Source organism: Calliopsis andreniformis, chromosome 5 (assembly GCF_051401765.1).
Source record: "Calliopsis andreniformis isolate RMS-2024a chromosome 5, iyCalAndr_principal, whole genome shotgun sequence".
NCBI lineage: Eukaryota > Metazoa > Arthropoda > Insecta > Hymenoptera > Andrenidae > Calliopsis > Calliopsis andreniformis.
In genome coordinates, this window is record NC_135066.1 from 18466045 (window position 1) to 18610223 (window position 144179).

The 144179-nt window shown below is 34.8% G+C and overlaps 1 protein-coding gene and 1 pseudogene across 1 annotated transcript; both read left to right on the top strand.

Annotated features, from left to right (window-relative positions):
- Positions 1–13994: 13994 nt before the first annotated feature.
- On the top strand, positions 13995–85540 carry Asta-r1 (allatostatin A receptor 1). The gene is made up of 4 exons (XM_076377791.1): positions 13995–14509; positions 21046–21175; positions 68073–68339; positions 85292–85540. Exons 1-4 carry the CDS (start codon positions 14070–14072, stop codon positions 85538–85540), a joined length of 1086 nt encoding a protein of 361 aa, XP_076233906.1. The 5' UTR covers positions 13995–14069.
- LOC143178986 (uncharacterized) lies at positions 55544–56468 on the top strand (annotated as a pseudogene).
- Positions 85541–144179: the final 58639 nt, after the last annotated feature.

The window sequence follows — 144179 nt, forward strand, 5'->3', positions numbered from 1 at the left end:
TCAACAACATTCAAATTAGACAAATAGATTACAATTTCTTTTACTTTTGTTTATTTCAAATATTTTAACATTTAAATTTTAACGTTTAAATAAATTTTAAATTTATTTAAATTTTTTAATTTCATTTATTCTGAAGATACACTCGCAACACAAAACGGACTTACTGTCGAAGATGAATGTTTCTTTTTCACACATATCTTTAAAAATTGTAAGTTCTGCTGATCGCAAAAAAATACAAGTAATCAGGAAAGTTAAGGAATATTGGGTGCTGTCTGTGACAAACAGTAACACTTAAAAATTAAGCTCATACAAAGATTACTCGAAAATTCCGAGTTTTCTTGATATCATATAATAAGGAACTAATCATTTTATTATAAAGTTTGTTAATATTCAACGCATATGCATATGAGCAAGTAGCTTTTCCTGTAAAATGATTTAAAAAATTTGATGATTGGACAAAATTGGTATCAATTCGCCTATTTCAAACTTTCAAACACTAATATTTCATATACATTAACTTAATTAATGTTAGGTTGATGCACATGAAATATTAATAATAATAGTATATTGTATTATTAGTGTATCATTATTATTAATAGAAATAGTAATTTTATTAACATGAAATATTAATATTTATAATAATACGAATTATCGTATAATCATAAGCAATGTAGGCTTATGGACAAATTCACTTTTAACTTCTTTAATCATTTTTATATTTTATGTTTGACATAACACAAAGTACACTTAACATAATTTTGTTCGTTGCAAAGGATTTTAATTTTAAACAAAAGTAATCTATCTTAATTATCTGGGTAATTTAAGCCGTAAGTACTTGCTTTGTGTAATCAAACGATTCTACCGTATAATTATTATGAAATTGCGCTGTAATTTCCTATGTGTGCTACAGTCCAGAGTCTAGAAATATTAATTATTTTTAGAATAACTGAGGAAAGTTTTTATTATTATGCGTGCTTAAGAACTTTGGAGAAAAAAGATAAGAAGACAAATTTAATCGATATGATCTTGTTTTCGAATAACACAGTTTGTTTTATGTCGTAATAGTATGTTTACTTATTTTCAAACAAATTCCTTGAAGTAGTAATTCCAATTTTAGTACATGCATGAATAGCTTGCATTATAAATTGTTGAATTCTGTAACACAAAGTCGGTGAAAATGCATCGCTCGGCTTACGAATTTGTAATACCACAAATCGTAATTGTCCTCTAGTAACCCGATTCCAGGCTACGAAACGTGCCTATGTGGAGGGAGAAGCAATACCCCGCTGCTAAGCGTAGACTGTATTACCAACGCTTCTTCGTAGTGAAGAAACCGTCGGTTTGGCGAGCGTACAGAGGCGAGTCAAACTCTTTTCTGCGCTAGATGCACTTTATTAGGGATTGTCTCGAACGAAGCGCAGCGAGTACTGTGGTTTGTAAGCAAAGAGAATTACTGTTACTAGCAAAGCTAGTCTCGGTGGCTGATAATGGCGACTTTTCTCGCAGATAATCTCACGTGTGCATCTATTCGCCACACGGGGGTTGCTGCTAGACGAGGTGGTAGAGCTTGGACAACGGAGGACTATATTACTAGCTCACGTTGACTCTGTCGGGTAAGTGCACCACTAACCAGTGGTCATCCAAGGAGTGATCTCTGGGTGTTCCCAAGACGAATAACAATTGCAGGGAATCAAAGTGATATTCCTAAAATGCAATAATTCGTCAAAATGTCACTCTTATTGCGATCTGTTTCGACTGTCACACATATAATATGCGGTATTCGAACAGATTGAATTGAAGCACAGAGTTTAGGTAGACGGAGAGATCAGCGATACTGTACGTTACGAAGATTTCGAGCGTTTGGGAACCGAACTGTTATTAGCGAAGTGTTACTTCGAACGTCTTGCTGCTGACTGCCGAAAGACTGACAAATGTGTCTCCGCGTACAGGCGGAACAGTAATTAGCCGCTATACGAGGCTTACTGTCTTCTCATATCTCTTTCTGTACTCTGTTATATATTTCTCTCTTTCTCAGGCTCTGACGTCATAACTCAAACGTTGGGCCTGCAATTCGAACAGCTGATACTGGTCGTGTTTACCCGGTCAAATTTAACTGTATTAATTGAACGGAGTTATATGTCGTTTTTGCCGTATCTGCTATTGATGCAATGGAATCTCCTACCGAGGAAACCTTCGGTAGGTCACGTATACTAATCGACAACGGTTTTCGCGGACGAGACAGAGCCTCGCTATAGCTCCACTTTTAAACAATAATGGATGTATAAAATGAATTCTACAATGGAGACGCCTGGAGTACCTACTGCTCCTAAAAAATATATTTTTAAAGACGTTAAATGTGCAGCCATGTACTAGTTCTGCCTTTAATATTTACTAAAATATTTTCAACTTGTTCTCATTACCCGATGTTAAAAGGAAGCTGTTGAGCGTTATAGTTTGATTAGTTGATCGAAGCTGGACTACTCATGGTCACAATAGAGTAGTTTTGTTTCAACCTGATTTTCATTTTGCTTGATGACCATCATAAATAACTAAGAGGAGGCTACAAAGGTTTCAGGAACTGAGTTCTGGTAATAAAGGACGTTTTCAGGTATAGGTTCTTACATTCTCCAAACTATGCTTGACCTCATAAACCAAACAAAGTAAGAGGTGTGCCCCCACTCTTTGCCAACGACTAACTAATAGCAACCAACAGTTTTCAAGGCAGTACTCAGCTAACTGAAGACACGAGAGGTCAAGCGAGCGATAAGCCAGCGAGAAATTCTGTAAGACTTCTTTGTATCATACCTAGATTACTGTAATAAAACAACTTAAACAAAAGATCAGTTCAGTGAATTTTTGTGTGATATTACCACACTTGTGTGATTTACCACGGAAGAAAGTTAATGTGAATACAGAAGCAATTTGAAACAAAGACAAGATGAGTTGAGAAAAGTGAAATCCTGACTTCATCGCTCCACAAATTATTGGAGAACACTAAAGCCAAAAGTAACAAACGCGAAGACTGTGTAGAATTTGTACAGAAACCAATGAAGGAAGCTGGATTCAGGGTTCAAGCTGCGAAAAATGGGCACACGAGGCTTGTGCCGATAGCCCCGAATGTTCCGATAACTACATTTGTGACCGCTGGAAATTATATTGAAACTAATGCGAGTCACGTTGCAACATTCTGCTGTGTCCGGTTCTAAATACCACTTATTGATATGTCAAAATTCTATACCAAAGTTTAATCAAGGTTTAAGTTAACTATTGCAATAATATTGATTATTTTGTTGTTTTACCTTAAATTATGATAGCGTTAGCTTATAAATAAAGCAGAATAAAAAGCATAAACATTACATTTTTTTAAATTTATTTAAGAAAAATCTGAAGTGTCCAGTGCTAGGGGAACTTCCCCTAAGGCCTCTTCAGTTACTGCTCACCGTTGACTACTTTTCCATAGTCTCTACACACTGTCTCTATCGTCTCTCTCTCTCTTTTCCTAATATCATAGATGTAGCCTCTCCCTCCCCCCCTCTTCCCCAGAAAAAAACATTAAATAGACCATGGTACCTAAGAAATGATAACATAAGAGAAACATTACAAATTCCAACCGTGAAACAGGAAACTATGAAGTATTCTGAAGCTCATCATCGCAGGATAAAAACCCATACGAACCAACTTATTGAAAACTACTGTTCTGACCTTACAGAAGACGTAAGACAAAACACCCTATAGATTTACTTAGAAATACAACTGAATATACACTATTCACACTTACACCTCTGAGATTATCGGTATATGTATCGAACTCCGCACGTTATTCTAAACACACTACGAAAAATGTAAGTAATTACTGTTGCAATTAGGAACATTTAACAAAGAAAAATAAAAAATAATAACTACGCGTATTATAATCTTACTTTCAATTACAACCTTATTCCATGTTCAGGATTTAGTTAATTATTATATTAAATGATAGGATAGGATAGATTTTATTTCTAAATATATTATTGTTATGAAAAGATTTAAGCTTTGGATTTTATTCCTTAACTGCGCGTCACACAAACTCGTACCTTTTAACCATCAGAAAGTTGCCATTTCATGGACAGCATAGTTTCGTTTTACGAACATTACGTACAGGGTGATCAGTTTATCTGGAAACCTTCCAAGTGTTGGCAGCATTTATTCTAAATGCTGTTACCATGATATGTGCTGCCACCACCATTTAAAGGATATACAGTTAACAAAAACTTATACAGGATATGTAGGATATACAGGATTTCTGTAGGATATACAGAAAACAAAATCATGTCAGTTGTGCAGGGTGTCCCAAAACTGATGATAAATGCGGAAAGCCAGTGGTTCTGCATGAAACAATAAATCGAAAATATAGAATAAACTTTTTTGACATTGTGCTTCGTTTTTGAGAATATTGAATTTGAATTAGGTTCGTGTGTAAGTGTTTCTAAGTGTAGTTTTAGGTGTTTGAGGGGTATTCGCGGTAAGAGAAACACTCTCGATCTGATCATCGACTGTCTCTACATACATTAAAAACATTTTCCTTTTTCCGATTAGCGCTGAAACGCTTAAACTGTATTTAAATACACTTGTACTCGGTCAAAATTCAAAGTTAATTTTCTCAAAAACGAAAAATGATATGAAAAGATTTTATTACATATTTTTGTCTTACTTTTCCATGCAGAATCGCCCCTTTTCTACGTGCACCACTAATTTCCTTGTTTAGTGCGTCAAAACCACCACTGTCCTACATCCACATATTATAGAATGCTCTGTATAATACAAGGTAATCTATAAATGCATGTTCATACGATGATTACGGGAAAATGTCACACTGTCGATTTAAAGAAGTAGTGGTAAAAAATTACTGCATTTTCACTCGCATATGTTTAGTACTGTTTATTTGATTACGTTAATTGAGCGAGAAGGAATTGTCTTCGTTATTTAGGAAGACTGCAATTTTTCATGGTATATCGATCATACGTTGTCTTCATAATTGTACTTTATTTATTTGTACATTATTTCTACTATCATAGTAATTAAGAATTCATAGTTTTCATACTTTTTTGTAATGTGTTAAATACGTAATATGTACTTGAATGTCTTTATGAAAAATATATGCGAGCTGATTTTCGTGCTGTTACTAGTTTGGGACCTATGAATTTTTGGAAAAAACGTTAGCATCCTACTTCAAGCAGCTGTAAAATCCACAATTCTTGAAATTTTGAAAAACCCTTTGACACACGTTTAAACATCGCTAAAAACTAGAATATATCCAAATTTGAACAAGATCCGAAACGTTACTCCGAAAACTGTCCGATTTTGCATGGAATGACTCGTATACAGGGTGTTTCTGAACAGTATGGGATAAGAGACCAAAATAAGACGAAAATCAAGGCTTTGTTTGTTAGTTATATATGTATATATTATAGAAACATATATATAAATACATGAATAAATAAGTAATAATCATATATACTAGCTGAAGAAGAAACTTTGTCCACCTTAAATATCTCTGTTGTCTACGTTCTTACGAAAAAACTTGTCAGTACAAGGTTACACTATTTTGTGCAGCACATGTAATGATAAAACAGAATTTTTTCCAAGGTCATTTTTGAATAAGATTTTAAGGTCATCGATGTTTTTTCAAATGGAACGCTATCCTTTTTTTTATTGGTATGTGGTAGCCGCTGCTGAGACGATTTCAGAATGTACCATACAAAGTCGTTCACGGTTACCAGAGACTGTAGAATCACAGAAATACTTTATTATTGATCGATTTATTTAATCAAATGCTATAATTTATTGGTTGTCAATTCTATATTTACAAACAAACGCTATTGTTATGGGAAGCAGTAAAGTGGCTTCTAATCCTGTATTGTTGTGTTTCCAAACAATACTGCTGCAACCAGCAGTAGGACAGCCGAATGTAGACATTGTATAAATTTACAACATTGCGTGGAATCTCGATAGTTAGTATCAGTTAATTGCTGTGACAAGGAATACTATTACAAACAAGCACATCGATTTCATAAATCGTGTTGCATTCTGCCAATGGGCTCAACACGTAATATAAACGCATGAAACATTTTCTTCTTTTGTACTGATTACTGAACTAAATTTACGAACCACGGAAATATAAATTTACACAATATACACTACTGGTCTACTGAAAATCTATACTGGATACGACAAGTAGCGCATCAACGATCATGCACAGTTAATGTATGGTACGGAATTGTTCACGACCAAACAATTGGATCCTATTTTATTGATGATATTCTTAACGCAGAAAAATATGAATATTTTACAAGAAATACATTGAGGCTATTATTAGAAAATTTACCATTGTATATTCGCCAAACAATATGGCTACAACATGTGAGGAAGACACACAAAGAACTCTATCCATATCAATGGATAGGACGCGGTGGACCAATTTTGTGGTTAGACTTTACAGTATAACGGATTGGGGAGGCCGCGAACTCCCCACTCACATACCGCAACTAGTGCGGTAATTCACCGCTGCTACCGCAAAACTCGCAACAGCGTGAGTTTATAGGGCGCTACGAGGGCAACTACAAGGAGAGCGTGCCAGACGCCGCGCCGTTAACAAGCAATTAGCGAATGATAACCGAGCGAGTACCGCGTTATTGTAAGCTGAATCTCTCTCTCTCTCTCTCTCTCGTATAAATATCCGACTTTTCACCGCGAGGCATTGGGATGGTGCATACCGCTCAGCAACGAAATACCCATTTAACCGCCGGTCTCAACGAGAGAGCAATCTCTGCGTTGACCATCCCTGAACCTCAGTGGTCACCCACATAGAGTAGTACACCGCTGGACTACAGGCGACAGGCTCCTCGGCGAAGGACACAGGTGGTGTAATCAAGGTTGTTATAGAAAGTACGATTCGAACTTCCCGCGCCTCATACCCCCATGACTCCCTACAAGCTCATCCTCCCCACTTCCCTGGCACGACAACAATAGGAGACGTTAGGGAACTCTGGAAATTAATGGGGACGTGTTGTCGTGTCGACTGCTGCTGCGCGCTGTTACAGATTTATTTCAAACTGTGAACTGTAACATTAATAATTATTAACCAATTAATGTTTACATATTTTTATTGCATATTGAAATATAAAGGAGGTAAAAATGAACTCAAATACGTCATCATATTAATGTATTTGAAATAATTGTTGTTAATTATTAGAACGCTTAATTAAATCGAATAGATATCAAAGTGATTACGAAATATGTAATGTCACGAGACTCAGCGTCAGCATCTGTGGTGATGTGATGGCGTTCACGGCGGCGCATCGTCCTCCCTACTCAAGCCCACCAGCTTCGAAGGAGTTCCCTAACGTCCCCCACTACTGCCATGCCAGAGAAGTGGGGAGGATGAGCTTAAAGAGAGTCACGGCGGTATGAGATGCGAGGGTTCAAATCGTACTTTCTATAGCAACTGTGGGTGTAACCGCCGTGAACCTGTAGTGCCACTACCGCATTCGGTCCTGCCGATCCTCCTCCGACATCCGACGATCAGGAGTTTCGACTCCACCGCTGTAACCGGGGAGCAGCGACTCCAAAGTGTCAGAGAACCTCTAGCCACAAACAACGGTACCTGCTTCGCGTTCTGTATCCTTGGGTGGAGGCGCCCAGCTTCTATCTCGCGTTCCGCCGTTAATAAACCAACTTCTACCACCACTCTCGACTTCTCTCATTCGCTAATCGAATCAGGCATCCGACTGTGTCGGTATCACCTTCCCCGTCCCCTGATGACCGCGCTTAACGTGGTCACAATACCATTAGATTTCTTCCTCTAAGAAACAGTGAAGAATCTAGTTTATCAAGAAATGCCGACTACGTAGAAAAATATGAAACAGAAGATTATTGCAGCATGTGCTGGAGTAAGTAGTAATAACTTATTACTGATAAGACATGCATCTGATTTAGTAGTTAAAAGATTCTAACTTTGTATCGTTGCAAATGGCGAAATCCTCAAATACTTTCTTTAAAAGAAAGATAGCATAGGAATTGGAGAGGATTTTGTGTGACCTGCTAGCCTTCCCGCAGGGATAACATTTGTTTATAAACATAAATGTGACAGCCACTTAATTGTAGTATTTGGTCAAATAAATTGAGCGATAATAAGGTGTTTCTGTGATTTTACAGTGTTTGGTAACTTTGAATGACCTTGTATAGTACCATTTTGAAATCGTCTTATGAGTGACTATCACACAGCGATGAAAAAAGAGTAGCAATCTGTTTAGAAAAAACGTCGATGACGTTGAAATCTTATTAAAAGAATGACCTTGGAAAAGATTTTGTTTTTGTCTTAAACAATTTTTTCATGGACCATGGACAATGACGATATTTGAGGTGAACAAATTTTCGCCCCAGCCTATATGTATATATTCATTTATGTATACATACATATACATATTAATGTCATAATGACGTTATAATCCGGTGCAGGTACTGATACCGAAAATGAAACACACGTTAACCTATAGTATTACATAAATTACATATATATGAAGACACTGAATTTAGTCTAGTAAGGTAAAAAATGATTAGCTAGGTAATATAAAGGCAAGGGAGGGACTCATATCATCCAAAACTCAATGATATCGACTCATAAGGCATGTCTTGATCTTAAGACGACTGAAATTACGTCTTTAATGTTTAAAATATAAAAATGTGTTTAAAAATATCTATTTTCAAAATACGATCGTGAAATTCATCTTTCTCTTGCTTAATTCTATAAACAGAAAACAATCGGCAAAAATTTTATCGTCTCCAGAAAATATTACAGTTATGTACTCTGTTTTTTCTAATCTTTTAGATAAAAAGCTTAAAATGAAAAAATTTTAATTTAAAAATAATAAAAATAAACTTAATGTTACCCTGATTGGCTCGCGCGTGTTGGGTGATCTCGTGGTCAATAAGTCACGGCAACATATCCCACGATGATTGGCAGGAATCCACCCGATAAGTCTCCCTGGGGATCTTCTTACGGCGATGATCCCGAGACGCAGAGCCTCCAAAACCTGCGGGTTCCTTTCGCCACCATGTGCCAACAAAAGCGCTCTTATGCCTCTACGTTAGGGCCTTCTCCCTCGAAACGCGGAGCGAGGTGGGCCTCCTCGCGTGACGTCGGCTGATTCCCATGACTCATTGCCAGTGAATTCTTGTGCAACCGTGGCGCAGCCTTCTCATCGAACTGTGGTGACGCATTAGACGGTGGAAAAGCGATTTTCTCGGCGAGCTGGCAACGTCGGTTTGACTCGTAGGCCCTCGCGCAGGCCATGCAATAAACCGCGTGGGTCATGTGTTTTTCCTCCGTCGCCACGTCACCCTACGAACAGAAAATCGGGGTCCCAAGTTTTGGGTACTGTAATGAAAATGCAGATTGCTACGAAGCGTCTCTTGAGACGGTCGTTTTAGCTGTTGCTCGCTTGCCATTCAAACATCGAACAAAATAAAGTATTTTGTGCCAAATCCGTGTTGATTATTCCTCGCGTAGATCACCTCAGAACGTTCTTCTTGGTCGGCTCGATAGGCTACGACAGCCTCTCCCATCCTCACGGCATCGCTTCACTCGCCAGGCGGAGTAATCCTGGAGCGGCTGGTACCTGAACCGCAACTGTCTCCTGCCAATGTCGTCATTGTGGTTGTCAAGATATTCGATGTCGCTTGACACGCGCCTGTACCCAAGAATAGGTGTTAGTATCGTATTAGTCTCCTGATGGTGCGCACTAAAGGCCTCTTCTGTCCCGGTTCGGTTTTGTGACGTGCACTGGTGCTACGTATCCACGTGTCACAGTGTCTTTGGACAAACTTTCTATCACGAAGCTTAGGTGTAGCATCAATTTTTCAAAATGTGCGGCATATTCGCATAGAGTCCCTCAAGGGAGACTCCAGTCATCAGCGGGCCATCTTTTGCATTACCTACCATATGCACTCAAGTTCCAAATTTAATTCAAATCATTTCAGTTTGTTATAATACGTTCATGTTACAATTGGGCAGCATGTAATCTAATTACTAATTATGTTTTGTTGTTAACGAACAACCAGTTCGTTATCTATTATCAGATCGATTCGTCATGCTAACTCAAAAATAAAAATTTCAATAAAGAATTGTAAATTTTAAAAGTGTTTATGATATTATACAGAGTAGATTAATAATTAAAGTGTTTGGTTCATGTATCGGATGTGTGGTATTCATTGGATACAAAATACCTGTATTCTAATTCTCCCGATCTTTACAATACGAGATTTCCTTGATCCATATCGACATTGATCATCACTGCCATCTGCTCGAATTATAGATCATTAATATTCCGTCGATATAGAAACTCGGGACAATTACTAATTCATATGCTAATGAGAATCTCTTTCGTTAAAAGACTGAAGTTTATATAAGTTTAAGAATAGTGTTAAGTATTTCAAGTTTGTACAGCTCTTAAGTTAACAAATATTGTTATATATTATTTTAAAGAGAAATCATAGTCTATGAAATTTATTTCTTAACCGCACGCCACACGAATCCTACGTCCTGTTCACAGGAAAGCTGCTCTATCTGTGAACGTTTTATGTATCGCGAGATACGGTCCGTTACACTTGTACTATTTGTTACACAGCTACATTGTTTATTGTTAATTTCAAACACCTATATGTAATCCTAATTCTCCGCAAAACCTACATACACATACATGTGTACAATGTGCATGTCATATACACGCAATATGTATTTATTGTACGGAAGCCTTCAAATATATTTATTATATACGTATTTATAAATGAAGGGCAATCGTGAAGGTCGTATAGCTTATAGCTTCCCAGTTGCTGGCGACTTGTACATACAGTTGAATACAACGTTTCAAGAGTGAGAGAGTAAGACTAACATTTGCCTCCTCTCTCGACTTTCCGAAGCTATCCGAAGTGGTCCGAGGGACCCAGCTCACGTAAATGCGGCTTGAACGGGTGTTGTGTAATAGAGGGGGAATCACAGTGTGGCTCCATCTCGCATTGATTAGGTAGCTACCTGTCTGTAGGTAATATTATTTCTGTAACAAAATTATTTTTCTAATTATTTCTATAACAGCAAATACCTACCAAGCAATCTCGAAAAGTCATGTGACTATCCTAGTCCCTTAATTCTCTAAACATTCCTTAGCTCCTCAAGAAACTATTTTGTAGTTATAAATGGATTTTATTCCTTTGTGGATTTTTTACCTTTTTTTAATTGTTCAACTTTATTTTGGAAATTACTTACGTATTGCGTAATTTTACAGCGGACTCTCTGATTCGCATTTCCCTCAAGTTTACTTCGCGTTCGACAGGATTGATGTCTCAGAGACGATGTCTTCCACTCCTCTACCACTATTCGTTGTAGATTAGGTTGCTTTTCATTTGTAATTTCTACGTTTTGTAATTCATTTCGACCAATTTGACAATACGTTGTGTAATTAAGCTAACCATCTCGAAAATTCTTTTCCTACTCACTCTTAGCATCCTTTATGCATTCGCATGATGATCCTGTTCCCATAACCTGTTACATGTGTATGGCAGAACACGCAGAAAGCGAAACCCATTCTATGGCATAAAATAAACTCCAATTGTTAACGATACATATCACGACATTTCAACAGACACATTAATATATGTGTTATGCTCAACATTTAGTTGAAATAAAATTAACAAATTTTATTTAAAACATTTCAAAATATTAAATTTTTCAAATGCATGTAGATCTATTTTCACATTCTCTCTCTTCCTTTTTTCTTTCATTTTACTCAAGACGGTAAATTTTCTTTTATGTATTTATTAAATAAAATGTTACTAATGAATGTATTTTTACATTTGAAATTACTTTTTGTATAGTATAACATTAATTTATACGTTGTTACAAATTAATTCTTCCACTACTTTTTTTACATGGTATGAATCCACCGCGTAAAAAGAGATCCAACTTTATAGCGTTCAAATGCAACTCGTTTGTTATTCCCTATAACTCTTTCCGCTTTGCCTGGAAATGGCCGATGTGTCCGGACTCTCCCTTGAGGGACTTTAGTTTCCTGTAACTACCATACTTCAAGGATACTGCGGATTTCATTGTCAGTGCTGAAACACTGTTGAATTGTTGGTTTTATGAGAGGGTACCCGTGGGTACCTTCACGGGTAACCGTAAGATATGCGGATAAACAAAAATTACCCAGGATTTTTCGGTAATTTCTGACTAACATTGGTAAATGAATAGAATACACTGCAAGCAGTTAAGTGTGATATTATCTGAATATTTTACGTTATAATTAATTGTAATAAATTAACCCTTTACACTTGGAGGTCCTGATTCTCCATACATTTTGTCCCCTTAGAAGGGCAACCGAGTCCAAAGAGTTAAGTGTAATCATTTGAATGTCTCTTGATAAGATTGAGGAAAACGCAAATTATCAGTGTTTTTATTACCTTATATAAAAGTATGTCTAAAATATATAGAGGACTTTATAGTTGTAAATGCGAACATATTGAATTTCGTAGGTTTTTTTATCAATATCGTGTTTAGGTGAAAATCCGCAAAAAACAGTCAAATCTTGAATTGATATATTCAAATATCATTAGATATCTCGTAGTTACTCGGGTAACCGTATAATTTTAACTACTCGGATGGCTTTTGAATATCCGGGTAATTTTTACTACCCGGGTATCTCGGGTACTCGGTACAAATCAATAACTCCATATATTTGAACATGCCGAATACTTTCTTTAACCGTTCATAATTCGAAAGCTAAGGTATGTAGGACATATCTTCATACGACGTTTTTTACTTATTTTAGTACATAATTTCATTCCCTGAAATACGGACATGTATTTATGAATCATTCTGCTCAATATTGTGCAATAGGGTGATTCAAACGTCCGCGAAACATTACAAATGGCTATATTTCCACACAAAGATATAAACATGCGCTTGAATGATTATAAAATGAAAGGTACACTCCCCCTATTATGATTCAACTTAACATCTTACAAATATTCAATGTGTCCACCTTTAGTCACACGACAAACATCTTTCCTATAATCCATTTCGGCCTACACCCTACTCACCATATCAGGGGTGATTGTGGCGGTGGCAGTTGCGATGCGGTGTCGCAAGTTCTGAAGATCCTGTGGTAAGGGGTGGTACGCCTTTCTAGGAACTTCACAAAAAATACATAGTCACAAGGGGTCAAGTCTGGTGACCTTGGTGGCCAGCAAGTGAGTGTCTGGTTATGTACGTAGAAAATCATAATTTGGTGAGCAGCTTTTATATTATAACCCTTCAAGTCCACGTTAAGTCTTTCTGTGAAAATATAGCCATTTGTAATGTTTCACAGACTTCTGAATCACTTGTATGTAATATAAAATTTCTTTCAATTTTTCACTTAAATCTATTTTATATCTAATGAATTCTTAGTTTACACTTGTCTATAGTTGTCTTTGTAGGTGCAAGATAATTAACTTACACCTTTAATTCTATCCATCTAATACATAGTTCTTTTTTTCAGGTATGTGAACGAGGAGCAGAAACTCGGCTTTATTATAACAAAGCGAACCATACATTCGAAACCACATAGGAAAACAAATTGATTTTTCACGATATTATAGGAAATTAGAAGAAAACTATCGAAAATTAATCGAATATACGTTATTGCCCATTTAATAATATTTGAAGGAATTCCAATTATGCTTGTACACAGAGAATTGTGTTTAATACGCATATAGTACATTTGAATAGCGTAAAGAAAGTACAAGGTACTGGTCACACGCCATAAGTTACAAACCAGATATATTTTCCATAATAAACAGAACGAAACAGTGGTTTTGCAAGAAGAATAAGTCAATCCCGAAAACGGTGAAGTCGTTAAAGTTTCTGAAACAAGTAAAGTAATAACGAAAAGAATCCGTTTTTAAGAAAGATTATACACGGGTTTACAGATGCTAAAGTTTGAGAAGTTTTGCTAAAACTCAACTTCCGATCAATTTTTCATTCATAGTGATACAGAATGATCCAAGACATGGAAATACCTTGGGACAATGTTGTCACAAATTTCACAAATATTTCAAACTCGATGCACAACCATAGCACGCATAAAGTTATTGAAGACAGCGATTACAGTTTCGATCGTCAACAAGTGGAGAAGATCGTAGTGGTAGTGGTACCAATATTTTTTGGAATGATTGGGATTCTTGGACTAGTTGGGAATTGCTTAGTGGTTACTGTCGTCGCAGCGAATCCTGGCATGAGATCGACAACAAATATCCTGATTATTAATCTAGCTGTGGCAGACTTGCTGTTTGTCATTTTCTGTATACCATTCACCGCGACCGATTTTGTGCTACCTTTTTGGCCCTTTGGCAACGTCTGGTGCAAGATTGTTCAGTACCTCATTATCGTCACAGCTTATGCCAGCATTTATACTCTAGTCCTCATGAGCCTTGATAGGTGAGTAACATTATCATGAAATAGTTACAGTATTTACTTGAAATGCACTAGGTCACATTTTTATATCAAGTTTGTTTTTTCGTTTCAGTTTTTGTAGAATATATATATATATATATATATGCTCTTAGTGATTTATTGTAAAGTGTGTGTTTTACGGCCTTACTGCAGATTTAATAATAAATATTTCTCTCGGAATTTCTGAAAATCTGCTTCCTTCTGAATTTAAACTGAATTTTGTTTTAGTATGTGTTAAAATGTGCGATATATGTACATACATATAAGAAGTACAATAACAGAAAAGCGATCGGACCTCAATGATTTAAAAAAAATAAAATACGTTCAATATTAGTATTTACATGTGTCTCTGGCATTAACTACGTTTTGGATGATTCTATTGATATATGACATAAACATTTTAAAAATAGGAAAAGGAAATCAATAATTTATTAGTTGCTGAGTTAGATTTGATTTATGTTGTAATATCCGGCTGTCGCCACGCCATTGTAAGACAGTTAGCTACAGTAGCACAAACTAATTTTCAGCTAATCCATTAATGTATTTTATATTTTTCTATGGTAATTGAGATTCAGTAGACATGTTTTAATAAAGTGGTTAAAACAATGCAAGTAAAATTTATGAAAGTGTAGGTATCTAACAAGTTCACGATATTGTGTTCTATTTCCTTTTAAAATCAGTGAAGTCCAATCGTCATTTTTTATTATTTGTTTCGTTTTATATACGCCATAAAAGGGTAGTTAAGCGTCTAGGATTAGATATGTTAGGGCGGTACACATAGGGGGATTCACAGTACATAGTCATGAAATCAAAGCATTTTTAAGTAATGTAGAGATTGTTCTGAGGGAAATCATGATCAGAGTGTTCTCAATTGAACTTTCCTCTATCGAATAAGTTCTTTCCCATATCATAATCTTCTAATATAAGGAAGAAAAGTATCATAGCGTTTCGGTAGTGTTTTTTGCAAGGTTATAGATAAAATATCGCAAAAAAATGACAAGTTTAATTTGTCTGGAGCGCACCAGACGGTGCTTAATCAGGAGACCAGTAATGTTCAGATTTGGCACACGAGTTGTTGAAAATTTGCCCATCCACTACATATCCTATCGTATAAGCCGCATGTATCGTTCATGTTCCTATAGGAATTCCTTTACATAATTGTTTCGAGAGACATTGCTAACGCTTGGACAGTAGATAAGCTTGGCGTTTCGGACAGCTTCAGAAAAAAGCTCGAAATGCTTTAGTCCAAGTCACAAACAAGCGGCACGAATTACACGTGATCTTTTCGATATTTCAGATATTTTTACTTTCCGACTCAGAAAGATTTTTGAGGGAAAAATTTTGTGGGAACCTAAAGATCAAATGGTGATATTCTATGGAATATTTTAATGCCATTGCGTATTTTTTATGAACAGTTAAATTAAAACTATTTTATGTATAAGATGATACAACAGAGAAGGAGTGATTCTGCACGTAACAATAAACCGAAAATAAACAATACAGATTTTTTATAAGAAGCTTAGTTTCTGAGAAAATTGAATTGAAAGATTCATCTGAAATGCGTACGGAAAAGAAGCAGTACCAACATCATGATAAGTACTGATAATACATTTATTAATAATTATATTGTTTTACATTTACATTACATAATGAATTGTTGAAACTATTCTTGTTGATGCATACGAATCCTTGTTCTTGAAGTCAGTGAATCACGTACAGATGTTACGATGCTTTGACATTTTAATTTTTATAAAGCCTCTATTATTTCTTTTAACTGCAGAAACTTTAGTTCGAAAATTAGTTCACTATTTCTTTCGTATAACTCGATAAATAGCTCAGTGTGTGAGAGTTTAGAGCATCAAATCAAAATACGGCAACATCATTCAATGATAATATGATTCGACAAAGATCTGTATGCATCAACAAGGATGATATTGTCAACAATTCATTCTGTAATGTAAACGTAGAGCAGTATAATTATTAATAAAAGTTTAGTCATGTGCATATATACTAGAAGAATCTTTAAATTCAACTTTCCCGAAAACTAAGTGTCTTATACAAAAATTGTATTCTTTATTTTCGGTTTATTTCTACAGGTAGTGGAATCATCCCTTACTCGGTTGTATGGACCACGCGTTTTCCCATACCTTGAACCAGAGTTGGACATTATTCGAATTAAATTTTATTTGAATAACATTTCGAATAAATTTTTATTCGAAGGATCTTCGAATGATAAATACGATTAAAAGGTAATTATTCGATAATAACGGATAATTTTGTATTCAAATAAAAACTGACTCAGATAGAAAACTTTCAAGTAACTTAATTACAGAAAATTTTGTATTGATATTTACATATGCCAACACTGCTTAATTTGGAAATTCATACGCCACGGAGTTATTCTAATTAACGATGAAGGTTCAAAAATTAATTCGCAAATTATGAATAACAGCTTTATTCGACAAAAAAACTATTTGATAGTTACGAATAAATCTGTATCGTCGATCGTAATTCGCGTATAAATTTTATGTATTTATTCGAGATTTTTTATTCCTTATTCAAATGTCCGATTTTTATGAAACTTAGCATGTAGATTATCAAAAATATTAGACACGTATTTTGTTGTATCTTCTGGTATCCATGTTGGAAGGGTGAAAACCACCCCCAAAGTTGGGGGCGAAAACCACCCCGGAGGTTGTGGGTGGAAAACATATTTGGCTTAATATCTCGAAAACTACTGCATCTAGCGAAATGATCTAAATGGGGTAATTGCATATTTTTCAACGATAAATCCACCTATGTAAGCAGTTTTTGAAAATATCAATTTGTTTAAAAAATAGATTGAAAAATGGAGTTTCGCCAGTAAACATAGTTTAATTAAACGAATTTACAAGAAAGTCCAATAATCAAGTGTAATGAGGTAGTGACTGAGCTAAAACCAAAGTCGAAAAATATGTTTCAATCCGTATAACAACACCGGATGATTCTGTTTTCAAAATTCAGGACAGCTCGACAATTTTTATAAACAAGATTGTGTGTACTACGAAAAATAATTCTAATCTATGAAGAGGTATATAAATATTATGTTATTTATATAAAAATTGAAAAAAAAAAAAGAAAAAATTGTCAAACTCAAACCTCGGGACATGCAGTTTATAAGTCAGTTCTTGTAAATTCGATCAATTAAACGATATATCTTTGCGAAACTCTTTTTACTTGAATATGGTAAATAATTATTGATAATAAATGATTTATAAATCATCTTCACTTGCTACATTTTCATCTATGCGAAGCTCACCGACACTGAACTCATCGAACTGTTTGTAACGAGTGCGAGACGTTGCGAGTATTGACTAACGGTGCTATTATTTATACGTTTAGTGAATAGTAAATAATATATATCAAAATACAATAATGAAAGCATTATAAAGATATATGTTTTTCACAAAGCTACTCGTTTGAGGGCTCAATTTCGCACAAAATGTAATGTACCTAGGATTGCTATTATTTTATTTAAAGTATAAAAATTCAAAATCCTGTTTTATCCGTCTTTTGTATGTTGGTTCACAGTATTCACATACTCATTTATAAAATGATTGATCAATGTTTAGTTAAGGAAAGCAACAAAAATATACTACATTTTAATATATTTTTTAAACAAATTCATATTTTCAAAAACCGTTTATATAGGTGAATTCTTCCTTGAAAAATATACAATCGTCTCATGTACATCATTTTGCTAAATGCACTAATTTTCGAGATATTAAACCAAATATGTTTTCCACCTCCACTTTTAGGGTGGAAATATATATATGTAACAAGTATATTTAAACTATTACAAGCAACTTCGAAAAATGAAGCTATAATAACTGTTATCAAGATATGTAAATCTAGTTCTCTGTAAAATCTACATATATGTAATTGTCCGTAACAATTTATTTTTAATAAATTCGGGTTTTATAATTGAAATTATCAAAGTTGTTTTTGTCCTTTATTTTCTGCTCTAACACTTCTTACAGAGTGTCGAGTTTCAAACGCTTGACACCGGAAATCTTAACGTCTTTAGGGAGGGGTAATTTAAACATAGAAGGGATGGTTCCATCTTACTCTGGACGGGGAAAATGGGAGACATTTGGATGAAAATTGGATTCTTACAAGAATCCTCTCGACTTCTAACATTAATATTAACGGTTAACAATAAGGGCATTTATAATATTAATAGTAATATTCATAATTAATAATAATAATAATAATAATACTGATGATAATAGTAATGTTACGAGATAAGATGTGAGCAGCGCGAGAGGTTGGTGAGGATAGATATATTTCTAAAGAATATAGTGGTTGAAGTGTTAGTTGGTACAAGAAATGAAACTGATGCGAAATCAGTGAGCCGTTGGTACTATTGTAGACAAGGATGAACCTGATCTAAAATCGGGGAGCCTCTGAGGATATATACGTACTCGTACTTGCAGACGAAACTGATCTGTGGCCAGTGAGCCACAGGAATGTGAATTTCGTGAACGCACCTAATGTGAAACCAGGGAGTTACTAGGATCAATTTTACAGACGAACTCAAACTAAATTGAGATGCTCTTAAGAAGGTTGGCAAGTTTAAACAGACGAAACTGATACAAAATCAGGGTGCTGTAAGAAGGTTGGATAACGTACAGACGAACCTGGGATAGCTGTAGGAAGCAGACGAATCTGATGTAAAATCAGATAGTTGCTGGATAGGTTAATTTTCGTGGTCAAAATTGAATAAATTGAGGAGCCACTAAGTTGGATACAGTTTTCTTCGAAAGTAAGGGCATACAGACAAATGTGATGTGGAATCAGAGAGCTACAGGAAGTATTAGTAGGTCCCGTAAATTCCTAATTATTAATTGATATAACTCGAGCGGCTAAGGTATATCGTGGGGAATCTGTCAATTTCGAATGGGATCGCTTATCATAATTATAGGTTTGAAATCAATTTAATCAAATTACAATAAATATTTTAGTATATTCTAAAATCAATCCTTACGTACAGGTGTATAGTGTAGTGTTGTTGCGTAAATGTATAATTATAATGCTCGATGTTAATGCACTGGCGATGACGGGACTTACAGAGTATGTACTTCTAGAAATTGCTAGATAGAATTTATGTTGACTGGCGGAATTCTATGAGATTAAATTGTAGACTCAAAAGGGAACTTTAGCCTGATCTCGCTGAATAGCAACCAACTCTGACGAACTTGACTGACAACGTGACGGTACTGTTCTGAATCCGTTAGGGCTAAAATCTCGGGGTTTATATAGGCCGAAAAGTGTGAGTGGGATTCGTTAGAAATTTCTGTAGGAAATTTCTCACGGTTGTTACAGCGTCGTGGTTGCTACCTAGCTGCTCGCGCTCCCACTAAGGCTGGACGCTCACGAGCGCACAAAATACGTGCGTAGCTACGTGAGTCAATTTCGACGGACGTTGCAGAATCTTGACGCTTGCGTTGAGTTTTCCTCGACGCATTTATGCCAGAATACGCGCGTTCGCATATAGCAGGGCGACCCACGTTTTGCATTTGCCGTATTGCATACTCCAAAACATAGAGATCTGTGAAGTTGGCACCCCCACGCGAGAATTTTTATAGAAGACAAGTCACATTCGTTTGTCCACAATTTATCTACATTTGTCCAATAAAAGATTTCGTTTGTCCATCCCAAAGAAAAAAGTTATGGAGAAATCAAAAACTTGAGCTGTCTGTGATTTATCTACATTGGTCCACTGAAATATCTCGTTTATCCGTCCCCCCAAAGAAGTGATGACTAAATTAAAAAATTTGACATTAACGGCCATTAACATTTTTCATTAATATTTAACTATGATGCAGTTATCCATAACTTACCTGCATTTGTTGGTTTCGCTTTTTCGTTTCTTCTTTTTACAGAAAAATGTTATAAAAATATTTAGAAAAATCGACTGTAGATTTTGGAGAATGTTGATGGGTATTAATGTCAAACTTTGAATTTTGAATTTGAAAATTTTTGTTGGACAAATGTAAAAAATTCATGGACAATCATATTTCATTTGAAAAATAATGAAAAACATTCAAGGGGTACTGACATCTCAAGTTTTTGATTTCTCCGTAACTTTTTTTTTTTGTGTTGTGAATTTTAAACATTTAATAACGTATAAATAAAACGCAATTACGTTAAATTATCAATAAATTTATTTCAATCACCTTTTCGGCATTTTCCTGCAAGTTTGACTTTGAATGACTTATTGGTGCTCACCAACGTATCCTGAAAATTATAGAATCCCTCAACTAGCGGTTTAACATGTTTATAAACATGTCGACTTTAAGGGATTATCATTATAAAACGTAGGCTGATCGGACATTTTGTTATAAAATTTGCATCGAATACATTTGAGCTTTCCTACCACTCTTTAAAATATTAAAACACACATTGTTTATGTTGTGTATAACATTACTTTACGTATGCAGAACATCATATGAATTAAAGTTATGCTTGAATTGTTACAGGTATTTGGCCGTAGTTCATCCAATATCATCTATGTCATGGAGAACCGAAAATCACGCAATTCTAGCCATTTGTATTGCTTGGGCGATGATCTTCACAATATCTACGCCTGCTTTGGTAGTTCATGGCGAGGTAAGTCATTTACATAGGACGTTAGAAATAACAGTACAGTTCTTTAGGGAGGTCCTAGTTCATGTAACATCAAACGAAAAATTTGTATATAGGTTATTGTTAGTTCCAGAACAAACATTTTTTAAGAAAATAATCATAAACATTTGAAAAACAATTTTTGTAATTCAAAACGGGATTATTTCTCAGGAATTGTCAATGTATTTTTGCTGTAATTTTATTAAGTCTTTCATACAATTAGACGAGATATTTTGCGACTTGATACCAACCGTTTAATGTTTTTAGCAAGGTATCTCGAGACCTGATACCGGCCATTTGGCGCTTTTGTTGAGATACAATAGTTTCACGCACAACTGCACCCAGTGCAGGACCCACAGTACATGTTACATGGACACTAATTTTGTATTCAGTTCTTTAGCCTGCTAAGGGTTTTTATGTGTGAGAAAAGGAAGACCTCTAAAACAAAGATAGCACTAGACCTTAGCAAATCAAAGCATGCAATTCTACATTACTTATCCTATTTTGATGGAAGCACTGCCAATCGATTCCTTATGTTTCTCCGATGATACCAAACACATCAAGTTTCGAATGACTTATAAAAAAACTGTAAAAAAAAACGATTTGCAGAACTATAATCTAACTTCATAAACAATGGTTCGATTTACATAGAATTTTGTATAATTTTAATCGATAGAACATAAAAATTCACCTGTATCAGTCTTATAATGATAGCGCACATAACAAAGTTGATATTTTGCGGCGAAGCCGTAAAACTTCGATTGCTGGGCCATAAACCAATTTGCGCTCAACGCCAACAGGCAAGGGATCCAAGGTGCCCTCCTAGAGACTGCTGATATTAGTGTAACGTCCCTAAGGTAAAGCTACACTGTCAATGTAAGAGCGGCTTTTCATTGACTGAAAGGCGGGAGATCGTGTGCGGTTGAGGAATTAGAATCCAAAGCTTACATTTTATGTTAACAATGGTTTATTAAATAATAATCTTATTCTAACTTATCTTTAATAACTAAAAAATTGAATATTCAATATAATAGCTATTGATATTAAGGTTATGATGAATAACATAGAAACATTTGTGTTTAGTTGAAGGAGAGTTGCGGTTAAGTTCCCTATATTTAATACTATTCATGATGCAAGAGAATTCTTGATCCAAACGCTGTGTAAGAGTGTGTGCACAATGAACTTCGTTACGAATGTCTCAGTCGCTGCTAAAAATATAGATGGCTATAATCTTGGAGCGATTTAGAGACTCCTTACAACAAAAATCTATGTAACAGCTAAAACATTTGTAGACCCTTCGTTATACCACTATATCGGTCGCTATCACGAAAGAGCAATCTCAATATTCTGCAGGACACAGAATGGCTAACAATGTTTGTATCGCAGGTGCTTCGTCCGCTGATGGCAGGGCACGAATTATAACCTCTAAGAGACCATCGAAAGCTTATAATCTTTGTAAAACGGTCGTTGCCCACTAAGGAAGCAGTCTCGATCTACTCTGATTTACCCCCGTACTCTATCCTCGAGATGTTGCTCGAATTGTTCTACTTAGAATCACCTTAAATATCTATCATATAGGTTATGTAAGCGCTTGGATCCAAAAGGAACATCAAACACCGTAGTCATTGGGAACGGCTGCTGCTCCCAACCAGCGGACTTGATTCACTGGATATGTCTATCAGCTACTTCCAGATACTTGTGCTATCGAAACCCGATGCTAGAGTGGAATGATTTCTCTTGTTCTTTAGGTACCTCCGATTTGAGGTTAGGACTTGCGCAGTAGTTCACCATTAATGTCGGATTTATTCTAATTACACATGCTTTTAAGTTACTAATGAAGAAATACATTACATTATTAAATAACGAATATCGCGACACCCCGTTTGGCAGACGTTTAGGAGTCAAATGAACACTAGAGCGTAACAAGCTAAAGCATTTCTGGTCCGGTCTGAGAAAAGCAAGACAATGTTATGAGCCAAGGACGAATGGAGTTCTATCACGTTGCTGAGGATTGATTTTTTAAAGTGGAGGTAGGTAACGGATAAGCCCGTGTCTAAGACACGTGGGTACTGCAGTGGATTGAATGGTGTGAACAGCTCGTGTACGGCTAACAGAGAGAGTCATGGGATCGGAAACACTCACAGGTAGGTCCGTATATTACTATATGGGGGTATTGTATAAAACAATGTTGCGAGGATAGGCTCATGTCCGAAACACGGAGATACCTCTAAGGAGTTTGAAAATGTGGGTAGACCCGTGTCAGAAACATAGGAGTACCACTAAGGAAAATCTTGAAAATCGACTCGTGTCTGAAATACGGGGGTACATTGAGACTATTAGTAGAAGCACGTAACTTACGATTTGAACAATACATATTGAGCTGTTAGAGTATATTGCTCTGGATTCGATATATTAGAATACGGATATTGATTCTTGGTTTCTTAAATAAACTAATCGTTATTGAAATTACAAGTTGATAGCTATATTGTTACACAAATAATACGTCTATCGTATACGTCTATAATTAGGGAGTTTCTCTTACGTGCGGCGAAGCAGTCGATGAGAACAGACGACCGTTATGCATTTTAATTACGACTCGGAATTTCCTCTAGGTTTCGTTCAATGGGGACCCACTCGGTCGCACGATGGTCCCGCGCTGAGTGTCCCTTAGGAACATCTAATATATGACGGTCGCCAATTGTTATTGAGGATTTTTTACGGAAAACTGCACAACATGCTGCAGCTAAAGAAAGTTTAAAAAGGTCTCCTCACAAACAGCTTCACAGACACGCGAATCATAAATTTTATTAATCGTTTGCACGCCAGAAATGCGTGCTGCTTTATGGCAAGTGTGAGATATAACCTTAAAGGAGCGCAAATTACTTTATCTGCTAGAACGGTCGCTACTCCTAGGAAAGTGGTCTCAATCCAACAGGACTTATTGTTAGTCCATTAGCTGCCTCCAAGATGTTGTTCGCACTACACTTACTTAGAATCGTCGTAGTGCACCTGTCATAGAGGTTACGCAAACCTAAGTCTGTAAAGGAGCATCGAATATTCTTGATCTCTGGAAAACGATCGCTACCTCTAAAAGAGCGGTCTCAATCTCTGGATGGGCACCTCAGCTACCTCTCAGATCCTCCTGTTCTTGTAACTCGATGCCAGAGAGAAGTGTGTCACTTGCTGCTTTCGCAGCTCCTTATATACTCGCTAGTCAGAGTTCGCGCATGCGTAGTGTCTTATTTCTAATGGCGCACTTATTCTAACCGTGAATGTTTTAGATGAAAACGTATGAAATACGTTATATTTATATTAAAATATAATTAAAACGTATAATGTATGACATAATAAAGTACAAAAATATAAATTAAGTAGAGAGAGAGAGAGAGAGAGAGAGAGAGAGAGATACAGTACGATAGATTGGGATGGAGATGAAGTAGGTCGTGGGGCGTTACGCAGGTTAAGGAGTCTCTACATTGTTTATAAACACAAGCGGCAATGGGGATTGCGTACTAGTCTATTTTGTCGAAAATGTATCCCTGTATGAAACACCTTTATTCTAAATTTTCGACTTAATTTAATGTGAGATATCATCCCCTTGCTGGTTGTACCATGATTTAGCAAACATCGTGCATATACATGTATGTATAACCATATTTTATTGTATTATCTATAGTATTGTATGTTAATTGTGTTGTATAATACGTTAATTTATATATTATATTCACATATATTGTATAAGCGATATAAAAGTCACATGGCACCACATACTCGACAAAATTCTGAAATCTATGGCTTTTCTTTTCGACGGGTGGAGGGATGTGGCAGACAATGCCCATCCGCAACTCAGGTGCGTTCTTTCGAGAACGTTCTAGAAGGACCCGTGTAAGCATATTCTGGAAGATCAACGCTGACAATTCTTCTGCTTAGTAAAAATTTTGACTTTTTAATACGCAGTGGTGTTTGTAATGTCTAACTGCACCCGAACATCCAACGATATGATACAGAAGATTGAGAGTGATCCGAATTGTGTTGTACATGGTCTCATTTTTAACTGCAGAATGTAAGGGATTCTTTCGTACTACTTTTAAAGAAATTTATTCAAAGATAGAGATTTTCAATTAGTAATAATAATTAATATTTGGCCCGCCAATCAAACGATTATGGCTTTGTTTCAAAACATCAACTTTATTATTGTGCGTGCTATCATTATACAGTGATGCAGATGAATTTCTTATGTTCTGCTGATTAAAATGGTACCAAATTCTATATAAATCCAATCATTTTGAAGGAAGTTAGGTTAAAATTGTGCAAACGTTTTTTATACATAATTTCTTTACAAGTAATCCAAACTTTGTCGTGTTTGGTATCACTTTCATCAGAGAAACATAAGGAATCGATTGGTAGTGCTTGCATTGAAATATTATAAAAAATATAGAATTGCATACTTTGGTTTGCTAAGGCCTAGATGCTATTTTTATTTTAGAGGTCGTCCTTTTTTCGCACATTGGATCCCCTACCACGCCAAGGGACTGAATACGAAATTAGTATCCATGTAACACGTCTCTATACTCAGCAGGTCTCATACTGCGTGTAGTTATGCGTTATACTACTGTATGTGTTCAAATGAAGATATATTTAACAATTAAACCACAAGAAAAAATACTAAGGTTTTAAAATTATAAGTAAATTTCTCTTAATAAATTGCATCAATTTCCAAATTTGTCTTTATATTACGATTTGTTGATTAGATGGTACAAAATCAAGATTAGAAAAATTTTTCAACAAAACGCTGGGAAATCCAATAAAAGAACCGGACAGCTTTAAATGGCGAAAAAAGACATGAGATAAATATGTATTTTGTGGGAAATCTTAGAGCTAGGAGTATAGATGTTATTGTGGAAATGTAACCACACTAGATTTTAAAGACAATAATTTTTAGCAGTAAAAAGTTACTTGACTGTATTTGCTACGCAGGTAATTAGTGAGAGATTATTTTCATTCAATGTTGCCACATTTTTAAAATCCCTCGCCTGGACAGCAATAAGACTGAAAAAAGACTGTAATTTGGTCATTTAATTTACAATATTTCGGTTTAAGAAAACATTCTAAATTTGACGTCTACTTAAATGTAGTAATATTGTTTTTGTGATTATTTATTTTCTTATGCACCGTTAAGGCTTCTATACCATCCTGTTTTATATTAAAAATAATATTACACTCCAAACATTTTGCTTTTCCATCGTCGTCTTTAACTGCTCGCAGCCACATATTATATTTTTTATTTTTTAGTCATTTTATTTTAAATTTACATAAACGTATTTTTTTGTAGATTTCTGTTGTTGTGGCAGATTTAAATAAAAATATGAATATAAATAAATAACATTTTAATTAATTTACAGTTGAAATTTGAAATCCTACTGAAATCTGTTTTGTCCTGCCTGTGGTTAAAAAAATGTACAACTGTATTGTGGTTAAATTACTTTTTAATTTATATGGAAATTAAAAAATTTTAACATAAATTTTCAAAAAACGGAATTTTTGTCGAACCAAACCGGCAACCGGCAGCTTACTTAAACACCTGGATTGTCTGGTCGAAAACCGGCCAGATAGCAATACTGTTTTCATTATTTGGAAATATAACTGCTACCCGTACGAGATTATTACCCTACAATGTGCAAGAATTATGCTTTCTACATTGTACTTTAGAATCCAAATATATTATATATCACAACATTTTTGAAGATATTCAAAAGTTTCTATCCTATTATCCAGTACATTTAAAAATTATTCTATAACAGTACGTATTTATATTATTTATATCACTATGAATGTGACTTGATTTTGTAAGCAATTATGAGAGTACATAGCAGATTGTCTGAGAGTATCAAAGTACGTGCACATCCTTAATATTTGTACATTAACCGCGCGATCTACTGATCTCTATATCTGGATACTAAGTGGGTTTTAACTTCATGAGAACAATAGAGGTGCCGCCATATTGTTAAAATACAACAATAGAGGTGCCGCCATATTGTTAAAATACAACAAGCGCAACGTTTGTGGGGGATCCAAGATACTAAGATTTCCAGTTGACACGTATGTTCATTTTTTCTGTACAATTTACACAATCTCGAAAATCTAGTATTTTGTGAATTGTAGAAAATTTTTACATAAAAATGATTACATCGAAACCGAATGACTGTTGAATGACGTCGATTGGCGTAATGTATTATCAAATAGCGTTACAAGGATACATGTGAATTCGAAATCTTAATATCTCTGGTCCCCACAAACGTTGCGCATGTTGTATTCTCATAACATGGTGGCACTTCTATTGCTCTCATCAGCGACCTATGCTCAGAAACCCCATACCGTATCCAGGTAAAGAGATCAGTGGCATGATCCAACATTCCCCCTATTGATGCAATTGGCGCATCAAATAGTACATTCATCAATAGAACGTCGCACCTTTGTAATAGATGCTCTACTCTAATATGCTTTTCTTTGGATAGTGTTTTGGTCAAAATATCTAATATCATTTATTCTGTTCTGATATATTTTACTTCTATGTCTCCGTTTTCACACACGTTACGGGGGAAATGACGACAAATGCTTAGGTGGTTACTTCTATTATGATGCACACTATATCTTACTAGCTGAATCGTACTCTGGTTGTTACAGTATATTGTAATCGATAGTGCCAACTTTGCATGATTCAGCAATTTTAAGTATATCACTTCTTTGGTAGCTTTCGACAGTGACATATACTTCATTTCCATCATCGATAGCGCGATCGACTTCTTCTTTGATTTCTAAATCACAGTTACAATTTTAGAACATGATTTTCGGTCATCCACGTCGTCAGCGTGATCTAAATCGACCTAGGTCTTCACGTTCTGCCTGGTCTTTGGGTATGTGATAGCATAACTTTTGGTTTCTTTGAGGTATTTTAATACTCTTTTTGCAGACTTCCAATGAGCTACACCAAGGTTCCCACAAAAATGACTCAAAGTGTTATCTGCAAAAGAAATATTAGAACGCGTTGTGTTGACCAAATAAATTAATCCATTTATCAGTTCTCGATAAGGTTTCTAGTTTAGTTGAACAGACCCTCCTTTAGTTTTCAGTTCTATTCCTTTGGTTAATTTTTCGTTTGGCTCTAGTTGTGTATTCAATACTTTCGCTTTAGTTATTCTGAATCTTTCTAGTAGGTGTATAATATACTACTTCTGCGTCAGTTTCGTACTTACTGTTTGATTTGATGACCAACTGAGATTTCAAGTATTTGTTCCACTGGTCTTAAATCCTTCATCTTGAATTGACAGCTGAGGTCGTTTTTACATTGGATATAATATGTAAATATTTTCTAAGTTTAAGGATCAAAAATGCTTGTGGGAAAGAACGTTGGTAACACACACAGATAAAATGTAGACTAAAAGATTGCTGGCAGTCAGTTGTTTAAAATAACCCAGTAATCAAGAAAACAGGAACCGTTTAAAACAGAAGCCACACATCTTTGCGAAATAGGCACAACCTTCTCAAGCAATCGATTGGTGTAGGTGAATTGACTCTTCTAATCTGTTTGTCTCACTAATATGCGCGAGTACTTTTCGTTTCGAAACATGGGGCTAACTTGAAGATATTATTACTGCAAAACGACAGTAGATCAGACACTATGTTGTCAGGCACCTTGTGCTCCAATTGGGATACACTTCCACCTCTCAATTGTAATTAACTTTTTTTGTATTAAGTTGCTTCAAATACAAGATGTCTCAAAACGCCATGGAATAAATTTGTGGAGAGATAATCGACATAAAAATCAAATGAAAATTAAGAATAACTATTTCACGTTTCAAAACTTTGGTAATCATAAGCGGTTAGAAATTAGTAGCCATCGTGAGAAATCAGTCCGCGCGGAGATTTCGAACACTGGTTATCCGTACAGCACTGTAGCAGTGACGTAAGAGAGTAGTCACTCACTATCGAACAGCTGATCGAAAATTTTATGACACTCCCCACAGCCACCGGATACGATCTTCAGACAAATTTGATGAATATCGTTAAATAACGATAAACGTGTTTACTTGTTGCTCATATAACTCAAAACACTCACTATAAGATAGAAAGTATTAGTACTTTCACCCTCACATAAATTGACTAGTTAATTCATACATGCACACAACATTTTCGCGTCCACGAATGTTAGAATACAATGTGGAGATATCCTTGAATAACACTAAACCTATATAATCGTTGAAATCCAAAGGGCAAGTCAAAATATTATAAGATTTTGGAGAAGAAAGGGTCTATTGTTGTGTCCATCCTCGCATGAATTCTCTGTCTAATCCACGTGCGCACATATCGCGACTACACCGCCCAGCTAACCCTCCTATGTTGAAAAAAAGGAAAGATATCATTGAGTAACAATGAATATATCTACTCGCTGTAATCTATAGAGCAAGTGAAAACACTCCCTACGAGATTCCCAAGTAGAGAAAGTTAATATATCTACCCTATTCTCTGTAGGGTGACGGCGATGGTGTGGAGAGTTTATGATAATTGCATATGAAGATTCAAAAAGAATTTCAGAACCGAGTTGTTCTGAAATTGATGAATATTAAATTAATTTCAATGTCTACACAGATTGTGTACAGTATTTCGTGCAAGTAGAAAGTAAAAACCCGCAGTTGTTAATTTAAAACTACGGGTATTATATCTTCATCAAATACGATATGACATTCTATTTATTAAATGTATCCATGTGTCAATTTGATTTTGAATTAATTGATGCATGTTTATACTAGTATCAAGAAACTAATGTAATTAATTAATGTAATTAATTTAATTTTGTTTATAAGAACCATTAAAGCAAAGAATTTGTATATCAAACATTAAAGAACCTTTTTCATGAATTGTCTTATTTTTTGGAGGTGCTGGTGAAGGCAAGTGTCTGTAGGAAAGAAAAACCAAGTATCTAACATGTCGATATTGTGACGGGCCTGGATGAGATTTTTAAGAAGCCGCAATTAGTTTTCTGATGAACCTTCGCACCGAACGTTCGTGCCGAGTTTTCTTATAAATTCAATTCCTTTTTTGTCATATTTCTATTGTGTGTGTGGTTTCCTCGAAATTCCACTGGACTTCTACTGGTGTACGCAATCTTGTCGCGTGTGGATTTAGATCAGAAGATTAATCGCAGGATGAACATACTAACTTCCAAATCTCATAGAAAGTGTTTTGACTTGTCCTATGGATTACGGCAAATAGAGACATTCATTGTTATTGAACGATACTTTTCTATTTTTTTTCAGCACTTCTGGACGGGACAATTGCGCGGTATGCGTCTGTGGATTGGACAGAGAATTCATGCAAGAATGGACACATTAACCCTTTCTACTCCAAAATCTCATAGGGAGTGATTTGATTTGCCCTCTGGATTGCAACGAGTAGGCAGGTTTAGTGTTATTCAACGACATCCTCGTATTGTGTTTCCACATTAGCGATGATGAGAATCGTGTTGTGTGCATGTGTGAATTGACCAGTCAATTTATGCGTAGGTGAAGGTATTAATACTTTCTATCTTATAGTGAGTGTTTGAGTTGCATGGATTGCAACAATTAAATACATTTATCGTTATTCAATGATATTCATCAAGTTTGTCTGAAGTTTGTATCCTGTGGCCGTGTGGAGTGTCGTAAAATTTTCAATCAGCTGTTTGACGGTGAGTGACCTCTCGTTTGCGTCAGTGCTACAGTGCTGTGCGGATAACCATTGCTCGAGGCCACCGTGTGGCCTGATTTCTGGCATTGCCCATCAAATTCTAACCGCTTATAATTAATAAACGAAGTTTCAAACGTGAAATCGTTATCTTTTATTTTTATCTTATTTTTTTTTTTTTATGTCGAGAATCATCCCACAAATTCATTCAGTGGCGTGTTGAAACACTCTGTATAACAGAAAGAAACAGGCGGTGTATATTAAACTTAAATGCAATAGATTTCCATATTATCTTTCTCTATTTCCCATTGTTTTATTCTGATGGATAATTTGTGGGATAATAAAAGTTTTTTAAAGAAATATACGTTTTTGAACTTTTTGCCTTTACACTGATCACTCTCATGTCACACGTCTTTATCGCACGCAAATCGACTAGAAGAATAATGTAAAAATTCAAAATTCTACTTTATCCGTATTTTGGTTCATAGTTTTCGCATATAAATTTATGAAACGATTGAACAACATTTAGTCAGTGAAAACAAAGAAAATATACTATTTTTAATCTATTTTTTAAACAAATCGATATTTTCAAAAACTATTTACATAGATGAATTCATCTTTCAAAAATACGGAATCTCTCTATTTACACCATTTTGCTACACGCAATAGTTTTCGAGATATTAAGCGAAATATGTTTTGACTAATCTACAAACATGCCAAGTTTCGTCAAGATCGGACATTTACACTTCGAGATGTTTCCTTATTAGTAACTTTTGATGGTTCCTCTTAGGCCCGCTGCAGACGAGCGTTTTTTTGTCGCCGCCTCTGTCGCGGCAATCTGCCACCACGTTTTCGCGTTCGCAATTGTTTTGAGCATTATGTTTCTGGTAATACGTATTCATTTCACTTTTAACCATGGAGGCGTGAAGACGTCAAGATAAAAGGAAGAAAATGATTTTTTTCAAACGCAGTGCGTGGAATTCGACTTCTCGTGCCTGTGTAGCGTGCGCGAAATACCCTGTTCTCACACTAGGACCAGGTTGTGTGCGAAATAATGATTTTAGGCATACAAGCAGGAGAAATCGAATTTCTCACACTTTGTTTCAAAAAATAGTATGTCAACAGGTGCGCTCAGGTGATCTTTGACGAGTATGATTGTCACCCGAGCGAAGCAAGGGTGACACTTCACATTCATTGAAAATTACTCGCTTCGCGCACTAGTTGCACAATGTACTATTCTATACGTACATGTATACGTATATGTATATGTGTTACTCCACATTGTATGAGAACATTAGAAATAGAAGATTTTGGGTACATCCCTTTACTAGCGAGAGATATATTAAAGGAACTTTCATTACTACATTTACTGATTCGAGAGAAGATGAACAAAAATTTATGATTTATTTTCAAACGAGTATAAAATCTTTTCACAAATTGAGTGCAAAAGTTTCAGAAAATTTGAAAAAATAGGACACTGTAATGAGACTTTCTATACCACCACTAGAAATGATTGCAGCGACTTTGAGGTAAGTAAATTATTTATTTAATTTTTACAAATGTAAATTCAATAAATAAAACAGTAACAAGCAAACGAACAAAGAAACATATAAACTTATCTATGTACAAAACATTAAATTATGATATATGTGTATAATGTCAAATTTAAGTATTTCCTAAAATAGTTGATAATGTAGATGAGTCTTTTGATAAGGTAGTTTATATACAAATGATTCATTGATATTTATATCATGGCTTGTCAATAAATGTTGGTGCGGATAACTGATTGTATATATCTGGCTGGTGATGATGGGTAGACGTGGGAGTATGAGAATAGATAGACGGGGACACTGTAAGATTATACATACTTTGCTTATTTTGAGTATAATTCAATGAGTGAAATACCTCTACTCTACATTCAATTTTTTGGCTATCATCGAAAGTTTTTAAAATTGGTAGTTACGATTGGAAGAAAGTCATATCCTCATTTATTTCTGCGGGTTCTTGATTCACATCCATATATTTAAGCGTAGCCTCTTCTATTACACAGTTTCTTTTACTTGTAGATCTCGGAATGTTTCTTTCCTCTAAAACTTTACTCATATATAGTGAATTTTTCGTTTGTGTATTTTTTGTCGCGATATTAATTATATCTGCCATTATATTTTCAATGTTTATACTACTGTGTATAGTTATTGTACTGTGAGTCATATTTAAAAATGAAAGTAGAGGTGCATAAATATATTTTCTTTTTATTGCTTCACTTTCGGATTTTGATTGTCTTTTTTGGGACTTTGCGCAATTATCTTTTAAATTCTTCCATTTTTTCATTACTATTAAATCTGCAGCCAGATGTAACATTAATTTTTCATATAGGTACTTCGTAAGCGGCTGCAACTTACAAGGGAAGTTTGCCAAATGGATTAGCAGGATAGCAGAGTTTCCCAAATGGATAATTAGTTTAAAAAAAACAACGATTGGAAACTATAGTACTCCACCCCCTAATAATTGAAATGAATGTCGTCCGCTCGGAAAATTTGATATTCATTAGAAAAATAGCGTCATAGTCCGTCGCAAGCGGTTCCGAAATTGCGTATAAATGACTTTTTTATATAAATTTTGTTCACATTTTGCGGTTTTCTAAATGTGTACTTATAAGTAATATAATTGGAACAAAAAAAAACTTGTGTCCCCATTCTTCTAGAGGGTGTAAAACATTTTATGAGTATTCTGATTCATTATACATTTTCATTATATACTCCTGTTAAGTAGGTACGTACATCGTATAGGTATATAGCATATTATGTACATACTTTATGTGGATACTAATGTGCATGCTAATTTATTTCTAATCTTTCTGTTTAATATAGCGAAACAAAATTAATAAAATATAACAAAAATGTACCTACCACCCAGAAAACCATAAAATGTGAACAAAATTTACGCAAAATAGTCATTTATACCCAGTTTCGGAGCCGCTTATGACGGACCTTGACGTCATTTTTCTAATGAATATCAAATTTCCCGAGCGAACGACATTTACTTCAATAATTAGTGGGTGAAGCACTATAGCTTCCAATCGTTGTTTTTTTTTTAAACTAATTGCCCATCTGGGAAACTTCTCTTGTTAGTAGATTTACACTATTCGTATACGATTAACCAGTCCACATTATCTCTCATAACAAGATATGTTTGTTCTATAATTTGGCAAGTCATGAAGGATGAATGTTTTCCGACATTAAATGAAGAAATCTGGCTGAAAGTATAAAAACAATTTCAATAAATTCCAATTGCTTAGGAGCTCCTGACGGAAAACATGTTCGAATAACGAAGCCTATCGTAAAGCTTTACATACTTTAGTTACAAAAACTATTTTTCAGTAGTCCTTTTTGCCCTGGCTGATACTAATTATAAATTACTATATGACGACATTGGTTGTCCAGATAAAGAAGGAGACAGCACAATTTTTGAAAAGTCATCTTTTTACAAAAAATTGGAAGATGGAACTTTGAACATCCCACCTAAAAAATCATTAAGTGGAACAACTACCCCAGCAATTCTCTGTATGTTAGTGAGAGATGAAGCATTTTGGCTATCCAATTCATATTATGAGGTCTGGTAATGGAAAGTTTCTATCACACGAGAACAGAATACTTAACTATCGATTGAGTCGTGCAAGGAGATATGTTGAATCAACATTTGGACTTTTGCCCAACAAATGGCATGTGTTTCATAAAGCATTAAATGTTAATTTAAATTTCAGTATAGATACTGTGAAATGTTGTTGTGTACTCCACAATTACGTTAAAGATCGTGATGGGTATCAGGAACAAGGTACTCATTCTGTTACAGGTTCTTATTATTATTTATGTTTTAATTATATATTACTTAGAAATTATTTTAGTGCACGTGCGTTATATTTTTCTTACAGAATTTCATGAAACACAAGATGAATTGTCAATTGTACAAGGAGATCGACAGTTAAACCTGATACAACAACAATTTACTAATTATTTCATGAGTGAAGTTGGAAAAGTTCCCTGGCAAAATGATGTGTAATTTATTAATATATGTATTTGTTTATAATAATTGTTATTTTGATTGTTATTCATTTTTATTAGTTGTTATTTATAATATGTATAATATCAATATAAAATGAAATTTATATTTACCAAAATCTTTTTTTTCTGTTTCGATCATACGTATAAAATTAGAATTAATTTTGGCGCACACTTGCATCTACACATTTTCTTTTTTTATTTTATCGTGGTATTCTTTTTTCCACATATCCTATATTTCGGAAAATCTTTTGACTGTGATCATGAAATTTCAATGTCCAACGCGGCCATATTCCTTGGAAAGTTAACGCAAAATGATAATCGTGTCTATATACATATATTCACGTAGAGTGTCAGCGGTACATCAAATTCAAACGAATCTGGTTGCTTTATCTCTTTCGTACAAGGGAGCCATTGAGTAAGAGAGAGAGGGAGTATCGGTACGGTCAGATTTGTTTGAGTTGGCTGTGTAGTCGTGCCCAAGCAGGACCTGTGATCATTTGAAAATACGCAAACGTGCAGCCTAGTTCCCCTATAGCTTGCGTTCGTATGTCTTTTCCTATTTCCCATAATTGAAATTGAAAATTGTTCTTGTTGCTTCAACACGCTGTGGCAATTTACTGATGTACGTTGTAGTTTTATGGGAAACAAGGAAAGACATACAAACACAACTTGTAGCGGCAAATTGACACGGAACCGAAATTGAACGCAGGACCTGCATTCTTCTGAAAATACACAAACGTGCAACCAAATCGTCGCGTTCGTATGTCTTTCCTTGTTTTCCACAATTGAAAATTATGGACTGTCCTTGTTGCGACAATGCCCTGCGGCAAAAAAACGCTCGTCTGCAGCAGGCTTTTATCGCTACACCGTTGAACTGAAGTTAATCCTAATGCCTTAGCGAATGAAACATGTTTGTTAGTTTGCAACTTTTTGGCAAAATATCTGTGAGCATTTGTTTTGCGCACATATAATGTAATTTTACTACTGACGAATTTATAGCTTCTCGAACAGTGTTTTTTCATGTTTATATGTTTAGTTCTGTTATAAGGCATTTGTTCTTTTTCCCACACCAAAGTCGATTGATTAGCATTTAAATTTGTGCATCAATTCTTCTATTTATGGCTTTCAGTCTGAACAAGCAGTTTCTTCATAAATTAGTCTCATATCTAGGACAGATTTCTTTTTTTTTTAAATCTTTAATCTTTAACTACTATAAACGGTTAAACACGTAACTCCTCTAGGCAATTTCACAGATCGCTAATGTTTATTGTGTTATTAGTGTCGAATAAACATCAAATTCGATTGAAATAAAATATAAATTAAGTGCGATCGCACACACGTACTGTGTCCCGCTTAAAAGATGATCCTCGAAAGATATGCAGGTCTACTGAGTCAGAGTAGCAGAGGACACACCCAGTTTCACGCATAGTTTTAGCTCTCACATACGATTCGCCACGGCAGCCACACGCACAATGTAGACCGAGAGACCCTTCTTGTCCCTTACCTCTTACGGCCTTGGAGAAAGATCAATTTTTTAACTAGATCGTTAGTTGTATGGATTTTCTTCAGAATTTTGCAGTAAGCTTTTTCCAAGATTGCTCTGTTCGCTCTTTCTGCGGTATTAAATTAATAAGTTAGAGCTTAAGTTTACCACATGCAATACATTTAAAAGATTTCTGTGTTCTGACTGATTTTGTAGTTTTATGGCGACGCGTTTGCTTTCTATTATATACAGGGTGTTCAAAAAAAACCATTCAATATTTATATGGTATATAGGATACACTGTACCGAGTAAAAAAGCTTTAGTAAACATAGGTCGAAAGGTCAACCGTTTCTGAGATATAAACATTTTTGTTTGCTAGTATCATGATTGACTTACTTGCTTCTATCGCATGCGATGTTTACTTTAGTGTTTACAAACCGCGTTCTGAATTACCTCAGTACTTGGATGATATGCCTTTGACAGAAAGATTATCGATGTGGTACATGCATGATGGGGCACCACCTCATTTTGTGCGTAATGTGAGGGACCACTTAAACATGGTGTTCGGTCAAAGGTGGATTGGACGTGGTGGACTAGTTGCATGGCTTCCTCGATCTCCCGATTTAAACCCTTTGGACTTCTTTTTATGGGGATATTTAAAAAGCCTAGTGTATTCCTCGCCAATAAATGATTTAAAAGAATTATGTAACCGAATCCACCATGCTTGTCAAACAATTCGACAGAAATGTGGAATTTTCGAGAGAGTTCGCGACTCTGTAGAACGAAGATGCCAAGCGTGTGTAGAAATGGAAGGTGGACACGTGGAAAATCTTCTGTAAACATCGAAAATTCAGTAGTAAGTTAATTATGATAATAACAAACAAAAATGTTTATATCTCAGAAACGGTTGACCTTTCGACCTATGTTTACTAAAGCTTTTTTACTCAGTACAATATATCCTATATACCATATAAATATTGAATGGTTTTTTTTGAACACTCTGTATAATAATTATATATATGAACTAATTTAGGTGTAATTATGAGAATATTTCTGAACAGGTTTGCCGTTGTTGTGGATTGCAACGCATCGGCGGCCATTTCCTGAGCTTCTTTTACAAAAATACGTTATATGCAGGGATGTGCGAGATTCCGAAAATGTCGCGTCGGGACGGGACGGGAATATTTTTCGGGATCGAGACGAGATCCTGAAATCTTAGGGGTCCCGAAAATATTCGGGATTTCTGAAAAGGTTTGGAACTATGAACATGTTCAAGATTTTTAAAGAAATTCGGGATCCCGAAAATGTCCGTGATTCCCGAGAATCCTCAACAAAATATAGAAAAACAATCGAATTATTAGAATCTTTAAAATTTGGCGAACTAAGAGTTCTGCCGCCGGACAGTGCTGATACACGCACGCACGCACACGTACACCCGCATACACACGCGCGCGCGCATTACCATACAGAACATAGTTTCTCATAAATTGTGATTTTTATTTTAAAAAATATGAACTGAAGAACAACACAGTTTTGTGGCAAATCGGTCTACTGTAACCAGTATAGTATGTTACAGATGCTACATTACACAGGCCATCAAGGTAAGACATCAAGTCGATGCCGTGAAAATACACTAATTTCAGGAAGACCTTTATTTCTCACTCTATATTATTTTCTAAACTCTCTGTTATTAGCTTCAATGTCTTCTCTTTGATTGAATCTTAAGTTTTGTAACGGGTAGATCTCAAATGGTAGAATTGAATAATAAGTACATTAGAAGAATTTTAGTTAGTTGCAGTGTCTCTCAAGGATCACATGTTAGACCTCTGCCATTCAATCTTTTTCAACGATCTCTGTAAGGTTGCTACTAATAGCAAGATTCTCCTTTATGTGAAAAACTTAAAAATCTTTTGTACCGTTGTAAATGAATTTGTAAAAATGGAGTCATAAAAAGAATCTTAGATTTAATATATCCAAGTGTCTTATTATCCAATATTACCAGTATTTGTCTTTTGGATGTCATATTGTCTCTTGTCTATCTTTTACTGATCACTATTAAAGAATAGGCAATTCAGTTTTCTTGACACTTAGATTGAACTGTCTATACGATAATGGTAGCTTCTGTGTACTCTTTGCCATGAGCGGTCCAACTTTCGTCCGTGATGGCTATTCGTACAGATACACCTGCTTCTGTGTGGATGTTGAAGATAGAGCGGGCCGACCACGTTTCGGACAGGGTCTTGACCTAGCAGGAGTGCCGAGAGGAAGGGAAGGCGATGGTAGCGTGCTAAACACGTTGGCTCGATGTTGCTCCTACTTCCTATCTGCTCCTATGCATGGCCCAAGGCTCGGACCTCTTTAAGTTTTGGCTCCTACTAACTCTCTCCAATTTTCACCCCTTTTCTTTTGTGTCAGGTGAAAGTACTATTCGTGTCACAGGAAAAAACCCCTAGGAAAGCATTGCCCCTAATGATTTCCAGAAGATTTCTTGTGAAACATGAATAGTACGTTTCCGCTTCCACCCAAGCCATTCAGGCGATGAAAGTGAGTCCGAAGCTGGACTGTGAAGTCGGAGTTGCAGTCGGAATCGGAGTTTGGGAGAAATTTCCTATTAATACAGTCAGAAAAAAATATTTCGAGGCTGACTGCATGTTAGAATAAAATACATATAAAAATCAGAAATGTCCTTAAAATAAGCATCCTATGGCAATCGGAGATTTCTGTACCTCTTTTTCGACAGTTGATCCAGTGATTCATGTGACTGTGATATGATTATTGTACTGACGGTTGTTAGCTGGATGTTATTTTAAACTAATTATACGTTTGTTTAGTTGAGCATGAATATGATTCTTTTCTAGATTAATTCTACGGCTGATAAATGAACTAGTGCTTCATTTCTTATTTGACATAAATTTTTCTTTAAATAATTTCTCAAGTACTTCCTAATTTTATTATGTTAACATTATCAAAATTACTCGATCGAAGCTCGTTTTAGGCATCGTGATCTACAACCACCGCTATCCTCCCTACTTCAAATGGAAATCTTTGCACCCACGCACAGTGATCTGGAAAGGGGGATTTTGTGGGCAAAAACCAATTTTTCAACTTCTGTATTTAGGATACTTTTTGTTTGCTATAAGGTGGCATCTTGTTAGAGTTTCAGAATCCAAATATATTAATTCTTTTACATTATTATATAATGAGAAATACCAACTTATAGACCAAATTATGTAAATTGAAGATAAAACTAATTATTTTCATAATTTCATAATTTTTAAATGTTTCGAGTTTTGGCCACAAAATACTGCTTTCCAGATCACTGTACTGCGGCCAGAACTCAACTTTCAAGAATGATAGAACTATAAAAGGCAAGGACAGGAATAAGGACTAAGAAGTAAAAAAAAGTCAAGTTCCTTGTTTGCTATAGGATTTTCACGCGGGTAATAACAATCAATCCTTTGTGTTTTCCCGATTAAATGATACTAAACGCGATATGATTCCGAATATTATTTATGATAAGAATACACGAAACTTGATTTGTAGAAATAAAAGTTTTACTCGTCCTTCTATTCGAACTATTTGCCCACCCCCTATTCATTCTGTCCTTCCGCCCCAACTTTTCCCTCATCGACTAAATGGCTCGAGTGGAATCGGTACTATACCTCCTTTCGTACACAGAAAGAGAGAGAGTGGAGATTGAAAGCAGCTATTTCGCAAGAGTCTAAGCTCACAGGGTGCCGCGAGTCATCGAAGTAACTTTGAGTTAGCATTTTCAGCGCGGGACAACACGTTAGCGTCACCTTCCCTTCGCCTCCCTACCCCTACCAAGCCCTGACCCTGTTCGAAACGTGGTTAGCCCGCTCGGTTTTCAAAGTCCATGTACAAGCAGGTGCATCTGCACGAACGACCACCATGCGTGGCTCGTTCATGGCAAAGGGTACGGAGATCTGGGAGAAACGATGAATGAATTCAAGTGTTTAAAAAATGAATTGCCTATTATCTGATATGTCAAATAAAAAATGCTGGCAATAATGGATCATAAGACACTTGGATATACTGAATCTAAGACTGTTTTTATGACTCCATTTTTACAAGTTCAAGAGAATAATCTGTAGCAGAATGGTGTCATGTTCATTTACAATAGCACAACAGATTTTTAAGTCGTCTGCATAAAAAATAAACTTTCCGTTAGTAACAACCTTACGGAGACCGTTGAAAATATTATAGTTGGAGATAGTTGGAGAAACACTCCTATATAGAATTCTTCTAGTGTACTTATTATTAAATCCTACCATTTGAGATTTACCCGTTACAAAATTTTAGATTCAGTCAAAGAGAAGGCCATTAAAGCTGTAAGCAAACAGTTTAGAAAATAATATAGAATAAGAGATAAAGGCCTTCCTGAAATTAGTGTATTTCAATTATCAATTCGAAAATAGAAACCAAATGTTTGTCACTACCTTTCTGTACAGGAGTAACAAGTCCCGACTTCCATGCCACGGGAAAGATACCTGACGTGAAGAATTTGTTATAAATAAGCCAAAGTATACGAGAGACAATAACATTTACTGATTTCATAATGTTGTAGCAATTCAATTTACAAAATAACAGGTTGAATAACCTATCGTTCTGTTAAATAATATGGTATTTAATCATCTTATTTGTACGTTAGTGGGTTATAACATTATTATTGCATCACATTGTATTGTTCAAACGATATTTAATCACACAAATCGATGCATTCATGCGGTATTTATTTGAGTTAAAAGGTTAAATTGACAGTCCTTTTGGTATAGGCCAAATTCAAAGCAATGTTGTCGTATTACCGACATAGAAAGAACTACTGCAGACCTCTTGCGGCTTTCGCGGTAGCGTCACTTCGACTTCTCATTGCTAGACGCAAGACTTTCAGGATTTTCAATTAAGCTGATCACCCTGTATTTGCCGATATTCGCCTAGCTTAGCTGGTGAGCAGCTTTCTCACTAACGGGCCCCTGAAGTTTAAAGCATGTCTCGATCGATTAGAACTTAAATCTGACGCTGGTTGTTTCAAGTCACGTGACATCTTATATATTGTCTTCGATTCTAATTTTTCTTTTAAATTTTCTCGGAACAGCCATTTGTCTATTTTAATTTTACTTAAGATCATCTTGATATTACCAGTGACTTCTAATACAGAGATACAGTATCATTTTTTGGAATAAAATCAATTTTATCCAGCTCTTCTCTTTGTTTTGCACGATCTCAGAAGTCAGCGACTCTATTGCTATTAGTGGTGATCCTTTTAAATCCTGAATTTCATTCATGTGTGCATCCCTTTTTTTGTTCAGGATTCCAGTCTCCACATCTGCGTTGACGTATCTTTTTAATAACTTTCCTTTTTCACCCTTACCAATCCCTGTTGTTGCTAATGTTTCCATGTATTGGTCAAAGCTGAGTAAGGTTCACGTTCAAGACTTCTGATTTTGTGGGGTCCTTCCCCAAGTCTGGTAATTCCTCGTCCATCTCCCTTTTCGATGTTGGGATCTACATTTTCTTCTGCTGAGTCTTCTTTGTCAGCAGCTTTAATTATATATTTTGGCAATTCTAAAAGATAAAAATTTAGTTTGCTTTAGTTTGTAGAGAGTTTAGTTGGCTATTTACTTTCATGTTAAGACAGTTTTTGATTTGCTCTGCGATTTCTGCAGGTATATCAATTAGTGGTATACTCTGTAATTTAAATTTTTATATATTTTCCATTTGAATATCTTGATAATTTTCACTTTGCCACACATGCAAACTCAATCATAAGAATTTTTACTGTGCTGTACAATGATGACACTCTTGTATTCATTAATATTAATCGGTTTATTCTAGCCTATTTATATTTTCTTTTCATAATAGTTTACTTATCATTTTACATTGAAACTATCAAGTTCTCTTCTGCTTGAATATCTTCTTCTATTTTTTGTACTATTTTCTTTATTCGTGCCAATGTTTAGCTGGCTTTTCGCCGTCGTCTATTCTTTTCCTCTTTGGCATCTTATGGCATTACTTATATTGGCATTTTTACGTGTAGCTTCTAGGGCACGACGGAAGAGAATGGAACAGAATGTCAATAGAGATAGGCATCGATAAGTGGTTTTTGTTTTAGAGTACTCTCAACATTGTAAGACTTAGGGGACACAAAGGGGACTACGTCTGTAACCTTGAACACGAGACACAAAATAGAATAACCATTGGTGAGATGGTTATTCGAAGAAACAATCGAACTGGTAAGAAATTGTGTAGAATAATACGCACAAAAAAATTTTCTACTTACAACACGAAAAATATTGTCAAAAACTTTTTGGTATTTTCATTAATATGTTTCATTAAGGCATAGAAAATTTTGTAAAGTGCTTTTTAATAGATTGTATAAACATTAAGAAAAAAAAGAATAATTTAACATACCAGTATTTAAAAATAATGGCACCTCAAGTGCAAGCGTTTTAAATCTATGAAACCACACTACACATGCGTAATAGTGTACTTTTAATACTTAAACTCAATTGTAGAGTGCAGAAAATGACCGACGGATTCTCGCTTCACTACCAAAAGTACTCCTTTACCTAAAAGTCCACTTTATGCTCCGTCCTTCAGATTTGAATACTAACTGTTTCGTTCATAATGCAATATCTCATACTGTTTGCAAATTCGTCTGATCTCATGGCCCTAAAATTTTGCAGAAATACAATCTGACGATATACAATTACATTGCATGACTCTTAATCGCCGAAAAAATTGTTGTAACACCAAACAAACCGTAATTTAAAAATAAGATCATATATACCGGGGAGATGTTTTTCTTAATTGAGTGTGTAAAATCTACATTTGGTCTTTCTATGTGAAATCTGACACTCTTATATAGAAAATAGCCTTCATACACTTAACTCGAACGTATTGTTTTATGCGCGTTTTCTATCTGACAAGATGGTTAAACTCACACTTCGCATGCCGACTTAATTTTGTGTAAATAGTTAAAGTTCCATAGTAGACTGTATAAAATTGTGATGGAGTGACTCAAAGTATCAATTATACACTATTCTTTATTCAATAACTTGTTTGACTTAATCGTGGTGAACATCTGATTCCGCTGCACTGTCTTGCTATTTATCTGTTACTCTGGGACGTTCACAAATTAAGCGTGAACGCTGATTTACTGTTAGGAAAAAGAGGGGGTAACAAGAAGACGGTATCTAAAATTAGTGGGGTGGGTAATTGTTCCTTAAAAATGGGAAATTTCAATCTTTCCCAATGGTGATCCGGAGCTACAGATCGCCTCCTCGAATGACTCACGCAGGTAGTGATACTAATGATTATAGCGAGTAATAAACCCAAGGAGCACCTCAACTTTGAATGAACATATGGAAAACATAAAAATTATGACTAGGCTCCAAAATCCTGTACAGCGTTGAATAGATAATAAAAACTAAAATTTTGGCAAGTAACGATTCCTTGGACATTTACTGCTACGACAAATTACGGTGTAAGAGGGTTCGCTACGCGACACGTATTGTATTTTTTATTTGTTTGAATATGCACTATCATCTCTCTAAAGCACTGTACTGTTACCTCTATCATGTAGGCCATGCATACGTAACAAACCAGATGTAAACAAAACATTTACGTATTAAAGTATATAACAAGAGCAACGATCATAATTATTGTCTGACGATGGACGTCAAACGTTAGTGAATTGGTTCCATCAGGGGCGGATTGTATCAGGTTGTAAAGAATATCAAGTCATTATAATTTACATCGTTACTTGCTTCTTCTTTTTATGTGTAATTCATAGTTGTTATATTATACTTATATTCGTTGTTTTATTCTTATGTTATATTTGACTTTTGTTATTTTATATTTACTTTTAGATTTACATTTACAGTATAAATCTAATACATAAACATGTCATTCTCGAATTCTGATTTTGAAGACGAAAGTAATGAAATACTATTCCGTCCCGACCCGCCAAAATACCATTACGTGTTCTTTTATAGCTGGTGCCTCGAATTGTTAAATATGTATAGTCTATAAGTACGAAAGCAATGAAAAATGTTCGTGTGCACATCGTATGTCTAGAAACGCTTAGCTTTTTAGTTATACGCTATCCTATATTGCATGAAATTGCTAATGCAGAATGCATAAAACTTGTTGAACGCTTTTAGAGGATAGATTTTAGACACAAAGTTACTGCAGAAAGTTTAAATCTATACATGCCAAGAAGCGCTTAGTTTTTTCGTTGTATTCTATTTTATTATATCGAACGCTAATCCAGTACTTGTCTCTACAGAGCGCTACATATATTTCAGTCTTGCTCCTTAAATGATTGAACTGGAATGCTATCATGGATTTTAGAAAGGGTATCATATCATACACCACGTAAGAAAAACGAAGTGTTTTTGGGCGTATGCGCATATGAACAATTTTTACTGTCTTTATGTATAGGACCTACCATTTAGAAATATTCCACATGTCTAGAAACACATGTGGAATATGTGTAATACATCATTGTCTTCAATCATCACATTTGATTAGATGTTTCTTAAAAAATAACAACATAAAGTGTTAAGTGCCCTTACTTTAAAATAGTAATTAAACAAGTTAAATTTCCAATGTTGTCATTTTTAATTACATAGGGAGTTTTATAATTATTAAGCTACTGTTATCCAAATTAAATTGTTATTTAAGTGTGTTATTAACATTTCAATATTATAGATTCGTTTGCATTATTATAGTAAAATAACTGATCTTTTTAATGGTATAAATTAGAATTAGAATGGTCGGTTAGTTTTCTTGTTATTTTGCCTTAAACAAAAGTGACTCATTCATGCCACCTCTCCCCTACTTCAAATATAGGATATTTTCAGTGTTTCATGCATCCCGTGATTCCATTTACTCGAGCTATATCGTACGAACTCGAAAAATTCTGGCTGACTAGTACTTTTTGATTGACTTCTTCAATCTCTTTATTTGTTATCGATTGCATTGATACGTTCGACGAGCGAAGTTCAATACCGTAAAATAATCAAGAATTCGATTACGTGAAAATCATATTGCTGCACGAGATTCCAAGAATAATTTTGGTATTGCCTTGTCTTGTGTCGAAATTCAAGACAATAACAAGACAAGACTACTTTATACAATACAAGACGATATAAGACAAAATTATAATAATTTTGGTCTAGGCAATATTTTTTACAATAATTTAAGTTTTTTTCTTCATTTTAAGAAAGATATAAAATTACGAATAAGAATATTTTTATTTTTAACTTAATTACAAATAGTAAAAGTCTCTTCAATTTAATTATTGCTTATTTATACATAAATTAATTTTCAATTATTAGATTCATGTTGTTTATGTATATAAACCTATTATTTTAACTCTTAACCACGGAAAATTAGTTTCACTACAAAAATTAGACACACCATATATTACTTTGTATTAAAAAATATACTGCACTTACAAAAAGAGAATTTAAAAATCTACAAGAAAAATAAGACCTGCATTTTTTAAATTTTGAGTAAAATTTCGTTCAGAAGTTTGTTAGACTTTACAATAGACAGTAAACTAGTTAGACAATAATTAAGGGTTAATATAAATTGAAGCCAACATAAAAAAAATCTTAGTCTAATTGACTTTATGCAAATTAATACAGGACATAAATGTACGTTAGATGTAAAATATCTCTAATAATAACGCCTTATCCTCATTCATATTATGAGACGGGACGCAAGCAGCGCGAGAGACTGGTGAGGATAGTTATATTTCCAAAGAATATAGTGATTATGGTGTTAGTTGGTACAACAGACTAAATTCATGCGAGATCAGTGAGCCGTTGGGATTATTGTAGACGAGGATGAATCTGATGTAAATTCAAGGAGCCTCTGAGGATGGATGTACTTGCGGACAAAACTCAAAATAAATTGAAGTCCTGATGAAGAGGTTAACGAGTTCAAACAGATGAATCTGATATAAAATCAGGATGCTGTAAAGAGGTTGGATAATGTACAGACGAGTTTGGTGTTATCAGGTAGCTATAGGATGCAAACAAATCAGATGTAAAATCAGATAGCTCCTAAATAGATTAACTTTCGCAGACGAACTGGAATAAGTCGAGGAGTCACTAGACTGGACACAGTTTTATTTGGAAGTAAGGGCATACAGACAAATGTGATGTGGAATTAGAGAGTTGCAGGAAGTGTTAGTAAGCCCCGTAATTTCCTAATTATTAATTGATACAACTCGAGAGGCTAAGGTATATCGTGGGGAATCTGACAACTTCGAATGGGATCACTTAGGGTATTTTTGGGTTTAAAAACAATCTAATCAAATTGCAATTAATATTTTAGTATATTCTAAAATCAGTTTTTACGTACAGGTGTATAGTGTAGTGTTATCGCGTAAAGTGTATGATTTTAATGCTCAGTGTTAACGCATTGGCGATTGGCGATTGGCGATTGGCGATGTGGGGGCAGAGTGGTCGTAGAAATTGCCAGATAGAATTTATGCTGATTGGCAGATTCTATGAGGTTAAACTGTAGAATCGAAAGGAAATTTTAGCCCTATCTAACTGAATAGCTATCAACTCTGACGAATTTGACCGTCAACGTGACGATACTGTTCTGAACCTGTTAAAGCTAAAATCTCGGGGTTTATATAGGCCAAAATGAGTTGGAATTTGTTAGGAATTTTCATATAAAGAAATTTCTCACGGTTGGTACAGTGTCGTGATTGCTACCCAGCTGCTCGGAGTCGTACTCCTATTGAGATAAACGAAAAGAACGAAAATGGTAGGGCGTTTTCCTTTAACAGGCAGAGACTCAAATATTTGGGAGAAACGTTCGATACGTAAGCATAGCTGACTGTAATGCTAGCCATACTGAACGGAAAACAGCAACACTGCGAGAGTCCGACTTTGCACTAGATAGAAATTGTACGCAGCATTGAGTCTCTATCTAACCAGTGCAAAATCGGACTCTCGCAGTGTTGCTGTTTTTCATTCATCATGGCTAGTACTAGAGTCGGCTATGACATAGGCAATGCGTTAGATGTGTTTTCTGCATCGCTGTTGTTTCTTGCCATTTTCTTCTGATACTTTTACGAGTGCTCGTCGTAGATTATATTATAATTTAGACTTGTGTGACGTTTATTCTGAAAACACGTATAGGTTCTTAGCTCGATTCGCTTGCTACTTGCTTTATTCTGGTTATATTTATATACGGGATGTTTCTGAACAGCTGATCAGAAAGTTTACGACACTTCGTCAGGCTACAGGATCCAAAATTCAGTTAAAATTGATGAATATCATTGAACAACAATAATTTTGTCTTTTGTTGTAATCTATAAGTCAACTCAAAACACTCACTACAAGGTAAAAAGGGTTAATATGTTCACTTTCATGTAAATTGTATGTTCGCTTCATACATCTACATCGATCCTCTCACCCATGAATATTGAAACATACGAACGTATCGTTGAATAACACTAAACCTGCCTACTTTTTACATCCAGAGAGCAAGTCAAAGCATGTCCAATAAAATTTCGGAGTAGGAAGAGTCCGTTAGAGGCACCTTCCAAGTAATCTTCTAGTCGAAGTCCACACACGAGAAAATTGCACACACTACTAGAAGTCTTGGTATAGAACATGTAGAAAAACCGCACACACAACGGGAATATCGCAAGAAAATAACTAGATTTGTAGGAAAACCTGGCACGTATCACGAATATTCGCACAAACGTTCGATGCGAAGGTCTGTCGAAAAACTAACTGCAGCTTCTTGAATAACTCGTCGAGGACCCCCCATAGCGCTGGTAGATACCTGGCTCATTCCTCAAACATCCTTACCATCGCTGTACGTTCTCCGAAAGCTAAGTTGATACGCGAAAAAGGTTCTTCAATATTTGATGTTTAAATTTCTTGCCTCAATGATTCTTATAAACAAAATAAACTAATTACACGAGTTAAATATTACTGAGCGTTTACGTCTCTTGGACTAATCACCAGTAGTCTATGCATTCTTGAGTGAATGCTACTAAAAGTTTTAAGCTGATACCGGGTGATCCTCTCGATAGAGTACTCAAAGCAGTGCCGCCGCCACGGTAACACCGCAGCGGGAAATCAGTGGGAATGTCAAATCTGTATACAAGACCTATCTTAACCTATACTACTCGTGCGTTCACACAGTTGAAACGGTTGTGTGCATGTGCCTATACGTTATCCCTCAGAGTACGGACCGAAATGTTTGCACCCAGATCAATCGTAATCTATACACGCTCTTTGTGGGGGGTCTTTAGTGACTCGATCGTAGGAATACAAGGGTGAAATTAATGAAAAGAGATGTTCCAAATAAGAATGATTGAGGAAAAAAGAAATCGTCGCAATTTATATGTACTTATCTATATATTTACAAACTTCTTCTAGAGCAGCGATGCTCAAGCAGCTCCGAGGTAAGCGCGAGCAGCTTAAAATGCCCGGGATTGCCCGCGAGGTTTTAAGGCCGACTTTGGCAGGAGAGTGGAGAGCCATCGAAATAGTATGGGCAGTGTGCTTGTGTGTGGGGCCCAACACAGTAGCTAAGTAAAAAGATGCGACCTGTTCTGTGATAATACTGCTTATCATACAGGCACAGATTATTTGGTATTCACCGTCAAATTGATTGTTTATTAAAAATATAATCCACAGTCGTCGTTCTTTCCGCACAACTCTTTTTCCATCCGAATTAAAGGCATTAATTTTTTATTTCTCCGTAAGAATTATATTTTTCCAGACGAAGTATAATGACAAATGGTATTTAATTTATTAAATAATATTAAATATTAAACTATATTCTCGGCATATAAATTTCAATTATTTAGAATCCATGAACTTTGTTTTATATAAGAAATAGCAATCGCTCCATTACATGTAGAATTTAAAGTGACAATAACAGTAAATAAAAATATTGTATGAAGAAACCTTTTATCGTCGAAGATTCAGTCAATAATGATATCTGCATATTCTAGTTGTTTTCATCGGTGGCCCACTTGAAATGTGAATTATTACCTGCCGCTTCATTTCTTTTAATTAGATTTTCAAACAATACAGTATCCTGTAAAGGTATCTTTCTTGTAATAATACGATCATAATTGGTGTTCCCTTCTTCTTAGCAGGTAATTCTTCTTCCAATAAAGTAATTCTTCTTAGCAACGCTTTCAAAGATTAGTGAACTTCCAAATGCTATAAATTTTTGTAGACATATAACGATAAGAATAAGCTTTTTTTTGGAAATATTTTGTACATAAACAGGGATTCTATTGTAAAAGTAATTTCACGTTGTAATATTTTCTATGAATGATATGGTCCCAAATGTCAAAATATCTTTTTCTATAAAGCAATCAGGCATAAAGGTCTCCAAGCTTCCCAACTATTCTCTGTTTTAGTAAAGTAAATTATAATGTTTCATTATTATTTTGAAAACTATTTGTAGTAATAATTGTATATTGTAGTTTAAAATTTAAGAGGACAATCCTTCGCATATTTTGGATAGCAGTTACAGTTTTAGAAATTTCATTAAAAGCGGCTTCTATCATCTTGACTTGTCGTTGTATTGTTTCATTGTCGCAGAACCGCTCATCATTATGATATTTATCTGTGCATTCAGCGGCTGTGTGCCGCAGATAAAGTTTTATGATTCATAGTGGAAAATACGTTCTCAACATTCAAGGATTCTGTTCTCTTTTCCTTACAGGAAACGAATTCTTAAACGCATGTATTACACATAATGAATAACAAAGGAATTTACACTCTTTACAAACCAATATTAAAATTGTCATTATTTAAAATATTTTTATTTCTTTCTTCTTACTAAGGTCGGCGCCATGTTTGTCTTTCGTCCGCTCGGATTGATCCAAATAAAAAAATAAAAGGAATCTAAATGTTTTAAACTTCTATTCCCAGTTACCACTGTTAAAATTTCCCGAAATCTTCAGGTTTGCCGCGTAAGTAAAATCAATGTTTGGTTCCACATATGTTTGTGAACAGCTCTTTTCTTCTATGAAAAGAGGGAAGACAACTCATAGAAGCAGATTATTAGATTTAAATTTAAAATATTGCCTCGTTCTCAGTTCAAGTCAGAAGTTATTACCTGACATTTCTGCACTAGATAGCAAGAGTTTCGAAGATCAAGAGAAAATGCATGTATTGTAACACCTGCTACCAATACTGATAGTGTAAATATCACTAGCAGTAGTAGTGGTGGTGGTGGTGGTGGTAATGGTAGTGATAGTAGTAACAGTATTGAGAGTGGTAACGTTATATGTACATATTTAGGAATAAGTACTGTAATTAGTAACGAAAGAGTGAAAGAGAGTGAATGGTGTGTGTAAAACAAACGGCTCTTTTCTGAACTACTACTACAGATTTTTACAAATCGATGGAAATGACAAATCAGCTCTTTTCAGAGCTACTTTTATTCAGGAACACTCCACATTAATAAATACAGGATGACTTATTATTTCTGTTTCACGCGAAGTCTCATGAAACGCATTGCACCTAAGGTATTTCACGACATTTTTCATGGCACAGGAATAGTACGCGTTTTTGCTGGGTCTCCTACATCTATTGCGAGCGTATTTGTAGTTGTAAGTTGTAACAGGTGTTGACATCTACATTCAGAGGGGATCCTACTCCATGACCATTCCGCAAAGAGTGAGGAAGCCGCTCGGGCTAGGCCGCCCGCGAGCGATTGCGGGCACTGCCAAATGCCCGCGGGAAGGTTTTCTGAGTATCACTGTTCTAGAGCATCTGTTGGAATTAAAATCTTGTATATATGACGAAATAATAAATATTACAGACAGCAGACAATAGGCTAATATGAGTTTTTGAAAATTTGAACAAACGTGTCGATATGTGCTTGGATGTCGGAGTAGAATACTTCCAACACATGCTGTAGAAGGAGTTTACAGGTATAGGTGAGTGCATATAAATCGCGACGATTTCTTTTTTCCCAATCGTTCTTATTTGGGACACGCTTTTTTATTAATGTAACTCTTGCGTTCCTACGATCGGATCACTAAAGACCCGCCACAGAGAATACGTATACAGGGTATCTCAAAATTGGTGGTACAATTGAAATGAGAGTGATTTTACATGAAAAAATAAGGCGATAATGTACAATACAAATTGATCTGTTACGTCTCGGCTACGTTGCCGGGGATAAATAACAGTATAATATATAAAGTTTAGACTACTATTGTCTTCCTCGGGATCGTCGGAGTATTCGTAATTAGGAATTAGTTGGACTGAGCGTCACTTAAATACATGCGTATAAGGATACAGGTAGTTTATTCAATTATATCTCGTTTCAGAGATACTGTAGATATGTTATTACAATTATATATTTTTTCGAAAGTACAAAATATAGTTTAAGTTACATGATATATCTTTTCGGAGATACAAAATATAGTTTACAATAGTTGACAATGTTTGGCTACCTTAAAACTAGCTTATGAGGGAGAAGAATCCTAATGGCTCGGCGTTAGGAGATTTACAAGATGTCTCTTCTTCTCGTTCCACGGTTTTCACGTCGCGTGGGGCACTAACTAACAACTGTGTACTCGACGGGCCTAGTATTCGACACTTGTGTTCAAGTAAAAGTACACCATTTCGATAGTAAAAGTACACCATATTTCGATTTATCTTGTCATGCAGTATCATTGGCTTTCCGTTTCTACTACCAGTTCTGGGACACCCTGTAGATCATGATTGACCTGAACGCAGACCTTACGGTCCGTACTCTAAGGACTAATACGCTAATAGGCACACACATATAACCGTCTCAATTGTAATAGTCGTACGAGTAGTATGGGTTACGGTGGTTAAAATCTATTGACACATAGAGACTCTGTATGTAAGAGACTGTTCCTGCTGAGTTCCCGCTGCGATGTTACCATGGCGGCACTGCTTTGAATACTCTAGGCAGATCACCTTGTAGAAGTAGATGCATGCAGAAATTTCTAAAATGTTGGAGGAATTTTTTTGATACCTGAATAAGCGGAATTTGAAATCAATCGGCACGTGGATACATTTTAATAAATAAAGCATTATATCGTATTTTACAATTACAAATGACCATGCTATTGTTGAACCTTTATTTAGTTCACATCTGTTTGGAATTCTTTTACCTTATACATTAACAGTCAGATAAGTCTTGAAATTATAGTTAGGATCTACATAACTCAGGGAATTTTCTTGACTGTAGCAGCGAACACGTATTATACACCTACAAGTGTCTGGTTTAGCGAATTATGGGATTAGGACCGGTCATAACCGGCAACCTTCCAAGAACAAGCTTTACCGAAAACGCAGAGATACAATTTAAGTACTGCATATTCGAGACAGACTTCATTTATCACTTATTCGTCCATATATAGGGTATTCACGATAATTTGTATCAGCGTTTCTTTCGAAGGGAACTTTTATTTTTATAAATGGATTGTTACATATGTTTTTATATCATATGAGAGCGTGCATTAAGATAAGTTCAATCATGTAGTATACTATGGTTTTCAAGATTATACAAGATCAGAAATAAAAGAACTAAATTTAACACTTCCTAATATTAAATTTATTTAATATTACTCCTTACTTCTCTTTCAAAAACACTCTATATAAATGAATGAATAAATGAGTGAATGAGCGAAAGAGTAAATGAATAAATGAATAAATTAATAAATAAACAAACAAATAAATGTGTAAATAGACATGCGAATATTTGTACATATATTTTTATTAGTATTGTATGTATGTATACCGTGTTTTTGAAAGAGAAATAAAATGTACATAGGTAATTCAATTTCAAAAAAATTGACTTCAATTAACGTGGATCTCACATACAGATATTGGATACTATTAAATTTTGTACAAAATATATATACACGTAACACTTTTCACAATTTTTCAAGTACTTGCGATAATCTGACCAAAAAAATATTGTGGACAAAAATTGATCAGTTTTCGACTGGCTATACATTACAATAAAAAAAAGTTCGAATTTTTTTTGTATTATTATTGTCGGGGGCACCTTCATTTTTTTAAATGACACTTTGTATTTTTGACTTAACAGTATTGTAGCCCGTATCAAGACGAATTCAACGACCTAGTATATTATGACCTTCGGATGACCTTGAAGACAAAGAAATGATTCATGTTCTTGTAGGCACAATTCCGTTCTACGTATAGGTTTGCATTCTACAACGTAGAACGAAATTGTGCCTACAAGAACATGGACTTCAATTCAAACATTTGTTGCGACTTTTTCACGAAATCGTTTATGTTAATTTAATCAAGGTTCCTGATTTGAATGTAATTTCGAGTCTTAATAATAAACACAAGTTATTATCACCCATTCAAGCAAATTGTCATTTTCATGATCTAGTATACTAGATCGTTGAATTCGTCTTGATACGGGCTACAATACTGTTAAGTCAAAAATACAAAATGTCATTTAAAAAAATGAAGGTGCCCTCGACAATAATAATACAACAAAAATTTCGAACTTTTTTTTATTGTAATGTAGGGCCAATCGAAAACTGATCAACTTTTGTCTAAGATACTTTTTTGTTAGATTGTCACAAGTACTTGAAAAATTGTGAAAAGTGTTACGTGGGACACCCTGTATGTTTTAAATAACTATTGTAATGAAATCAATACTATAAATATTTCAGTTCATTTTGACCTTTTATTGTATTTTGCATTATATTTACAATACGTCTTATATGAATAAGGTTATGTGGTTATTGATACGTAACACGAAGTAGCATCCTATCATCGCGTTACGTTATCAAGGATCGCGTTCCCTCGATTACAACGTCAAGCGATCTCCTCTTTCTAGTCACAGTTCCCCACTACACTTATACTCACTCCACGATTATGTAAATTCGCTACGCTGGTACATAGATACTTTCCCGGCAGGTCTGGACCAGAGTGACCAGGTGTGGCGATTTTTCGCCAAATTGGCTATTTTTTAGCTGTAATACCGACTAGCGAGTTTATGGCGATAAGTAATCATGTACAATGTACACCCAGTTCATTGTATTCTGGCCGCTCTGACACATATGCATGTAGTAGATATATTACAAATATCGGCTAGATTCATGGTTTGAACAAAGTTGTTGGCAAAACAGTTTTCTAACGCACTATGCGAGTTGTGCTGCTGTGTTACCCATAGTGGTATTTAGGTACATACCCATTGTTTATCATGAGTTTATATGTTGCGTTACACAGCTGCCTTCGTTCTGTTGTCTAATGCAATAGGATATAGGGTAATTGATTGAGTGAATAATAAAGGGTGTAAGATACTGGAGTATTTCTTTCCTTATGCCAACCGATAGATTTTGTATTACCAATTATAATTATAGGCAATTCATAACAGAGAAACGGTATAAAATGAAAAATAATTGCTTACAAAAGGTATCATACATACACCCAAATAAAATGACTAAAAATGAATTTTTGTGATTAAATGGTAAAATTTCGACTGTGTACGAGAAAAGACTTTAAATCATAAAAGTATATTTGGTCTATTAATGTTGATGAAGCTTAAAAATTCAACACAATATTGTATGGAATGCATAGATCTAAAATCTAAAGGATGGAGCCTTCCTGGTGAGGGCAGGAAGTCATAGACGGAAGGAAGGAATAATCGCCGCCGCCATTTGTTTGTGGGCCAAATGAAACGAGGTTAAAAACTCGAACGTTAATCCCTTCTAATCCAAGTATAATAGAAGAAGCAATAAAATTAGATACATATATACATATTTGATTTCTTATTATTCAAATTGTAGAGATACCACTTTCTAGAAAATACAAGAGAAAAAACTGATACTGAACACACAGAGGTATTAAATTAACAGAGATTATTCTGCATTGTGTTTCTTATGGGGATAGTACTTGTTTCTCAGATTGTGTAATATTTTATTTCTAATACTAATTACGCGTCTCAAAACAATAATTAAATGATATTAAAAAAAAGAACGCAGACTAAAGCATTGTATATTACGATATCGTTTTATGAAACCAATATACAATAATGGCGGTACGCGTTACCAACCGATTTGAAATTTCAAATCAAGCGACTAGTATTAATATTTAAATTTGGCTGTAGTATGCACTGCATGTTACCACATGCATATAGCTGACGCTACCCCCTGTTATGATGTAATAGATCCGTAGATGTACATAGAATATGCTTATAATAGCCGGGATCCATGATGAAATGTATAATTACTAGATTTTTAAATAATTTTTTTAAATAAGTAATTCATTTTAAACTGTAAATAATATACTTTTAATACAGTTTTTTTTAGGCAGGTTATGTAAAAGCAAATGCAATGAAAATATTTTTAAATGCTTGCCATAATGATTTACGTACTCATCATAGAGACTTGCAACAGCATATAAAAACTAAAGTGCATCTAAAGAATATGGATAGTGTTAATACAAAACAAATAAAACTTCTAACTATGTGTAATTTGAATACAAAATCAGAAGAAAAGGAATCAGATCTAAAACTGACTGTGTTTATTGCATATTATAGTACTATTCGAAGCACTGAACATTTTTTGTAAAATTTTAAATAAACCGCAATTTAAAAATTTACAATTGCATAGAACAAAGCGTGCAAATTTGATAAAATTTGTTATTGCATCTAACATATTTATTAAGCTGATACAAGATGTTGGAAACATGCCCTATTCGCTTATCGTGAATGAGTCAACCGATATCTTTACAATGAAGTGTTTATATTTGTGTATTCAATATTTTAGTGTTTCAAAAAATCGAATTTTAATGAACTTTTTATGGGCTTGATAAAAGTAACTAAAGCTAATACTAACACTCTACATGCTTCAGTAAAAAGTTTTTTAAATGATATAAAATTACCATTATGTAATTTAATGACACTGGAAACTGATGGTGGCAGTAATTTTTGCAGCAGAAATCATTCTCTCGTGTAAAAATAGTGTAAGAATAGTGTAAAAAAACTCAGAAATAGAATACGCTTAAAATTGCTGGATTCTATGTTAAAAATTAAAATGAATTTTTATACACATAACATGTATTGCAAAGATTTCCAAGTCACTACTGCTATGCTTAGAGATTTTAATACTGAAGTCATGTACGAACAATCGGAACAGTTCCAGCACCAACCACAGTTAGAAGAGACACAATTACTAGAAGAGAGAGAAAGATAGAATACTTTAATGTCATACGGCAATTCGATATTTGCTATATTAATTCATGTGAAAAATTTTATTAATTTAGATTTTAAGATCTTTTTTTATATTTAAGAAATAAATGTTAATATAATATAAATATTATATTAGATTTATAAAATAAATTCTGACCCATTTTTCATTTTAATTTTTAGTAAAAATAAGATTTGCATTATTTTATCAGAAATTATTATCATTTTTATAACACATTACTCTTCAAATTTGAAGTTTGTAAGTTTCTAAACAATTGAAAGTGTTGACGATTTTTTTGGCGATAAAAGAGACACGAAATGGCAATATTTGGAGACTGCACCCTATAGGTAACAACACCAATTTCAGTTAACCTAGTCACTCTGCCAAAGGCCTGCATCCTGTAAGCTGCTTTGACCTCATGAAAAACTCCAACACACAAGAAATTTTTAAGACAAGTTATCTATTCTACTCCACAATATAATAGGTAAAATAGAATTCTTTCAAACCATACATTCAATGCTATAGGTGCTATCATCGAGATGCTCCAAAGTCAAAGGTTGTTTCGTTACTTATAAACTTTATTCAATTTTCTTTTGTTTTCGGATACAATGCGTCGTTGGACAGAGTTCTTCTCTTACTACTAATGTTTCCAAAATTGTACTGCCTTTAGTTCTGTTTCACTTTCCTATTTAAGGATGTTCTAACTGGGTTGCTAAAGATAAGGTTCTGATCTGGAGTTTGGATCAAGAATGTGAAATTTTTGGGAAAGTGTTTTCCGTGGTAGGTCTCTATCTAGATTTTATCGGGATGTGAAAGAATTTTCCTAATTGCAGATAACATCTTGCCAGAGGAATTTCGGAAAAACGGGTTTGCTCTACAATAGAAGGCGCTTAACTCCGATAAGCATTTATTTATGGGAGAAAGTTGAAAAACAGAGGAAGAAAAGAAAAATATAGTGCTATTGGAGACAGCATTGAAGGTTGTGGTAACCCGTCAGTGCCAAGCCTTCGGACATCTTGTAAAAAGTTGCAACAAATCCCCAAACTGTCTAAAGTGTGCTTCAAATCACTTCACAAAAAATTGTCTAAAAATACCAGATACCCCAGCTACATGTATCAGTTGCAAAGGAGATTATCTTGCAAATTATAAGTAATGTCTATTTTTTACTGAAATACCTAAAAAAAAGGCAGACTCACAGATGAATCATACACAGTGTCTTAAAATTATGGGAAAAGCCGAAATCAATCGAAAAGTCCTTTACCGTTTTTTAATATGAGATTCCTTTGTCTAGTTATGAACAGTTAAAAATTGGGTTGTCAAATTCCGAGGCGCGCTGTTTGAATCCCAGACTGCTAAGCGTGCGACCACACTTGCACGCACAAACATACTAGAATTCCGCGTAGATGCATGTCTACTCACACTGTACCGTTGACTGTACTGGTTCGAATGTACCTTCGTGGCATTTAGGACATCTTATACTTATTGTTATTGATTGTGTTCATAATAAGTGTTCGAACACGTCTCCATCGTTTTCAACATATTTTTCACACATTTTGAGTATGAACTCGCAAACTCACATAAGTATCACATAGTCCTTCTGTAGTTCTTACTGAATTAAATGCCTCAGTGATTCCTTTGCGCAAAACGTCCGGGCAGTTAATTGGAACTGCATAAACATTTTGTTTTATGAATCCCCGAAGAGAGAAGTCTTGGGATGTGAAGTCTGGCGATCGAAGTGTCCAAGAGGTTGATCCTGATCGCTCTATCCACCTAATTTCATAGATATTGTTTAGAAATGCTTTTACATTTTAGCCAAAATGGGCTGAAGTACTATCCTGCTGAAATAGCACTCCGCTTCTGTTTTCCAAATGTCTTCTATTAACATTGGCAGATCATTTTGTAAAAGTTTAAAGCAGGCTGCAGCCGTCAATATCTCGGGTAAAAAGGTTAGCCCTAAAATGTAATCCCCTATCATACCTACCCACATATTAATGCTCCATCTATGATAAAATAAGCGACTTGTTTCGTGGGAATTATCATGATCCTATACGTGCTCATTGCGGCTATTAAAAGTACCAGCCCTTGTAAATGTATTTTCATCGGTTCACAAAATGTTGTTTAATACCTGTGGGTCTTGCTGGTTGTTTCGTAGTATCCATCTGCAAAACGTAACTCTTTTCGGCATATTCAGTGGCAGTAAAGCTCGGACCCGGTAAATGTCAACCGATCCCTGACCATCTTCTTTCAAAATTCGGTGGGTGGTTAAGTGTAAGGTACCATGTATTTGCTTAATCTACCTGACGCTGATTAAAGGATTTTCTTTTACATGTTGCAAAACTATTTTTTTGTTGTGGATGGACCGCACTGTTTTCGGTTTTCCCGCCGTAGAATAGTTCGATTAAAATTGTCCATTTTCTCGCAAGTTTTTTCGAAATTTTCTCGCAGTGACAACAATTACATACAATTATCGCTATATCAGTCTTCTTAGCGCAATCAGTAAGATACTTGAGACGATAATGTTAATAGCACTCATCAAGTACTTAAATGAACATAAAGTTATAATAGACGAGCAATTTGGATTTAGAACATATCACTTAACACTTCAGCAGATTCTTAAGGGACGTTTAGTCACATGCAACAGTGCGCACGAATACGCTGGTATATAGTAGGTGCTTCTGAACAGCATAACTTGAAAGGGTGATTATAGATACCAAAATGAGAAGAAATCAAGAATAACGATCTTGCGTATAAGACTTCGGTTGCTAGTTATACATGTCTAAAAATTTGGTAAAAGCTACTAGAAATGAGTTCACGCAGAGGTCTCGAGTAGTATAGTCCTGACCTGACCAGTGATGCCAAAATCGTGGCACGTAGGACAAACAGGTTACCCCCATTATGACCCACTGTCGTTCTTCACTCTATGCATCGCTCTACACACCAGCGTCCTAGGCTCCTTTCCGTGTGCGCTGTCTGCTCGATTAATTCCGCCCGAGAATTCACATTATCGAAATCCCAGCGCGTGGTTCGCAAATCGGAAGTTATGGTAGAATTAATTTCAACAGGCGGCTCAGGGTCACTCAGTTCCTCACGCACCTTTCTGGTGGGACAGAGGAGTGAGCTCATGGATATTCTCCACGCGCGGCAAGTGCGTCCGCGCGCACGGGGAACTGCCGCGGTGGGGGAACCCACCAGAAAAGCGCGTGAGGGGCTGAGTGACCCTGAGTCGCCTGTTGAAATTAATTCTACCATAGTCATCGAATCTCGGTGCGCCAATTCTACGTTTTCTCTCCTTCCTTCTTATTAATTAGTTGCGTTATAGACAACTAGATTTGTGTCTTCTGTCTTTCTGTAATAGTAATAAAATATTATTATATACTTATCTTTTTATCTTCTTCTCAGTAGAAGTTTCGCGTTGATGTTACTTAGTCATCCTAAGCATACATATAAATGAAGAGTTAATTAAAATCGTAATTATAATTATAATAATAAAGATAAATACGTAATAATATTTGTTGTATTTTTTATTATCATGATTATGCTTGACATGAGCTTTTTACCTTTTTAAGGTTTCTTGTAACCCAGTTTATAACCCAGAGTAAAGGTTTGTATTACGTCTGAGCTAAATTTTTTTACTTTACAATATTATACATTTAAGAGCACAACTCAGGCGTGGTATTCCTAAACTTATGAGTTGCAAAGAAGTAATTATAATTTTTGTGGTTGGATAAAGGGAAAATACTGTAGAAAATTTTGATTTCTACAACATATTTTTGAAGTCGGCGAGGCGACTCAAATTCTTTAGGAGGTACGATAGTCACGTGATTTTTCGAGATTGACAGGTCGGTATCTATTGTTACAGTTTTCGTTGTAGGAATAATATTATTTACAATCACGCGACCGTCTAATGAAGGCGAAATGAAATCACCCTATGAGTCCAAATTAGAAACGCAACTTAGAAAATTTCCGCCTCCATTACATATATAACTATACCAGCCACGTGTACGTGAGCTCGGCGCTTCAGATAGTTGCGAGAAGTCAAGAGAGAAGGCAGATGTGATCCTTGCTCTCTCGCTCTTAAAACGTTAAGGTTCAACTGTTCAAGTTGCTGGCAAGCGACACGCGTCACGCACAATCTTTTCATTTGCCAAAATATTTTCTTTTCTCGATTTGTAAATGAGGGCAGCAGCGGATCCAGTCTACAGTCTCAAATTAAGTACACATAAAATTAAGAATATGTAGATCAAGCATTTGGAGAGACATCTACTTTACATTTATCGCAATAATAATGTAACTATGTAATCCATACTCTAAGTATTAAAAGCTAACAGTAACTCCGTCGATTAGCGTAAACTTTCACCCGATTTGTTTGAAATTTTTAGCAATGATTGTTAATACTATTCTGTTCGTTTACACTTACGGAATGTTTTGTTGAATGATATATATTTTTATCGTTGTATGTGGGGCCCCTGTCTTATGGGTATCGTAACCACCTAGTGCCTCTGCGTAAATCCGCTAGTGATGCGGTCCCAAAAGCTTTTTATGAAATTTTGAGGGATGAGTCTTAAGATCAAGTGATGACATTCTGGGGAATATCTCTATGTATATTTTTTATGAACAATTAAAACAAGTCCGTATATATGTACTTAGAAAATAATAATAGTCCCAAGGAAGGCTGTTAGATAGCTGTGGATGATGATTTCTTTCTAAATGACAGATCCTGTGTTCCATACCTCGTATACACCTTATATACATACGTATATATATACATGTGCATGTATTTACAGAGAATTAAAATAATGTGTGTGCTGCATCTAGGTCCTAGGCAGTGGAAATTCCTCGATAAAATACACAGAAAAAAGTTCAATTGTATGTATCTATGCGTTAGATATGTATTTATTAACGAGAATTTGTATAAAGAAGTTACAATATTTGTAAAATACTGCTAATTGCAATTTAAATATTTAAAAATGATAGTTCTTTCCATACTGGGTATCGAGGCTGAAACGTGTTACTTATAATGAAACTATAATCCGCAGCTACTCAATCGTTTGTTTTAAGGATATTTAGTAATACGAGCGTTCAAAGTAGAGCAAAAATCTATCATTCACAGCCGTAAAATTCCAGCACTTTTCTATAATTTAGAGAGTTTATGGAACGAAAGACTCAAGTTGAAAGACAATAAGTTGACTGCGCTGCGTTAAACTTTTGTTTTTTGAATGAACCTCTTCTCAGCTCAAAACTTTCTCATATAACAACAAAAAGAGATAAACAAGAGAGGACAATCGAAGATTTAGGAATGAAAAGCAGACACGTGAAAGAAGTTAGATACAGCGGAAAAGAGTCATATGTATAACAGAAAGTTAAGTATCTCGCCCAAGCTTTGCTAAGAACGTTCACCAGGCCCAAGCTAGGCTTTGAAGGAAAAGTACTAGAGACAGAAGAGAAAAGAACAGAACTAAATAACTAACGCACGGTTACACGTACATTTCCTTTTACCAATTGTAGTAAATTTATTTAAACTACGAAAACTCCAAAGTATTATAACGCAAACTATCACCTAGGGAAACTGAACAAATGATCCGCACACGGAGACCACCTAACAATTAATGACCTCTTTCCACTCTCGGTTCCCCGTCCGGCACTGTCGCGAGGTCTATTCGGCTGTCTCTGTTTTTGTTTTCTTTTGACAGCCGATGATCCACAACCAACCCCTGTGCGCGAACAAGAGGTACAGTCAATCTCGGCTTGAGTTTTCTTCTTTTGTCCCTTCTCACAATACCATGGCAAAAGCATAGTGGCAATACCACAGCCGTCACAGTGATATATGTACTCTAAATATTTTAAAAACACAAAAAAGTTCTTTCCATACTGGGTATCAAACGCAGTATCTGTTACTTAAACAGAAATCATTATCCGCAGCTACCCAATAGCCTTCATCGAGAATGCTATTATTAATTTCCAAAGGTATGTATATACACTTGTTTTAATTGTTTATAAAAAATACACATAGAGTAGAGTCATCACTCCTAGACTCACCCTACAGAATTTCATAAAAATCTCGAGTGGTTTCACTAATAGCGGACTTGCACAGGTGGCGATCACCTCGGGACCCGTAAAACAGGGTCCCGAAAAATATGCATTATTTCATCAGAAAATCCGTACGTGGAACGGTGCAGTTGAGTAGAATAGTATTAGTAACAATTAACAAAAATTTGAAACAAATCGGATGAAAGTTTACTGCGACTTTTTAGCTTTTAACACCTAGAGTGTGGATTATATAACTATATTATTATCGCGATAAATGAGAAACAGATATCTTTTCAAATACTTGATCCCAATATTCGTAATCTTATGCGCATTTAATTTTGCATAAAAATAAAGCAATACATATTCTGCATAATTTATTTGTGTTAATGGGGCTCCAGAAATTTGGAATGACTCGGGTCTCTTGAAGAATAGATCCGCCGCTGCCTTCTTTTACAAATCAAAAAGTGAAAATATTGACGCAAATAAAAATATTGTGCCTGGCTTGTGTCGCTTGCCAGAAACTTGAACAGTTGAATCTCAACGTTTTAAGAGCGAGAGAGTAAGAGTCACATCTGCCTTCTATCTCGACTTCTCGCAATTATATGAAGCGCCGAGCTCACATACACGTGGCTGGTATAGTTATATATCTAGTGGAGGGGGAAATTTTCTAAGTCTACAATTTGGAACCATAGGGTGACTCCATCTCGCCTTCATTAGACACTCTGTAGGTAACACTATTCCTGTAACGATAACTGTATGAGCAGATACCGACCTGTCAATCTCGAAAGGTTACGTGACTATCATTACCCCTTTAAAGGAAGTATTGGACTATTTCTTTATGTGCTACAATTCGATTCTTCAGGGTGGAAGAAACCTCTTGTATGTATTTAGCACTGATCTCTATAACTGGATACGATATAGGACTTTTGAGCATAGGCCGAGCTAGAGAGGAATAGGTTGGAATAAGTTGAAGAACGATTTAACATGTGCGACACTTGTGGGCGATCACAGGTACTAAGATTTTCTATTCACGCCTACTTATAACGCTATCCGAAGTCCTCCTTATTGAAATTTTATAATGATTTATAATTCCTGTTTGGATTTTCTATAAACTACTATATATTTGGGGTTATATAAATTATACAGCAAAAAATGAGCATACATGTAATTTAGGAACTGTAGTACAATGACCGCCGGCAAGCGCTGCGCATGTTACATTCTTAAGCCTTGTTCAGATTAATCAAGTTACTTGAATTTGAGTGCATACCTATAGTCATTGACATATTATAAGAATAGACCTAACATTCAATGTATTTTTCTGATCGAGGCAAACGGGGTTCTAGAGCCTTTGGGGCCTTACAGTCCCGTTACCATTTTCGCGTCACTCTCGACGTTATCGACTTACAATTAGTCAGAAAATTTTGCTTTTTTGTCAATATCTCAAACGTAAATTACTTTGAATTTTAAAACTATTTTCAATTAATAGATAATATAATTTATTTTATTAATAAATTTCAATAAATAAGTAACTGTTTGCTTCTAAAAATGTTTAACACAAGCGGTATACCGTATGTTCCGCATAAGCTGAACTGTCCAGGTCCGGACAGTTCGTCTTAAGGAGGATGGGTATGTGTGTTTCACACCTCTGATTTCTTGCTTGACTGTCTTTCTAAGGATTTCGGAGCTCCACTAAGGTCATTTAAAATAGTCTTTCAAACAAAAGGCTTTTGAAAGATAACGACATGCCGGGTGATCATATTATAAGCTCATTTCCAGCAAACACACCAAATCCCGAAAGTCATTATAAATGCCGTTTAGGTACTTCCTTTCTGTTTTTATCGAGATATCTATTTTTAACAACTCATGAAGGCAAAGGAGGACTAAGGGCTAAAACGTCATTGGTCTATTCTTTCAGCGGCTAGGTACATGAAATTTGTATAAATACCGGTATTTCAAATCCTTAGTCATTCGTTCTGTTAATTTCAGTCAAGTAATACAGCAAAATTGTCGACAGCACGGAAATCGTCTATCACGTTATCAACGCAATAGAATCTGAATGTCATTATCAAATTGGAAGACAGAGCTTCAATAGATACACTTGCCAAAGTTTATAACGTGAGTGCAAGAACGATTCGTAGAATCAGGACCAGTGCAACCCAATTGCGACGAAAACTTATTGAAGGTCCAGGAAGGAAGAAGAAACCACCGGTTACCTTACCGCCGCAGCATAAGGTGTAATTTACGAAGGAATTGGAGGATGGTATTCCAATAGATATTCTTGCTAAGGAACACAATGTTACTAATTGCACCATAGAGCATATTGAGGGCCGTGCAATTCAATTGTGCCAGGAATTGGAGATATCCGCAAATTCTAAATAGAACAAGAAGCTACTAGCCACCTTACCGCTGCAGCAAAATTGGATATCGTTCAACAGTTAGAGGATGATGTCCCAATAGATGTGCTTTGTAAAAAAAATAACGTATCCAAGAACACTATTCGGTCGATACGGATCAGTGCCATCCAACTGCGACAAGACGTGGAAATTTTAGAGAATTTGCGAAAGAAGAGAAAGCGGGAGCTCAAATATCACGATCTGGATTCCTGCCTTCACATGTGGTTTTTAAAGCGGCGTGTCATAGGAGACCGAATTACAGATGCACTGTTGATGGAGGAAGCAATAGGATTATATGAAGAACAAGCCGGCCCGTCATTATTTTATCTATCCAAATGGTGAATTTGGAGCTTTAAACGGCGTCACAATATCCGTTTACAAAGGACACATGGCGAGGCTGCAAACACTGACAGGACGGGGATAGATGTTTTCATCGGGAGATTTCTATATAACGGCTGGAGGATTGAACTGCAAACTGTATACAATATGGACGAAATAAAGAAGGACAGAGTCACTATTGGATTTTGTGCAAATGCGTCAAGAACGCATAAACTTCCAATAATTTTTATACATAAATATAGCAAAGGACTCCCAAGTATTGCCTAGATCAATTATCCATGACATACAAATCACAGAACAAGAATGCATGAATGACCCGCCCTTTATTTCCCGATTGGTATGAAAACCATTTTATACCAGCTGTGAAGCAAGAGCAGCTTGAAAAATGTTCGCAGATAGAACTTGCTCTTGATAGGCAATTGTTTAGTCCTTTTGCTACCAGAAAATTCTCAACGGAAGGACAATTTTGAAATAGTTGTAGAATTTTTCAAGCAATATGACACAAAAGATTGTATTGATATTGTCAGCGAGGCTTGGGAAGATGTGACCGCCAGTAATATCCGAAATTCGTTGAACAAAATCTTGGGGAAGGACGCTGCATCAGAAATCGAAAAAGGCGTCAACAATAAACTTCACCAAGCCATTAACAGCATTGCTGGTGAGGAAGTTGACATGAACGAAGTGGATCCCCCCTTGCGAATAATATGAAAGTGATCCAGCCATATCAGCGGTGGAACACGAAGGAAGATAGATATTGCCAGAGGTGCCACAAGTTATCCAGGAATCGGACGAAATAGAACAATCTTTCGATATGTTGTTACATTAGGCAATGACTCAACATTCTGTAATGACACACCTGCAAGTTGCAAAAATGATGTATGACCATACATTCAATCCTTAAACATCATAACGGTTTACTATTATACTTATGTACACTCATGTATTATTTGAATGATGTATTATGTTGACAATTAAACGTAGTCCGAATTACTTTGCGTTTGATGTCATTTTCATTGGAAAAACGTAAGGAATTCATTCTTACTATTTTCATGTGGAGGATAGAGTTGATTGACGTGCACAGATTTAGTCATCAGCGTTTATTGGTGCGAATTTTTCTCGTACGGTACAAGTTATCGCTTCGGCAGTTCACGACTTTCTGGTGGTCCTGTCACGCTTACCCCCACGATAGGGCCTCTTTTTTCGGTCCTTAATTTTCTCACGCGACGAGGCAGTAGATGAGGCCAGACGACCTTTACGCACTTTAATTACGACCAGGGATTTCCTCTGGACTTACTCATTTGGGACCCACTTGGTCACACGACAGACCCGCTCTGAGTGTCCTTTAGAAACCCCTAATTTATGATAGTCGCAATTGCTATTGAGGACTCTTGACGAAAATTCTACAACATGCTACAGTTAAAGAATGTTTAAAAACATTTCCTTACAAATAGGTTTGCAGTCACGCGAGTCATAAATTGTCTTAGCTATTTGCACGCCAGAAACTGCCCTGTACGTAGAGCTGGTCACTACACATGAAGTTCTAACGCAAAATAGATAACTTCGATCAGACAATAATGAATATTTTATGTTTATGCGAGGAGGATAGTTCATCTTAAGCGGGACTTACTGTATTATATTTTATGTTTTATACAATAAAATCGAAAATGGCCAAATTTTTAAGGGTTAATTTTAACCTTTAGACAGTAAAAAAATGGTATATTACATATTTATATGTTCTGTATGTTCCCAAATTTCATAGTCTTTTAAATTTCCGGGTTGGATGACCTCTCTTATTAGATAATTTATGAATAAATACATTAAACAGGACATTAAAATTAGAAAAGAAATTTTGCTGACATTTACTTACGACTTTGACAACATTTGTCACGATGTGTCGCCCAAGACCTATCTCTTTATACAGGGTGTAACAAGTATAAGCTTCGATGTTTTAAGGGATGATAGAAGATCGAAATTGGAGTACGAAATGTCATATAACATAGTGTCGGAATTGCTTTCATTTTGCAGTAATAATACCTAAAAGTTAGCACCATGTATCGTAATGAAAGATAATTCAAGCATATCAGTGAGACAAACCCAGTGAAAGAACCCATTGACCTACCTTATTCGGTTGCTTAAGAAGGTTGTGTTCGTTTCGGAAGGTCCTCAATAGACGTTAAGACTCTTATAGGTGCAAGTCTTACAATGGGACTCCTATTGTAAAACAGTTCCTACTTTCTAGATTACTGGGTCAGTTTGAATAGCTAACTGCAGGCAATCTTTTTGTCTACGATTCATCTGTGTGTGTTACCTACGTTTCTTCCACGAGCATTTCCGATTTTTAAAGGTTTATAAAAGTTCAACCGTAGGAGGTATAATAAAATGTATTAAGACTTCTTAGCTCCGTTTCTGTCATTCAATGGATCTGTAAAATTATAGAATCTTCTGATTGTTAGTTTAGCACATAGACTTGTTAACTTTAAAACATTATTGCAAAACGAAGACAGATCAGACACTATATCATAGGGCATTTTATACTCCAATTTGGGTCTCCTACCATCTCTTAAAATATCGAAGGTTAAATTTATTGCACCATGTGTATGTAGATTATCTTTAGTTTCAGGATGTGGACGGTTCGTCGTCGGAGAACTTGACGGCTTGTCGAATCCTACCGCAATACGATTGGCCGTTCTTCCAAATGTCGTTCTTCCTGATGAGCTACCTTCTGCCACTGATGCTGATATGTTTCTTTTACATTTGTATGCTCGTCAGGCTCTGGCGTGGTCCTCGCGTCAGTGCTGAGAGTCGACGTGGAAGAAAACGTGTTACAAGACTGGTGCTTGTCGTTGTTGGTGTTTTCGCCTTTTGTTGGTGCCCCATACAGGTTAGTATTACATGCAATTTTACAACGGGTAATGAAAGTGACAATGTGTGAAGCCTTTCATGCTTAAAGCTCTCAAAAACGTCACTTCTGAAAAATGATCGTAATTGCAATCGTTTCATGAATACGAAGAAACTGTTCACAAATCTCCTTGTAAGCTTTTGACTTTCAAAGTATGAAGAGGTTTCAAAAAAAAATCGATACTTATTCAACACAAAATTAGAGGTGATAAGAAAACGTATGAGTGCAGTAAACATGCACAGTAACTCACGAATTTATTCACAAAAAATGATTAAATTCACACGTTAAGAATCTTTAAAATATTAGATATATTTGTGTACATACATAATTGTGCGGATAGAAATTAAACGTAGAAACTAAACATAATAAAAGAAGAGAAAGGTACACCACAGGATTTTTCATAATTTTAATAATTCTTTAATAAAACTTTTACAAACATATTTACGAGGTTCTTTTGATGAAAACAAGACCAAATACAAAATGATTTGAATCATGTTTACGTATTTAATGAATGATAATAACTCTTCTTTTTCTCTTATTAAGTAAGTACATATTATTCGAATTATTTCGTGTTTGATCTTATGTTAAACAGGAAAATCTCATAAATACGCTAATAAAGATTTGATTAAAAAAAAGAAATAGAAATATAAAAGTTTCATCCTTGCATTAGTATTATCTCACCGATGCACGAGGTCGAGTCAGGTTACCTTGTTCAATCCTTGCTCCGCCAAGCCATTCAATTTTGAGACATCTCGAAGCATTTACAGTGAGTGTAAAAAGTCTTTGTATAGTACTTAATTTGAACAAAAACTTTGCAGAATTTTGTTTATTACAAAAATATGTTAACAAAAACATACATACATATTCTTAAAAATCTCTAGAACAAATGTCATTAATAAAAAATTATTTATTTATATTTATTATGAAAATATTAACAAATTTCCAGAAATTGGCGTAAAATATACGCGTAATAAGTATACGTACAGTCCTTGATTCGTAATATTCTATATAAAACAATTACAAGATAATCTATGACATGTAAACATACTTAGCATCAGTATGCCTGGAGACGCTGTCGGTATAGGTAGTATCCTAAATTCAAACATTATCAACTGTAAAATGGGACGAAAAGGCAAGGAAACCTCTGAAGAAGAAAGGAAAATTGTTATAAATTTACATAATAAGTGTAAAACACTGACTGAAATTTCTAAAGTTTTAAATAGACCAAGGTCCACGATTCAAAGAATCATTGACAGATATGGCGATCGAAAAACTGTACAAAGTAATCCAAGGAACGGACGTAAACGAATAATAAATGAGTACACCGGCCGATGGATAATTCGAAAAATAAAGCAAAATCCAAAGATAAGTGCGGTAAAAATCACAGTTGAATTTAAAAATGATATGAACATTAATGTATGCAGTAGTACAGTGCATAATTTTTTACGGGACAGAGGATATCATGGCAGAGTAGCTCGTAAGAAATACTTCGTAAATAAAATCAATAGAAAGAAACGATTGTACTTCGCGAAAGAATACGTTAATGTTCCTGTGGAGTACTGGAACCGTATCATAGTTACTGATGAGAGTAAATATAATATATTTGGGTCAGATAGACGACGTATAGTATAGCGGAAAAAAATACCGAGCATGAAAAAAGAAATTTGTAGCCAACCGTAAAACATGGAGGGGTATCAGTCACAGTTTGTGGCTGTATGAGCACGAGCGGGGTTGGATTCCTCCATTTTATCAATGATATCATGGATTACAAAATGTACATCGATATTCCAAAAGAGTATCTTCAGGCTAGTGCAAATAAAATGGAGTTACAGGACAATTATATATTTTTGTAAGATAATGATCCGACGTATAATGCTTATAATACACGCCACTGGATCGTATATAATGTGCCGCAGCAATTAAAAATTCCTCCACAGTCTCCAGACGTAAATGTGATACAGCACTTATGGAGGCATCTTGAAGAAAAAATTCGAGACCATCACATTTCTTCGAAACAAGATTTAAAAAATGCATTTTTAGAGGAATGGAACAAAATTTCCAGTACTATAACCAAAAATTTAGTAAATTCGATGCCGCAAAGGCTTAAAGCGATTATACAATGTAAAGGGAATCCCACTAGATACTAAAACAGCAAATAGATTGATTTTTGTTATGTTTATGTACTAAAATTTATAGTTTTTGTTGTAAAATTAAAAGTATACGAATACTTATTACGCGTATATTTTATGCCAATTTCTGAAAATTTGTTAATATTTTCATAATAAATATAAATAAATAATTTTTTATTAATGACATTTGTTCTAAGGATTTTTAAGAATATGTATGCATGTTTTTGTTAACATATTTTTGTAAAAAACAAAGTTCTGCAATGTTTTTGTTCAAGTTGATTACTGTACGAATACTTTTTACACTCATTATACGTCATAGATAGTTTCAGGCAGTTATCCAACTTTTACTGTAGCTCGAAATATACAGTAGATATGAAAAAATGTTTCAGACAAAACTTGCATGGTATCAAGGGGAACAGAACGCGTTGTCTTTCATTTGACCTTGTAATATTCCTGAACAGGCTTACAAAGGTAAACACTGAAGTTTGAAATTAAAACCTATACTTTGTTACTGCCTATTATTATAGCTGACGTAGAGACGTTTTCAAAACACTATCTACCCATAACACAACATAAGCTGTTATCTTTTAACATAACATAAGCTTAGTCTTTAACATAAGCTGTTCCCAATGTATACCCTCTGTGGTGTACATTGAGTAAAGGCTCGTTAGACAAAACTAAATAAATTCAAGTGACTTGAAGCAATCTGATTAATTTGAACATTTTATTTTCCTGGATTTTAAATACTCTTTCAAGCTTTAAATGAAGTTGAGTCCTTTTAACTTTTCCTTGGCTTGAAATGCATATTGATTGATGTATTCTACTATACTCGAATTCAAGTTACTTGACTAATCGGAACGACACTTAAGGGTCTTTTTCGAGATTGACAAGTCGGTATCTGCTGTTACAGTTTTCGTTATAGGAATAGCATTACCTACAGACATGCGGCTATCTAATGAAGGCGATATGGAGTCACCCTATAGCTCTAAATTAGAAACCACTACATATACTAGTATACCAGCGACGTGTACGTAAGCTCGGTGCTTCGGACAGTTGCAAAAGGTCGAGAGAGAAGGCAGATGTAACCCTTGCTCTCTCGCTCTTGAAACGTTGAGATTCAACTGTTTAAGTTGCCAGCAAACGAAACAAGCTAAGCACAATCTTTTCATTTACCAAAATATTTTCTTTTCTCGATTTGTAAATGAGGGCAGCGGCGGATTCAGTCTTTAAGAAGTCCGAGACGATCCAAATTTCTGGAACCTCATTAAAATAAATATATTATGAAAAATATGTATTGCTTTATTTTTTTACCAAATTAAATACACATAAAATTAAGAATACTTAGATCAAGCATTTGGAAAGACATCTACTTCACATTTATCGCGATAATAACAATACCTACAGTTGCAATACCTAGTTCGGGGGGCTTGCAAGCTGATCCCACGTACCTATTACTTGGTATTTTGCTTTCGTTTGTATAAATCGCGTAGGCATTATTTGTGTAGAGTACCTCAGTCCTTAGTCAACTTAGGTTTGTGGTTTCCTTCAAGGCTTTTCCCAGTTCGAAGTCAATTGGAATGGATGTGATTATAGTTCTATATTCCTGACTGTAGATATTAAAATGTTTTTGGGGATTAATTGATCTTTTCTATTCTTTTTCTTAATGCATTTTTTGTAGTAATTGTGTATTATTTTGTTTACAGGCAAATTAGAGTTTGACAATACTTTACTTAAATAGCAGTTTCATAAAAGCTTTGTTCGCTCTTGTATCAATGGCAGTTTGGATTCCGCTAGTAAAACATTGGTTGGTGTACTATTTTTATATCATAGGGCAACCCTTATAGCTGAATTCTGTATTGTTTTGAGTTTTCTTATAAAATCTATACGCGTAGGAAAATATACGAAACAACTGTAATCCATGATAGAGCGAACGAATCTTTTGTACAAAATGATCAGTGTTTCGGGGTTGCAGCCGAACCATGTGCCGCATAGGAACTTTATGATATTTAGAGCCCTCATACACTTATTACGTATTCAGTTTACTTTCGGAGTAAATGTCATTTTGTAATCAAAAGTAATACCTAAGAAATATGCTGAGTAACTGAATTTTGTGGTATGTCCGGCAGTTTTGATTTCAGTTTTGCCAGGCAGAATATTTTTATTATTAAAATGTATTAATACAGCCTTTTGTGGAGATAATTACAACCCAAGGTCTGCAAGATTCCTCATAATAGTGTTTACCGATTTTTTAATTGCATTTCTACACTTACTGATAGGTGAGAGTTTTGGAAAGACTACAATGTCCTCTGCGAAATTAGAGGCAGTTATACTCTTTGGTAAATTATCAGTTATGTCTCGTACGTATATCATGTATAATAACCGACTGGTGACCCCACCTTGAGGTACTCTCTCATGTACCGTTCTATATTCGTCACCAGTGTAATCTGTATAAATATGTCTTTCATACGTAAGGAACCTGACAAATCTGATTAAGTTGTCTGAGCAACCTACCTCTGCGAGTTTTCCTAACAGTATATCGCTTTTAACGTTGTCGAACGCTCCACAGATACCGAGAAAAGAGGCTATGGCATTGGTATCTCTTTTGAATGTTAAAGCCTCATTGACTTGCAGCATAAGATTCACTAGATTATCGACACAGGATCTGCCTTTTCTAAAACCAAATTGATTGTTAGGTAGTAAGTTGTTAAGTTCTACCCACCAGTGCAATCTATTTTTTATGAGAGTTGTTAGATAGGCACGTGGACAGGGTTATTGGTCTTACAGTTTTGCCTTCTAGTTCGTCAATGAAGTGCACAAAAAATAGTTTCCAACTAGTTGGGTAGTCGTCATGTTTATACATTTCGTTATATATGTCCAATAGTATTAATTTAAATTTTATTGGCATGTTTCGTAAGATCTCATATCCCGTCTATTCCCGGGGCCGATTTAGAATTTGCTGAATTTAGGGTTATGTTAAACTCTGTAAAATTAAAATACATATCAAAAAAATCGTTTGTGTTAAGCTTAGGGAGCCAGTTTGGGTCGGTGGCAGCCCACGGAAGGTTTATTTTGTTTAAAGAGGTCGCGATTTTGATTCCTGTTTGTAGGTTATCTATAATATATGCGAAGGGTTGATTCTGATCCATTTATTTTTAAAAATCTTGCATTTATCCCAAACGACTGTTGAACTGTTCTTGATATTTTGTATGGTGTAGTTGATAACATTCCATTCCTCAGCAAGAACATCTACTGGAATACCATTCTCCAATTTCTTCGTAATTTCTACCTTCTGCTGCAGCAGTAAGGTAATCGGTAGTTTCTTTTTCTTTCCTGGAAATCCAACACGTTACGTCGTTTTGGCACTCACGTTAAATTCTTTGACAGATGTGTCCATTGAAGCTCCATCCTCCACTTTTTTAACGATGTCCAGCTTCTCTTACGCTGACAATATGACAGATAATTTCCGTGTTGTCGACATTTTTGCTGTATTACTGCAATATACTCATTTTGTTATATTACTCAACTGAATTCAACAAAACGAATGACTAATGGTTTGGAAATACTTGTAAGCCCCTAAATACTAATAAAGGATTTACAAGGCGCATTTACAAGGTGAATAGCAATTGACGTATCAGAAATCCAACCTAAGGTTCACATGCCGTCACCCGATCGTGAAACCACATCATCCTAGGCCTCAATTGAATTTATATCTATATTATTTATACAGGGTGATTTTTCGCTAATGGACTCAAAAGCGGTGCGCTGCAGCCTAAAAATCATAACAGAAGTCATGTCCGTCTACCCGATAAGCTATTATATGTGTCATGGACGAAAAAATTCTTTAATTAATTAAATATCTCTAGCAAAAAAATCATTTTGTATTTGATTTACATATGTATTATTTGGAATATGTACTATTTTGATAATTAAAAATAGTCCGAATTACGTCATGTTTGATATTATTTTCATGGGAAAAATATGAGGAATCCATTTGTACAATTTTCACGGAAATCTAACGAAAAATATATAACTTCAATCAGGCAGTAATAAATATTTCATGTTGCATTGCGGAGTGCTTTTTCATCTTTGTCGCGTGTCGTTATCAAAATCCTTGCGCGATGAGTATTTTGTAACGAGTACTTTTGTAACTCTCGTATTACTAAATATCAGCAAAATTTTGATAAATTACGAGTTGACTGCGCTGCGTCAAACTTTTTTCTTTCGAATAAACCCATTCTCAGCTCAAAATCTTCTTTTATAGGGACGAAATGTCGCAGGGCGTAAACCTATATTTTTGCCTAATTTTGTCTGTAATGTCGCCGCTCTGATATATCTGATCGTATTCCCCTTAAGGTATGGGTTTCGTTTTCCACTTATTTTGTAGTAAAAATGTATCAGGTTATGGGAACAGGATCACCATATGGGTGCATAAAGAATGTTAAGAGTGAGTAAGAAAAGAATAATCGAAATGGCTACGTTAATTACACAACGCATTGTGAATTTCGAGGAAATGAATTAAGTAACATGCAAATTACAAATAAAAAGCATCGTGATCTACAACAAATGGCCGCACAGGAATGAAATAGTATTGAAGCCGTACAAAATTAACAAGAATGGAGCAGCAAGGACGAAAAAGCTCAAGCACTAATTTTGCTGAGCGTGAAATAAATTTCACAAATGACACAATACGTAAATAATTTTAAAAATAAGGTTGCAGAATTAAAAGAGGCTAGCCTACAAAATATTTTTCAAATGAATTTTATAATGTTTTGAAGAGCTATGAAATTTCTAAAGAATTAACAATGAATTTAGTCCACAATAAGATGTGATAAAGAGGACAACCCGTACGCTAATGGAAATGACCAGGTTTTATGCTTTTACAGGCAAGTTTAGGTACAATACTGCAGTGCAATTAATTACAGTGCTTTCTTTAATGTAACAGCAAACCATTTTTGTCATCGTTTATAATTTACTTCCAATTCTTTTATGTTATCACTAGTGAATACATTTTATAATAACTTTCTGTAATTATTCTTTTTATTACATAATAAAATTTTAATCGCAATGATCTATTTTCCTTCAATAATTAATGTACATAAATTTCTAAACATGGAGCGGATTACAATGTAAGTGTTCTATATCGAGCGAATAATATACATCCGATACATGAACCTAAGATTTTAATTATTAATCTATTAAATTATTAATTTTCTGTGCACTATTATAAACGCTTCTGAAATTAACAATCCTTTATTGAGATTTTTATTTTTGAATCAGCTTGACAGATCCATCTATGATAAAATGTTCGTTAAAACAGAACATAATTAGTAATTAGATTACATTTTACCTAACAGTAGTATGAATATTTTATCATAAATCGAAATGGTTTGAATTAAATCTGGAACTTGATCGAACATAGCAGGCAACCCAATAGCATCAATGTTCTTATCACAACACATCATAATAGTACCAACGTAGCTAGAAAAAACTAGCTTTGTCTGAAAATGACGGCGACTAATCAGAAAGTGGCCCGCTGATGAGCGGACTCTCTCTTGAGGGACTCTAAGTTAGATCTGCTAATAGAATCATCTAGTTAAAATGTGGCAAGATTTAACTACGTATTTTCGTTCAAATATGTACGTATCGCACACACTCGAGAAAAAGGACAACTCAAAAACTTGATTTTTTAGATAAAATTGTAGAAATAATATCATATAGAAGAATTTATATTAAAAAATAATAGGTGAAGAAGAAATAGTATAACAATTCAATAACAATTAAAGCGAACAATTTTTTTAAAAGAATGTCTCTTGCTTTTCGATATATCGATCGATTTTTTTCCAATATAAAAATAACAATTTTTTACATATCACACATGTACCTGCTTCAAAAGTGAGATAACTCAAAAAACAATGAATTTTTTGCTTTCCCTCCAAAAGATCTGTTTTTGACATGTGTCATTTTCGTTAAGACAAATGCGTAAGCTCAATGAAATGTATTCTATGGTTAAATATAAATTGCTGATTATTGCTATGTTCACGTTCATATAAGTCTGAAAACAAAATAGCATCTACCTCTAGAAATATAATACGCATCACCTGTTTTTAAAATAGTACCATTTTCAAATAGTATCGTATTTTACAAATTTTGATCATTGTTGGCGAAAAGTATTGCAAATTACCCCTATTTTTCTTTTTAACTAAAGCATTTAGCGGGTCCTCTGAGTTACTATTTAAACTTTTTATACATACTTCGCATCTCAAGAGTTTTGTCAATTTTCGCACAATATATCCAACAATATACGTAAATTCTGTTTGCATTAGAATTTTATTATGTAAATATGTATAGGAGTGAGTAGTCATTACATCCAATTATTTCTTCCAGTTCTTCATATTCTGTCATAGTTGTTATTTCTTGATAAGTACCTATGTATATGTATCTGTTGACAAATTTATTATATTTTCGGGTTTTATTATAAACGAAGTCGTACATAATATCGGAATATTTTCAATTAACATACAATTTCCTGTAGTCGCCCTTTTTATTTCAGAACGAATTAACATTCTTTTGAATGCTGCCTTAAATTGATGTACATTAGGATTATTATTTTTCCTTCCGAAAGGTGGAATGCAACAAAAAACAGGTTCTATGGAATCTTGGTTAAATGAATATACTGAGAGATATGGTATAGTATTAGACAAGCAAAGATCTGTATACAATTGCTTAATATTTGTAATACATACCAGTAAATGAAAAAAAAAACATTTTTCTTTACGATTTAATAATCCTCTTACCATTTACAAAAGAAATATGAAGTATAAAATTCTTCCATTCTTTTAATTTTGTAAGTACTTAAATGTCAAATACATCATTCATTAATTGAATTTGTAAATCATGCAAACGAGTAATATATTTCATGAAAAGTAACTTTCGAGGTTTCTTCGAGTTTTAACTGCAGAGTAGCTTCATTTGCTGCCCTGTTGTTGCAACTTTTAGCGGCACACACCAACATTTTCAAAACAGTATTCTATGACGCTTTGAAAGTAATTAAAATTTCGAATATACTCTAAAATGCTCCAAAATATGTCTTCAATAAGTTTGATCACAATCACTATTGAAAATGCACGGAAATCAACAGAAATGCACTTTGCCACAAAATGCCAGGACGTTATAGACCAGAGTGACGCTGATGCTAACGCTAGGTAGCGCCACTGATAGTAGATTTATGTAATATGGCTGAAATACTTTTAGACTTACTTAAACCATATATGTATAGTTATAAATGGGGCTTCAAATAACTACCTTGAAGTAAAGATAAAGTCATTTATATGACGTCACATATGGGCAAAGTAATGAATACTAATAACTATAAGTGGAAGGTTTTACTTTCAAAACTGAAATGTTGACAATATTTACATCATAATTATTTCCTTATAACTTGTTTTAGTTTAAAAAAATCGTAAGAGCAATAGCCAAATATCCACAGAAGAAAAGATACATTTGCATTACGCTTTTATCGTTTTTTGCAATTCATTACATAACATGTATGCACCATTATAAGTAATTATTTAGAAATTATTCACTACTATTCCTAGTCAGAGTAATGGTATTCATTGACGTCTGATGGTGTTTGATACAATATTTATCATTTTGAATTATCTGCTGCCCACATGTGACATCACATTTTCCCCGTTATCTTGGCTTCACTTTTACTCGTGGGTTATTATGCATGGACCGCGTCTATAAGTATATATAGTGTCCGAAATAAGTGATTTCAGATTTTAAGAATTCACATTTGTGTAAATGAAGTCAGTTTCACGTCTGATAATCTATTAAATAATCTTCGAATGTTTCTCCCGTGCTCTTCCAAAGACTTCGCGTAAACTAGGATGCCATCTAAATAAACGAAAACTTCTATTCTTTGCAATCCGCGTAATACCTGAACCATTAATCCCTGAACCATAGTTGGTGCATTTTTAAGACTTTCGAGCATGCAAATATATTCGTAACGATCGTCAGATGTAGTAAATGCAGCTTTCTCTCTATCGGCTGGATCCATTTCAATTTGTTGAAATCCTCTGGTTAAATCAAAAATTGAAAAATATTGTGTGTCTCCTAGGTGATCTAAAATAGCGGTAATATTAGGTAACGGATACGCGTCGCCAATCGTTTTTTCATGCAGCTTACGGAAGTCTATTACCATTTGCCACCTCGGATTGCCTTTAGAATCTGGTTTCTTTGGAAGAATCCAGAGTGGAGAATTATAAGGAAAATTCGATGGTATTATTACTCCATTAATTAATTTAGCGAAAATTTGACCTTGTATTTCATCTTTATAAGCCGGAAGAAATCTATATTCTCGCATATTAATTGGAACATCATCGGATGTTGGAATTTTATACGTAATACATGGAGTAGCTTCTAAAGTATCACCCGGTAGATAGAATCTGTCGGGAAATTTCTCTACAAGATTCTCTACAAGAAGCACGTGATAACTTTCTCATCGTTCAAATGATCTAATCACAAACGTTTTATTATTTCATCTATTGTATTAATTGGAATGTTAATATTAGTGAATCATTATTTTCTTCTTGAAAGCTACAATATTCAACGGGAATTAGTTCGTATGGTCCAATTTCTATATCTATGTCTATTTCTAAAGCATTTATGACAAGAACATGACACCTGTCCTGGTCATTCACAGAAACGGCGGCTTTGCCAATGTAACGTCCCTAAAACGATGCTACGTTGTCCATGGAAGAGCGGCTTTCCAATGGACGAAAAAGTAGGGGTTCGTGTGGCGTGCGGTTAAGGGGTTGAAATCCAAGGCTTATATCTTTCTTAACAATAATTTATTCAACAAATACTTATTCTAATCCTAACGTTAATACAATATTGATATCTATTCTAATCTAGTTAAATATTAATAAAATCATAAGATATGAGGTTATATTATGTGTGATTATATGAATGTGAAGTTATATTGAACGTGATTATAATTAATTATCTCGATAACGCAAGAGTTATGTTATATATCGTTGAACGAGAGTTAGGTTAGGTGATATTATTCGCGGTAGAGGATCCTCTATACAAGGCACAGTGTGTTGTGTATGTGTCTGCAATAGATCTTGTCATGTATGCCCTGGTCGCTACCAAAGTTACAGGTGGCTATAACCCCAGAGCGGTCTCAAGGTTCCATGAAACATTTAATCTTTGCCTAATTGCCTAAGCATCCGTAAACCCTTCGTTATCTTTTCTACATCAGTCGCTATCCTGGAGAAAAGACTCTTCAGGAGCGGTCTTAGAAATGTGTCTGACTGGGAATGGCTTCTAGCACTTGTTGGGAGGCGATTCGTCTGCTTCCGGCGAGCACGAACTCTATATCAAAGGAGCATCAACTAGTATTTGCTAGAACGGTTGCTACCTCTAATGGAGCGGTCTCGATCTCACTGGACGAGTATATCAGCTACCTTCAAGACGTTCGTCTATTCGGAACCCGATGCCAGGAGGAAGTGTGCTCTTGCTGCTTTCGCAGCTCCTTATATACCCGCTAGTCGGAGTTCGCGCATGCGTAGTGTCTTATTTTCTAATGGCGGTCTTCTTCTAATCGTAAATGAAAACGTACGACATACGTTGTGTTTATGTTAAAATATAATTGGAACCTATAATATATCATACAAAAATAAGGTACAAAAATATTAATTAGTATTAAGATAATAGAATACGCGGTAATATAATAATAAGGTATTAGGAGGAGACAAATATAGAGAGAGATGGTAATAGATAGAGAGAGATAGTGATGGATAGAGTGAGATAAAAATGGATAGAGTGAGAGGGGAGACCGTGGGTCGTTAGACTAATATAAACTCTATCCTGTATACTAACAGTAAGTCTCGATAAATATTTTTTCTTTAAATCGTTATTTATGACATCGATGGCAATGGCTTGTCTGGTTCTAACATTTATTCTCAATATTCGCAATCTCAGTATTGGTTTATTTCGATTCAATGGTTCATCTCCCACGAAATACGTAGGTCTAATTAAATCTAATTGAGTAACTAAGGTGTTATGGAAAAAAGAGATTTCTGCTCGCTCCTGTCTTAAGAATTATTTTCCCAAAATACCATTACTATCTAATGGAAACTGTGACTTCACTATATGAAATCGGACTGGATTGTTTTTCAATGTATAGCGGCTAGCTGTATGTTGAGAAATGTTTCTCACCGTACAAATGTTTAGAAAGTTTCATGACGCCCGCCCCACAAAAAGTACTTTTGAGTTCGCTGCATTCCTCGATTTTAACCGTTTGATACGGACAATTAAGTGTCCTATAGAAATTTTCTACGACAGCCTCAATAGCGTTCGCAAGTGTTAAAAATCTGGAGTCTTGGATGGGTCAGAGCCTGGATTGTCAGTGGCTTGCGAAGAATTAAGAGACACTTAGTATTCAGGATCTAGTAAGACCATTTAGTTTGGGCCCTGATGAGACCTCGCTGCATCGCCAATGTTGCGTTAAGAAATTGGCTTTCGACAGTTCGCCTCATTCTGGACAAGCGCGCTAAGGTCGCAAAGAGTGGTAGATAGAATAAATAATTGGACACAATACGTGAGAATATCTATTATATTTATTAATTAATTATCCAGAAGGATAATGATAGATGGGTTAGAAAATTATTTAGTCCGGTACAGACAGCACTACACGTGATTGCTTCTTAAGAGGTAGATGCTTAGGATTATATTATACTTGGAAAAATAAATTAATGAACTCAATATGTATATATAAATAACGAAAATATATATTCTCAAAATTTAGCAAATCTTGAAATTAATTTAACCGAACAAGATAAAATATAAAAAGAAACGCAGTATTAGAAAGATGAGTGAAAAGAAAGAAAAGTACAATATCCAATACAAAAGAAAAAGAAAATATATATAATAATACGTCAATTAATGCCAAAATCTAATTAAAATCCCTAAAAAGAATATAAAAGCCTGGTCGTCGATATTGCCTGATTACACCTAGAATAACGCTGAAAAAAAGGAAGAGAAACACATGCGACGATTTTAAAAGTATCACTAAATAAATTACGCTATAAACTGAACTATGCTTTTTAGATTGTTTAACGTGAGTTAATAAGGTCATTTATTCCCGTGAATCTATGCTCGAAATAACAGAACTTAATGAAATAATAAATTAAGGAAAAGAAGGAAAGAAAAATTAAAGTAATTTAACCCTCGGACTCTCGTCACGCACCTCGCGACTTGTGGACAGAGAGTGATGGGTATCGGAAGTTAGAATAGACAGATTCCTTCGCGGATCACCAATACATAGATCACCTGCCGTATTAATGTAAGGTCCTAGAGAATCGCGCGAGGTAACGAGAGCTGTCGCGCTATTCGTTAATTCGTATCTAATGTGTCGCGTCTGTTCTCTCTTGGTACTTCAGGTTCCTGATTTTACAATTATCCATCTGTCTACGGATGTTGCACTTGCCATTGCTTATTAGCATTTTCGGTAGGTAATCGCTCTTACAATTAATATAATAAACCATATAAGTTTTCGCCATTTTCGAGAACATTTGGTATTATGCTTGCTATCAGGCATCGCTGTTCGCGCGGTCGTCGTGTCGTGCGCTATTTACAGTTTTTGCGCAAATTCCAAGTTTTAACGCCGAAAGGTTCTCATCTCGATCTTTCCAACACATCAATGCGTTACAATTACATTTCGCGAAATCAGCTATAGCCGTCTATATTAATGTAAGATATAGGTATATTTAGCTTGCATGAACGATCCGCGACAGATGTTATGGAACACTGCGGCCAACGACTTGTATGGCTCCTGATAAGGTCGATAATCGCAAACATCTTGGTTACATTTATCCCGGCTCATGAGAACCCGCATTTTTGGAATGTCGAAGTAGATGCTCTTTGTTCGACAAAGGCGTTATCGTTTCATTCTTGAGGCTTCAGAAGAATACACAAACACATCCACTCATGCTCTCTCACACACACTTACGCGACACTGACTTTTGACAATAACTCCGAGGAGAGAGCGGGTAATGAAACAAACAAAATTTCGAATTTAAAACGTTAAAGGCTTGGGGTGTGTCTGATCAGGAATTTCCAAAATGCAAAGTGTGAGGTAAAAATTCTTTAATTATGAAAAAGAGAATTTAAGGAAAACACAGAGTCTGCTTGAAAGCGAAACAATAACATTTAATAAACCACTTGTATTAACTAAACTAAACTTCAACAGACATGGAATAATAAAAGAAAATTGAACATTGCGTATAATATCATAGTCACCCCTCTTGGGAGTGCATCTGCAACATAGAGTTAACAACTTGAATTACTAGTGGGTCCCAAAACATCACCGATTCGTTCGCATAATGCTCCCTACACCATTTCCGTCCCATTACCATAGCACTGACTTTGACACGCACGGGGCGCTGGGGAAAGTAACACACTAGGCCCCGTCTTGGCACTGGGAAAATGACACACGCCAGTCCAAATTTAACGTACACGGGGCGTTCGGGAAAGTAACGCACCAGGCCCCGGCTTGGCCCTCGCACGGAATAATTGTATTCAGGGCGATGACGATAACATTACTTGCCAAAACGACTTACCTCCTGAACGGTACAAAGTAAAGTACCCTTTTGAGGCACCCGGCAACTGTCCCAATCCCCCCACCGGGGACACACCCCATCTATATCCAAGCACATCGCGCTCTCGATGTATCTTCAGTGTCAACGCCCAAAGAGTAGCGGAGTGCGTAAACACGTGCACAACACAAAAAAACAGATCCAGCAAAAATTACATCTTCCAAAAGCATTATCGTGACACATCCCCGCCGACGTAATAGTCAAAATGAGGACAATGCCGTAAATTTTCTTGTTCGAAACAGAACAACAGTCTAAGCTTTTAATGTATAATTCCCTTCTATCTCTTGACTCATCCCCGTAGCAGAATGCACCGTCCTTTAGGTCCGTAACCATCTATGTTTATGAGAATCTTAACCCACTCGCAATGGCAGTGTAGTGAGCGGTTTTGACCCATACATTTTATTAAAAGGAGGTGGTTGTTGCACATGCTTAAGAATGGCACGGAATGATTATATCACAGTCGAGTTTAGTGCTAGCCATGCTAAATGAAAAACAGCAACACTGCGAGAGTTCAGTATTGTACTGGATAGACAGAGACATACAATGTGTGTGCTCTTTCTATCAAGTGCAAAATCGGATTGTGGCAGTGTTGCTATTTTTCGTTGAGCATGGCTAGTACTAGAATCAGCTGTGATTATATACGAAAATGGTCAGTAAAGTTTTGACGTAACAGTATGCGTGAAAATGACCAGTAAAGCTTCGACATATCCGTTACGAATGAGCTAAGAACATTGTAAATACACACTTTGTTGAATAACTAAAACGTCCAAGTCACCAATTTTCTTAATGGAGATATTTGATTAGTTCTAATGGTTTTTCTACGTGTAACTTGAACTCTGTATTCCTACTAATTTATGGAAATGTTTCACAATTGGGTTACCCATTGTGACTCTTTACGTTACATTACTAACATAAATCAATTGAATCTAGATCTAGTTAATGCTTTTCACTTTAACTCCTAACCCGCTCATAAAAACGCTGTTCAATTGATAATAAAATCGCAAAGATTTATTGCATATTAAGGATAAAACTATATTATAAAATGGACAATTGACCATTCGTTTAGGGGTAATTATTCAGTATAGGGAAGGCAGTTCTTATGACCTTGATCTTGACATATGTTGTCAAGAGCACTTTTCTGATTAACCTTCAAGAAATTCTAGTCATCGCTCATTATTCCTTAGAAAGTTATTAATTATTAAAAACAGATTATTTTCCAAGCGACGATATTTGGCAAAATGGTGTTTCAATTTTTGTAAGTGTTAATTATGGTAAATGTTTAAGACATATGCAGGCGAGGGAGGGGCTCCGTCTCTACCTCGAAAAAAACCAAGCTGAAACTTAACCTAATCTATCTCGAATTAAATTCCGAATAGAATAGCTTAGTTTCACAAAAAGATAGATTAGGGTAGGTCTGGGCTAGGCTTTTTTCGAGAAGGGCGTGCTAGGCGGAGTCCCTTGCCTGTCCACGCGATGAAGTACAATTATTGTACTATTTGCATAAAGTAAAATATCATTTTCATAAATATTGTATTGTTTTCTGTAATTGAATAAATTGTGTTAAAAGTATATTTTTACACAATTCATGATAATTGAGCATTAAATGCAAGAATGTATAGTATAACATAGTAAACTAGATTGATAAGTACTCTAATCATTGCTAAACTGTAACTGAAAAGTAGTCCTGAGTGATGTTTGTATGCATGTATAATTGTGTGAGCCAGGTCAGAATATTCTCATAGAAATAAAAATCCTGAGCAAATGTGTATTGCATTTCATCATTATACATGTTAGTGCTGAAAACATGTGGTATATTTTTCAAAGATTTTTTATTAATAACTGTTATTAATAACGAGCCACGAGCGACTGTCAAAACCTCTTGATGGTTACTCTGAAGAGTGACGTTAACAAAATATGTTAAGGTCAAGGTCATTCGAGTCGCCTTTCCTATAGTGAATAACTACCGTTAACATATTTTTAAGAAAATACAATCTTCCTCTTTGCTGACAAATAAACCTATAGAAGTTGTATACATCCTGTATTTAAATGAATTCTTGTGCATCTTATATTAAATTCATTATAAGCTTTTACACTTTTAAAAATGATTAATAAATTATTGATTTTCCATCTGTTTCTACGAAAGGTAATACTGGTAACGAAGTCATTGAATGTGTACCCACTGACATCAGCGACGATAATGGTGCAAATAGCCAGCCATATTTTGGCTTACACGAACAGCTGTGTCAATCCCATTCTCTACGCTTTCCTCAGTGACAGTTTCCGGAAAGCTTTCCGGAAAATTATATATTGCAAGCCTCGGCCAGATCACAACAGACAACAGGGACCACTGACAAGAACCACAAGAGCTGCCAGTACTGGTGACATTCTCTAGGTAAGTTTTGTGTCTATTTTTTTATCTCCTTATTATTAGAAACTGTAAAACAGTACATTATTTTATTGAATATGATTTTTCTAATCAATTTATTCAGTTCATATCAATGGAATTTTAATTATATAAACTTGTTGAGAAGAATACAGTTTGAAAGTATTGTTAGCATACTTATTATTTTAAGAGTTTGGTAGTTATGCTTAACCCTTGCCGAGTGTAACGGCCCCTCCTACGCCTGCGCCATTGCCCTACGGTGATCCACCACTTCTTACGCTACGTATATAACCGTCTCTTTCTTTCGCCTAATACGCTCCTTTTCTACGATAGCTAATCTACTCATGTATAAACCTCTTCATTGCGTTCGTAATATTTAGTTAATTATAATTGCTTTCAATTATTAGTTTTATATACTTTTGTCTTTAGACATATTATAGAATTTTAAGATATACGTACTCAGTTTCGCACCTTCTACAGTATTTTATAATTACGTTTGTAACGATATAGTATTGGCGTGTAATAGTGATAAGTAAACTAGCGTAAAGTCGCGCGGCGATGCGACACGACGATGTGACAATCCAGGTAAAAAGGACAAAGGTAGCGCGCTGCACCCTCATTGGTTGACGTTAGGTGCGAAAATAGGTATAAAAGGCGGCAATTAACACAAAAACGAGAGTTTTAACGGATCAGACGTAGAGCACGGCACTCCGGTCAACTGAATATAGACCAAAACCAATCCTCTCTAGAGGAAGACGTCAGTACGCACGGCACCTCTGGGTTTCTGCAACCCAAAAACCGTACAAGCAGACGTAGAGACGGTTCTTGTGCGATTTCCCTTCCATAAGCAACCTATCCCCAGCCAAAATCGGGATCATACTTGTCGCGTCGCAGACGTTCTTTTACCTGGAAAAAGCGAAAGACTAAAAAATATTCTTTTCTGAATCGAACTCATTAAAGTTAAGTGATTTGTTTACCACCAAGTGTAAAATGTTTGTTTAGGTGTTTCTGTTTCTGTTTCTTTTTAATAAACTGGGTTAAAAAGTGTTTACACGGTTAATTTAAGTTATTGTTCTAGATATTAGAATAGGATAGCGACTACTCCGACTTACCGCGCATGCGCGTACTCCTATTTTTTGAGTATATAAAGAGATGTTCCAGCTGCATCTCTTGGAGAGAACAGATTTGGATGACAAGAACAACGCTTTGACTATCTCGGAGGCAGCTGATACACTTCCAGTGCTTATTAGAGACCGCTTCGTTCGTGACATGGTCTCGGCGACTAGAACGATTCAATGCTCAGAGAATTGAAAGTGTTTGATGCTTTTTTTGAGATGATTAGTGAGGGCGACCAAATATTCATAAAACTCGGAATAATAAGCTCGACAAACGCATTTTACAATTGCAAAAGACCACAGACCGCTCCGTTCGAGACAAGGTCTCTGCGGTTATAGTGACTGGCCTCCGACAAGCCAGAATGCGTCTTGAAGATGCTTAACCGAGCATACATGTCGTAACCAGCGTTGCCATCGTTGCCCTTTACCAGCCCGTCCCTCGCCTAGCTGTGCTACGGAGCCTGCCTTAGGTTGCCCCACTCCTCTCACTGACGCTGATGCGTGCCGCGTGGGGCATGCCAGCGGGTGTTCCGAAAGAACCGTATACTTATGCAAGCTAAAGCCGTCCGTAGGATCGCGTAGCACAAAAGAACACCCGTTAGGTTCCCTATCTGCTCCTCGGTGAGCGGAGTGGGGCAACCGAAGGCAGGCTCCGCAGCACAGCTAGGTGAGGGACGGAAAGGTAAGAAGTATGGATGGCAACCCTGGTTGTAACAAACATAGATAAGCAACTTAACGTTGGTAAAGTGGTAAACCACTTCGTTCGTGGCAATGAACCGACGGTTATAGCGACTAAACTCTATACAGACTAAAAATCGCTTAGAAATGCTTAACGCGTGTAGTAGATTATCTTTCTTATTTTGGAAGAATCAGGAGGCCGCTCTTGGGTTATTTTCATAACTGTGGCAACGACTCAGAATCTGTCAGATCAAGATGAATGTTCGACATAACGTCTCTAAATCTTGCACCGCCTACATTACCGATACTGATAGAACACGTCACGCTGACATTGTACATACTTGCGTATAGAATATAACCCGAAATATTATTGAAGCAATCATTATTATAAGTTTGCATTAATTAATTATTCTTATAAATTTGCGTTAATTAATTATTCTTACAGTCAGGTACTTACGTCACTCCTTGTCAATCTCTTGTTCAATCTCTTGTTCATTCTCGTTCATTTATAGAACAATGAAACAGAGTCGGAAAGATAGAAAGTTGCAGTTCATGGCTAGTATACATTTTATATGGTTTACTTTATCGTGCCAACATTTATACAGGATGTTCTGTTTAAATAAGTACAATGAAATATCTCGCAAGAGATTGAAGTTATGAAAAAAATATTCTTATAAAAGCTGTTTGGTATAAAGTGGTACATTGTGTGGTATTAACCAGGGAGTCGAGACTGAAAGAGTAACGGTTACGGTTACGGTCAGGTCAGAGAGCTGACGAAAATGACACGATTGGCCATCTCGGGGTTATTGAGAGGTTTGTGCGATTACGGGTTTCGTCTCAACCGCATGTCCTTATTGAAAGAAACGGCCAGGATGTTTGGTCAACTGGTATTCGTGAGCGGCTATAACCGATCAAGAGCTTCGTCTTGATAGGAATTCTTGAGTGGTTATAGCCGATCAAACCTCTGGTTAGAACTTCGGTTAGAACTCCGGTCAGAACTCCGGTCTACACCGTCTTTCATGAGAGGAAAAATCGGTCAGGTCAGGAGTTTCCTCTCTACCAGCATCTATTTGAGCTGGTATCCTTCAAAAATAGAAATTCACCCAACCACAATTCACGACACTTCAGCTGTATCATAACACAGTAATTGTATTTACCTTAACCTGTATGTATTGCTTTTTCTTACCACTCATTATCTGGCACTGAACGTATTCACGCCTGTTGATTTCCGGTTAGCGCTAGTGCTACACGAGATTTAAGACAAGATAACATTTATAAAAATATGGTCTTGTTCTTTAAAAATTGATATACTGTCTTGGTTTTGGTTGAAAAAATCTTGTATCGTCTTGGCATTGTCTAGATATTATATCCACTTTAAGATACAATTTGTGAAGTTAATTTTAAGACATAGCAAACTAATTATTTAAGTTATAATTTATTTCTTATAATTATATGTAAATATAAGCAGTTCAAAGCAAGTAGCAAGAGAAGCGAGCTAAGAAGAAGAACGTCTTTTTAGAATAAACATCATACAAGGTTTTAATCGAACTCTATAAATTATAATATAATTTACGATGGGCAGTAGTAAAAGTGTAAGAAGAAAATGACAAGTAACGACTATCTCATTTCGCTTTCTTTCTATTAATATTATATAATCATTTATTACTGCATATTCTACTAATTATAATACTTATTAATATCTTTGTACTTTGTCATATACTGTATATTATAGGTTTTAATTATATTTTAATATAAGTATAACATATTTCGAACGATTGTTTATATAAAGCATTCACGGTTAGAATAAGTGCGCCATTAGTAGTAAGTCACTGCGCATGCGCGAACTCTAACGGGCGGGTATATAAGGAGCTGCGAAAGCAGCAGGCGACGCACTTTTCCCTAGCATCGGGTTGCCAGAGCATGAAGATATCAGAGGCAGCTGAGGTACTCGTCGAGTGAGATCAAGACCGTTCCTTTAGAGTCAGTGATTGTTCTTCAGAGAACAAGAGTAGTTGATGCTCGTTTACAGATTTGGGGTTACGTAACCTTTACGACAAGTGCACCACGATGATTCCAAGCGGGTGCAGTACGAACGACATCTAGGAGACAACTAATATACTAAGCCTTGTTGGATTGAGACCGCTCTCCTAAAGGTGCGTCTATACTATATAACAAAATATGTTATATAACAAAATTGTATAACTTGTTAGAAAACAGAAAAAGAAAATGTCATGTAACATAATGTTATATAACAGTTTTTCTGGTATATAGCAAGTTATCCATCAAGTGTCGGTAAATGTTGAAAGATCAAAGAAGATTGCGCTGCATTATCCGTCCAACGAATCAAAAACTATGAACTGGCATGATACGACACGAACAGGAAAACGCAGACTTTTCCAGAAGAGCTAATGGCATCATCGAACGCACGAGTTTAGGTTTTGAAATTTTAAAAGTTTTCAGGGGGACTGGAGGGGCTTGTCCTTCTCTAGCTTCCTGGGATGGTCCAGCGCTTTCTCTTTAGCATTTCTGGCGCTTGTAACAGAAAGTCAGCACTGGATAGACAGAGACACACAATGCGGCGTATTCTTTCTATTAAGTGCAGAATCGGACTCTCGCAGTGTTCTTCTTTTTCGTTCAGCATGGCTAGTACTAAAGTCGGCTGTCTTTAGTATTAAACATACTTTCGTTACAAAGAATCGACAAAAGAATATCGACAAAATAGGAGTGGCCTTACTATGTAAAGAATAGAACATCACAAAAGAGATTAGAATGAAAAACAGTAACATATCAGATCTTAAATTTGACACGAATAAAGATAAGACGTTGTTACTAGAGATATTTTATATCTAACGTACATGTGCTGTGTTAATTTACATGAAGTCAATTGGATCAGATTTTTTTTCTATATTGGATTCAATTAGTATTAACCTTTAATTATTGACACGAAGTCTGACAAACTCCGGAACAAAATTTTACTCAAAATATAAAAAATACAGGTTTTATTTTTCTTGTAGATTTTTGAATTCTCTTTTTGTAAGCATAATATACTTTTTGATACAAATTTGTAATATATATTATGTCTAATTTTTTGTAATGTAAAATAATTAATGTCACAATAATTTTCGGTAAATAAGAGTTAGAATAATCAATGGGTTTTTATATACATAAACCATATAGAATAAATAATTGAAAATTAATTTATATATGAATACGTAATAATTATTTCTGAATAAATCATAAAAAATTTTGAACACTTTTACTATTTGTAATTAATTTAGGTACAAAAATGTTCTTATACGTAATTTTAGGTATACATTTATTCGTAATTTTATGTATTTCTTAAAATGAAGAAAAAACAATCTACTGTGAAAAATATTATCAAGACTAACATTATTGACAGCTTTGTCTTATATTTCCTTGTATATTGTATAAAGTAGTCTTGTCTTGTTATTATCTTGAAATTCGAGACAAAACAAGACAATACCAAAATTACTTTTGGAATCTCGTACATCACTAATCACACCACTTTGATTAAATTCGGTTCTGCCCTTCTGGAGCTCTTCTCACAATTTTCCGAAAATTCTGAACTCGAAGTTAATAGTAACCAGTTACTAATTTTACGTGTTCTTCCATAGACATTCTTAAGAAAATGGGAGGCCAATAAAAAAAGTAATCCTGACTTTAACTGGACATCTGTGATTACAAAGATTCAAATGTTGGGATGGGCTTTAGAGAACTCAGATCAGGTCAGAATCGTTTTAACACCAATACCGAAAACACGTCTAAGCGACTGTTTATTTCCTTCTTGCCTTATTTAAAGTCTTTATTTGTTTGTTATACTACAGTGGAACAGTGGTATTTGTTGTTAGTGCTTCCGTACTTGATGGTTAATGTTTGGCTATCAGTGTTGTTTAGAGTATTTTCGTTATTAGTGAATTCGTAACAATTAAAACTAAACTAGTGTTGAATGGAACGTGTTCTGAAAAATAAAATGAAACAACAAGGAGACAGAACGTTTAAACAACGAATTGGTAAGTAAAAATATGATCGTATCGTTATATACAATCCTGTAGTTCATGATTGTTAATTTTGTCCTATCATATTGAAAGTATTGAAAAGAAAGAGAAGATACTCGAATTGGGTCTATTAAGTCAATGCACCTTGCGAGGTCCCTTGAATTGGGGTACGCACACTACTATGCTGGGCCTCAAGGTAAACGTTGCCGTGTACCAGAGTAGCGTTAGGTCTATACTCCTATGTGTGACACCTATGTGTGACTCTACACAGGCAAACTGATGTCAAATCATTAACTATTTTTCCTGATTAACAGTTCGCTTGCGGCATATGGTTACTTTCAATCATTTTCTCTACTAAACGATTTGAATATGATTACGTAATGGGAAAAATTAACATTAATTTTCAATGTTATAAACAATTTTGCGGACAGGTTTCTTTGCAAATGTCCAGCGACTCTAAGGGGTAGATTCACCCCTGAAATCTACGACCATTAATTTTTTTATACCCTGTATCTACTGCGTTTAATAGAACATAAATTATTCATTTATGATTGTAGATTAAAAAATTATCTATAGTTACTGATTTATTTCAATAATGGTTAATCCGTAAATGATTAAAATTACCATGATTACTTTAATAATCAATCACAGAGGTAATCATAACATAATTAGATACAGCTGAACTCTGCTCGTGAATTCTGGTTGAGCGAATTTCTATTTTTGAAGAATGTCAGCTGAGCAATTCAACTAGATGCTGATTGAAAGGAAACTCCTAATCTGACCGTTTCTTCCTTTTACAAATTCCGGTGAAGACGAAGCTCCTGACCGGATATAACCGCTTACGAATTCCAATTGTTAAATAATTCTGACGTTCCTTTTGGTCAGGACATACGGCTGAAACGATACCTGTAACCCCACAAACCTCTCAATAATCCCGAGACCGACCGCTCGTATTATTTTGATTGTTTCACTGATCTAACCCTGACCGTAACCGTAATTCTGTCGGTCTCGACTCTTTGATTAAAAAACAATTTTTTGAAGTAGTGAATATTGTTTATATGAATTACAGTATCACTAAATGACACTTCAGATTTCAAAGTATAAGGAACAATAGAAATTAGTTAGAAAACCTAATTACAACAGTGCTAAGTCATTTGATTTCGATTTTTTCTTGTTTTAGATAGTTTGAACAATAATGATTCTGATTAACTTTCATTTCCCATTAGAAAACGAAAAAAAGACCATGTGTAAACACGTTAGTTCAAGAAATACAAATTAATGTTTTAAGTGGCAGGCGGTATGTACGAACTCGAAAATGATTTTTCACTTGTGGTCATATTTAGTAGAGGCTATCTAATAAGAATCACGAAGCGACGTACGACTAAATTATGTTGATTCTTAAATCTACTAAATCTTACTTAAAATTACTAGATCCTAAAATTACTTAAAATTAAAATTTCTAAATCTTACGTTAAATCTTACTTTGCAATATGCAACTGCTGATTTACTTTTCTTTTAATAAATCGCATGTTATACTAAATGATATACTATATTCACAACCAAAGGATCTCCTATGAGCTTATTATTATAAACAGAGGAAGAAAGTGATACGTTAAATTACTCGTAACATTTTTATTAATTTATTATTTATTATACATTGCCATAGTTTTATTGTCATATACATGTATCCTTCTTTTCTATTTTTGCAACGGATTTTGCAGCAGAATGTCGCAAATTCGGAATCCAATTTTTCCATCGTACGTTTGCAGCTCATGATGCTCTGCATATATGATCACGGCGAAACATTTCCAGGATATAATCTTTTTTTGATGAATTATTACACTTTACTGCACAAAACTGGTCATTATTTATTTCATTAGTAACTACGCATAAAACAATACAGGACAACGAACTATCCAACAGATCAACAAAGTCTAAGATCATTGATTAGAGAGTCTTTAGACAATAGTGCTGCTATGCTATATGTACATAGTACGTTTGATTAAAAATAGCAGCAGCATTAAAAATCAGAACTATTATTTCGCGATTCTTATCAAGCGACACGGTGGTGCCGCGACGCCAAGTTTATGCGGAGTGTAATTCCTTTTTCCTTTCTTATTTTAAATTTTGATATCAATATAATTACTTCCGTATTTTACAGTGTGCTGTAATGTTATTTTTCGGAACGTCTGTACCAATTTTGAGGTAAAATAAGAAGCCTTCCATATTTTAATGTACTGTAGTGGTTAATAGAATTATAACACTAGTTAAACATAAGATCTGTTGAATACGAAAGTAATTCTTATATTAAAATATAACATTATAATTCTGATAACTAAATACATCTACATTGTTATAAAAACCAAAATTTTAAGCAAAACGGGAATTCGACCTTTAATAGCTAATGATAATAGCAAACGATCATTTCTTATGCCAGTCAAATCAAAAGCACCGGCACCCCTAAGAGAGTGCAATTTCAATGGCTAATATAGTATGCAAAGCACAGCCGGCACGGTCGTACATATTTACTGGAGATTTGCCAATGGATGCTCTAAAATTCAATGGTATTATCGTCAATAATTTTCGATACTGATGATATTAACTTTTCGGTGCAGGTACCAGTAAAGATTAAGAGTCGTTCTCCTTCCTCCTTGTGTAGAGACTTAAAGAAAATAATAATATTAAACAAATTATATATTATTTCCATGGAAATAACAATCACTTTTCTATTATAAATCAGTCATATACTTTCAATGTTTTAGCACATGTATTATTTTAATAAACATCAACGCTTAATCCATTTACGTATAAGGAAAAAGAAAAATGTACTTATTTTACTGTTATTTACGAAATTAATAAGTTACTCACAATTGCGTACTTTGCAACCCTTCAATTCCTGTTATCTTAATGACTACCAGTCTTGGATCATTTTCTCAATTAAGACTATATTATGGGACATCATGAATCAAATTAAAGAATTTATTACATTATTAAATAAGTTGCTTTAATTCAAAAAGGTGTACATTTCTCCTTTGGGTTAAAATTAACTTGATTAATAATCAAACCTTTATTCAATGTCACAAAGAAGCATGAAATCCCCCCAAAAAACCTTAAAAAGGTAAACAAAAGCAGGCCAAGTATATTCGTTCCCTTAAAAATAGAATCCAATCTCCCACAAAGCATCAATCATTTGAAAAACCAATTTAAGATATTTGTTGCGGATAGGTATAAGTGCGTTATTTTTGTTACGGATAGTTATAAGTCTGTGGATTGTAATTGACTCACTCACATCGTTGTACGGATTATGTTTAGATTAAAGCCGAGTCAAAGTTCCAAAGTTTCCAAATTATCCAAGGAGCTCTGAATGAGCGAACGCGTCCACGTCCGATGTCAGCCGTTTGACGTGATCAAAACATTGTAAGATGATTGAATCCTGCGAATGTGTAAGATTAAGGGCGAAATTGTATGGGGGTGACAGTGTACGCGGCTAGGAAGGTTCCAAGGAGAGAGCCACAGCAGGGGGTCCAGAGTGAAAATTGATGTCCCGACATGCATGCATCTACGGATGTATTGGCTTTAAACACGCGGGTTTGCCCTAAAAAACGTCCGAATTCTCGCTGACAGAAACACTTGACTTGACTAGTGTTTAGTCACGGTTCAATCCAAGCGTGCAAGGTAGACGTGAAAACGTCGACCTTAGGCCGCCATAAACCTCAAAAGGGAGGCCATCTCCCTGAGTGTGAAAGTTAAAAAGCGTGTACAGTGAGATCAAAAATGGTCAATCCGGGGCCGCCAGGCTACAGTAAGAGTCACGAGATTCGTTAATGGGGTTAATTGAAAATGTTCATGTTTAATGACAAGCTTGGGTCACGATGAGTCGACCGCTCTGGCTCTTGGGTTTTACCTCTGGTGACCGACGCGGGTCGCACGGGATGGTTACCTGCGAAACAATGGCACTAAAGAGATATAAACTGTGTGGATCGGTATGAGAGTTCAATCAGTAATAAGCTTGGCCTGCGGACAGATCAAAGTTAAAACGGAATAATAGAATATTCCTTTCCTGTACATTTTGCTCCTCCTTCTACTTCACTATCGTCGTCGGTTTCACTTGTGCAGATACACCGATCGACGAAATATATTAGAGCAAACAAATCCATTGAAATCATTAGAAAATGCCAAGCGCAAGAATTTAATCTTCTACCAAAACATTGTCAATATTATAGTCCCAACAAATATCACTTTTAACCTTATTCCTGTCGCTAGAATGTGTCTCTCATTAAAAATATTCTTTCTTCCATTAAAAAATATTTTTACGGGCCCGTAACGAACGGGCCACCAGTTCGTCACCTCTCTCGAGGTGAACGATCGCATTGATATTTGCACCCTTGGTGCACACATGGAGCATCTATAACCAGTTAATATAAACTTAAAAACATTGACCACAAAGCCAAGTAAATTATCTGTTTGATTATACCTATAATAATTTGATTTCTGTGAAATATTAAAAGTTTCTACTTCTTCTGTAATAACTCTGTGTTTATAACAATTAAATTTCATTTCGAAAGGGACCACCAAGTATTTTTTAGTCAAGAAAGCTACTAACTATAGCACAAGCAATAACTTTTGTAAGTTAATTTCTTGTCATAAAAATGAAGTTGCACTTCATAGAGTGAAATATGATTTTCGTGTAGCATGTGCAAACAGCGTCAAAAATATTTTTAATTGGAGACATATTCTAGCGGTAGAAGTAAGGTTAAAAGGGATATTTGTTGGGACTATAATATTGGCAATGTTTTGGTAGAAGATTAAATTCTTGCGATAAAAATTATCAGTTATTTACGAATAATTTCGGTTTACTCGTAATTCTCATTCGAAAATCCTACGAATAAAAATTTATTCGAAATATTAATTCAAATAATGTCCAACTCTCATACAAGATGTGGGAGGATGCATGATACGTACAACCGGGAAAGAGGTGATTCTGTTACCTGTAGAAGTATGTAAATCGAAAATAAGGAATAAAGTTTTCTTATAAGACTCTTAGTTTTCGGGAAAATTGAATTTAAAGATTAGTCTAGTATGTGTGCACTTGACTACTTTTTTATTAATAATTGCATTGTTTTACATTTACATTACAGAATAAATTGTTGATAGTGCCATCCTTGTTGATATACAAGAATTTGTATGTATCAACGAGGATGGCATTTTCAACAATTTACTTTGTAATGTAAATGGTATGTAAATGGTAAATATACCACCACATACGCCAATGTATTTCTCATATCTTATTAAAAGGTTGCATTCTTTATTTTCGGTTATTTTTTTGCTCTGTTTTATCTCTAACTTGGCAAAAAGCACTGCCGAATGCCATTACACTTTTCGTCCTTATATTAGAAGATTATGAGCAGGAAGGATATAGGAAGGTTCAATTGAGTGTGCTCTGGTCATGATTTCCCTCAGAACAATCTCTAAATTATCTAAAAATTCTTTGATTTCATAGCTGTAAATTTGTCGATTTTTGCTTTACTTTGAACAGTCATATCACTGAATATTAGTAGAATCTTACTAAATCATGACCACAGCGCACTCGATTGAACTTTCCTCTATCGAATGAGCTGTTTCCCACCTCAAAATCTTCTAACATAAGGACTAAAAGTATAATAGCGTAAACCTCTGTTTCTACCTAATTATGTTGATATGATCCCAACGAAACTTTTGTCTAAAACATTTGCTTGTATCTTTAATACTTAACATATAAATCAAACATATACAGTTATTGTTATGTGAAGAATTCCTATCCTGTATACTATTTTGCTTGCTTCATTGGTTTCTTACTAATATGTGCACATTGAATTCTTATGTGGACACAAAAAGTAACATGTTACTTTCGTCCCCATAGTGACGTGTTTTGTCTCCACAAACGTTTTTCAGAATAAAAATGTTATACCCTATAAATTACAAAAGTCTTATTGAAAACAAATGCAAGAACTTATTAACTAAAAGTTAACTAAAAGTAGATGACATTTATTTGGAGAATACTGTTTGTATCGGGATAGCAACAAATGAATCAAACGTTAAACATGTGTTGCAAAGCAATTCAACGTCCAGTCGAGAATTGAGACTACTCTTAAAAAGTCATTTCTCTAAGCCAGCGACTGATACGACTTGGGCTAGAATCGAGCTTTAAAGAAACTTAGATGAAACTTAAGTAAATAATTACTATTTGGCGGAAGCTTTTGGTACTGCACTGAAGTTATAGGTAACCTTTATAACCATGTAATGACCGAGTTTAAACCAGATTATACGCACGCACGAACGCATATATGTCTCAATCGAGAACCTACCATCGCATAATTAATCACATAACCTGCATTACCACGTAGTTTTGAATTTGCATGTAGCATAGTATTATAATTTCATATATTACGACACAGTTCTGCTCGAGCAACCGAGGTAGGACAGACATGTGTGTCTGCGCTCCAGTGGTAAACAAAAACAAGTGCCAGTGCGACAAGTGAACTGAGGCGGTTAACCGTCAACGATCGCTTTCAAATAGTAAAAGTATTCAAAATGTAGCATCAAATACAGCCAATCAAAATCACAACTAACGGTGAAAAATACTACATAAACAAAGCTATAAATATACTAAATCGAAAATAACCATCTAGTAAAGAACAGGGAAGCTCAGTTATAAAAGAGATGGAAACACTGCAAAAGCAAACGGAGAATAACAACAGTAACAAATTATCCTACCAAAATGAAAACCTCATAGCTCACAAAAAGCGTAAAATAATTCCACGTACAAGCACTACACAAATTTTCGATACAGAAACGCAACAATGGTTACAAGACATCTCCCTCCGAAATTCTTTCAGCTCACTGACAGAAGAAGTAGATATGAACCCTAAAGAAAAAACCACAACACATATTGCTAAACCACCACCGATCTACATAGATGTCCAAATAATAGACCTTCTTATTGAACTATTAAACAACACTGCCGGAACAGAAAACTACAGCATAAAACAATTAAAACTCGAACAAGTCAAAGCACAAACAAATACTCCAGAAATTTTCCGAAAGGTATCACAAGCATTAAAAGAGAAAAACGTTGGGTATTATACATACCAGCTCAAAATAGAAAAGAGCTACAAAGTAGTAATTAGAGGATTACACCCAAGAACAAATACCAGAAATATATGTGAAGAACTAACAATATGAGGCACCAAGTAAGAGCAATAAATAATTTAACCAAATACGACACAAAACAGCCACTATTATATATACGACACAAAACAGCCACTATTATATATACGACACAAAACTTTGCCACTATTCCTAATAGAACTTGAACCCAACACCAATAATAAACAAATCTTCGATATTAAAAAAATTCTAAACATCATAGTAACAATTGAACCACCTCGATATAAAAAGGACTTATCGCCAATGCATACGGTGTCAATAATACGGACACATAAAAGATTACTGTAATAGAATTTTGCAAATGTGCAAAAAACCATTTAACAACAAACTGCCCATACGCAGGAAAAATAGATAAAGTAAAGTGTTATAACTGTGATGGTAATCACCCAGCCAGCTACAAAGGTTGTGAAATCAGAAAACAATTGCAACGTAAACTGTTTCCACCGTTACGTAGTACAACATACAACAATTACCACTCTCAACAAGGTATGACAGAATCAGATCCAACATCAAACGCAAAATACGTATCGAACACTAATTATAGAAATACCAACATTTTGGACAGCCGAAGTTATGCACAAGTAACTAGCCAATTGTCACCCTCAAACAATCAAAACCAAAACAGCAACGATAACGACGCTACATAAATCAAGGAACTCCTCAAGCATTCCATTAAAAACACTGAAATGCTAACAAAAATGATAATTGAGCAAAACGCAGTACTTAGACAACAAACACAACAAATTACAACGATAAATACGCACGAGAATGCCAACTATTCCCTATTCCAAAATAAAGAAGTCAACAAAACCAGTTCCAGCATTTAGAAAAGCAGCGAAGAGCAAGCTGAAGAATTTTCCAACTACCTCAGTAACACATTTCCTCCGCATAATGTTAACAACAGTAGCTCAAATTGTCATACAGACGTAGATGCACGAAACATTAGCACTTCAACGAACGAGCACTACATCATACCTAGTACAACCGCTCAAGAAGTTAAAAACATAATCAAGAAAACAAAAAACAATAAAGCACTAGGAATTGACCTAATCAATGGTAAAATTTTGAAAAACCTCCCTTCAAAAGCAATACGATTAATGATAATAATATTCAATGCAATTTTAAGAATTCAATATTTTCCTGCCCTATGGAAACTCGCACAGATCATAATACTACCTAAACCAGGCAAAGATCCACATAAAACTGCATCTTACATACCAATATCATTACTTCCTGTATTTTCGAAAATACTAGAGAAAATAATATACGACCGTTTAAAGTCAATAATAGAGAAAAAAAATTAATACCAGACCACCAGTTTGGAGTTAGAAACAAATACTCCACAATAGAGCAAATGCACAGGCTCATCAACAAAATTTTACTCGCAATAGAAAAGAAACAATACTGTACGGCCCTCTTCATGGACATTGAGAAAGCATTTGACAAAGTGAACCATGAAAGTCTCCTATAAACGACCAAAAAACATTTCCTGAAACAAATCTACCACCTACTCAAATCATATCTAATCAATAGAGCCTTTGTAGTAAAAATTAAGGACACATATTCTGAAATTAAAGACATCAAGGCAGAGGTACCGCAAGGAAATGTCTTAGGACCAATATTATATGTATATACTATACACGGCCAACATACCAACAGCTACTAACAGCAAAATACTGACATTCGCGGACGACACGGCTGGACTAGTCACGCACTTTAATCCAGAAACAGCAGTCACATTACTACAAGAGCATGTCACTAAAATAGAAAAATGACTACAAGATAAACAAATAAAAGCAAACCCCACTAAATGCAATCATATCACATTTACACTACGAAAACGGAAACCACAAGATATTCAATTGAATAGCACACACATAGCACAAACAAAACAAGTAAAATACTTAGGACTCCACTTAGCACACAAATTACTTGGAAGCATCATATTAAATCAATAATAGACAACATACGGATAAAAAGAAGACAGATGTACTGGTTAACTAGTTGAAATTCTAAACTCAGCGTAGAAAATAAACTAAAAATCTACAAAACGATTATAAAACCAATTTGGACATACGGAATACCGCTATGGGGGATAGCAGCAATGAGCCAAATAAATAAACTAGAGTCGCTACAATCAAAAATACTCAGAACAATTATTAACGCTCCATGGTACGTCAGAAATGAGGATTTACGTAAAGACCTAAAAATACCAAAGGCCAAGGAAGAAATTAGCAGATATGCAAAAAGATACAAAGAAAGAATTGCAATACATCCAAACCAGCCGGCTGCAGAAGCGTACAAAACCCATATCAAAAGAAGGCTAAGAAGAAAACATCCCACCGATCTCGTTAAAGAAATGTAATAGACAACTTGTAAGATGGTATCCCGCTGGTGATAGCCATCCACGTGCTATGTAGGAATAAAATGATAGAAAAATTTACCAAATATTCAGCTGGACACATTGTAAAGCATAATACATATTAATAAAAAAAAAAAAATGTGTTATGACTTCGCGAGTAATTATCAATTCGAATATTAAAATTTTAATATTCGAAATTAAATTAAAATTAAATTAAACGGAATTAAATTAAAATTTTCTGCACTTATTACGATAACATTTTTTGTAGCACTTGCTCAAGAAAGCATAGAATTAAAAGATGTAATTATGCATTAACGTAAAAGACGTAACCTCTGAGTGCGATTTAACACGTGTAATTAGTTTAATTTTATGTTTATAAGTATAATTAAAACAAGAAATTTGAATATCAAATATTGAAGAATTTTTTTCGTCCATCGACTTATATTTCGGAGGGTCTACAACGAAGGTAAGAGTCTTTAGGGCAAGATCCAGGTATCTAACAACAGCAGATGTTGTGGAGAGTCCTCAATAAGTTTTCCATGAAGCCACAGTTACGTTTTCGATGGACGTTCGTGCCAAACGTTTGTGTCGATATTTGTGATACGTGCCGAGTTTTCCTACAAATCCAGTTCTTTTTTCGTAATATTCCTGTTGTTGGTGCGGTTTCCTTCGAAATTCTGTTTCAAAACTCTTCTAATCGTGAGTGCATTTTTATCGCCTGCGGATTTAGAACAGGAAATTAATCGAAATCTCATTGGAACTGTTTTAATTTTTTCTATGGGTTACATCTTATACAGAGATTCAATGTTATTCCACGATAGTCTTCCATTGTTGTCAGCACTCGTGAACGCTGCAATTGCGATGTTTGCGCATATGCAGAAGACAGAGAATTTATGTGAAGGTGGACACATTATTTCCTTGTACTCTAAAATCTCATAGAGAATGTTTCGACTTGCCCTTTGGATTGTAACGCGTAAGCAGATTTAGTGTTATTCAACGTTGCCCTCGACTTAAAACGATATTGTGTTATAATATTTGTGAACAGGAGAATTGTGATATGTGCGTGAATTGAACAGAAAATTTATGCGAGACTCGACATACTAATTCTTTCTATCTTATAGAAGATGTTGTAAGTTGCTCTATGTATTTTAATGAGTAGACAAGTTTATTGTTACGTCGTGTTGGGCGTCGTAAAATTTCCGATCAGTTGGTCGTTGGTGACTGACCTCTCCCCCCTTTTGCGTTAAGGCTAGTGCTACACGCTACATTGTTATATGAACAATCTCTGCCTGAGGCCTTCGCGCAAGCTGATTTTCGGTGATTTTCACCAGATTTGTAAACGTTTATAACTAACAAACGAAACCTCAAATGTAAAATCGTTGTTCTTGAATTGTGTCTTATTTCAAAGTCTAGAATCACTTTTTAAATTTATTCCTAGAATCACTTTTTAAATTTATTCCGTGGTGCTCCAAAACACTCTGTATACTAAACTAATAATTAAAGGATTCTGCAATTTTACGGATGCATTGAAGGACAAAAATAGAGCAATAAAGTCTTATATTTTAACTTTTATGTAACTTTAAAAATGGTGTTTGTAGGAAATGGTTCGTGGATATTTAAAACCTTATAAAAGTTAAACCATAAAAGATAGAACACAATGTATTAAGCCTTTTCTTACTCTATTTTTGCTCTTCAATGCACTTGTAAAATTATAGAATCTTCTGATTGTTAATTTAACATATAGGTATTTATGTTAATTCTGAAGCGTTACAATGGCTCTAAGTTAGTTGGCTGGAATTCTCTCGGGATAACAGTGGACCGTCACTGTCCCTAGCATTTCTTGAAAGTGACTTCGTCAAGTGTCTCCGACGTTACGAATTTAATATAAACAAACGTAACCTCCCTGCACAAGACCCGTTACTCATTACTTTAGCTTATTTAGCTTAGTATATTATGATAATTCCCACTTAGAGGATTTTAAATATATTTTTGTGAAACTTGCAATATGTTCTCTCGATTTATATAGACAAATCTATGCAATTCCATCACCTACTGAATAATGCCATTGTTAGTTTTTCCAAAGTTAAGTTTAAGGTAGATTTTAAGCATTGTACCACTAAATACTATTTATCAGTAGTACACTTACAATGTTTACAATTCCGAAGTGCAAGAATTTAACACTGGAGATATTGCAAATGCCTTACACAGAATGAAAAACGTAGAAAATTGCACTTGCAATGAACTGAAACGATGAGTGCAATTTCCAACGGACTGTGTTCGAGGCCACTGTAATCTAGACATTTTTTGTGAGTAGAGAGCCCTGGTAGTCTTGAATATTCAACTAGAGGATCTATGCCTACAGCGACACAAGTACATAGCGCCTGGAGTAGCAAAAAAAGAAAGAAATGTCTTTTCAAAGCCTACGTTTCGTTCGTAAAACAAGCAGTCTTTTTGGAGGTCGAAAAGGAAGTAGGAAAAAAGTCTTTCACTTACTTGTCATTATAAAGAGTTAAATGCAAAAGGTTGGGCGCATGTCGAATGCATAGATTAGGAAAATATTATATTACTTATTTCGCTTGTGATGTTTGTAAAACTTAATTTTGGATTTTTAAAATCCTTCAATTTAAAAAATCTTTCAATTTAACATTTAAATGTTTTTTTTACTAACGTTATTAATAACTTAGAAATAAAAGTCTGGTAATCAAATTGATTAGTACTGGACTACAGCTTCTTCTTCTCTTCAAATTACAAATTGTTTATTAACTTTTGCAAATTATCAGTTTTTATTATTAAATTTCACAAGAATATTTTCGCTTTTTTTATTTAGTTTTATTTACACTACATACACTTTTTCAAATTTGTTTTGCCGACTATAGCACAAGATATAACAAACTTGGAACGGTCGGTACTACACAATTTTTCTCCTTAATCAAAGTATGTTTTTTATGATTTTGTGCTACCTTCCCAGTGAATAATTAATTTTATTACTCCAAATTTGTAAAAATAAAAGTTCTGCAATTAAAAAAATCTATTAACGTTGAATGACAGAAGGAATGTTGCGAAATTTCAAAGTTTAATCCATAAAGTTCTCATAAAATTCTTTTTGATGTACTGTCTTTATTAATTCATGCTCTGCATACCGCTTGGCTCGTACAAACCACATTTATCTTTTTCTTTTATTCTTCTTGCTTGAAGCAAGTGATAAAGAACGGTGGAATCTCTTGCTATCATTTGAAAAATATGTGTATTTATATAGTCTTTGCTTTTTTTCTCTCATAAGACATTGTTATTGATGATATTTTTCAACCCTACTCTTGATTCAGTTTTCTATAAGAATTCACTGGTCTTGCATTTTAGAAGCAACTGTGCTGACATTTTACATGAACTTCTATAAATTCTAAATTTATATTTGTAATGACTTGTACAATAGTCGTGGAAAGTTTAAACTTATACCAAAAATCAGTCGAATACCCTGATTACTTTTGTGTCAAATAATGATCTAACGACTTTATTATAAACTTTATTAATGCATTGTTGACGGAAGAAGAAGTTGGCGTTTTTAATTTTTTAATTAAAGGTTAGGTTTAGTAGAATATTTATATTGTTTTGATTCCGTGCATGCATATTTGACGAATATTTATAAATCTATTTCATAGTATATCGTCATCAATAACAATGTGTTAATTTTCAATACACATTGGCAGGGTACAAAAAAATTAATGGTTATGGTTGTCAGGGATGAATCTACACCTCTGGATTGATGGATATTTGCAAAAGACTTGTTTGCGAAATTGTTTGTAAAATTGAAAATTAATGTCAATTTTTTTCGGAATCATATTCCAATCGCTTACTAGAGAAAATATTTGAAAGGAACCATATGCCGCAAACGAACCATTTAGTCAGGCAAAAGTGTTAAAGATTTGGCATCTGTTCGGCTGCGTAAAGTCACACATAGGAGCATAGCCCTACCACTACTCTGATACGCGGTAACGTCTACCCTGAACGTGAGGCTCAGCACAGTAGTGTGTGTACCCCAATCCAGGAGGTCTAACAACGTGCATTGACCTAATAGGCCCAATTCGAGTAACTTCTCTTTCTTTTCAATACTTTCAATATGATATGACAAAATTAACAATCGTGAATTACAGGATTATATATATGATTATATATTTACTTATCAATTCATTGTTTAAACTATCTATCTCCTTGTTGTTTCATCTTATTTTTCAGAACACATTCCATTCAGCACTAATTTAGTCTCAATTGTACATGTATCTCCGCCACTGTGTTCTTTCTATGCCGTGGAATAAACAAATAATGGGAATCGTCGAACTCGAACCATACACCCATAAATGACAAGAATAAGAATAGGGATTAAGAAATGTAGGAAGGCAAATTTCTTATTTGTTAACAGATTTTCACGCAAGTAACACCAATCGATCCCTTATGTTCTTTCAGTGAAAATGGTACCAAACACGACACAATTTCGATTATTTATAACAAAGATATATAAAAAGGTTTTTCTCGTCTTACCCCAAACCAAGTTTTAGATATTTTTATCATAAATAATCGAAATCTTGTCATATTTAGTACTATTTTCAGCGAAAGAACACAAGTGATTGATCGGGGTTACTTGCGGAAAAATCCGATAGCAAATAGGGTACTTGATTTTTTCGACTTCATCTTTCCGTTATCTTTTATGGCTCCCATTATTTTCGGGCATCGTGTACGAGGTAGAGCGGCCTAGGTCAGCTGTGTCGATTGTAAAGGTCGACTCTAGGCCCAAGCTCTGACCGTGACTGTTTCTCTCGTAACCTTTCAAAACCTCTCAGAATCGGTCTCTCACCAAGCAGTCACAGACTTATAACGAAAACTCAATTGGTTAGCTTTTCCGCTCAACCTTTTAACCACTCATGCTTTTACGGTCAGAATTTCGGTCATTTCTCATTACGGTTACTGGTCGCTGAGAGGTTATAACCAGTCAAGAATTTCGGTTACAACTCGTCTCGACTCCCTGGTTTTGACTAGCGTTTGAGCGTTTTGGTTTACTGCTCAGAGAAGATAGTATTTTACATTTAGCAATGAAGGTAATTCTTACAATTTTTGAACTTGATTATGAAAAATTTTAATTTATGTAGAACACAAAGGTTGTATTAACCCGCATCGCTTCAACCCGATGTTTGTCGTCACTACACATAAGTCCGCCTTGTGATCATTATTAACTATAAACAGCTAACGATATGCATAGATTTTACGACAAATAAGTAACAGTGACTTATATTATAACCTTATGTATTATAAATAGTATTTTATAGCTTCATATTACACAACCTCTGTAATTTAAATCAAATATCAGGTAAAACTAAACAGTCTTTACGATACATTTTAGTCGTTAGTGATTTGCAAAAGCTCATAAGAGTAAAAGCTTGTATAAAATCCATTTCGGATACTATGAATACAGAATTTAGGGTTTTATTTTATTTCAGGTCCTAAATCGATTTCCTCCAACCCTCTAAGCAGCATATATCTCACATGTCTGTCATACATAAAGGGATTGCAAAAATGAAATGTATTTGAGAAAGCAATAACACTATTCGTTCGTATCTTATCAAATCTTCGTGATTGATCGCGCACGATGATTAGAATACGAAAGCAGGAACATCAGTCCTCCTGGACAGATGAGAGGGCATTGCGGGATACGAGGTCAACATCTACAATCCTACTTCTGAATCCACGGCAGGAGATAATAAGTCCTGGTGAAGAGGGATGAAATCGTGGGGAGAATAGTGCTAATTTTAGAAGTACTATTCGTCAGGAACTCCTTTCACGAGAATATCACTACAGAACGCGAATGCATCTATGCATGTCTTATTGCGGGTCTATTTTTACACTTTAGTTTTATTATTTTTTATGATATAAATATACAGTATGTTTAAGTGCACATATATGTTACCGGCAAAGTTTAAGGTTCAGAGAACGTATACATTGCCAAGATGTTTAAAACAATATTTAAAATATATTCAATGATTTCAGAATATTGTTTCTACTTTGTGTAGTGAATGAATAAATTCTGGAAGGAAAAGTACAATTTCTAACAAAATATTGACATATTAGTTTGGGTTAGCTTTAAATTAAATGTTGTTTCTAGTGAGTGAACATATTATAAGTACAAAATATAATGCTTTAAATGGATAATAAAAAATACAAATAAAGTTACTTTAAGAGAAATTAAAAAAAAATTAGAAATTAGAGACAAAAAAGTTCTGTTTTAGGTGTCCATAATTTGTTATAATACGTATATTAAATTACTAATTAAACTAAATTAGAATTGGGGAAAACATAATCTGATTAATGATTGAAGATTATGATTAATGCAAAATTAATGCTAATAATCATGATTCTTGATTATTAAGTAATCAGTGATGTCATTTAATAAAATTATTGAATTATTGAATTACATTGAATTATATTGAATTACTATGATATAGTCATTATTGATTAATGAATAAGAGAAGTAATTAAAATAGCTATAATTAAAAATCATGATTAATCCAATAATCATTAATCATGAAATGATTACGCTTTTGATTATGATTGAATCTGTAATTTACTTGTAACATCAATTCTGGGAACAATTTTCGGAAAATACATATTTATTATGTATGTAGGTACACTACCGTACATAAACATTTTGAAACTTTCACGTTATCGAAATATGTAAAATTCTATAATATAAGCAGTTTTTACTATAAATCTCATTTCAGACGATTGTATAAAGTTTATAAATACCGATGAGAATAACATTTAGTATCAATTAGTATAAATAAAAAAGTGTAACTATTTCATGCATTTTCAATAATGTGAAAGTGTTCAAAGACTTGTAGTGTAGTGTGCATACAAGGTGTTTCAAATCTTAACTGACAAATTTTGTCAACATGATTGATTGTTTGTCAACAAAAAATATCATATACACTATGAGCCGATATATGTAGACAGAAATACTGAGGCAGCTTTTACCATTAATAATGATCTTCCTAATATTCAGTGGATACAATCCATGGAAGCAGGCCTACTTGCAAGCATAAGAACAAAAAGTAATCATTTTCAACAATTTATTTAAATGAGTATAAACCAGTACAAGTTAGAGTAAAACAATTTCAAAAAGTTAAGTAACTTGAATACATGTGATTACTTATGGTTTAGGTTGTGGTTATACTAGATGCTCTTTTTGACTAATATCTCCGAATTATTTATCGTACGAGTATGACAAGTTCAAACATAGTTGTCAGCACATCAGTTAGAAAACACATCCACTGTAACCGCAACATTATACTAGTTTCCTTTTCATATTTCTAAAACGAAGACAAATTAATTCATAGTGTATATAACATCTATTATTCAGAATGTCCTCCCACAGATGTGAGCAAAATTTATTGATTAAAATCTGAAATAGCCTGCATGTAGTTTTGGAACATAAAATAAATTACTTACTTACTTTGATATGCAAATACAGTTCGTTTTTAATGTAATAATACTAGGCAGTTATGGCGATATAAGAAAGCTTATGAACTTCCACTGTACATTCGTCTCTTTGAAAGCGACTTAATATCAATGACATATTTCTCTGTACATTTTTATTTTATTACTATAATGTAATATTAAGCCGTTATTTTTGAAAGTGGTATAAATCTATTTTTTCATATTTTTCATATTTTTTTATACTACATTATTTAAGAGCTTGCGTTTGAATTAATTTAAAAATATTGGCAAACGTTGATCAATTCCAGTAATGTTTTTAACACTATAAACCTATTAAATTTGATTATGCAATAATAATTATTAAAATTGTTAAAAAAAATAAAAGATTTTTAGCTCCAAATGGACGTACACCACTTTCAATTATAATATATTATAAGAAATAGAAACAAGAGGAAATTTAAGTCCATATTTTTGTAGACATTGGCTTTACTGAAATGGATTTTTTAATGTAAAAAATAATAATTAAAATAGAAACATGTAAGTACACGAATAGTCAAGTTTATTAAGAATTAATAATATATTTTGTTTCTCAAAAGCCCCCATTTCCCAAAAACAATTAAAAAGGGATATCTGATCTTTCTCTATAATACGATTCCTGCACACTTTCACACATTTACAATTCTTATTTTCGAATTTCTTTGCGGGAATAATATTTTCAATTTTTGTATAATATTTTTCGCCTCTATTTCTTTTGACTTTTCTAGTCTTCTGATTATTATTTTTATGTTATAACTGTCTTCGTCAGTGGTTGAATCTATTAATTCCAAAATTCTAATCCTCTTCTTAGTTTCGAGCAATCTTGAATTAATATTAAATCATCTGAATCACAATTTCGTCTTCGTTTTCTAATATTCATTCTAATATTCATTCTAATATTCATTCTAATATTCATGGGACTTATTTCTATAATTAAATAAACTCCAATATTCTCGCAAAAAAATGTATTATCTCTTACTTACCAACATCACTATCAGTTGACATTGAGATATTATCGTCTTTTTGATAGGTATGAGAACTCATTGTAATAACTATATGAAATTTTATTTATCTAAAACTTTGATTCTCTGTATTGATAACAATTATATTTAAATAATACTCACGCTACAATTGATTAGTATAAGAAACACAAACCAAATAGTAGGACCTGCGAAAGAATACTAAACAAAGTTAATGAAATTACTTCTTACCACATCATCATGGTAATAATACCGTTATCTTGTTTATGATGTTGTTTTTAAGGTACTAGCTAATATCTGCTAAAAGGCACTACACACTGAAATCGTAATAATCAATAATAATTGCAATTAGAAAGTTGTTTTAATTATGATTATTAGAAATGTACTTATTCCAGTTTCAAAAAAATATTTTTGCGATAACTAAACTTTAGCTTTTAGCTAAAATTCTTTTGATTACTTTATCAAGAGATCGTGCTTCATTGATTATAAATATAAAAAGAGGATATCTATATCTTACTAAAATTCCCATTAACTCATTTTTTCCAAAAGACTTATACCACTTTCAAAGATAACGGCTCAATGTTGTAATCATTCTACTGATTACAAAAGTACTGATTAATGATTATACATTATAAATGCTGCAAAAAATTACTAAACTATTCGCTGTGATGATTAGATGATTAATGATTATGACTACTGTAATTACTTTCAGTCATCAATTACAGTGATCCTCAAAATGTGGTTAAGTACTGCTCAACTCTGAAACAAACTATTGTTTAATGTAAACAGTGGCAGATCCAGAAGGTATAAACATCTTATTCTATTATTTGCTAGTTGAACATCAACAATAAATACATTATCTAGAAAATTCCCGAATTCGTGCCATTAAAATATTTTCTACTCATTAGTATATGTATATGTCTTCAAGGTAATGTAATTTATATCTTCCAAGATATAATACAAAAAGTGAAACAGGTACTTTTGGTAATTATGCAGTTTAGGGGATTCAATTCCGATAGTCTTGACCTAGACATATGTTGTTAAAAAGTGTTCACAAAAAATGTTCTAAAAATATTCCACATAATTTTAGTAGTATATCTCTTTATTGAATGAATATAACAATGAATTATAATTTGTTTAAAAGTCTAACGTATGAGCGGGGGAGGAGTAAAGCTCCTGTGTCCTCACCCCATACAGCGTCATAGCTTAAACTCTTAAATCATCTCTGACCCGTCATTTTTTCCTAATTAGGAGATTATTGAAATACAATGGCCACAGAATTCAAACTTCAACGAAATATTCATTTCAGACAGATGATGTTTTCAAATGTTTCATGGATTAGCAGTATTTCAATATTCTCCTAATTGGAAAAGAAATACAGATCAGAGGTGATCAATACAGATCAGGGTGGGGATATGGGGCCCCTCCCTTACCCGCGCATGAATTTTTAAGCTTCCTCGAAGGTAATATTTACAAATATGTTAGTAATTATTTAAATAATAGCTCACGTATAAACAAAATTTAAATATAACGGTTTCCTTAAAAAAATAAGTAAAAGTACATAAGTTTTTCGTTCTTCCTCAATTAATTTTGTATCTTCCTAACCTGAACGTAAGTGAAAAACAAGATAAGGTTGTACCAAATCTAACCTAAACTTATCTCAAATATTCAAAAGACAATATGTAGTATTGGAAATATTTGTCAGTATATCTCAAAAACAAAAGCCAAGCGGCAGATATACACAGTCCCACTGATTCTGTGAAAACTAGATCTCGAGGATGCAGGGAATTTCGAATAAGCTTATCCCGACTTGCTAGAAACATAGTTCTGGAAGTCTTGCTCAGGCGCCGCCAATGTTTAAATCCACGGTCGGCGGGGCCGTTTATTTGACGTATAAACTGACATACCGACATTCTATTTCAACTTATGTTAGGAGGATAGATCCGGATATGTCAGAGCAGTGACATTACCGATAAAACTAGGTAAAAACAGGGGTTTACGTCCTGATACTTTTCGTCGTTATATGAGAAGATTTGGAGCTGGACAAATTTTCATTCGAAAGAAAATGGTTCAATGCAATACGGTCTGGTCATGATTTGACGAGATTCTGTTGATATTTAGTAGTACAAGCGTTACAAAGTAGAGCAAAAGTCGATCATTCACAGTCGCGAAATTTAAGCATTTTTATATAATTTAGAGAGTTTTTAATGAAATCGTGGCCAGACTGCGCTGCATTCAACTTTTTTCTTTTGAGTAAACTCAGTTACAGCTCAAAATCTTCTCGTATAACGACAAAAAGTGTCAGAGCATAAACCCATGCTGCAGTATTGCTTTCTGCTGGATTATTGATAGAACAGAGTAAAATACATGCCAAATTTAGTTGGGCTTGTGCGAATTCGGCGGCGCTTAATTAGAAAGACTACTGATGTGGAATCGGAATTTATGATACCCGAATTGGTGACGTGCATTACTGAAAACTTTTCTCTCCGTTACACATACTACCGAACTAGTTGCGTGTACGTGAGGTCGATATTTCGGACCACTTTGGACAGCTTCGAAAAGTAAAAGAGAAGGCGAATGTAAAGTGAAGCTTACTCTCTCGCTCTTAAAGCTTAAACGTTATCCAAGTCACGGACAAGCGGCACGAGTCATGCGCAATCTTTTCGATTGTCCAAATATTTTCACTTTCCAATTTACAATTAGAAGCAGATTTTTCGTTGTGAGTTTCAGAGAGCTGTATGAAATTCTGAGGGATGAATCTAAAATTAAACGATGACGTTTTGTGAAATATTTCGTGCTAATGCTTATGCTTGGTAACAATTAAAACAGATCTACATATAGACAGACTTTAACAGGATGAATGGTACTACCGGGAAGATGTGTATGTATAAAATAGTGACATTAGCACCGCTTATTCTTCCCTACATGTATGAAACCCGGGGATAGTCAAATTCACATATATCAGACGAATCCTTAAATTAAATTTTACCGAAAACTAAGTATCGTATAAAAAGATTATATTTTTACTTTCAGTTTCACCTAATCACCCTCTTCTCAATTATATCACACGCCCTGCTCCATCTATATGTCGAGAAGTTAATAGTATCCTCAAAATAAGTTCTTAGGCAATTGTAGATAATAGTTTGATTGTAAATGACACGCCCCAGATCCGATACCCACTCTGGAAAGAACTTTTTCTTTCTTTTTCTAAATATTTAAATTGCATATAGCAGTATTTTACAAACATTTAAATTTTTTAATACAAATTTTCATTCATAAATACCTATTTAACATATACATATATTTTAACTTTTTTCTGTGTTTTATCATGGAATTTCTACTGCCTAGACGCAGCGTCGAAGCACATACAACGCAACGACTGTGTATGTATGTGATCTATTGCATTTATTTTCTCATGTGGTTTCTGTGGATCTATATGTTGAACCCAGTGATTGGTCGCAATATTAGACGCGTTAAGGCGGGATTTCCTATACGCGTCTGACGCTGCGGCTGCGTTTGCATCCAATGCATGCAACGTTGTTTTAGTATGCGTGTGATTATACGTATATTGGACATAGCATATACTGGATACAGATCACGGCTGCAGTGCCTGGATGCGTGCAGGAAAGTCCACTTTTGTTTTAATTCTTTGTGAATCCTATGTACGAATGCACATGTATGTACATGTAATATGTACTTATTTTAGAGAAAAAATCAAATATATCTTTTACAAAACAATTGCAGTATTTGTGAAATAATGTTTTATAAAATCTAAATATTTTAAACAGACAAAAAAGTTATTTCCATATTGGGTGTATGGAACGCAAGATCTGTCGCGTTGAAAGAAATTATCATCCGCAGCTACCCAACAGCCTTCCTTGAGAATATTATTAACTTCTAAATATATGTATGTACACTTGTTTGAATTGTTTATAAAAAATACTCATAGAAATATTCCCCAGAATATCATCGTTTGATCTCTAGATTCATCCCTCAAAATTTTGGATTGTATCATGCGGTCGCCTTCGGATCCGTAAGACAGAGGCCTTCATACCATACTAAAAATACACATCATTTAACCGGAAATTACGTACGTGCAAATGAACAGAATAGTATTAGCAACCACTACCCAAAATTTCAAGCAAATCGGATGAAAGTTTACTATGTTATTGTTAGTTTCTAACAACTAGAGTGTAGATTATATAGCTATATTATTATCGTGATAAATGTAAAACAGATATCTCTTCAAACACTTTATCCAAATATGCTTAATTTTATTTGTATTTAATTTTGCATAAAAAGAAAACAATACATATTACCCATTTATTTATTTATTATAATGAGGCTCTAAAAATTTGACGTCCCAGGCCATTTGAAGATTCACCACTGCTTCTTTTTAACAAATCGAAAAAAGCAAATATTTGGGCAATTGAAAAAATTGTGCGTGGCTGGTGTCGCTTGCCGGCAACTTGAACGGTTGAATCACAGTGTTTCAAGAGCGAAAGAGTGAGAGTCATGTCTGCCTTCTCTCTCGGCTTTTCGCAGGGTCCGAAGCGCCGAGCTTACATACTTGTAGCTCGTATAGTAGTATATGTAGTGGAGGGGAAAATTTTCTAAGTGACGTTTTCAATTTGGAATTATGGAGTGACTCCATTTCGCTATCATTAGATAGCCGCAAGTCTGTAGGTAATACTATTTCTGTAACGAAACTTGTAATAGCAGATACCGATCTGTCAATCTCAAAGAGTCATGTAACTACTCTACTCTCTTGGGTTCTACTTTAATTCTGTAGCTCAACTGTTGTAAAATTAGCAGATTTCTAATATTTTTATCTAATTCTTTATGAATAAATGTAATTTTCCTCGCTTATTCAGTATAAGTGTATATAAATACAGGGTGGATGGAAAATCGTAGTATAACCGGTCAGGGAGTATTCTACATAAGTAATTCTACATAAAAAAATTAGGAAAAAATTTGATATTCAATTTTTTCATCCGAAGCTTTGTTTCCGAGAAAATTGAATTTGAAGTGTGCTCAACTACGCAATGCGATTTACTTATCATGTTTGCTATTATCGATTGTTTCTGTTCGTGCTAGAGTCTATAAATATTGATAATAAAAAACACTGTCCTCCATGCTATTGTACAATCATCGGTTACAACTACGATTTTCATAACATGGTACAAATGAGGCAGTGTCAGCTGCCGTTTGCTCCACTCTGTGTATGACCTTCTTATCCGGATGTCGGCGAATAGAAAATTACCTTCACAAGCTCCCAAAGCGAGTAACATGTCAACATATTCTCGCTTAGAATACTTTGCTACAATTTAATAATTTGCAACAAACCAAACACAATAAACTATTACGCAGTCTGATAAACTATGACTTCTGTTAGACATCGAACTATCTGGGTATTTCCTACAGTATCCTATTAGTACCAATATTTATAAACATTAGCGTGGATGGAAACAATTGGTAATAGAATATACTGTAACGATCTGACTTCGCCGTACATAGAATGTTCCTGAATACAGCGGCTTAACCGTGAACAGGGAGTGCAATTTGTGTGGCGTGCGGTTAAAAAATAAATTTCATAGACTAGGATTTCTTTTAGTTTATGCATAACAAAATTTATTAACTAAATGTATAAAGTTAACTGTGAAACTTAACATAACTAACCCTCGTATTATGTTACTTCAGTCTTTAGAACAAAAAGAAAAGAACAATAGTCTGTTAACTATTTTTACTAATTGATTTGGCAACTAGCACTGCTTATTTACCGACCAAATGTCTTTCGGCTTAAGACTTATGAGATTTGATTTGGCAAATGGCAGTGTTGGATTATGATTAATAAAGATCGAGGATATATCAAGGAGCTGGTTAAAGCTGCCTCGGTCGGTAATCAAGGAGCTAGTTAAATTTGTTTCGGAGAGGTTTAGGAGAGATTAGTATGACTGCGTGTTTTACAGAATCTCGAACTCCAGAACCCTCTGCTGTTGCTGGCGCCGTCGTATTTATCCTCCGAAGTTGCCTCCATCTTTTGGAGCCAGTGATTCCCCTCAGCGGAGGAGAAGTATTGTGTTGCGCATGCGTGCTTGGGAACCGTTGCAGGATACTCGCTCCTAATAGGCTGCGATGCCTTGGCGCATGCGCATGATAGTTTCGCGTACGCGTACCGAGAGGTTCGCCTGCTGTTGTATGTCATGTGTGTTGTACGTTGCTAGCGCGATAATTTGAATTAGAAAATTAAGGTTAGGATATGGTTCTGGGTTAGGATTACTGTCACCTATACATATCTATTCTAATACTTATTTTACTCTTAACGTTAATGGAAATTATCTAATCAACTAGATTGTTAAAATCGTCGTATATTGTTACAATACGATAAATAAATCGCTTTCCGTAGTTGAACATACTTCAAATTCAATTTTTTCGAAAACGGAGCTTCGGATGAAAAAATTGTATACCATATTTTTTCCTTATTTCATTACGTAAAATTATATAATAGTATTTTCTCTTTAATAAATTGAAGCTGCAAAATATGTAACGCAAACGTGCAATGGGAAACAGTTTAGTGATATAGAATAAAAAATACGCTTTGAAAGTGATATAATTTCATTCTTACGGTTTATTGTTTCAAATACAAATATAGAAAATAAACATTAGTTTCTTAATTTTATAGTAATCTAATAGTAATTGAATTATTTAAAATGTTTAACAATGCTGACACACACAGTAAAAAATACATTTTTAAAGTAATATAATTTCATTCTTGCAGCTTATTATTCCGGATATAAATGTAGGAAGTAAATACATTAAAAGTTAGATAACTGCCTGAAATTCGGGACCAGTAGCAGGTAGTTATTGAGCGGAGGCAAAGATTCTTTCCCTTGATTAAACTCGAGCCGAGGGCCCGAGTTTCCTTTTGAAGTGTTTTGAACGTGGAAAGGAGAGTGATGACAATGAAAGAGAAAGAGGGTAGATAGTGAAGGTGCCGTAAAGGAAACATAATACTAATGCAATCATAAAACTTCTTTAATTTTGATCATTTTTTAATAAAACTTTTACAATCAAATTTTTGAGGTTCTTGTGATGAAAACAAAATTAAACACGAAATAATTTGGATCATATTTGCGTATTTGATGAATGATAATAACTTTTTTTTTCACTTGCTAAATGAATAAATATAACCTAAGGTATATTTTAAGAGGCGGTAGAATATCTCAATTGGATCACAAAATGTCCTATAACATAGTGTCTGATTTGCTTTCGTTTTGCAGTAATAATGCCTTAAAGTTAGCACTATATTCTAAAACAACGAGTAGTTTGTGCATATCCGCGAGACAAACACATTGGAAGAGTCCGTTGACCTAGAGAATTCGGTAGCTTGAAAAGGTTGTCTTTCTGTCTGAAGGTTCTGAACACGTCTTGAAACCCTCATAGATACAAATCCTTCAATGGGACTCCTATTGTAAATACTCTTTGCTCTGTCGATCACTGGGTCAATTTTGAACAGCTGATTGCTGGCAGTCTTTTGATCTGCACTGCATCTGAGGTGTTACCTGCGCTCTTTTCCGCAAGCATTTTCGATCTTTAAAGCATTATAAAAATTAAACCGTAAGAGATACAATAAAATGTATTAAGACTTTTGTCTTCTATTGCTCTTTTTTAATATATTTACAAAATTACAAAATCTTCTGACTCATAGTTTACCGAATAGACAAGTTAACTTTGAAGAATTATTACTGCAAAACGAAAGCAGTACGGACACTATCTTATGGGACATTTTGTAATCCATTTCAGGTCCCTTACCAGCCCTTAAAATATTGAAACGCATACATGTTACACCCTGTATAGATAAGAAATATAAGATACCCAAAAGCGTAAGTCTTTAAGACGTCTTGTGGACGTAAATTTTGCAAGTTTTTAAGACGTACACTGTTGGATGTTTTTAAGACGTCCAAATTATGTCGTAAAGCAATTAGAGATAAAATGGACATAAAATAGATGTCTTCAAGACCTCGTACGCTATTTGTCATTTATATATTAAAATATTTTAATCTTCTCAGGGACGAATTCTTATTTTAAATAACACAAATACATTTTAGTTACTTTTATTTAATTTGCGGTAAATACATAAACAGAAACATAAGAAAATAATGTCCACGTTTCGAAACTTCCAAAAATGATCAAAAATAAACTGTACACAAATGTGAACATTAATCGTTGAAGTCAACTAATTATGACAATCTTCTATACGCTCTGGTCATACCGACTCGTTGCATTTTCCATATGTGGCGCGTGCGTCTTTTGCTGTTCTTGTTGTAGCAGCGGATCCACAAATATTGACGAGTTTCCAACAAAATTATTATCTTTATTAGCGTACCAAAGCCTTAGGCTTTGGCTTAATTAAATGTCGTACAATGACAAAATCGTTACGACAAATCCAGCCGATGTGTATATTCAATGAATCAAATGAATGTAGTGGTATTTAAAGTATGACACGTATAAATGTTATTTGTTTAGGTACTCTCGGTGTTTATTAGCCGAACGTATTTATCGCATATCACGAATCCAGTTAGGACATAGGGTGACGTACGACACGATGCGCGACGTTTAGTTTGTTTTGCTGGTATAGAGAATTGCTGCTTTCATCAGTGCTAGAATCGGTTTCAGTTATATGTGTCCTTTTTCGTAGATAATAACAAATTATCTCATCAGAAAATTCTTTTTCTTTTATATTGTATTTATTTTCATTCTCCAAGTCTTCCAAGATCAGAATTTTGGGGATCATGTAGTTCCATCAAAATTCTTACCTCACTCAAATAACTGTTTCGCTTCATCATATCCATTTGGTACTGTCATAATAAATAACTTCAAAAACTGTATGCACAATTAGAGAGAATATACATATCTACTTGATAACTTAGAAGCATACCCAAGAAAGCTAAATGTACACAAGTGTGGACGTTTACTACTTATGCTGGAACTAGAGCTGTGCGCAGAGTCAGTTTTAGTAGGTGTGCAGTACGTGTATGCACGAAGGCAGCCGAAACTCTAGGGCGGCCGATACTGTACTTTAAAAAATAAAAATAGTTTTTGTATTCTCTGAATGTCCATTTACCATGAAAATTAGACATAAAACTAACGTTAAAAATTTTACTGTAAAATTAAGAACGTTACCCAACATTTACAATAAGAATATAAACATTATTGTAAACTTATTTGGTAACTATGAAAACATTCAATAATTGGAAACCCCGACATCTCTATAGTTATATTTTATTTCAAATCACATAATCAAAAGTTTAGACGGTTTTGGAGTTTATATACGTTAATTTAACGTTTCACACGATAATTAATTCACTGTGTCAAATGTTATTGATGAATTGTCATATAAGAAAGCCAAAAGAGTGCAATTCTAACTTATTATGTGAATAAAATGAACATAAATGCTTCAAACATTTTTATGGATTCTTTTACTCCTGTTATTACATGTAACTGTCATAAAGACGTAGTAACATTAGATTCTCATTGGTTGAATTAAATTATAAATTTACTCGTAATTTACGAGGGCAGCCAAATGTTTCTAGCACATAGGCAGCTAAAGGTCCTGAACCAGCCCTGGGTGTGTGGGATCCCGACTTTTCGAGATTGAGACGGGACGGAAAATTTTGGACAAGATCAGGTGGGATACCGAAGCAATATGATCTCGAGATCTCGAGTTGTCACGGTATTTCGAGTCGTGTCGGGATCCCGTTTGTCTTACATACTCACGGATAAATCCAGACTCGATACGGGATCTTGTTTCACATTCGTTGCAAAGATTTTGTTGTTTTTAACTTATTTCTGTTTTTAGAGTAACTATGAACTTCACAATGTTAAAGGATCCGCATACGATCAATAATATATGGCCTCAGTGGCTCAATGTCTTTTGTCAGAAATTAATGGAGATATGAAATATTTTTCATTATTTCTTCCATATAAGCTATTGAAGTCAGATAATCTGTGGCTATTACTATTGTAGTCACTCAGCTTTTTCATACAAATAATATTTATTAATAATAGGGGAAACTATTGCGTGTAATGTTGTAGGCTTTTACTTTGTATAATTTGCAAGATATATAAAATTATTTTATTATTTTAGTGTTATGTATTTATTCAGGCTGTCCCAGAACTGATGGTTCAAGTGAAATGGGGGTGATTTTACATGAAAAAATAAGACGAAAATGTACAATACAAATTTTTGATATCATGTTTTGTTTTCGAGAAAATCAACTTTAAATTTTGACGGAGTACAAATGTACCAAACAAGTGTCCAGTTTTAGGCCTTTGACAGAGAAGCGGGAAAGGGAGAATGCTTCTAGTGTACCGTAGAGCCAGTCAGTGGTCAGACAGAGAGTATTCCCCTTTCTCCGTGTACCCTTTAATTTAAGCACCCAAAACTGTACTTCACTACGTTTGCACCTGATCATAATTCAAACTCGTATTTCGCGAAAACAAAATGCGATACCAAAAAAGTGTATTCTATATTTTTGATTTATTTTGTCATGCAGTATCATTGGCTTTCCATTTGTACTACCAGTTCTGGGACACTCTGTGTACGGGACGTACCCACTAATGTACACGTATATAACTTTGATATACAGTAGGGGTACAGTTTGCTATAGAAAATTAATAGCGAAATCCCGAGACTATTCAAGGTTCCGAGACGATTCGAGATCCCGTAAACGTTGGGATTTCGAATGCTCGAACTGCTTCTGTAATGTGCCTGATCTCGCCGAAATTCTCCACCCCGTTCCAACCGTCGGGGTCTCGAGACATTGGTCTGCTCGCACACCCCCAGTTGCAATCGATATAAATTCGTTTAAAATATCAGCGAATACAATTAAATAGTGATGTCAATATGTTTCTATACGTACCAGTTATTTGTTTAACTCTCCAGTCGTAATACTTGCGGAAAATGAATACTCAAATTCCGCAAGGAAAAATACAGTGCCGCTACATGAACTGTAATATTCAGAAATACATAAGAATCACTTTTACTTACCTTAAGACAACTGGAATTTATTTTCTGGTCAAAAGGTTTAGTAAAAAGTGTACATTCATCTTTGTAATAATTTTGCGAGTGGAAATATCTTTTCTACAATATTTAAACTAAATGTTCACATATGTGGCCAAAGGCCTGAAGAGGTTAAAGGCTAAGTGAGCTCAAATGGAATGCAAAATGTCCTATCACATAATGTCCGATTTGCCTCCATTTTGCAATAACAATGCAATATATCTCCGAAGTATAAAAATAATATATTTATTAATCGATTTTTAAAAAAAAGTCTTCATAGAGGTTTCCGTTAAGCGACGTGGGTCTTAGCCCTGAGAAGATCCAACGCACATTACATCTGTATTTTGTTGTCACATTGTGTCAGAGATCAGGTGTATCTGTCTTCAAGCGCAATTATGTACTTCTATATATAGTACTATATTATAGATAAAATTCTAACATGTCTACATTGTCATTTCGATAACATTTTGATATTATCGATATTTATCGATAATAGTATCGATAGTCATACCTCTACCACGATGTGCATAAAGTTTAAATTCGATGCCATGTATTTCAATGGGTTTGACATTTAGTGTAAAAGTTCTGTTGCATAAATATGACAAGTCAATAAATGTTAATAATAAAAAAGTCTTCATTACATTCTGCATAGAAACAGTCACAGTAACATTCTGTAGCGAATTCCATAATGCCATTCTTTTCGTAGATAGAGTTATCAACGCAATTTTATTATTCTTAATTTTCATCCTATTTTGAGCCATTAAATCTCTCCAACCTACTTGTATTATGACTTGTGGACCATTTCATCTATCTAAATATTTAAAATGAAGCTTTACTTTTTTCTTCTTCAATTTAAGTTCTTTTCTCAGTACGGCGTTTATATTTGGCGGAGCTATGTTATTATCGAAAACTGTACGGCAACCAGAAAAGAAATACTTTGCCTGGGCAATGCAATAAGCACAACGTCCTCAATTCACTGATATTGTTCCTGCTGTTTGTACTTTTGTATACCAAATTCATGGACCTAACTTTCTCCTGTATCATCTAATTTTGATATCGCGTTCTTAATCTTCACCACCCTGGCATTCATAAAAAGAAATAGGAAGGAACATTACAGCACAGTTTCCGAGGTAGGTCAGCTGTGAGGAACGTATTACGCAGAATACTAAAATTGTGTTTCCTAAAACAAACGCTTTACATTTCATGGTTTATTTTCTCTACGATCACTTAGAGCGTTTACTGAATGGAGCTGTAATAACAAACCGTCTCGCAAGTGTTTTATTATGCGCTTGAACTGAAAACCGACTTTTCTTCAAGAGTGTTATAATGATTTCCAACTCTAAAGGTCAACTGTTATTCGTTGAACTAGAACAAACTGAATTGCAGCAAACTGATAGAAAAGTTCTATCCTTTCGTTTAGTTACAATTGTTAATTTATAAAATTAGCTAACAAATTTTATAGCGATATATGGAAAAGGGAAAAAGAAAAAGAAATGAGACAAAATTCATTAGAATAAACGAAATATGAAGAAATTCATTAAGACAAACGAAAAGAAGAAGGGAAATTCTCTAATGAAAGAAAGAATATAATTAAAATGCATTAAAAATATACGATTCCATTTGAAAAAACAAATTTGATCTTTATTTGCTTTTTGCTGAACCTTCCATAAAAAAATTAATTATAGGAAACTATGCTCCTCTTGAAACGATTTAATTTATGTTTAAAATATTTTTCGATATAATTATATCGAAAATATTTAAAGTTCCAATCTTAGGTGATTCTCCATGTAGAAAAGAGTCATAATCTAAAACGGAACGAACAAAGCTCTTATAAAGCATGACTAAGGTTTCAGGACTAGAAGTCTATTAAATATCACGTAAAAATTTAATTACGTTTAGTGCTTTCATGCATCTTTTTTTAACTAACTCGACTTGTGGTCTAATGGACATTTTATATTCAAAGAAAATGCGTAGAAAGCGGACAGTTTCGGTAAATTTTATTACACAATTATCGATTTTAACTTTAGTACTGCTTGGTAGTATTCTATTATTGTTGAAATGCATGAATGTGATTTTGCTTGGTCCTTTGGAATTACAATACTGAAAAAATGATCTCAAAGAAAGTGATAATGTATTCTGGTTTCTATTTCAGTTTCAACTCCTTGATAATTACAGAATTAAGACGAAAAATTTAATCTGAAGGGAAACTTCGGGAAAACAGAAACAAGCGCAGGAAATAAGTACTTATCAACAACCACTTCGTTAAATGTTCAAAATATTCCCATTTTGCTAAAGATATAAATAGCAATTGTACATCAGTCCAGAAGTTTTTCTAAGATTACGAAAATAGAGAAAATATCTTGTAAGGAAATACATCTTATTCATCTGTGTAAAAAGCAGAGTAGAAGAGAGTGTTTGATGTATGAGAGAGTGTCAGTGTTAAAAAATGGATCCAAATCAATTTCAAACCAACAGATGTTTTCATTAATAAAGACAAAGAGAACAAACTGCTACATCGGATAGCGCGCGAGGGGAGATTAGGCGGAGTGGAATAACTCTTACCTTTCACCTTGTGGCTATTAATCTTTAAAGTTGAAAAACGATGTGATATCAATTTTTATCTAATCCCGTTTTTGTATCAGGGAATTTCCGCGTTCAATGAAATTGAAACCTACTGTTGCTCTGATGCCATCAGTAACGTAATATGTATATGTAATATAATAATTATTGTTTTACGAAACTTTTGTTCTATTGGATACATATTAAACACGCTAGAATGATATTTTGCTTTTCTGAAAAAACATAAAAATTGACAAAGGTTGTTTTTGTTATGAGGCCTTTAGTTTGTCCTTAAATATTTAGACTGATTGTATACATATACAACCGTGTTCCGTTCAATGCGACGTACAATTTTTCAGTTATTCTCGGCCATTTGACCAACAAATTTTGAACAAAACTTGATCGATTAAAATGTAAAATGCATCGAGAAGCATAATATTATCATTCGCATTATTGTAAACTTAGTATTATGTAGGAATAAATTTATCTCTAATTCAAAAGGCAACGAATTCACGATAGGTCTGATCGCCTTGACGTCACATTCTGACATCCTAACTTTTTTGGTCCTGTTCTTTCCCTTATCGTGCCATTCAACCTGAGTTTTTATTCCGGAGCCGTAATGACCCGGTCACCCATGGAAAAATACGTGTCCCCTTTCAATGGATAGGGCGTTCAGGTTAGAAACTATCAGGGGCTGTTACAATTTTCATCATAACTGCATTAATAAAATTAATGTAGGTTAAACTTCATCTTGAGGGCCCAAAAATGTATGATTTTTTTTGTACCTATCGATAGTGTTCGACGAGTAGAATTCAAAAATATCAATTCTAACTTTAGGAATTCATAGTATTAAAAATTTAGACGTGTTTAAAGTTGCGTATCTTCGTCGTGGAAACATGCTGTTCCACCCATCTAGTCCTTTGTGGGGCGCCAAGTTGTTTGATGTTCTACGTATACGTACTACAATCACCTATCATACAAATTTAGGTAAATTTGTCGAAGTATTACATCCTCACTGATATTCTATGATTTTTAAATACGTTATAAGAAACAATATTTTGAACAACATTTTGCTTTGAAAAAATTGGCAATGAGCCCTATATCTCGAAATATTGAGAAAAAACTATTGCTACTCCTACATTGAATTATGCCTATACGTGCATGTTCGTAACAGCGTACGTGTGAACCCGTGGTCGTCGCTTATCCACTGCTTTCATAAACATGTGACAGTGTCATAATGCATCTACATTATTCCCTTGATCATGAACAGAGCTGCTCGCAAGCTTGCCTGAGCCTACTCTTGAACACTTATGTTCCCATAAGCGAGTATAGGCTCAAAGACTATGAACACCACAAGTGGGCTACGAATGCCAATTCGTGCTGTTCATGATACTTGCAAGTATGAGGAACCCCTGGAGATTCTCTAACTCCAGGGGGGCCTGCCTTTGTCACTCGACGCTTAGTGGGCCTTTCACTGATATTTTCTGTATTTTCATGGTATTGGCAGTTCGAAAAGATCGTGTTTATCGACGAACGACTCTGTAGGCCATCTAGGCCGGGTCTCCCCAAACTAAGTGGAAAAAAGGGGGTATAACAGCGGTTCCCGTGTGATCTGCGTCGAGGAAAGGGAGAGATAGTTGCGAAATCGAATTAATGTTAAACGAACAAATACTATGTCTCAAGGATTTCAATTTGTATAATTGATTTGCGTTCCATAATCAATTGAAAATTATCGCTGCCTTCGAAGAAGGGTCATACTCGTTGTATTGGAATCTCAGAAGATGTCGGTGGAGACGTAAAAGGGTAAGAGAGGAGGAGAGGAGTGCTTGGCACGCCATAAGTAGAAGTAATAGGTGTGGCCAATAAGGGAAATGCGTGTGTGCTGACTGTATGTGTTTTTCCACGGAGCCAACCAGTCTCGTTGACATCTTCGAAACTCCCGACAGCAGAAGGGTATTATATCGGCATGGAATTAGAACAAGAGCTATTGTATTGGTAATTTGAGAGGACCGTGTTTATTTACCTGATGACCCGACCGACGGTACTACGTCTCGAGAATTCTATCCGGACCTATCCTGCAGTATGGCATTTAGGACGCGGCACAGTAATCCAATTTCAACCAATTAGACCCTTTCCAGAATTAAATATGGCTGTAAAACAATATGTCTTTGTGTTAAATACTTAAAATGTTCATACACGGAAACCTTTTACACTTGATATAATTGTGAATTGCGTTCCATATTCAATTGAAGATATTCCTCCCACCAAGGTATTGTATACGCATACAGTTAGAATAAGGTAGGGGTGGGGAGCTATTTCAAAGGTGTTAAGTCCCCAAGAAAGTTGTGACGCCCACTCAAGTAATAAAATAATAAAATAATAATTTATTTTCTATCAACAGTGAAGTTGTATTAAGATTTATGTGACAATTGTATTGAAAATGTGAGAACACTTGAAAATCCTTATTAGGCTACGAGAGTAATAAAATAATTGTAAGTAGGTAGATGCGGCTAGAAGCTGAGAGTTAACGCTGGTTCTTTGACATGTGTTCAACAATCGTTGAATTCCATTAAATTATAACGTAACGACATTAATTTAATAATTGACTTGAGAAATTTCTTTTTTCTTGGTACAATTTTTTATTTAATTTTTGTTTCAAAACCCTATATAGTATATTATTTTAAGTCTTTCTAAATATGAGTCATTCGACACCAAGTTGATCATTTTTTTCAAAATGATTTTATATTTCATTTTGAAATATGATATAGTCGATGTGATATTAGGAGGTGGTTAGGTCATCATTTTATTGATTTCGAATTTCTTTAAAACATACAGGGCTTTGAATTTTACGATTTTTGCCTATTTTCGTGAGAATGAATACCGTATTACAATATTTTATCTTGGAAACTATTTATCGGATTCAGGTTGTTTAACTTTTGTTTTAATCGAGAAGAATTGTCTTTATTAATGGAATTACAATGTTAAAAATGAAAAATAAAAATTTGTTTTTGAAATACGGGCCCCAGATCGCGTTTTCAGAAACTAATAAACATATTATTGTATTCTTTGGAATGTTTTCTACAAAACAAGATCATCCGTAGGATGGTACAGACAATAGTAAAATCACAGAATACTGTTAAAGGTAGCGGTACACCCTCCGATTCAGGTAATCTAACTGCGCGCTTCAGTATGACTTTCGACCGTCCCTCAACTTTCATTTCTTAAATAGGAACATTTTTTGTTTCAGTGTCTTATTCTACATAGAAATAGGAACACTTTCTGTGTGAAACAGTCCTTTGTACGACCTTTATTTTCTACGATGTTCGGAATAACAATAATTCATTTTATAGATAATAATTAAGGCAAGGTAATTTTTAATTTGAATACTATCGGCCTTAAAAAAATGGCAAGGTGTACAAATTCTTTATTTTCTTCTTATAAAGCTCTGGAAACTTCTTTTATAATTTTTTGTACGTGGTATAGAAGTAATTTCTTCTACACAAAATACATTCCCAAAACAAAAAATATATGTTTCTGTTTAAAAAATAAAAGTGAAAATAACCTTGAATATGCCCACATATTAAAAAACTAATAATGCCATTTTAATTCCCCTTAGTATCATGGAAGACGTGTTACAATTTTTTTGACTTTGATCAGTATTTACAAGATACATCGTTGTATCAATTTATGTGAGATACCCTATATATTCCGATCGATCAAAGGTTAATTGTATTTCTTCTATCATATAAAAATAGGAAATGTATGCATAGAAAAAGGAAGGAGGGAGAGAGGGTGAGTGTAGCAAATAATACAAAATTAAGTATTCCTCTCTTTCTTATTTCTACAGTACCGATGAGTTATTTATTTTGAACGCAGCAACCATGTCAAATTGATTACTTTATAACTTTCACTGATTCCGACTAACCACCAGTTGGGGCAATACCCTGCTGCTCGCAAGTCCCGTTCGTAACTTTAATTCAGAGTCAAAGTCACGAATAGACACTTCTGAAACTTACGAATAGACCCAGAATACGAAATAAGGAAGGCGATGCTAAGACAGTCCCTCGATTCGTCACATTATTGGTTTTTCTTGCTTTTCTTTCTTACCATTTTATATGAAAGGAAAATACACGTTCAAGAGCTGACACAAGCAGGCTTGCGAGCGGTTCTGCTTGTGAGCAGACAAATAATGTAGTCGCACCATTACGTGCCGTGCGCGTGAAAGTGTTCGTACGGTAGAACTTTTCGATTTTTTTTCTAGTACACGGTTAAGAATTAGAAATTAGGAACGATTTTGTTGAGAGGTGTGCCCGCTGAGACCCTGCAGCCCCAAATCATTAAAAACTATTAAAACCAGGAATTTGAATGTCAAACATTGAAGTATTTTCTTCGTGCATCGACTCGGTTTTCGAGCTTTCTAGCTGTTAGTAAAGCCTAGAACCTTTGGGGGACGACCCAGGTATCTAACAATACCAGGTGTTGTAAAGGGTTTCCGACAAGTTTTTCAATAAATTGCAGTTAGTTTCTTGATGGACGTTCGTATTCTTTGGAGCTACCTTCGGATACCGGATATAGATCATTGGATACCTTCGAGTTTTTCTACAAATTTAGTGTTTTGACTTGCCATCTGAATTGTAAAGAATGGGCAGGTTTAGTGTTATTCAACGATACCCTCGTATTAACCCTTTCCACTCCAATGTCGAGTGTCACTCGACACTGATTTTGTTCCACTAGTTCCACTGTCGAGTGATACTCGACATGGTGTAATACCTCTTTTTGCGGAAAATTTTAAAACAGGAGGGATTTTTGTTACTAAAATAAAAAACACATAAAGTAAAAAAACGTAATTTTAGCGTGGAGCTGGTGGAATAAAAACAAAAACAGCCTTGGAGTGGAAAGGGTTAATATTCGCTGATGAGAGAATCGTGATGTGCGGATGTGTGAAGTGCACAGACAATTTACACGAAGGTAAACATATTAATTCTTTCTATTTCATAGTGAGTGCTTTGAGTTGGCCTGTGGATTGCAACGAATAGACAAGATTATAGTTATTCAATGATATTCATTAATTTTAACTGAATTATTTTTAACTGAATTTAACTGAATATATATACACAGTAAGTTGAATAGCTGCCCGAATCTATCGATGGTGTAACTGACTGGTAGTCATCCTCAACACTGAGGGGGACGCCTCTCGAGATGACCTGAAACTCGACAGCGAAGTAGATTTTTTATTTGTGAGGTTTTTCTGATTAAAACGAGACCAAACATGATATAATTTGGATAATATTTACCTATTAATATTAATAATTGTATACCATAAATTACAAATATGGGTTGTATAGCACATTGAAAATAACATTATATTAGAACATTTTTTGTCAGACAACTACTTGTTTAAGTAATTGTACAAAATTGTACAAATGCTCATGTAACGAAACACAGTCAAATTCGGTTCAACTGACTGCATGGGTAAAAATTCTTACCCTTACAAATGAGGAAATTATACTAGGCAGTTACGATTGTCTAGAACCTAGAAGCAGGCAGTTACAGTGCAGTAGAATCTAAAAGCAGGCAGTTGCGAAATGCGATGGTCGAAAAGACCGGATGTGCCAAACGAAAGGCACAGTTCTTTACATCGATGCTCGATAGTAGGGTAAGATATTATAATTCAATCTCAGCTTATGTATCGAAGAGACCATACTAATATAAAGATGAAACTTTCGTAATTTTCGTTATTTTATAATCAAACTTTCACAGGCGTATTTCTGAGGGTTTTCGAATTAAAATAAGACCAAACACAATATACTTTAGCTTATATTTATTTATTTAGTAGGTGAAAAGAAAAGTTATTATCACTCATTAAGTACGCCAATTGATCCAAATTATTTCGTGTTTGGTCTTGTTTTGATCACAAGAACCTCAAAAATATGATTGTAAAAGTTTTATTAAAGTGATCAAGATTAAAGAAGTTTTATCATTGCATTAGTATTATGTTAATGATGTTTCCTTTACATCACCTTCACTATTTATCCTCTTTCTCTTTCACCGTCCTCACTCTCCTCTTCTACGTTTAAAACACTTCAAAAGGAAGCTCGGGCCCTCGACTCGAGTTTAATCAAAGGAAAGAATCTTTACCTCCGCTCAATAACTTGTCTGCTACCGGTCCCGAATTTCAGGTAGTTATCAAACTTTTACTGTATATATATATAATAGAATAAAATACATGTAATATACACAGTATAATATACATATACAGGGTGGAAATTATAAAGCGTTACAAACGAATATTTCCAAAAATATTATACGCAAAAGTATTCCAGATGAAAATTGTTCAGCACCGAGGGGAATATTATGAGGTGGAACTTTTATTTTTGCAGCTATTATTTCAACTATTATTTTGTGGGACTTTTGTATTGTAGCTTATTTTAACACGAATTTGAAAATATATATATATGTATAATCCTCTGTAGATTATATAATCTACAGAATATATAGAAGATTATATAATCTTCTGAAAAAAATATATACATATACAGGGTGTAACAAAAATGTCGCAGTTCCTTAAAAGGGGTGATTCAGGGGGTGATTTGAAACAACTTTTTCCTTAGCGAAAATGTAAGATGAGGCTTCGTTAACGAGTTATTAATGAAAAACACCGGCCAATGAGAGCGCGAGTTTGCCGTCCGAGCGACTGCGGTAGCGTTGGGTACGCGCTGGGTGCTACGGTTGTACTCCGAACAAAAAAGTCGGCATGCGTCGAAGGAAATAGCATTAGTATGAAAACTGAAAGCGACATAATAAAGTTCTTTTTTTGTGTATCACTTGAAGTGAATAATTACTTAAAATCGAGGAAATATATATATATATATATATATATATATATATATATATATATATTGAATATTTAATTTTATATATATATATTGAATATTTAATTTTTGATCAACTATTTCTTAAATATTACTCTGTATCCTTTCTTTTCAGTAGTTTCTTTTTTATATATTCCCGCATACTCGTATGCTTTCGCATTTAAGAATTTCCCCTTAACATCTCCTCAGTTTTCTCATCTAATTCTTCCTCTGTCTCTAACTTATTTAGCCATTCCAATATTTCCTCTCCAATTCTTGTTCTTATTCCTTTGCACTTCCACATATGTCCCTCTATTTCTTCTTCCTCTCCGCAGTTCTTATATCTTTTGTAATGGTCGCTCCTGTATCTATAATTTCCTGTGTTTCTGTAATGCAAGCGGGTCCAGTGTATTTTCATCGAAATTGCAATATCCTTCTCTTTCCAATATTTTTCTTGATTCATCTTTCTGTTCCTATACTTATAATGTTTATAGTATGAGAAGTTTTCTATTCTCGATTATCTCTCCTGGGTGTTTTGGTCTATGAGTGTAGCCATTGAGTTTTTAAGTTTCCTTCTATTCGTTCTATGTCTCCTCTTCTTTTAGTGAACCCCAGTGTTTCACTATCTTCCACTCCTTCAAATGCTTTGTTTACCATCCTCATCCACTCCGATGGTATTGCGTTTCTTAGTCCTCTTAGCTCTTCCCTGAGGGCTATCTTTAGTTACCTTTTCTCTTCGATGCCTATTATTTCCAGTATGTATTTACATGCTTTGATCCTTATCTCAATTTTGATGTTATGTCTTCCTACATCCATCTGCCAAATATATACCGATCTGTTCTTGTCCAATCCCATACACATCTTCATATATTGGTTTGTAGCCTCTCTGCCTCTTCTCACTTTCTTCAACCCCACACCTCTGCTGCATAAAGTAATCCCGTCCGTACTAATATATTTATTAAATATTCCCTTCTTTGAAACGTATTCACCCTTGATTGCAACATTGTTCCCCGTGCTGCGTTTACCGCCTTCTGATAGTTACTCGCTTGAGTTTTTATGTGACATCTAAATAAATTTCTCACAGAAAACCAGCATCCCAAGTATTTATATTTATTCACAATTTCAAGTTTTTTACCATATATTTCCCATTTCTCTGACTTTTTCTTTCTCCTTCCCTTTTCAAAAGTTGCCACTTCTGTTTTGTCCAAGTTACTTTTCAGAAACTAAGTTCCCTTTATTGTCCCCAACATTCTCCTTTTTATTTCATATTTGTGTAGCTTCTTCGGCAATAGTTCCTTATCAACTTTGTCGAATGCTACTCTAAAGTCCACAAGCACCACATATAATTTCCCCTTTTTCCTTTTCAGTCTGTTGTTGATCAATGCATTTAGAACAAAAATATAGTTTCTGGTTTCCCTACTTGGGCACAAGTCCACTTGACTATTTTTAACACCTTTCTTTTCTAGCCAGTGCCTCAATCTTGTATTTACCACTGTTGTTAAAATCTGGCCATGTCCTTAATCTTTTTGAGACTTTTCCATTTCCTTTCTGTCCACTCTTTAATTTTGTTTTGTAAAAGCTCCTCCATTTATCCCTTTCTGTCTCAGTCCCACTTCCCTTACTGTTTCCTTCATCATTTTCATTAGAAATTCTAGTCCTGCATCGATGTTGTCTTCCTCTATCCACGTTCTTCTCCTCCATTTCCCTTCCAATTTCATTGTGGATTTCTCGCGTTCATCTTCCTTTCATATCCACTTTTCCTGTTCCCAGTTTTCCCTGTTTACCTCTCATCGGTCTTTCTCGTTCCCCTACTCGTCATCTCTAATGGTAGGGGATCTGATTCTATTCTTATACCAAGAGGCACCCTTTGCACTGGTACCCTGTTCTCTATCTTGCTGATTATTATGCAGTTTATGACTGATGCCCACTTCTTCCCGAGGTATGTGTTTTTTCCCTCTGAGTCTCCTTCTATTCTTCCGTTTAATGCTACTGATCCGTATTCTTCACATAGTCTTAGCAATTTATTGCCTTCTACATTTAATACTACGTCCAGTGAGTGCCTTATCCAACCCTAGTTCTGTATTGCCTTTCTTACTAACTAATTGGATTTTTTAACTCTGTGGCCATTTTTAATTTGATTTTTTTTCTATTACGAATCCCAATTCCCATTTTTTCACTGCGTATGTACTTGTTCCTTTTCTCAACTTTACCATTTGGCCCCCCCCCCCCCCCCCCCCCCCAGCGTTCCTTTCGTGTCTTATGTCACTTTTTATGCACCAATTATAATCTCTATCTAATCCTTTTATAAATCCCTTTGCATCCTTTCCCTCTATTCATATCTCGTACACTAAAATTCAGTCGCACTCTTTCAAATATTCCCACATTTCTTTAATCTTCCTCACCCCTGCAATGTTCCAACTTATAAGTTTTCGTATACCTATTCTCTGCTGTCGTCGCATGTCCGCCCCCGCCGAGAATTCATTTTTCTAAATTCGTCTTTCTCTCCATTCCATCTGTGTCCCATTCCATTTATTTCCACCTTGAAGTAACCAATTCCTACTTTATTCCCTTTGTTCCGTTTCTCCTTCGTTCTTTATTTTACTCTTCCTCGCTTAGATTGTCTCCTATAAAAATTTGGGTTCCCCTCAGCTCCCTTTTCTTTTCCATTATCGATTGTTTGCCCTGTAGATATTGGAGTCTTACCATTAGCGCTTCGTTGTTGTTTGTCCTCATTCTTATCTTCGTGGCTGATTCAATTTTTCCCCCACGTTCAGCTTTTCCTGTATCCAGCATTCAACCTCTTCCTTCATGTTGTCACCCTTCCACTGTATTCCCTTGATAATAATGTTCTTCCTCCTGTTCCTCCTTCCGTTCATCTCCAAGACTTTCTTAATTCCCTTAGTTCCTGTTCATTTCCACCTCCCTCTCTTCCTTCGACAGTTTTCACTGTTTGTACTCTTATTTCCATTTCCGTCTTTCAGTCTTCCTCCAGCTGAATCTCCTTCTCTAATTTATCTCCAATCCTCTTCAGCATTTCATTTATAAATTTTTTCTCTCTCTCCCATCTCTCCTCCTTTGCCTTCATCTCTTCCCTCAGTATTCCAATCTTCTTATTTCATATCTCTTTGCAGTATGAGCTCTCCTTTTTAATCTCCACCCGAAAGTCTCTCTTTTGTTTCAAAATAGTCTGTAGTATCTTTTCTTTCATTCCAGATCTAGGCCTGCCTCCTTCCATTGTCATTTCAGCATCTTCCTCTTCATTCTTCCTACATGACTCTAATTCGACTACCTCTTCCAGATCCATACTTATTTGCTCATTTTCCATGCTTCCTGTTTCTCCCTCCCTTTCCTCTTGCCTTAAATTCGCAGGTTTTTCCCTTTGCTTCACCTTTCCTGTTAATATCATCTTCCCAGTTTTTTCATCCCTCCTCGTTTGCAGTATTCCACAGTTTTTTTCCGTCAGTGGCATTACTCTTCATCCTTTCCGATGTTGTAGGCCTACCTCTTCCTCTCTTTACTTCATCTATGTCTTTCTCCTTGTAGCCTCCCACCTTACCGACCTTGTCCGCTTGCGACATTGCCTTTTAACTGGCGCTCATGTCGCCTGTATCGCTGTCTGGCCAACGCCTCTCCTTAACCGCACTTATATGCTATATCTTTCCACTTTTGCTGTTTATATAATATTTCAAATCCCGTCTCAACTATACGGGTTTTCAATCTTCGGTATTTCCACTTTAATAAACTATAGTTTTCTACCAGTAATTCAGTCTAAGTTCCACACTTTGCTTAAAAAACCTTCACACACTTTCGAATGCTACTTACTATCAGCACCACGGCTGCCAACTCTATTATTAATACAAGACATTATTATAAAAGCCTGATAAATTCAATGTGTAAACACCTTTTATTATTTTATTAATCATAAGTTTGATGTCAGCTTTATTTTTATATTACTCACACGTTACTATACTTAACTACAAAATGAACATTTCGAGCTTTAGGGTAATTAAGAGGGTAAAACTGCATATATCAGCGGTGACGTTACCGACCAAAATGGGCAAAAAACAGAGGTTTACGTCATTACATTTTTCCTCCCTATATTAAAAGATTTTGAGCTAGAAAAGCGTTCATTCGATAAATAAAGGTTCAATCGAACGCGTTCTGGTCATAATTAAGTCAGACTTTGCTGATGTTTAATAATATGAGTACTCAAAGTAAAGCAAAAATCGATAAATTCACGGCTACGAAATCAAAGTATTTTTAGATAACTTAAAGATTGTTCTGAGCAAAATCATGATGAGGGCGCACTCGACTAAACCTTCCACTATAGAATGAGCTCTTTCCCAGCTCATAATCTTTAAATGCAAGGACAAAAAGTGTAATAGCGTTCCAGCAGTGCTTTTGATCAGATTAGGGATAAAACAGAGCAAAAAGTGACAAGTTTAGTTCAGCTGGTGCACACAGAGTAGCGCCTAATCAGGAGACTCGAGCAGCCTAGATTTGGTACGCGAGTTATTGAGAATTTGCCGTTCCACTACATATGTTATTGTAAGAGCCGTGTGTATCGTTCACGTCCTACAAAAAGTCCTGTGAAATGTTGTTCTAAACGACATTGTGAGGCGCGAACGCAAGATGAACTTGGCGGTTCGGGTTGCTTCGGACAGCTTCGGAAAGAAATCCTTATTCTTCGAATCAAAGAATCGCGTACTGATATGACGGTGCTCTGATGTTTTAATTTCTATAAACCCAAATAAAATGATTTAAATATTTTACAAGAGAAAAATAAAAATTGATTTTCCATGCTGAGTATTAAACCCGGGATCTGCTACTCAGAAAGAAACTATCATTTGCGATTATTCAACCGTCTTCCTTGAGGAATTTGTTATCTTCTAACCATATGTCTATAGACTTTGTTTTAATCATTCATGAAAAATGCGTATTGGCCCAGGATATTTTACAGAATGTCATCGTTTGATCTTCATACTTAAGAACGTCATTAAAATCTTCGAAAATTTTACCGAAAGGTTCCTTTTCAACATAAGTAGGAAAGTGAAAATAAAAGGGCAATCGTGAAGGTCACGTGGCTTGTGGCTTGTGCCGCTTGCCGATAACTTGAATAATTTAATACACTGTTTTAAGAGTGAGACAGTAAGGCTATCATTCTCCTTCTCTCGCGACTTTTCGAAACTATCCGAAGTAGTCCGAGGGGCCGAGCTCGCGTATGTACATGCGGCTCGTGTAGTAGCATGCGTAGTGGAGGGGGAACCACAATGTAGCTCCATTTCACATTCATTAGACAGCTACGTGTCTGTAGATAATATTATTTCTGTAACGAAAATTGTAACAGCAGATACCGACCAAGCAATCTCGAACAGTCACGTGATTACTCTAGGCCCTTAATTCTCTAAACATTCCTTAGTTTTATTCTATAGTTTTATTTTATAGTTATAAATGAATTTTATTTATTTGAAAAATATTCTGTGATCTACCCTTTTTTAATTGTTCAACTCTATTTTTGAAATTACGTACGTATTGCATAATTTTTCAGCTGACCCTCTAATTCGTGTACCTCCCTCAAATTTATTTCGCGCTCAACAGAGTTGATGTCTGAGTTTTTTCGTCCTTACTGCTCCATTCTTGTATGTTATCTACGGCTTCGATATTGTTCCACTTCCGTACAGCTATTCGTTATAAATTAGGATGCTTTTCGTTTGTAATTTCCATGTCATAATTCATTTCGACCAAATTCACAATGCGTTGTGTAATCAAGGTAGCCATCCCGAACATTCTTTTCTTACTCGCTCTTAACATTTTTTATGCATCCACGTGGTAATCCTGTTCTCATAATCTATTACATGTGTATGACAAAGCACGCGGAAAGTGAAACTCATTCCATGGCATAAAATAAACGTCAATTGTTAACAATACATATCACATTTCAATAGACACATTGATATATGTGCTATGCTCAACAATTAGTTGAAGTAAAATTAACGAATTTTATTTAAAACATGTCAAAATAATAAATTTTTCAAATGCATGTGGATCTATATTACATTATAACACAGTAAATTTTCTTTTATATATTTATTAACTAAAAGGTTATTAATAAATGTATCTTTACATTGGAAATTGCTTTTTATATAGTTTAACATAAATTTTATACTTTATTGCAAATTAATTCTTTCACTACTTTTACTTTACACAGTATGAATCCACCGCGTTGAAAGAGACCCAGGTTTACAGCGCTCAAATTCAACGGCTTTGTTATTCCGTATATCCGTTTCCGCTTTGCTTACAAATGGCCGATGTGTCCCGACTCTCTCTTGAGGGACTCTAGTTTCCTGTAATTATCCTAGTTCAAGGAAAGTGCTGATCTCATTGTCAGTGCTGAAGCATTGTGTTGTCTTGTTGAGGCGTGATATGTGGACATATCGAATATTTTCTTTAATCGTCCATAATTCTAAAGTGAATAGTGATACAGCTGATAATTTTTCTTCGTTAAATGCTTTCGTTTCCGAAACTAGTTGAAAATTTGGTGGTACGGGAATAGGTGCATTCATAAAATTTAATAAAGATTGTTCTAAATTTTGCTTTCGGCGAAGTTTGCTGATGTTGCCGATTTTGAAAATTTTATACAGAGTTTTCTATATTTATTATATCGTCCGTTAAACTATATATTCTGGAGCTGAGGCAACATTTTTGTTTCATTTTCCTAACTTGTAACAGATTGGACTTTTTCGGCTTCTTTCGTTTTTAATAGAAAATATTGTCTAGTAATCTAGTCTAACATATACATATAGTATGTCCATGTTGAATCGGTTGCTTGTCCTGATTTTGATTTTTTCCGTACAATTCGCATAAACGTATCCTTTATATTTCTCCATTTGTTCAATAATTTTTGGTCTGTAATTAAAATTGATATTTTCATATTCTTACAAATATCTAGGAAGTGGATGTAACTTCGTAGATCTGCATAATAGTTATAGAGTTGGACATTCTACAATTGGCGTAATTGTTAAAAAGGTTTGTAGAGGCATTTGACTTTGTACTCAAACAAAATGTTTGTATGAAAAGAGAAGTGGTTAGAAATAGCGGAGGTTTTCCAGAACGCTGCTAATTTTCCAAACTGTTTGGGGGCCATAGATGGCAAGCGCGTGAGAGTAAGAAAACCTGAAATGACTGGATTTTTATATTATAATTATAAACAATTTTTCTCCGACTACAGGTTCATATACAGCGTGGACCAAAATTGGTGGTACAAATGAGATCAAGGAGATAGTACAGCTAAAAGTAAGACGAAAATCAAGAATAACAAAATTTCGATAGAAGCATCGTTTTTGAGAAAAGTGAATTTGAAAATCAATTTAGTACACGTGTACTTAACTGAAACCTGGTGTTATGGATTTTAATACAGACCGCTACTGTGACTGTTTGTGTACGATCTTTCAACGTGATGGAGCTACATCATTACTACGCCACGGATACGCGTCAATTTTTAAATGAGCCTTTTGAATGCTGGATCGGCAGTGGTGGAAAAATAGCGTGACTTCCACGATTACCAGATATCTCGTCTCTGGATTTTTTTCTCTGAGGACACGTAAAAAAATAGTATATTTCGAAATCATAATGAGTCTTGAGCACTTAAAACAGAATTATCCTGGCATTTGAAAAAATAAAAGTGCAGAATGTGCTGCAAACAGTTCGCCGTAATTGAGTTTGCAGAATATAATTTTGCATACGGAAGAATGGTCAACATATCGAACAGTATATAATTTAAAATGTATGTAAACTGAACTAATAAGTAATAAAGTAAATTTGATTGAAACTCAAATATTTAATTCATTAGTACCATTTATTACATCTATGTGTTCGTTTGCAAACTTTAATAAACGTTCAGTAAAGGCAAATTAGGTGCACGTGTACTAAAGTGATTTTCAAATCTACTTTACTCAAAAATGAAAACTCTATCGATATTTTATTATTCTTAATTTTCATCTTATTTTTAGCCGTACGATCTCCCTCACCTCTTGTATCACCAATTTTGGTTCACGCTTGTATGTGGATATAGGAGCCACCGGCAAAGAACCTGATACTTACATATTTGAAAGTAGTGAATTTTATAAATAAATTATGAATAATAATTAGATGGATATTCCAAGGAAACAACTACTTCAAAGAACAGAATCGCCAAATATGCCATTTGTATTTATAAATGACGAAGCTTTTGCTCTATCACACAAATTAATGAGACCATACAGTGGAAATATGTTACTTACTAAAAACACGATCTTTAATTATCGACTATCTCGAGGCTGCAGATTCGTATAATGTGCATTTGGGATTTTGTTTAATAAATGGAGAATTTTCCATAAACCTCTGAACATACAATTATCTTTTGCTGTGGATATTATAAAATGTTGTTGCGTTCTCCATAATTTTATTAAAGGTAGAAATGGTTATCGATTGGAAAATTTCTTAACGATAAATGGCTTATATCCGACCGAAAATTCTAATGGATTAAGACAAGAAGATTTAAACGCGAATAACATAAGAAATGCTTTTGCAGAATATTTTATTAGTGATATCAACAAAAATGGAAAAACTAATGTAAAACATACGTGTAGTTCTTGTATATGATAATAAAATATATGTACATATATAAAGCGAAAATCTTACGAACAGCGTTTCTCTCGTTTTCAGGTTTCTTTTTAACATTTGTATAAAATGATATACGTATGCTGTTCCATGCTTTGGTTTTTTTATTCTTGCCACAATACTGCCGAATCGCACAACCTCAATCGTTGCGAGATCGCTATTACAATGTGCTTGCGATATTCGAACTGTGAACATAAAGTGAAAATTACGATTAAATACTATGTGCTAGCGTTTATAAAAAGATATTATCAAGCAGTTTCTATCGGTGGGTATACAGCAGCATTTATTTGGTACAAAAATATTCATGTTTTATAGAATAAGATACGAATGTTCTTACGTGCCTTGAATAATTGCATCTTATTTTTCCACTGCTATGGTTCAATTATGTGTGTCATTCTTTTGTTTATTGGTTGCTTAATAACAGCTATAATATGAAGAAGCTCATATCGTAGAAAGAGCCAAAGAATTGTGTATAAAGGAGAAAATGAGGCGATCACAGTAACTTCATAGACAGCACCATACATTAAAAGGACGTCTATTTCATATTCGATTTACGTCCAAATGTCTTACGTCCATTTTAAATATCCGTAGGATGTTTCGGAAAACTTAAATTTAGGATACTTTAAAAATATCCGCCTTGTAAGCTCTATGGGATGTTCTTGAGACTTAAATTTCGAATGTTCTCACAATCTCCCAAATTTTGTTGATTTATTTATTTATTTATTCATTTATTCATTCGTTTATTCATTCGTTTATTCATTCCTTTATCCATTCGTTTGTTTATTGATTTACTTATTTATTTATTTACTTATTTACTTATTTTGTGACCGCGCTGTGCGTGGTCGCCGGGGGGAGCGAGGAAGAAGGTGCCGCCTCAGTCGGGCGCCGGGTTCGTGTAGCGAATGAAGGGAGTCAGCTATATCTCGGTTTCTAAACAGTCTTTTATTGTCCTCTTTCTAGTAACGCGCGGCGGGAGAGGCCGGATGCCTCTCTTGTACGCTCGGAGTGGGAGCCGCTGCTCTTTCGCGGGGAGTGGGGAGTCCCATCCAGTCGCTCGCGTTGGGAGTCGTAAGCTCCCCGGTTAGTCGGCGTCGGTCGGTTGGGAACCGCTGTTCCCTACGGTACGCGGTAGAGGATCGGGTATCCTCAACGGCGGTGTCGGTGAGTGTTGAGAGCCGCTGCTCCACGCTATGCCTACAGTACGCATGGGAGTAGGATCATTGGGATCGGAGTCGGAGGTTGGCGCTACAGGCCACGGCCGCTACGCCACCCGTTCCTTGGCCGAAGGGCCCGTCGCCTGTGTCCACCGGGCTACGCCACGGGTGATGCACAGAGACCCGAGGTTGTTGACGCGGAGAGGTAACTCTCCCGTCGAGGATCGCGGTTATTACCACAAGGAGCGGTTGAACACCACCTCCAGGGGTCCGCTGGAGGACTGAGGACAGTCGCTTACAAAAAGAGAGAACCAGCTTGTGCGTTGTCAGGGGATCGCTCGCTGTGTGCACGCTCGGTGGCTGGAACGCTCTGCCGCCTGGTCCGGCCTGCCCGCCTTTTATTCTCGCGGTGTCGCGATTTCACTCGCGAGATCGCGGGATTCCGCGGTTGCCGCCTGGCGATCGCGGCGCGAACCAGGGCGGCCTCGAGTGGGGAGTTCGCGGCCTTCCTCTAACTCGTTATAATTTTTTTCGGGATAAACCCTTTACAGTACAAAAATAATTAACTAAGTTATAGAATAGATTGTACAAAGAGGAAATAATTGTATACAACGTTCAAAGTAAATAAATCGTAAAGGCTTTCTCTATTGACGCAACAGAATATATAATATTAATATAATGTAAGAGATTTTAAAGAGGGAGATAACATGTGTGACACTTAACATTTAAAGTTATTGTATGTAGAAAATATATCCAAATATTTACAATAATAATTTTCAGTCATAAATAGCCTGTTAGTACTATGTTTTCACCATAACGCGTAGTATGCAATTCTTGCTTCAAAAGTATTTGCGATCTATTAAATGCAGAAGAAGTGTTAAGATGGAATAATACCAATAGATCAGAATATTGAACAAACGTGTTAATTTTGAGCAAACAGATGCTCAAACATAGCACACCTTTTATCCAGTGACAATAAGTCTTAATTCTGTCTGAAATTGTATACAGTATAAACATACAGAAATTGTATGAATTGTATAGTTATGATTGACATGAGTTGGTCCCATTTCGAGGCAAGCAGTCGTATGAAATGGTGCTAAATGCCTTCTATTAGTTTACAAAAATAATCTTGATATGGAGACCAAATAAGTGAACAATGTACAAAACGAGAACGGAAAAAGGAGAAGTACAACAGTTTTAAAGTATGTATATTATTAAAATATTTAAAGGCTTTATCAATGAAGCTGAATGTTTGATAAGCAGAACTTGTTATGTAGCGAATATAAACAAAGAAAGATAAATCGGATAAGAAGGTGACACCGAAATTACATATATCACTAATCAAGGAGAAAGGTCTGTTATTTAATGTGTACACGAACAATTGAATGTCCTTTTAAGCGAGAAATGAATAACTAAACGTTTCGTTATGTTCAAATGTAATCTATTACGAATGCACCAACTCTTAAGATTATTAAGGTCTGATTGAATGAAAAATGTACTAAGAGAAGAGTCTAAAAAATGAAAAATTCTTAGGTTGTCAGCAAACAACAATAAATTACAGTAATTAAAGCACTGAGAAATGTAATTGATAGAAAGGAAAAATAGCAAACACCCCAAGTGCGATCCTTGGGGAACACCAGACGTGACTCTGGAAGCATCGAAAAAGGAGTAGTTGTATTTTACAATTTAATATCTGGTAGTAATGAAACTAGACAGCCGTGAAAAAATGGTTTCCGAAAAACCCAATGCTTGAAGTTTAGCGATAAGTAGAAGATGAAAGGCTAAATCGAATGATTTGCGAAAGTTTGTGTATATAGCATCTATCTGATATCCACTTTCAGTTGCACGAATAATGATGATAAGGTAATAAGTTAGTAGAAGTTGAGTGACCTGCCATAAAATCATGCAGTTGAGAAATAATTATATTTTTACATAAGAAGGTTAGCTTCGAGGCAATTAGGTCACCATATTAGTAAAAAAATAAAATAGTCACCATATTTAGCAAAAATACTTTGGATACTAATAGGTCTAAAATTTTTAATGTCAGAACGACTTCCTTTCTTAAAAATAGAATTAATAAGACAGGTCTTCCATTTAGATAGAAAGATGCCATTTGTGAGCGATTTATTAAATATGATCCATAGAACTCTTGCCATGACGAAAACGCACGACTTAACGATGATTGGATGTATACTATTATGCACTCTTCAGAAAGGAGTGGGTATCGAAGTTATTTATAGCAGTAAAAATCACACCAATATTAATATCGGTACCAGTAATATCAAGTTTGGCATTAAAGTTAATGCATTCGCATGAGTTGAAAAAGTTATCAAAATAGACAGACTCGAAAAATCTAGCAAACGCATTCAAAATAGATTAATCATCTTCTCAGAGCATGTCCTCGTAGTATATCTTGTGTGGATGACAATTAGGCTTCCTTAAGGAATGAGTGAAATTTCAGGCAGACTTGATGTTTGATAGAATGTCACGTTCGATATTGTTAACACAATTTGCCTAACAGATTAGAGACTGACTGTTACAATTATACCTTAGTTTACAGAAATTTAATTAGTCTGAAATATTATTATATGTTTTAAACCGACGATAAGCCAACTTTTTAGCTCTAATTAAGGATGTTAAGGATCTAGAGAACCACTTTAGGTAAGAAGACTTACGTATTATTCTGAAAGGTACAAAACAATCGATACAGTAGTTAAAATGTGAGCAAAAAAATCAACTGCTGCATCCACAAAAAGACTAGATATGTAGTATTTTGTCCCAATCAAATTGAGAAAGGTAATCTATCATAGTAGAATAATCTGCTTTACAAAAGATTTTGTTGGTGAAAAGGATGATAAGTTGTACTAGATGTACATTCAGATTTTGAAAGGAAGAAAAAACTAAATCAAGAGTATTAATATTGTTATATCGTGAAAGATTAGATTGAAATAAATGTAAAACATTAAAATGGCAGTGTAAAATATCAGCCTGATTAAGTACTAAGCAATATAACATGGAAAAATAAAGGAAATTACCATTTAGATCATTGTACCATACGGTGTTTGGAAGATTAAAATCGCTTGCTAAAATGAGATCAGTGTCGTGATTGCAGGATGACAGTACCTCTTCTACTGTTTGACAGTGTATATAATATAAGGATGGTTCACTGAGCGGAGGCAGGTAAACGGAACTGATAACGATGTTTTTATAACCACGACACACTTCCACAAACAATTGCTCGACACAGATAGTTGATATTTGAATAGGACGACTGAAAAGTGATTCATGGACCGCAACCGAGACACCACCGCTCATTTGAAAAACACTTGTACTCTTATTTTTATGTAATACAAAAATGTTATAGTTAACTAGTCCAAGTTCTGAATTCAAAATACTTTCACAAAGCCAAGTTTCAGTTAGTGGATGTTCGTAAAATGTAACTTTCAACTGTTTTAAGGATGTCCATCTTGTAAATATTATAGATGTTCTAGAGATTTAAAATTCGGATATTTCAAGTACATTCGTTTTGTAAGTCATGCGAATGTTTTAAAGTAAACTAAACTTCAGACACTTTTAGAACATCCGTTTTGTAGATTCTTTTTGAAGATGGATAATTATGTATGATGTTAATAGACATACAACACTGCGCGCGCGATACATTAACGCCAACTTGAGAGTATGCTACTTTAGTATGTTACAGATTATAAAATATTGTTTTTACTGAAAACGTTATGTCATTAAATAGACAAGTAATACACGGTATGTAAAATAAATCCTAGTAAGAATTGCAGCAGATTCGTAGTTAGGAAGCTGCCTATCACTTCAATGGACTCCCACAAATTCGAATCCCGACTGCGCCCCTATACTTTAGAATAGAAAAGTTCTTTGTTATGTTTCCCCTTTTTCGCTAGAAAAATTTTTATAGTAAGATTAATTATTATCCATAGTGTAGTGGTGTTTATTATAATAAAATATTGTATAAAATAAAATATAACTGCATCATTATTCCACGGTTGAGTTTAAAGTAGATTTCGTGTGCGATGGGTTTTTTTGTGTGAATATTAACAAATAATATTATAATGAGATTAAATAAAGATATGTTCCGTTATAAACTTAATAACTTTTTTTAATAAAACATTTATTTTATAAATTTTCTTTTATTAAAAATCCTAATTTATAAGCAATTTATCCACAATGAAACAGTTATGTGATATTCATTGGATTAATTGGATTAATTTTAATTTTATTAAAAAAAATTTCGGTGCAGTGTGAACGTTCGCAAAAGGTACACAATATGTTCCTTTCGAACATTCGAAAAGTGTCCTGAGAATGTTGGCACAACACATCTTTAGGACATGTCACTTTGTAAATTGAACCTTCCTACGACATTTAGAGAACTTAATGAGAACGTATAGAGGACCTCTTAACCTTCTGGGAACGTCCATCGAATGTACGAATGTCCGTCTCGGACATTCACTAAACGTGTACATAT

Coding starts and splice junctions, on each gene's coding strand:
- Asta-r1 (XM_076377791.1), top strand. CDS start 14,070: ATGATCCAAGACATGGAAATACCTTGGGACAATGTTGTCACAAATTTC. Junction 14,510..21,045: donor GTCCTCATGAGCCTTGATAG/GTGAGTAACATT, acceptor GAATTGTTACAG/GTATTTGGCCGTAGTTCATC. Junction 21,176..68,072: donor CTTTGGTAGTTCATGGCGAG/GTAAGTCATTTA, acceptor GATTATCTTTAG/TTTCAGGATGTGGACGGTTC.